Below are 144,179 nucleotides of genomic sequence, written 5' to 3' on the forward strand. Positions count from 1 at the left end.
GAAATGGAACATTTATCAAAAGTACAATTAAGCCAGAAATCAGTAAGAAAAAGAGAACTAGAAAATCCCACATTTGGGAATTAAACACCATATTTATAAAAACCCATGGGTCAAAGGAAAAAGACCACAACTGAAATGGGAAAAGAGTTTGAATCGGTTGATGATGAAACTACATGAACTTGGTATGACTAGCTGCAAATATTGGAGCGTCTAAGAAATATGCTGTGAACAAAAGTTCTGTGACTGGGAGGAAGGTGAGCTGCTTGAATACTGAATAAAAGGGAGCATTTAAACCAGAATCATTACCATAACCATTTTCCACATATCTACAGATCTCTAATTTTGTGTTCAACAGCCAGAGTAGGCAAGGTCACATGAAAATCGACAATATTTAGGGAAAGATCAATAAATATTGTTTCCCTTGAAGCTCCTTCTCTGATTTCCAAACCCATGTATCCAACAGCCTACTGAAATCCCCACCTGGATTTTTCAGAGGCATTTCAAAATTAATATGTCCAACACTGAACCCTTGACTTTCCTTCCAAAACCTGTTCCTCTTGAAGCCTGTCCCATCTCAGTAAAGGGCACCACTCTTCACACAGTTGCCTGAGGCAAAAACCCGGGCTTGCCTGTCAGGATTAAGATACCAGAAAAAGACTCACTCTCCCCCCATAAAAACTAGAAAACTGGACAAAATGCATGAAACAACTACTATCAGACATTGAAAAGGCAGCCGTGAGCAGTGACCCTCAAGAAGAGAAACAGACGAGCGCGCCCTTCACACCTGCAGGGACTACTAGATAAGCCGAGCCACCGGGCCTGCCCAGGGGGTGCGGGGCTTGGTACCGTTGTGCTGAATGGGGGCTGGGGGCCGGCTCAGGTGGAGCCCTTTGCTCTCAGCGTCGTCCCTCGGGCAGGGGTCACAGTGGCAGCTTGCAGCTACAGCTTCACCTGACGTGGTGAACTGACTAGGTAGAGGGCCTCAGGTGTGCCTGCCAACTTGAGAGTATTAATGTATTAGAGTATTTTCTAGAGATGCTTACGGGGGAAGCACGGAACTGGCCACGGTACTAACAGTAACTTCACAGCCCCAGACCTAAACCTGGAATTCAGGCTGGAGAAGCCTGCGTCTCTCAAGATGGAGGCCAGGCGGAAGGAGGAGCCCAAGGCTGCAGGGGCGGGTGGGGCCTGGCCCCAGATGCCCAGTCAGACACTAAGACTGAATTTAAAGCCGACACCCGACCTTAGCTCCAAGCACCACGCTTTAAATGTCTTTTCAGGTTTACCCTGTTTGTTTTGTTTTTGTTCTTCTAAAAATAACATAAATATAAACTTAACTCTTGTTAACATTTAGTTCAGGCATTATTTTCCAGCCCACTTATTCATAGATTGTCTTTTTTTTTTTTTTTTACTATTTTTTCTTGCCTTTTTTTCCCTAAGCTGCTTTAAAAATACACCTGTTTTAGTCTTGTTTGTTTAATCTTTGATTCATACAGCTATTTCTCTAGCTCTGACCTCATTTCTGAGCTCTAGATTCTTGTCTCCAACTGCCTGCTGGTCATCTTCATCTGAATGTCCTGCTGTAGACACCTCAAACTCAGTAAACCGTAACCTAAATTATCTTTCCATCTCCTGTGGCTCCAAATTGCTAAATAACAAGATCTGAAACCTACTCCTCATTCTTAACTCCTCCTTTTCCTCTGCAAACCCCCTCCCACCTTATACCAACCAAATTCTGCTTATTATATTTCCTTATTAATATATGAATATATTAATATTCATTTCTCCTAGTCATTCTCTTGTTAATTTCAAGGCCCACTAGGCCCCTAATCATCTCCCTGGGTACCAACTGCTTAGTACTGCTATCTATGATAAGCGTTAAGGTAGTTACTACAGTAGACTCCCAAAGAATCTCACTGCTTCCAGTTTATCTTTCACAAAATCTACCTTTCAAAGATCAGGTAGTGATCTTGTTAAAATGCAAACCTGAACATGGTTAAAATTCATTCCTCAGGTTAAAGTTTAAGCTCCTTAAATTGGATCCTGCCTTTCTCTCCAGCTTCATCTTCCGCCGACTCTCCTTCATCCCCACTCATATTGAAACTCCAGCAAAACCAAACCACTTGTACTGCTCCCCTACACCATTGTGTATCTTTCTTCATGTTGTCCCTACTGCCAGGCTAACCCACTTCCCACCCCCCCACTTTCACCTGTTAACTCCTCTTGTTGGTGGAAGACTCAGCTCAGGAAGTCTTCTTTGATCATCACCACCCATTCCTCACCACCAGACTCGGTTAAATACTTCTTCCTCTTGTCCCATAGGTCCCTCCAAATGATTGCACCCACTGAGATGAGGTAGAAATCAAGGGATTAAGCGATCTTTTGTGATATGAAGATTTTCTGAAACTTCATTCTGACTTTTTCCTCTTATCAACAGAGAATGAAACAAGCTGTAGAGGTTGGTCCCATGTTAGGGCAAATACAGACCTGATCCTATCACTCTTCGTTTTAAAGCAGAAGCATAAAACTAAAGCATGCGATACAGAATATAGAAAAGGCTACCAAAGAGCTCATCAAGTAAGTCTAATTATCACATTATTATTTCAAAGGACATAAGTGTTCAATTAATCTCTGTGGGAGGCTTTAACTTGCCTGTTAAAAATCAGTAATGAAAGTTGACTTGGGGACACGAAAGTAAGAAACCACAGATTTTCCACTGATATCTGGGAAGGTTATTTTCCCAGCTTTATTGTCCCAACAAAACGGACTCAATTTTGTAAACTCATTAATCTAATTAATTTGTAATAAATATTATTTTAAGTGTGGTGGGCCCTATCTGATCCTAGACAAAAAGTATTATGAACTCAAACAAGACTGTGTTGGAAGAACTTAGGTTTTTTTGAAGACTCTTTCAAAACTACAAACTGAAAGTTTGTTAGTCATTTCTTCAAAACTCTACTTTCCTTCTGTAGAATATAGATTCTTAGTCCAATAGCTCCCATAAGGAGCAAGATGACCTGAGATGGTTTTTTCTAGTGATCATTGTTACACTATCATCTAAGGGAAAATTCTGCTTAAAATGACATAAGAGAAATTGTAGTTTGCTATGGACCATAAAGTCTAATTCAAATACTTTGCAAATGTATATTCTCCCTCTCTCTGTCTCTCTGTCTGTCTGTCTCTCTCTCTCTCTCTCTCTCTCACACACACACACACACACACACACACACACAAAGCTGTATGCTGTTTAAACATCTAGGATGGCACATGGTCACCTAGGCCTTTGCATATAGGAGAGGTTTCTCAGCAAAATATAAGAAGCTAGTAGTTGTATAAAAACACAGCAAATTCCTATCTTTGCCTGCATCCTAAAGTCTAGTCAATATCTATCTCAACTTTTTGTTTTCTAATTACTGTAAAAGCAATTTTATTGCTCACTGCTTGGAATGAAGGATGAGTCAGGGGTTGTTTTAAGTACCAGTTACCTAAATCTGAAAAATGATAAAATTGACACAAAGAAAGAGATAAATTTGAGACCTATAGATAAACGTCATCTCATCAGCTGAGTGCCAGCCTCTGATTTCTCTTTCTGGGCAGCATGCTGGGGCTTGAGGCAGATTCTAGTCAACTGTGCAGCAGTGTATCAGCCCCAGAGTTTGGGCCTTACTGCTGCTAAATATATATGGCATTCCTGTTGTAACAAATGTCCTTATTAAAAGGAATGAATCTCCTTTTAAGTGGAAGGTCACTGAAATTAATATTTTGCTTTGAATACACCCATAATAAAGAAATATTGAACTACAAGTCTGAAAGAGATACTAAATACTAACATTAGGGCTTAATCCCTTAGCAGCTTGGCAAGAAAGAAAAAGAGGCCCATGCTTCTGAACAGAGTATCCTCAAGCAGCCTCAAGTGGATACAGGTTTTTATCAATGTTGATTGGCCTTTGATTCTGTGGACCAAAACCAGTTACTGGCTAACAGGCTCAAGCACAACTTAGACTCCTAGTTTTTGGTTCTTCTATAACACCTTCAATTTAGTGCCAATAAAAGAGTACGTGGCATAAAATCTCCTGACAGACCAGGTAATTCCAAGCATTATAAAATAGGACTGCATTTGCTATGTGACAGGGATCGTGTTAAATGCTTGCACACATTTTATTTCCTTCAGGGTCTTAAATACTATAATTGTACTCATCTCACAGATCTAGAAACTGAGGCTCAGAAAGATTAAGTAGCTTCTCCACAGTCACACATACCTCTGACAGAGCCAAACATTAACCCAGCCCATTTGACTCCAATTACACTGTGCTATTTTGTTTCCTTAGACCTATGTGGTTCAGTTAAGTGGCTACTAGCCACCTATGGCTATGTAAGTTTTAATTAATACAAGTTAAATAAAATGTAAAAGTCAGTTCCTTAGTCACTAACCAAATTTCAAGTGTTTAATAGCTGCGTGTGGCTAGTGGCTACCATACTAGACAATGCAGTTATAGAATTCATTATTGCAGAAAGTTTATTGGACAGTGCTGGTCTAGAGTCTCTGGTAACTGGGAAGCTCTCTCTCTTTTCTGATAATGAGAATTACATAAATTACCTCGTTACTTGACTTCCAGGAAGTCAAGTATCAAGTATTGTTATACTTGAGCTTCAGTTTAAGCTCAAGTATAGCAATACTGTAGCCCCTGTGGTCAACATATTTGTGTTCATCTTTTTCTTGGTCCTGATTTTCTGCCTGTATTTTTTTCTTATTGTTTCACTGAAAATGTTCTGTTTGCAGGTTTTCTTAAATTATTTGTGGAAAAGGCAGGATATAAATATAAATAAATAAAAATCAGGACACATGACCTGATTTTTGTATGACCTTTCTGGTATAAGGTGCAGAATAGGACTCATGAGCCAACTATATGCTGTCTTCAATAAGCTCACTTCAAATATAACAATAAAGGCTGGATTAAAGTAAATGCGTGGAGGGGCTTCCCTAGTGGCACAGTGGTTAAGAGTCCGCCTGCCGATGCAGGGGACACGGGTTCGTGCCCCAGTCCGGGAAGATCCCACATGCCACGGAGCAGCTGGGCCTGTGAGCCATGGCCGCTGAGCCTGCGTGTCTGGAGCCTGTGCTCCGCAACGGGAGAGGCCACGACAGTGAGAGGCCCGTGTACCAGAAAAAAAAAAACAAAAAAAAAACGCAAAAAACAGTAAATGCATGGAAAAAGTTTTATCATGTAAGTTTTTATCATGAATCAAAGGAAAGCAGAAGAGGCTACATTCATATCAGATATATTATATTTCAGAGCAAAGATAATTACTAGAAACAGAGAAGGACATTATATAATGATAAAAAGGTCAATCCACAAAGAAGATATAGCAATTCTAAATATGTATTTGCAGCAGACAACAGAATTACAAAATATGTGAATGAAAAATTGATAGAACTGAAAGAGAAATGGACAGATCCACAATAACAGTTGAAGTCTTCAACACCCAACTCACAACAATTGACAGGACAATTAGACTGAGAATCAGTGAATATGTAGAAGAATTCAACAACAACATCAACCAACAGGATCTAATTGATATTTATAGAACACTCCACCCAAGAGCATCAGCATATGCATCCTTTTCAAGTGTGTATAGAACATATAATAACATAGACCATATTCTGTGCTTGAAAACAAACCTCAACAAATTTAAAGGGGTTTAAATCATACACAGTGTATTGTCTGATCCACTGGAATCAAACTGGAAATCATAACAGAAGGATAACATAAAAATCTACAAATATTTGCAAACTAAACCACATACTTCTAAATAATCTATGGGTCAAAGAACAAATCTCAAGGTAAATTTTTAAAACACACTGAACTGAATGAAAGTGAAAATACAACACAAAAAAATTGTGGGACACACTTAAGGCTGCGCTGAGAGGGAAATTTATGGCACTAAATGCATAAATTAGAAAAGAGGAAGTCTCAAATCAATAATCTAAACTCCCATCTCAAGAACCTAGAAAAAGAAGAGCAAAATAAACCATAACATAGAGCAAACAAAGCCAGCAGAAAGAAGGAAATTATAATAAAGAGGTATGAGGCAGGAGGGAAGTAGATGTGGCTATAAAAGTAATATGTGGTAATAGAAATGTTTGCATTTTCATTATATCGATGTCAACATTTTGGTTGTGATATTGTTCTATAGTTTTGCAAGGCATTACCAGTGGAGGACACTGGAAAAAGAGTATGTGGAATACCTCTGTATTATTTCTTACATTTCATGTGACTACAGTTATCTCTAAATAAAGAGTTTAATTTTAAATACAAGCAACAAAATAAGAGTATTTTATAACACAAATATAAAAAGAATAATTATCCAGAATATACAAAAAATTTCAACAAATAAAATATTTAAAAGATGAAAAAGTAGAAAAAAAATGAGGAAAAGATTTGAAAAGGCACTTCACAAAAGAGTAAAAGCTATATGGAATACTGCAGTACACACACCGGATTGGTTATGATGAAATAGTCTGACAATATCAAATGTTAGCAAGGACTGACTCAGCAATGTGAAAAAGGTTGAGCAATGTGTATGAACTCCAACACTGGTGGGAGATTAAAGTGGTACAACTTCTTTGTAAAACTCTTAGGCATTATCTTAAAATAAGTGAAGAGGTACATGCCCTATGACCTAATAATTCCACACCTAGGGTATCTTCTAGATAAATGTGTGCTTGTGGGCACCAGGATAAATATACAACACTGTTCATAGCAGCATTACTTGTCATAGCCCCAAACAGCAGCGAACTTACATGCTCAACAGAAGAACGAATAAATACTATCTGCACATTCATACAACTGAATAACATAGGGCAAACAAAGTCAGATGACCAGACAGCACACACACCAGGCCTTTAGAATAGGATTTATAGGAGGAAACCAACAGCAAGTTTGGAAGTCCCCTGTTGCTCACTGCAATTTGGAGTCAGCACACAGGGATGAAAGGGATCCTGGTCCTGGCATGAATATGGCTGTACAGTGTCTCCTAATCAACTCCCTCCTCTCTCACTGCCAATAAGGAAGGTTGTTTCTTCACAAAGGAAGAGATTTAAAACCATAGAGTGGCTGCCTGACAAGGGTTGTGATCCAATAGACGCATGACATGGCAGAACCATGGCTTCTAGCCCCATTCACCACTTTATCATACATCAGGTAGGAGTGCACAGGCTGTTTCCTGACAAGGGGCAAAAGGACATGTCTTGATATGGTAGACAAGCATTCCAGTAGAACTGATTTCCTTAAGCATTCAAATGTAGCTAGTTCCCATGGAACTCAAAGGCCATGTCTTTTCTAGGAGGCCAGCCTGCAGAGAATCTTGGGAAAGTTAGCCTTTATTTCTCAACCACTGAAGTTCTCCAACTCCAATCTCGGCATGGCCTCTATGCATTATACCCCATTCCATCTGTAATATATACCATTTCAATCTACAGGCAACCCTGGAGAATGGTTAGTACAGTGACTACGGCAGTGGTTCTCAAAGTTGGGCTGTTGGAATCACCTTGAGGGCTCATCTGCAGAATGCAGATCCACGGAGGTCTCTGAGAATTTGCAGGAGCTCTCAGATAATGCTAATGTTGCTGGTGCAGGTACCACACTTTGAAAATCTCTGGAAAAAGGAAAGCCATGAATAGTCCTTTCCTAAATCAGGGGCTAAGGGAGCTTAGACTCAGACAAGAAATGAGGTACCAGAGTTCTGACTGGGGTACATTGGATAACTATAGTGCCTTTTCCCATATGCAGAATACAGATTATTCTACTTGCCACTAATCATGATCCATAAAAACAGGATGTGTTGATTAGGGCACAGACAGCCCTTTGGCTATAAGATTATGAAGATCAGTTCTGTGATCTAAATCCACCTGGTTAAAAGAATAATAATAACAATAATAAATAAAAATAAAATCATCCTGGCTAAGGAATCCAGGCTAATCCACTCAGTGACTAGAGTGGTCTCATAAGCTATAGCATAACTGGCAGATTTCCTACTGTCTTCAGCCACAATTACCCGCAACCAGGAGTAAGACTATGTAATGTCTCCTAGCCCTCCCCGCCACTGCCAACTGGGAAGTTTTCTCCTTTACATCTCAGCCAGGTGGTGGCTATGGGCCTGAGAATCACAGAAAACATGAAACAGCTGTGTTATCACCTCAGGTTCTAGGTCATGGTTAATGGAGGGAAACAGGTGACAGCCATTTGACCACACAGGAAAATAGCCTAGGAAGGGCATATTATGCAGTCCATCATTGTGTGTGTTTTTGTGTGTACGTGTGTACATTGTGTGTAGTTAAAGTTAACATTCATAGTTACAGGGCTTGAATAAAAACTAACCAAGACCTGTAGGATTGCTCCCAAGTCTTTCCCAATCACCAAGAATCTTGTCATCCCAGGAGGTAGGGAAAGAACTAAACATGGAACTTAAGTGTCCATTGTTCACAGTCAATTTCATAGGCAGGGAGTGGGTAGTATAATTCAATGGAGTAACATAGGAAACTGGGAGTAGATTAAGTGTTAGGAAACACTGGAGTGCTTCAAGCTCCCTTTGCTGCATCGAGTAACTGATGACTGATTCAGCATTGTGACACATTAGCAAAGAAACCACTGTCAATAAGTGATGCACGGAAGAATGGGGTGGCCTGGGTGACAATCCTCCGGAAGGGATCCAAGTATAAGAGAGTATGTACTTCCTCCAAATAAATGCCTCCCATGGTTTCAGGTATTCCCTTATTTCTGGTGAGAGGCTTCTTCTGAAAACATCTATAACTGGCCCAACATAATCACCTTAACAGGAACCCAGGAGTAGCCCCATCACCACCAATCTCCTTGCTCCATGGTCCCATAGTAGTTGGACTGCATTTACTTACACCCAGAGGTGAGGACACCTAGCACAATGCTAGGTGGCAAGGTTTACAATAATATCAAATGCAGAATAAAGATACTACTGTGACCTCAGTTGGATGGGCCACCACTACCCAGACTCATGGCGTAGCAGTGCCTTCAGGTTGGATCTGCTCACTCTTAGTACAGGGTATTGTGCAGACTTCCCAACTACCAAAGAGAATCAGGGTTTAGGAAAAAGTGCAGAGGTGTAGAAAGGAACATCTAGGTTCAGGTCCATGTACTACTCCAGTTATTTCCCCATCCCCTAACTCCTGGGTCCCTAACAGATGGCTGAGAGCATATAGACCCTTGCAGGGTTTGCTGGGCAGAATTCTAAGATGGCCCTTCTACGGTCTGAATGTGTCCCTCTCCCCCAAATTCATATGTTGGAATCCTAATGCCCAATGTGATGGTATTAGGAGGTGGGCCCTCTGGAGGTGCTTAGGTCACGAAGGTGGAGCCCTGATGAATGTGATTAGTGCTCTTATAAAAGAGACCCCATAGAGCTCCCTAACCCCTTCCACTATGTGAGGACACAGAGAGAAATTGGCAGTCTGCAACCTAGAAGAGGGCCTTCACCAGGACCTGATCATACTGACACCATGATCTTAGACTTCCTAGCCTCCAGAACTGAGAAATAAATTTCTGTTGTTTATAAGCTACCCAGTCTGTGGTATTTTGTTATAGCAGCCCAAACAGACTAAGACAGCCCCCCAATATTCCCTGCCTTTGGTATACATGTACCTTTTCCCAGTTGTTCAATACATACAGTAATATAGGTACTATAGTGAAGGGATTTTGCAGATATAATTAAGTTCCCAAATCAGTTGACTTTAAGATAGGGTAATTATCTAATTAAGGCTGACCTAATCATGTAAGCCCTTTAAAAGCAGTTTTCTCTGGCTAGTTGCCAAAGTGGATGTCAAAGAGCTATGTTCTAGCTGGTATAGAAGAAAGCAAACATTCATTTTATGAACTGCCTATGGGGGCCATGTGGCAAGAAACTTCAGGCAGCCTCTAGGAGCTGGGTCCTCCGCTGACAGCAAGAAAATGAGCACCTCAGGAACTTCTCTGGTGGCGCAGTGGTTAAGAATCCGCCTGCCAATGCAGGGGACATGGGTTCGAGCCCTGGTCTGGGAAGATCCTATATGCCACGGAGCAACTAAGCCCATGTGCCACAACTACTGAGCCTGCAAGCCACAACTACTGAAGCCCACGCGCCTAGAGCCCCTGCTCCCCAACAAGAGAAGCCACAGCAGTGAGAAGCCCATGCACTGCAACAAAGAGTAGCCCCTGCTCGCTACAACTAGAGAAAGCCTGCATGTAGCAATGAAGACCCAACACAGCCAAAATAAATAAATTTAAAAAAAAAAAAGAAAAGAAAATGAGGACCTCAGTCCTACAACTACAAAAAAATGAATTCTACCAACAACCAGTGAGCCTGGAAGATGACTCCAAGCCCCACATGAACTACAGCCCTGGCTAACACCTGGACTTTCAGCCTGATGAGACCTTGAACAGAAAAACCAGCTGGAACCGAGCAGAACCCTGCGCCCCCCTCCCAAGTACAAATCCCCTCTATGTCTCCTGCCTCTTCTTTATAGAAAAGCTGAAGTCTCCAGGCCTTCCTGAGTCACAAAAGAGTAGGCTCAAGGAGCTAATGATTAGGACAACAGAATCACAGACTCAGTGTTTGATGCACATTCCTGAGTTGTTTTACAGACACTGTAACTGCCACCAGAGGGAAAAAGCTAACTGCATGATGATCAGACTGCAGCCATGACATGAACTGCTCCATCTTGAGCAATATTGAATCTATGGCTAGCACAATTCCAAGAACTGGCCTTAAGAGAATGGGATTAACACTATTGCTCATAATAATCTATATCCTTGTGGGCATCAAAATAATTTAGCTTGTTCTGCCTTTCTATGTAAATGAGCAACTACAATGGTCAGCAAAGAGATGGTACAGACCCACGTCAACATCTTCCACTCTAAGAACATGACGCCCTATTTCAGCGTGAAGAAGTTACAGAAGACCGACCTTCACTCATAATCCCATAGAAATGGAACGATGTTCTGACAAACGGGGATTTGTAAGCAGCTTTTGGCAGGAAAGAGCTCTTTGCAGGAAAAAGCTCTCCGCAGGAGGCACCCTTTTGTCTTGTCACTAACCTTAAACCAGGCACCCCCATGCTCTACTCACCTCTGGCCCTAGCACACCTTTCAGATCTTTTGATCCCACAATACCTTGCCTAATCTCTTGGTTCTTTCTGTAGATCAAAGAGGTAGAAATGAAGTAATTAACAGATGACCAGATCTCTTCCCTAGGTTCCCCTTCAGTAATATTGTGAACAAACTCTGTGAACAAGATAGCATCTAAAGAAAAATCACAAGAAGTCAACAAGCCAGCACACAAGCCTGCACAGTGTGGGATGGCGATGACTCTGACCTCCATCTCAACGGTTAACTGAGATTATGTCCCTTTTTCCCTTTAAAAACTTTCATGGCTGAGCGGAATCTTTGGAGATGTTTTTTGGGGAACAATGAATCCACCAGCTCCCCGGATTGCTGGCATTCTGATTAAAAGCAACTTTCCTTTCTACCAACATCTGTCTCTTTCTCTCGAGTATTGATTTTTGAGCAACAACCAGATGGACCTGATTCGGTAAAACAGCCACATCATGCTCCAACTTCTGACCTATAGAAACTGTGAGACAATCTGTGTTGTTTTAAGCCACGATGTTTGTGGTAATTTGTTATGCAGTAATAGAAAACTAACACATAGGGGACAGATGTGTTCAGTACTCATATAGAATTAGACAAGCAGTGATTGTCTATGAGTAGAGAGTTTCAGAGTTCTGTTTCCACACTCTGCAGGCAAGGAAAGGCATGGAAATATGCGGTTAAGCTGCATGGACCTGAAGAATATTCCATTATCTGAGTGGATGTCTAGATATACCAGTAGTAAATGTTACCAAACAAAAGTTTGAGTGTCAGACACACAGTAAGGCCAAACAAATCGAAACATGAGAGTCTGGAGCAGAGAAAGGCTTATTGCAGAGCCAAGCAAGAATGGGTGGCTCGTGCTCAAAAACCCCGAACTCCCCATGGGTTTTTGGAGAAAAGTTTTTACAGGCAAAATTTGGGGTGAGGGCTGAAGGGTTATGTGACTTCTTCTCATTGGTTGGTGGTGAGGTAACAGGTTGATGTTCCAGGAATCTTGCGCTCAGCCTGTACCATCCTCCACCTGCATGGGGGCCTTAGTTCCTGCAGAAGAACTCAAAGATGTTGTTACGTATATCCCTTGAGGAGGAACCAGGATCCTGCTTTAATGGCTACATTACAGTTTCTTTTTTTTTGGCTGTACTGCACAGCATGTGGGATCTTAGTTTCCCAGCCAGGGATCAAACCCACACCCCCTGCATTAGAAGTGTGAAGTCTTAACCACTGGACCACCAAGGAAGTCCTGCACTACAGTTTCTTGATTCTTCCTCCTTTGTTTCTGCATTTCCTTACTTCACTGATTAGAAACTGTTTAATCTGCTCTTTGGAACTCAGTAAGGTCTAGAAGGCTGAAGCCTTGATCCTGCAAATAAGAAAGGAGGGGACATGGAACTGCTTTTGTGCCCAAGTGGGCCCCACAGGGTCCTGTTCGGTTTCATAAACAGTCATCCCTCTAATGCTTAAACTGAGTGTTGGAAAGTTCACAGGACAGCCAACACTGGGGTTTTAAAACCCAACCAATCAGATAACTCTAAGATTCCAGAGGGGTAATTAACTAACAATTCCTCAGCCCTCATCAGACTAACCAGTTTACTTCTGCAATCTCAAAGTAAGGAGGTACAATCTTTGGGTCTTCATCATTCCTGTCTTCTGATGGGCCATACCATCATCTAACATTCCTTCTACCTTATACATAAGCAATCCAATTGTACTTGTCCTTTCAGTAACTGCATGGAGGTTCTCCTGTGCCTGTGTGTTATTTTTCATAATATCGGGGGTCACCAATCATCACTTTTGACCCCTTAATCTAAAAGCCATAACCACATAGCTTTATAAGAGTTGTTGGCTCACTCAGTCCTCACTGGAGTTACCTCCTTCGCTTGGAGGTGGGGATGGGGAGTGTGACGGTTAGTTCTGCCAACTTGTCTGGGAAGCCCATTATCTGGTTAAATGTTATTTCTGGGTGTGTCTTTGAGGGTGTATCCAGAAGAGTTTAGCATTTGAATTGATGGACTGAATAAAGCAGATGGCCCTCCCCAATGTGGGCATCATCCAATTAGTTGATGGCCTGAATAGAACAAAAAGGGAGAGGAAGGCTGCTCTCTGACTATACAGCTGGGACATTGATCTCTGTCTGACTATACAACTGGGATATTGATCTTCTCCTGCCCTCAGTGCTCCTGGTTTTCAGGCATCAGACTTGGACTAGAATCTACACCATGGCTCTCTGGCTGTCTGGCCTTCAAACTACACCACTGGCTTTCACGGGTCTCCAACTTGCAGATGCAGATCATGGGACTTCTCACCCTCCACAACTACCTAAGCCAATACCTTATGATATACGAACATTTTTGGCCCATTTCTCTTAATTAAATTATATTTTCAAGTGTTAAGAATAAAGAATACACACTGAAGTATATAGTGGTAAAGGGGCAGCTTATCTGCAACTTAATCTCAAATGATTCCGGAAGTAAAAAAAATTTTTTTTTCCCTTAACTTTCAAAATATCAAAATAAAAAATTAGAAAAGAAAGGAAGGGGAGAAGGAAGGAAAGAAACAAAGAAAGGCATACTCCAAGTAGAATATTTTCATCTCCTTTTATTGAAGGAAATAAAACTTGTGCTGCAGAGGCAGTAGTACCTCAGAGCATGACAAGGTAGCCATTGGGGCTGACATGACAAGCCATAGTGCTGGCCAGGGGTCCTACCATAATGGGAGGACCAAAACCACAAAGATAGCAGGAGGTAGCAAACATCCCCAACACCCAGTGCAGGCATTTCCATTTGCAGAGAGCTTGGCCATGCATTGTAAAAAACAGGGTCCCCTCACAGCTGGCAGACTATCATCTCAGGCCAACAAATCCATCCAAAACTAACACGTAGCCTCAGATTTGGAGATCGTTCCCTTTGACCCAAAGATTCAGGCCATCAGAAGATCTGAGTTAATCTTTTAGCTCTTTATTGCTGATGGAAAAAGAGGCTGAGTTCTTGAAACATCACATAGGTATAGCTGGACAGGTGCTGACGCCCAGCCTTGTTCTAAAAGCAGCTACATTTTTTTCCCTGACTTTTCACACTGCTCTCACCCAGCATGTGCTCTAGGAAACCTCTCAACGTTCTAAACAAGGACAGAATGAGGGCAGCAGCCTAGGGGGATTTAGGGAGTCAAAAGCTGCTACACAGCCAAGACCATTTCACAGGAAATAGCGTGGGGAACACTATTGGGTCAAGATCCTCCCAAACAGCTGCTAGAAGCATACACAAAGAAAAATGTGGTAGCTCTCCCTCCCACATCAGGATCAGCTGTGCCAAAGTCATGGTCCAGAAAAAAAGAGCCATTTCATGTCCCTGGAAGAATATCAACCTCCATGGCATTTCTCAAGTTATTCCAATTTTCAAGTACAATAGTGTGTTTGGGCAGTTTTGAAATAGAAAAGCAAGCACTAAAGAAAAATCTCAACCGACTGCAAACTGATAATGTTATAAAGCCAAAAATTTATACAGTCAAGAACTGATGGGTGGAGGAAGGATTTTGCTATGTAGAAACAGGAGTCCAAGGGTTTATTCCTATAAGCCCTTGATCATAAACCACCCTCGCATCCACAGATTGGGAGCAAATTCCTTATTTTAAAATGGCCATCATCTGATTAGTCAACTGCAGTTCTCTTCGATGCTGGACACATGGTTTTCAAGGATCAAAGTCTTGAGAGCACTAGATCAGGAAAGGGGAGGAGCAAGACAAGGAAGAGCATCAGGGGCTGGAATTTCCGAAATGAGCATTTACTTCACAGAAGGCGTGGCACAATGAGGCTGGGGTGATGTGGTTTTAGTGATTGTTCTTGGTTGCCTCCTTTGCGGCAGCAATCAGTGGAGTGAGGCTGGAGAGGGGCTTGGCAATCTTCAGGAACTGATGCTAAAGAGGAGAAAAAGAACAAAAGACACATGACAATTTACCATTCTTCCTCAGCAACCATTACAAGATGATAAGGGCATCCATGTTTGCACAAGGTGCTGCCTGGAGAGCTTCAGATCATCATCCCCAAATTGAAGCATATCTTTAAAAGATAACATATCATTTTGGAGAACTGTTTGGCAGTATCTACCTACAGCTAAATACACGTTTATCCTATATCCCAGCAATTCCACTTCTAGATATATTTCCAAGAGAAATGAGCTTGTGAATCCACCAGAAGACACAAACAAAAATGCTCATAGCAGCTCTACTTATTACAGTCATAACTGAAAAGAACCCAAATGTCCAAGATAATGGAAGAATGAATAATATATTTATATAATACCACACAAAAATTACAGAACAAAAAAGAATAATTGATACACTAACAACAGGATGAATCTCACAGACATTATGTTGCATGAAAGAAGCCAGACACAAGAGAGCTCATATTGTATGATTCTATTTTATATTAGGTAAGACCAAACTATGGTGATAATCAGAATAATAATCAGCTCAGAGGGAAGGTTATTAATTGATCATGACCCAATGGTACATTGCAATACTGCATTTCAGGAGCATTGATCTAGCAATTTGTTGTTCTATCCTTGAATCTAGTAAGGCTAATTAACCCAGGAAGGACTTCAATGGCTTGGTTCTTTCCCAAACCACTTTCACTGGGCTGTACTTTGGGCCACACCCACAACTATTAAAGAAGACCATTTTGGAGAAAACACCATATGAAACCTCTTTTTACGTTTTCAGTAAAAAACATTATGGAAAACGATTCTTTATGTAACTCAGAGCCTCTTAACTGTAAATGACTTTTCTTACATTTACTAGTGAAAAAGCTTTGTGTCTTGAGGATGTAGGATGTTTCTTCCATTTGATAAGAAACATAGGAACTAACATATTTCCTTTTCTGTCCTCGCTACCAGGAAACTAAGAACCAAATCTGATGTTTAAACAAAACTATTTAACTCAAATGATTAGCATATTTGATTCTTCTGCCATCCTCATAAGTCTCTTTATTAATCATATTGTATATGTATATACACACACATATAGACATATTTACACATATTCTTTGCTGGAAGTGCTTCAACTTCTTTTTGGACAGAGATAGGATATAAAGAGGTACTGAGAGCAAGAAGTTACTATTACTACAAAAGGAATAAAAGATCTTGGCTAAATCATGAAGATATGAATTCAAACATAAAACCCTATGTATTTCTGTCCATATATGTGTTTTCACAGGAGACAAAGATGTGAAGCTTTCATGATTTAAGACTCTGAAAGTCATGGTTTTGAATATTTACAATGTACAGTAACAAATTAAAGAGTCAGTGTTCTCAGATCACATGTTTATACAACTCCCCTCCCAGCTGAGAAAGCAGCATGATCCAACACCCAACTGGGAGGCCTCAATTTCCTTCTCTGTGTAATGAACAAAGCAGATGAGATAAGCCCTAAGGTCTTTCAAGTTTTAACACTGAGCCAAGCAGTGGCCAAGAGCACACACACTTGAGAGCCAAATAGACATAGGTTGACATCCTGGATCCACTGCTTATCAGCTACATAATCATGGAAAAGTTACTAAACACTTGAAACCTCAGTTGCCTCACCTGTAGAAATGGGAAAACAAGAATCTATTAACTTACAATGTTTTTAAAAAGAATAGATGAAAAAATATATAAAGTCCTTAGTGCCTAGAATGTGGTAAAAATTCAACATAATGTATTTATTAGTAGTTATATTATATCAGGAAGGAAACTCTAGAAGGCATTCATCTTTCAAAAACTATATTTTAATACCTAATTAACAATATCATCTTGAGGCTTAGAATAGTATTTGCACATTTCCCAAAGCTTAGGGTTTCCAGAACAAACCTCATATAGAAGGCAAAGGATCCTATATTATACTGCCTGTTTTAAGGGGGTTTTATTCCCAAAGGATGCTAGAAACTAATGGGTTACACTTGGCAGAACTCAGATCTCATATCTAATAGACCAGTGCTCTGTAGTCAGTTACTCTGATTACAAAGAGGTGCTAAATATATTCCAGAGGGTAACATTTCAATGAAGGTTTAAGCAAACCCATTTAATTCAACAAGTATTTTCTGAATACCTATATTTTATTGAAGTGTAGCTGATGTACAATGTTATATAAATTACAGGTGTACAATATAGTGATTCACAATTTTTTTTTTTTTTTGCGGTACACAGGCCTCTCACTGTTGTGGCCTCTCCCGTTGCGGAGCATAGGCTCCGAACGCGCAGGCTCCGGACACGCAGGCTCAGCGGCCATGGCTCACGGGCCCAGCCACTCCGCGGCATGTGGGATCTTCCCGGACCGGGGCACGAACCCGTATCCCCTGCATCAGCAGGCGGACTCCCAACCACTGCGCCACCACGGAGGCCCCACAATTTTTTTTAACATCTTTATTAGAGTATAATTGCTTTACAATGGTGTGTTAATTTCTGCTGTATAACAAAATGAATCAGCTATACATATACATATATCCCCATATCCCCTCCCTCTTGCGTCTGCCTCCCACCCTCCCTATGCCACCCCTCTAGGTGGACACAAAGCACCGAGCTGATCTCCCTGTGCGACGCAGCTGCTTCCCACTAGCTATCTATTTTATATTTGGTAGTGTATATATGTCCATGCTACTCTCTCACTTCGTCCCAGCTTACCCTTCCCCCTCTCTGTGTCCTCAAGTCCATTCTCTGTCTGCATCTTTATTCCTGTCCTGCCCCTAGGTTCTTCAGAACCATTTTTTTCTTAGATTCCGTATATATGTGTTAGCATACGGTATTTTTCTCTGACTTACTTCACTTAGCATAGTATCCTCCAAATCCATCCATGTTGTTATAAATGGCAAGATTTCATTCTTTTTATGGTTGAGTAGTATTCCACTGTATGGAATATTCTTTATCCATGCATCTGTTGATGGACACTTAGGTTGCTTCCATATCTTGGCAATTGTAAATAGTGCTGCTATGAATATTGGGCTGCATGTATCTTGTCAAATTAGTGCTTTTGTTTCTTTCATATATATACCCAGGAGTAGAACCATTGGGTCATATGGTAGTTCTATTTTGAGTTTTTTAAGAAACTTCCATACTGTTTTCCATATTGGCTGCACCAATTTACATTCCCACCAAGAATGTAGGAGGGTTCCCTTTTCTCCATACCCTCTCCAGCATTTATTATTTGTGTTCTTTTTGATGATGGCCATTCTGACAGATACGAGGTGATATCTCATTGTGGTTTTGATTTGCATTTCCCTGATGCTTAGTGATGTTGAGCATCTTTTCATGTGCCTGTTGACCATCTGCATTTCCTCTTTGGAGAAATGTCTATTCAGGTCTTCTGCCCATTTTTTAACTGGGTTGTTTTGGGGTTTTTTTGCTGAGTTGTATGAGCTGTTTATATAGTTTGGATATTAACCCTTTATCAGTCATATCACTCGCAAATGTTTTCTCCCACTGAATACCTATTTTGAGTCAGGTCTCAGGTATAAGAGGAGACAACAGATTAATAAGATAGAAGTTATAATCTAGTAAGAAAGACAGAATTGTTCATAACTAACTTTAATGTGGTACAGTATGGTAGGTCCTGCCCTGCCCTGACCAGTTGCTCTTCGTCCTCATAATACGAAAGTAACTGACTATGAAAGCCTACAAATTAATCATTGTCATTAAGTTGCATGTGATACTTATTAAAGCACCAGTTGGCACTGTAGTAAAATAACACTAGGAATGAGAAATTGTACCCGAGACATAAATGTTAAATACAAATAATGTGGTCAGCTAAAAGCAGTTTTTACAACCATATGAAATAATTATGCTGTAATTTCAGGATTAAGCTGGTGGAGTATAATAGGCTTGGTAAACCCCCAGCTCCAGGTTCCCCACAGCCTGGCAGGATCTTACTCCAAACAAGCAGACTATATGGGACTTCCCTGGCAGTCCAGTGGTTAAGACTCTGCACTTCCACTGCAGGGGGCGTGGGTTCGATCCCTGGTCAGGGAACTAAGATCCTGCGTGCTGCGTGGTGCAGCCAAAAATTTTATAAACAAACAAACAAACAAGCAGACTATCACCCCCACCATCTGAGAGGGTTTCCAATGAAGAAACTGGGAAGACTTGAAAAGCTGCACTAACTATCCTCTAAACTAATGCCCTCTGATATACTGAAAATCTATCTTTTGAGCTTATCCCAGTAAAATATAACTTGTATAAGATTTGAACATCAAAGAGTTTCTTCTCATTAAGACTCACTCAAACTCTGCCAGACTAATTCAGGCAGAACAAAACAGGCACCAGAGGAAGATACAAGCAAAGCTCAACAGGAGCTCAGAAAGTAACTCTATAAGATACAGCCTAGGAGAATGTACAGAGTTTTAATAGGCTGAAGAAGAGCCTAAGGGAATAACATGAGCAAAGGCCCAAGGATAAAGATGAGGGAACTAGGAATACAAATTGAGCATGGGATGTGCTAGGACAGAAGCTTAGTTCTATAACAGCCAGTACCTCACAGACAAAAATGAAGCAAAAAAAGCCTTGGTTTAGTGATTTCCCGAATTAGGTGCTTCCCTGCATAGGGACAGTTACCTGCAACAGCTCTTTAGCTGAACCTCTCTTCTCCACATCCATTTCAAGACAGCGGTTCAGAAAGTCTCGGAAGATAGCTGACAGCTTCTCTGGGTTCTGAAGCTCCGGGGTCCCATTGGTGGCGATGAGGTACAAGGCCTGGCAATACAAACAGAGAATTGCCTTGGGCTCCAACTGAGGTTCTCTCTTGGTCCCCAGACAGGCCCTCTAGAAATATGGTCAGCTGCTTTCTGCCTTCAGAACACAAAGAGGCAGCTTTGGTATACTGGGAAGAATATGAGTTAAGGGTCAGGTTTAACATTTAAAGGCCATGTAACCAGGTGCAAGGCAGTGAACTTCCAACTTCTTCATCTGTAAAACAGGGATGATAAAAGTGCCTATCTCACACGTCTGAAAAATAAAACAAGATAGTATATTAAAAGCACTCTGTAAGCTTATGAAGTGTTACTGACCCAAGGGTTTATTATTATCCTTGATTATAGATCTAAATGGTTTATTATTCATTTAGCCTGATGATTTAAACACCTGCCCACTTGCTGAAGGAAATTATTCCTGGTGCCATCACTTCAGTCATCTAAAAACTCATCTCTTCTAGCAGGACAGAAATATGTATAAAGGAAGCGTTCTGTAAAGGAGCAACCTGTTTCACTGTTGCCATCCTGGTCCCCTAACATGAAGTATCTCCTGGGAAAGGTAAAGAAAAACACAGTCAAACTAAACCTTTTAAAGCACTCAGCACTTTAATTCATAAAGTGTTTACACAAATACTGTCTCACTTAATGACCACAATAACTCTGGGTAATAGGCAGGGCAAGAATTATCATCCCCATTTCACAGATAAAGCCCAGAAACATAAAGAAATATGCCTGGAATCATGCTGGTTACACAAGTTCATGTCCTCTGACTCTACTCCCAATCTTAGTTCTGTCACGCCCTACTGATATCATTTTCAAGGCCACTCTAAGGTGGCAGAAGATGAGCGGCATGTGGATCCACCAGGCAAAACTGGGGGCCGAGGGTAGAAACTACGAAGGTAGTTTTACTTTGGTACACTAAAGCACTTTTCAATAATCAGAGCTATCCAACGAAGATTAGATGACCACCTATCAGTGACAATGCACAGGGAATTCCTGCACTGAATGGGAGGTTGGAATAAACAACGAAATGAAAACAATAAAAATAACTCTCACCTTTGCCCATGATCAAAATTACCAACCTACTTGCATCTGTATTCACATACCCTGCTTTCCCTCTCCTATTACAACGGATAAATTGGGCATATTCTAATCTAATGCTCTTCACTTCAGTACTTGATCCAACCCCCTTCATCTACTTAAGGACATCACTCCTACAGATGTCACTTCTCTTTTTTTTTTTTTTTTTTGCGGTACGTGGGCCTCTCACTGTTGTGGCCTCTCCCGTTGTGGAGCACGGGCTCCGGACGCACAGGCTCAGCGGCCATGGCTTACAGGCCTAGCTGCTCCGCGGCATGTGGGATCTTCCTGGACCGGGGCACGAACCCGCGTCCCCTGCATTGGCAGGCGGACTCTCAACCACTGCACCACCAGGGAAGCCCATGTCACTTCTCTCTTGAACATGACCATTTTCCTCTCCACTAGATCAGTCCCATCTGCACAAAAACATGCTATAATAATATCTTAAAAAAAAAAAAAAAAGGGACCTCCCTGGTGGCATGGTGGTTAAGAATCCACCTGCCAACGCAGGGTAGACGGGTTTGAGCCCTGGTCCGGGAAGATCCCACATGCTGCGAAGCAACTAACCCCGTGCGCCACAACTACTGAGCCTGCACTCTAGAGCCCGTGAGCCACAACTACTGAGCCCGCATGCCACAACTACTAAAGCCTGCACACCTAGAGCCTGTGCTTCGCAACAAGTGAAGCCACCACAATGAGAAGCCCACGCACCACAACAAAGAGTAGCTCCTGCTCATTGCAACTAGAGAAAGCCCCCGTGCAGCAACGAAGACACAACACAGCCATAAACAAACAAACAAACAAACAAACAAACCCTCCCTCGACTCCACTTTAATATATTGCTCCACTGTTACCTTAACAAAACTCCTTACCTTAAAGCAAAACTCCTTTAAAAGAAAACAACAACGAAAAGTAAAAACTAACTGCTTACACATGCCATCTCAACTTTGCCCACTCTGGTGAATTTACTCTAATTAGGCTTTCATTCCTATCACTCCAGTGAAACTGATTGTCAAAGTCATCAATAACCTTCACACTGGCAAATCTAATGATCATTTCTTAGCGTTATCTTAAATGCAACCTATCAGTCAGGTTTGACACAGTGATTCATCCTCCTTCTCGAAACACTTTGTCCTCTTGGCCTCCAGGACACTTCTCTCAGTTCTCCTACCTGGAAGGCTACTCATTGGCCACTTTGCTAGCTCCTCTAACCTGTTAACATGACAGTATCCCAGGTCTCAGTACTCTTCCCTCACTCCCTAGGTGAGTGATCTCATTATCAACTAGCTCTGATTTTTAAATAAACCAACTATATAATACCTACTAATAAATTTATATTTAGAGTACTGACCTCTCACCCTTGAACTCTGAACTCTTACGCCCAATTCTACTCAGTATTTCCACTTGGATGTTTAATAAACATTTCAAATTAACACAGAACCTTGTCCACTCTGTTCACTCACTTCAGGGACACTGGCCTCCTTGGTTTTCCCTAGAATATATCAAGCACGTTCTCAAAACAAGTTCTTTATATACTTGACACCTGGAAAACTCTTATGTCAGATTAATCTCATGGCTCACTACTTTATTTTCTTCAGATTTCTCCTCAAATAAACTTATAAGAGAAGACTTCATTCTCTACCTAGAATAAAATAGCACACTTCTCCCTCCTTCCCCCCTTACTCTCTTAAGCCACTTACTCTGCTTTTTTTCACAGATCTTATCTTCTGTTACTATATATTAATTTATTATCAGTAGAACGGTTTCTTGCCCATGATAAGAACTCAAATAATCATTGAATAAATGAATGAATGACTGCTAATATACCTTTTCTTTAAGCATTTATACTTTAAATTCAACAGTGCCTAGTTTTTATCCAGAAAAGAGAAATCCAACAGCCCAAACATCTTGATATGGGCCTAGTAACACTCACTCTCAGAGGATTTTCATTAAGGTATGGGGGCTCCCCTTCAATCATTTCGATGGCCATGATGCCCAGGGACCAAATGTCAACCTTAGGCCCATAGGCCTTCCGTGTCACAACCTCTGGTGCCATCCAGTACGGTGTTCCCACCATAGTGCTCCGTTTGCTCTGCTCTGGGGTGATCTGGGCACAGAATCCAAAGTCAGCTGGAAAAAGAAAGGACAAGACAGAAAGGATTTATATGTAGGGTATGCCTTCTGTAAATACTGACTCTGTGCCTACCCCTAGGTATCAAGCTCTGCCTGCATCCTAGCCACTGCATCCCTTGTCTCTCCAAAGCCAGAATCACTTAACTGCCACCTTCAGCTCTTAGCCTGTCTCCTGTTCAACCCTGAAGGAGGAACATAACAAATATCATCTCTGGCTTCCTTACCCCTCCTCAAACCAGAAGCGCTAGGCATTAAAGTCCAAGCCACCCCCTTGCCCCAGTACTGCTTTCTTCTTGAAAATCATTCCCATACACCAGTATCTGGTAACTAGGTCCTTGCTTTATTTCCTGGGCATGAGTCCTGGACTTAAACCCTAATCACCTACAACTAGGCATGGCCCTGCTTTAATAAGTTCCTTACCCTGTGCCCCAGGACAGAGACTGCTAACAGTCCTCCCATAAGCAGCCCATCCACCTGTGACACAACCTGTTTGTCTGGACTATTAGTCCTTACACATTCGAACAAAATGTTCTGCCTGCAGTTCATTCCCATTATATTGCAATTATACATTTATTTAATTATGAGGCCTTCAATAAGAAGGACTGTCTTCTTACTCATTTTTTTCATTCCCAGAGGGCCCAGCATACAACAGACATTTAATAAAAGTTTGCTGAATGAATGACTGAACGAAAGAAGTTACACTAAACTCTTTCTTCTAATTATGTATTTTGTGTTCCCCATACTAGATTGAGAACTACTTAAATACAGGCAAAAGTATCCTCAGCGCCCATCACGGGTCCTAGCACATAGTGGGCATTCAGTAAAGTTTTTTGGCTGAATGTATAAATGAGTGGGAAAAAAAAAGAAATGTCATCCTATATAGTGCTGAGTAATATAAAGTGTCCGCATATCCAAGGAAATACAGATTCTCTGGCGAGTCTTGTAGCTACTCTTATATGATTATCATCCCAGAGGAGACAGGGTCCCACAGGGAAGAGAAGTATTACCACTCCTACTCACTTAGCTTGACGGAGCCATCCATTCCCAACAGGATGTTGTCACTCTTGATGTCTCTATGAATAACTTGGCTCGAATGCAGAAACTCCAAAGCCTGCAGGCACTATTGAAGTGGTGTGGGCAGAGGGAGAAAGAAAGGACATATAATATGAAGACTTAAGAATATCGCTAATCCAACCTGCTCATTTGATGATAACAAAAGTGAGGCCCCAGTGAGTAAAAGGACTTACTCCAAATAAGTGGAAGAGGCAGGTCTGGAACCTAGTCTCCTGTCTCCTAGCTAAGCATTCTTCTAACATTCCGTGCTGCCTTATATCTTTCTTATAATATACTTGACCATACTGTATTATAACATAGCTTGTAATAGTTTTCTTTAAGTACGGGAGTTCCTCCAAAGTATTTTAGAGTTGTTTACAGAACATCAGCACCTTGACAAAGAACCCGAGGCAACAAAAAATAAATACTGAGGAAGAATGGAAGGGATTTCGTAATGAAAAAACTGGAGGAAAGTGAGAGTCACATTTGGGAAACTAGACAAACGGAAATGATATTAGAAGCAGTGAACTTAGGAGGATAATCTTATTTTGGTGAGGAGATAAATTTGTACTGTTTGGGGTATGCTGGTTTTTATATTCCTATAAAGAGTTGCAGACTAACGTCCATAGGCCACTGCAAATGTGAATCTTAGAGTTCTGTAGAGAGGCTGGACTTGAAATAAATGTTTACAAGTCATTCGTGAAGAGGTGATTTTTTTTTTCTTTTTAAGTTATGGTAATGGTTGGAACTGGCAAATGCTATAGGAGATAGAGGAGAAAGAAAAGAACCTTGGAAAATACCCAGACTTAGCAAGCAGAATAAGTAACATAGAGACTGAATGGAACAATGAAAATGCATGGTTCTGACCAACAATATTATTCTAGACAAATCTCTTACTCCCTCTGGGCTACTGGCTATCTCCCAACTGTAAAATGTGGGGATCAGAAAAGATACTCTCAGAGTTACTACTAAATCTACTAGTTTAAGTTCATAACCGAAAGCTAAAATTTTAGGGGCTTCCACTGATTAAAAAACACTAAAAATGCAAACCAGTTAGAAGATACTATTTAAATATTCTCAAATTAATACTTCACTTTCTAAGAACATATCAATGGCTAAATTAAAAACAAACCAATATTCAGAAGCGGCTTTTCCCTGGAAAAGTATGACTTGCTTTCCTAAGGAGGCTAGAGACTTTGGCCTCTGGATGTAAAAAATTATGAACAGGGACTTCCCTGGTGGCGCAGTGGTTAAGAATCCGCCTGCAGGGTCTTCCCTGATGGTGCAGTGGTTGAGTCTGCCTGCCGATGCAGGGTACACGGGTTCGTGCCCCGGTCCGGGAAGATCCCACATACTGCGGAGTGGCTGGGCCCGTGAGCCATGGCCGCTGAGCCTGCACGTCCGGAGCCTGTGCTCCGCAATGGGAGAGGCCACAACAGTGAGAGGCCCGCGTACCGCAAAAAAAAAAAAAAAAAAAATCCGCCTGCCAATGCAAGGGACATGGGTTCAGTCCCTCCTCCAGGAAGATCCCAGATGCCACGGAGCAACCAAGCCTGTGCGCCACAACTACTGAGCCTGTGCTCTAGAGCCCGGGAGCCACAACTACTGAAGGCCACTCACCTAGAGCCCGTGCTCCACAACAAGAGAAGCCACTGCAATGAGAAACCCGTGCACCACAACAAAGAGTAGCCCCCGCTTGCCGCAACTAGAGAAAGCCCACACGCAGCAACGAAGACCCAAAGCAGCCAAAACTTAATTAAATTTAAATTAAATATATAAACAATTTAAAAATTTAATTTAAAAAATATATATTTTAAACAAAATATATTTTGTTTAAATTTAAAAAATATATAAACAAAAAGGATGATTTAAAAAATATATAATTTAAAATATATATAAATTAAAATATTAAATAATTAAATATTTAAATAATTCAATAATTAAATATTTAAATAATTAAATATTTAAATTTAAAAATATATAAACAAAAAGGATGATTTCAAGAAATTGGAACCCTCATGCATTGCCGGTGGGAATATAAAATGGTACAGCCACTGTGGAAAACATTTTGGCCAGTCCTTAATATATTAAATAGAGAGTTGCTGTATGACCAGAATTTCCACTCCTAGGCATATACCCAAGAGAAATGAAAATATACATCCAACCAACAACTTGTACGTGAATGTTCACAGCATCATCCATAACAGCCAAAAAGTGGAAATTACCCAAATGTCCATCAACTGATGGAAAGATAAGTAAATAGAATCTTATTTGCTAATAAAAGGACATATGCTATAACACAGATGAACCTTCAAAACATTATGCTAAGCAAAAGAAGCCAGTCAGATGCACATATTATATGATTCCATTTACATGAAATGCCTGGGACAAGCAAATATATAGAGACAGAAAATAGTTTAGTGGTTGCATAGGGCTGGGAGGGCTGGGAAAGAGGGTGGGGCGGGGTGACTGCTAATAGATACGGAGTTTCGTTTTAGGGTGTCGAAAATGTTCTAAAATTGATTATGGTGATGGCTACATAACTCAATATAATAAAACCCATTAAGTTATACACTTTAAATGGGTGAATAATATGGTATGTGAATTATATCTCAATAAAGGTATTTTTAGAAAGGGGAACTATCTCTATGAGAACTTAAGGATATAGTAATGCCACCTATTTAGGTAACATTTAAATGTTTCTCCAAATGCTTTTTGATCCATATGGTACCCCAAAGGCATATACAGTGTGAATGTTGCAATTTCTAAGATAAATCACTTGAGGCTTATTGATTTCCCCAAGCATACATTTGCATGTATCTCAAACAGTGAAAGTCAGTCCCTGGGGTGACTGAAAAACATCTTAGACATTACAATGGTTGTGGTTTTCCAAAGGTCCCCAGTATATAAACAGATAATACAGTTTATCTATGGTATCAAATTTCATGAAGGGAATGTGATTAGGCAAAAATTTCTTAAAAGGCTCCTGGGTGGGGGAGGGAAGATAATGAAACAAAAGTTGAGAAACACTGCCTTAGTGGTACAGCAAAGAAAAGAAATCAGATCTAAGAATCCCAGGCCTGTGTTAATTCCATTAACCTATGTGTGTATGTGTTCTAGATCCCAGGGTTTTTAATGAAAATATGATCATATTTTCTAGGACAGTATTGATTTCACATGACTTTATCTTTCCTAATATTAATATAAAAGTACATCGCTATGCCTCCAAATCTTGCATCATCAAAACCCAAGCATACTGATCCCCATAAAACTCTGAACCTAATCTTCTAATCACTTAAATCTTCTACTCTCCCTCATTCCCAAACTTTTCTATTATTAGGCTATCAGAAAGTTCCAGTCTCTTATCAGCAAAGCACCCAATATGCTCAACTTCTTCTAATACTCCCCTCATCTTCTTGCTCTAACGAAAATGTGGCTGTCCCCTGAGGACACTGCTTTCCATGGAGGCCTTGCAGAGGTATTTATTTTCCCTTCTTATACAAGCATTTTACAGACTTGAGACATATAATAGCAATGAGGAGAGAGGAGAATACCTATTTAAGCTTTGTTTCCTATTTCTTTTGCCTGGAAGTATTTTACCCTAGATTTTTGTTTGGCTTACTCTTTCATACCATTCAGATCTTTACTTAAATCTACGGCAAAACCTTCCCTGACTACTCTGTCTGAAATAGTACCTCCTCTTGTCACTATCTTTTTTTTTTTTTTTTTTTGCGGTACGCGGGCCTCTCACTGTTGTGGCCTCTCCCGTTGTGGAGCACAGGCTCCGGACCCGCAGGCTCTGCGGCCATGGCTCACGGGCCTAGCTGCTCCGCGGCATGTGGGATCTTCCTGGACCGGGGCACGAACCCACATCCCCTGCATCGGCAGGCGGACTCTCAACCACTGCGCCACCAGGGAAGCCCTGTCACTATCTTTTTATTCTACTTTATTTCCTTCATAGCACATGAATAAAGCAGGAAAGCAGAATAAAAATATGATTAAAACATATACCCATATAAAAGAGGTAAAGGAAAATAAGTGTTCATAGCAGTTATTTTTAAGAGGTTGAAATTATGCGTGATTATGCATATATATACATATGTGTGTATATATATATATTTTGGAACTTTCTAACTTTCAGAATATAGTAATCTTTAAAAACAGGTATAAAAAGAGGATGATGGGAGAGAGTACAACTAATTTCTCCCACCTCTACGTGCCCAGGCTGAGATTCCTTCAGATGCAGAACTTTGAGATATATGGACATGGAGACCATGTCCTGCTCAAGTCTGGTTGGCCACTTGCCTTACCTCACGGCACACAGCTGCAATCTGGCCTTCATCCATGCAGGTTTCTGTTACCACGTCTGTCAAAGAACCTCCAGCCAAATATTCCATGACAACCCATAGCTCATCTCCCACGAGGTAACTGTAGGAGTAAAGATAAAGGGTGAGGAGGAATAGAGTACACTGGACCATAGCAGTGGCTTTCAAAGGATAAGCATATACCAGAGTGACTCTGCATTTCCCTCAGTTCTGGAAGAGTCCAGGGTTCTTTTTTCTAAGGAAAAGCAGAATCTGTGGGACAGGTTCACTAACGTGACATCTCTTAAGGATTCGCCTGGGGAAATCAAAGCACACTGTTCTGTGAAGCCCCAAAAGACAGAACTACAATCACTAGGTTGAAGATATAAACTTATTTCATCACAACACAAAGTAGTACTTCCTAAAATCAGGATGATTCCCACACCTCTCTGCATGAAAGGAGAGAGCATCCAAACATTTGACAAAGATGGGATTTGGAGTCCATCTTACCAATATTAGGGAAAGTCACTAAATCTCCTTTAGAATTCTATTAGATTTGAGATCCATAAGACCCATACTGGGTCTTGTTCAAGATTCCATTCCCAGAAAGTGTGGCACAGTAGATGTCAATATTTACCGAATAATTCAATGAGTGAAATAAAAGATAATTGTAAATGTAAAATGAAGTATTGACTATAAGAGCCATTGAAATGCTGTAGAATTTTATACCCATAGCCATTATGCTGACAATGATCTCCATTTTGAATGTCTCTGATTCTAAGAATGGAATAAATTCAGTAAAGGCTGCAAAACCAAAGCTGCTTCTGGAAGCCAAGGGTTCCCAGTTAGTACTGTATCCCTAGAGAGATTATGGGGCTAACATGAGTTAAAACTGATAGTCTCACTCAGGGACTGGATCACTCAGCTCTATTATGTGATAAACAAAAACGTAACCTAGGAGAGACCTTCAAGATGGTGGAGGAGTAAGACGTGGAGATCACCTTCCTCCCCAAAAATACATTAGAAATACATCTACATGTGGAACAACTCCTACAGAACACCTACGGAATGCTGGCAGAAGACCTGAGACTTCCCAAAAGGCAAGAAACTCCCCACGTACCTGGGTAGGGCAAAAGAAAAAAGAAAAAACAGAGACAAAAGAATAGGGATGGGACCTGCACCTCTGGGAGAGACCTGTGAAGTAGGAAAAGTTTCCATACACTAGGAAGCCCCTTCCCTGGTGGAGACGGGGGTCGGGGGGGGAAGCTTCGGAGCCACAGAGGAGAGCACAGCAACAGGGGTGCAGAGGGCAAAGCGGAGAGATTCCTGCACAGAGGATCAGTGTCGACCAGCACTCACCAGCCCGAGAGACTTGTCTGCTCACCCACCGGGATGGGTGGGGGCTGGGAGCTGAGGCTTGGGCTTCGGGGGTCAGATCCCAGGGAGAGGACTGGGTTTGGCTGTGTGAACACAGCCTGAGGGGGCTAGTACGCCACAGCTAGCTGGGAGGGAGTCCAGGAAAAAGTCTGGACCTGCCTAAGAGGCAAGAGACCATTGTTTCGGGTGTGCGAGAAGGGATTCAGAGCACAGCATAAATGAGCTCCAGAGACGGGTGCAAGCCACAGTTATCAGTGCAGACACCAGACACAGGCATGAAACGCTAAGGTTGGTGCTGCAGCCACCAAGAAGCCTGTGTGCGAGCACAGGTCACTATCTACACCTCCCCTCCCGGGAGACTATGCAGCCCACCACCGCCAGGCTGGCATGATCCAGGGACAACTTCCCTGGGAGAACATACGGCGTGCCTCAGGCTGTGGCAACGTCATGCTGGCCTCTGCCACCGCAGGCTAGCCCCGCATCCCATACCCCTCCCTCCCCCCCAACACCCCGCCCCGGCCTGAGTGAGCCAGAGCCCCCTAATCAGCTGCTACTTTATGCCTGTCCTGTCTGGGTGGGAAAAGATGCCCTCAGGTGACCTACATGCAGAGGTGGGGCCAAATCCAAAACTGAACCCGGGAGTTGTGTGAACAAAGAAGAGGAAGCAAAATCTCTCCCAGCAGCCTCAGGAGCAGCAGATTAAATCTCCACAATCAGCTTGATGTACCCTGCGTCTCTGGAATACCTGAATAGACAACGAATCATCCCAAAATTGAGGTGGTGGACTTTGGGAGCAACTGTAGACTTGGGGTTTGCTTTCTGCATCTAATTTGTGTCTGGTCTCATGTTTATCTTAGTTTGTATTTAGAGTTTATTATCATTGGTAGATTTGTTTATTGATTTGGTCGCTCCCTTCCTCCTTTTTTTTTTATATATATACGTATTTTTTTTCCTTTTTCTCTTTTTGTGAGTGTGTATGCGTATGCTTCCTTGTGTGATTTTGTCTGTATAGCTTTGCTTTTACCATTTGTCCTAGGGTTCTGTCTGTCCGTTTTTTTTGTTTTGTTTTGTTTTAGTATAGTTTTTAGCGCTTGTAGTCATCGGTGGATTTGCTTTTTGGTTTGGTTGCTCTCTTCTTTCTTTCATTACTTTTAATTTTTTTTATTTTTAATAATTTAAATACATTTTTTATTTTAATAACTTTATTTTATTTTATTTTTTTCTTTCTTTCTTTCTTTTTTCCCTCCCTTTTCTTCTGAGCTGTGTGGCTGACAGGATCTTGGTGCTCCGGCCAGGTGCCAGGCCTCTGAGGTGGAAGAGCCAAGTTCAGGACACTGGTCCACCAGAGACTTCCCAGCGCCACGTAATAACAAACGGTGAAGGCTCTCCCAGAGATCTCCATCTCAAAGCTAACAGCTCCACTCAACGACCAGCAAGCTACATTGCTGGACACCCTATCCCAAACAACTAGCAAGACGGGTACACAACCCTACCCATTAGCAGAGAGGCTGCCTAAAATCATAATAAGGTCACAGACACACCAAAACACACCAACGGATGAGGTCCTGCCCACCACAAAGACAAGATCCAGCCTCATGCACCAGAACACAGGCACCAGTCTCTTTCACCAGGAAGCCTACACAACCCACTGAACCAAACATACCCACTGGGGGCAGACACCAAAAACAATAGGAACTGTGAACCTGAAGCCTGTGAAAAGAAGACCCTCAAACACAGTAAGTTAAGCAGAATGAGAAGACAGAGAAACACACAGCAGATGAAGGAGCAAGGTAAAAGCCCACGAAACCAAACAAATGAAGAGGAAACAGGCAGTCTACCTGAAAAAGAATTCAGAGTAATGATAGTAAAGATGATCCAAAATCTTGGAAACAGAATGGAGAAAATACAAGAAACGTTTAACAAGGACCTAGAAGAACTAAAGGGCAAACAAACAATGATGAACAACACAATAAATGAAATTAAAAATTCTCTAGAAGGAATCAATAGCACAATAACTGAGGCAGAAGAACGGATAAGTGACCTGGAAGATAAAATAGTGGAAATAACTACCACAGAGAAGAATAAAGAAAAAATAACGAAAAGAATTGAGGACAGTCTCAGAGACCTCTTGGACAACATTAAATGCACCAACATTCGAATTATAGGGGTCCCAGAAGAAGAAGAGAAAAAGAAAGGGACTGAGAAAATATTTGAAGAGATTATAATTGAAAACTTCCCTAATATGGGAAAGGAAATAGTCAATCAAGTCCAGGAAGCACAGAGAGTCCCATACAGGATAAATCCAAGGAGAAATATGCCAAGACACATATTAATCAAACTATCAAAATTAAATGCAAAAAAAAAAAGTAGTAAAAGCAGCAAGGGAAAAACAACAAATAACAGACAAGGGAATCCCCATAAGGTTAACAGCTGATCTTTCAGCACAAACTCTGCAAGCCAGAAGGGAGTGGCAGGACATATTTAAAGTGATGAAAGGGAAAAAACCTACATCCAAGATTACTCTATCCAGCAAGGATCTCATTCAGATTCGATGGAGAAATTAAAACCTTTGCAGACAAGTAAAATCTAAGAGAATTCAGCACCACCAAACCAGCTTTACAACAAATGCTAAAGGAACTTCTCTAGGCAGGAAACACAAGAGAAGGAAAAGACCTACAATAACAAACCCAAAACAATTAAAATGGTAATAGGAACATACATATCGATAATTACCTTAAATGTAAATGGATTAATGCTCCAACTAAAAGACATAGGCTGGCTGAACGGATACAAAAACAAGACCCATACATATGCTGTCTACAAGAGACCCACTTCAGACCTAGAGACACATACAGACTGAAAGTGAGGAGATGGGAAAAGATATTCCATGCAAATGGAAATCAAAAGAAAGCTGGAGTAGCCATTCTCATATCATACAAAATAGACTTTAAAATGAAGACTATTACAAGAGACAAAAAAGGACACTATATAATGAGCAAGGGATCAATCCAAGAAGAAGACACAGCAATTGTAAATATTTATGCACCCAACATAGGGGCACCTCAATATATAAGGCAAATGCTAACAGCCATAAAAGGGGAAATTGACAGTAACACAATCATAGTAGGGGACTTTAACACCGCACTTTCACCAATGAACAGATCATCCAAAATAAAAATAAATAAGGAAACACATGCTTTAAATGATACATTAAACAAGATGTACTTAATTGATATTTATAGGACATTCCCTCCAAAAGAACAGAATACATGCTCTTCTCAAGTGCTCATGGAACATTCTCCAGGATAGATCATATCTTGGGTCACAAATCAAGCTTTTGGAAATTTAAGAAAATTGAAATCATATCAAGTATCTTTTCCGACCACAATGCTATGAGACTAGATTATCAATTACAGAAAAAAATCTATAAAAAATACAAGCACTTTGAGGCTAAACAATACACTACTAAATAACCAAGAGATCACTGAAGAAATCAAAGAGGAAATCAAAAAAACCTAGAAACAAATGACAATGAAAACACGATGACCCAAAACCTAGGGAAGACAGCAAAAGCAGTTCTACGAGAGAAGTTTATAGCAATACAATCCTACCTTAAGAAACAAGAAACATCTCAAATAAACAACCTAATCTTACACCTAAAGCAATTAGAGAAAGAAGAACAAAAAACCCTCAAACTTAGCAGAAGGAAAGAAATCATAAAGATCAGATCAGAAATAAATGAAAAAGAAATGAAGGAAGCAATAGCAAAGATCAATAAAACTAAAAGTTGGTTCTTTGAGAAGATAAACAAAATTGATAAACTATTAGCCAGACTCAGCAAGAAAAAAAGGGAGAAGACTCAAATCAATAGAATTAGAAATGAAAAAGGAGAAGTAACAACTGACACTGCAGAAATACAAAGGATCATGAGAGATTACTACAAGCAACTATATGCCAATAAAATGGACAACCTGGAAGAAATGGACAAATTGTTAGAAAAGCACAACCTTCCAAAACTGAACCAGGAAGAAATAGAAAATATAAACAGACCAATCACAAGCACTGAACATGAGACTGTGATTAAAAATCTTCCAACAAACAAGGATCAGAGATTTGAATTGACTACAAACTTACCAGGGGTCAACAATGAAACAGAACTCTTAAAAAAAAAAAAAATCAAATCAAGTTCTGTAGTATTTAGAACAAAGGAGGGGTCCCAATGTCTCCGTAATGGTGAAATCTCAAACGAAACTACTGAATGTCACATTTTAAGAGAATGCAGACAAACTAGAAGTTATTCAGCAGGGTAAGCAGGATAAGGAAAGACCTGAGATGCAGAATGATTTAAAGACCTACATGTTTGACTCAGGCAGATGGGCTGAAGGCATTCCCTGGGGTAGAACAAACAGTATCAGGACCAGCTGTGAGAAGCTACAGGGTGGTAGGGTTCAGCCTAACCCAGAATACTGTACAGCAATCAGGGGTGTCCAGCAACATGCAGGGTCATTGGCAGAGAGCCAAACATCACAGATGAATCTTAAATGGAGGCAGTTCTGAGTGCTGGTGTTGCCTTCTCCCCTAAGAGCTCCACCATCCATCCATCCCTAAGGCCCTATCTCTCTGACAGGACTACCACTCCATACCTGTCCAAGTAGTTCACAATATTTGGGTTCTTGTTTTCCCTCATGACCAGGATCTCATTAATAATCAGCTCTTTCTTCGGCTGCTGCTGAAGGTTCATCTGCTTAATGGCCACCTGAAATTAGAGTACATTCAATGTACAACCAGAGTCAGTCAGCATTTACTGAACACCTACTAAGTACCAGACATAAACACTAAGGAGATAGAAATGAGTAAGATATGGTCTTAGCCCTTGAGGAAATCACAGTTCATCTCCGGAGACCAGTGGTACTCAGTGTGAGGTCCCCAGACCAGCAACATCAACATTATCTAGGAATGTGCTACAAACAAAAATTTTCAGCCCCCACATAAACCTACTGAATCAGAAATTCTGTGGGTTGTTTTTTTGGTTTTGCTTTTTTTTTTTTTGCACAAACTTTCTATTTAATGGAAAAGTTCACTTGCTGAGTATAAGGATCATTTATTACTTGGTATTGGTACTGGTGTCACTGGAGATGAGGATAAGACATAGTTATGAAGAATTTAAATGAGGAAGTGAAAGAATTTAAAAATTGATCTTTCCATTCATCTCTCTACCTTCTTAGATCTCTACTTAATCCAAGCCCAAGTAAATAGGGACTTCCTTTTCCTCAAAAACTCTGTACTTTAATAAGCCCTCCAGGCAATTCTCATGTGCACCAAAGTGTGAAGATCAAACTTGCTACTAAATAAAATACTTATATTAGACAAATACTTTTAAAAATCACAATATAAAAGAGGTATGCTATAACAAAAGTCCCTACAAAGTGTTACAGGAACATAAAACTCGGCCAAGAACTCTTTCACACTATCAATGCAGAGGTTTCATAAAGGGGAGATGAGTTTTTGAACTTGTTGTGGAAAAATAAATCAGAGTTGACCAGGTTAAGAAAGAATAGAAAAAGGGGATCCTTAATGTTTATGTATGAAAAAGATATTGATAGGCTTTGTGTCTACGGAAATAAACAAATTTTCACATAATACAATTTAAGGAACACGTTAGTTTCCAAGGCACTTTTGTGTCCTTTTTATGTGTCGGGTACTATGTAGGGTATTCTCAAATGTATTTCATTTAATCCTCTGAGACACGTTATGAGTTAAATATTACTATTGACCCCCTTTGACAGATAAGGAAATTGTGATTCAGAGAGGATATGTGACTTGCCTACACAGCTATTCAGTAGCAAAGTCAGGATTAGAATCTCAAAAGTGACGCCCATTTATCCTGCACACACAACCAGATTAATCCTCCCCACAGTACACATTTGGTGACTCTCTCCCCTGTTCAAAGCAGAAATGGCTCCTGTTTGCCTAGAGATGCTCCTTGGCCCAACATTCGAAGTCCTTATGATCTGACCCCTATCTTACTTCTTTCTCACTGTATTCCTTCATATACTACAATCTGAGCTTCTCTCCATTTAGAACATCTTGCTCCACTGTTTTTACATGTTCCAAACCTTCTTATACTTTGTATCAGACCAAAAGAAACCTCATTCTCCAAACCAGATAGGCTTTTTGCCTTCTTTAAAGCCCCATAAGATTATACTTATACCTCTCTTGTGGAACTCAGCACATACTGAATTGTATGATGATTAGTTAGGGTATGTCTCTCGAGAAGCTTGAGAGCTCATTTGAAAGCTCAGAATCCCTGGTGCCAAGCACAGGGCCTGACACACAGTGGGTGCTCAGCAAATCTTTTCAGAAATGAAGAGGAAAATACAGAATTGAGTGGGTTGATAAATACTTTGTTTTTAAACCACAAAGAGCATTAGCAATAGGCTGCCCTATCCTATAGGAGTAGACTTTAAATTATTTCCTAAATGTTTATTCCCTAGAAATAACAGCCAAGAACACGAACACCTAACAGAACAACTAAAATTAGTCTTTCCAGAATCAGCAAGAAGTGTAGAGGATGAATAATTCAACTTCTATGGAAAAAACCCAAATTCTATTATTTCTTCAATCAAGTACGAACAATCTTCTGCCAAGAGCCAGTTCATCAGTAAGAATAGAAATGATTTTTTAAAACATTTTGATCACCTCCATTCCCTGCCCCAAGTGAGAAAAAATTGCTTTGGAGTGGAGTCTCCTACCAGGTTAGGCTTCTGGTCTGGCTGCAGCTTGCTATAACAGCTTTTTCTAATGTCTGAAGAGGAACACAGTGATCTAAAGACACATTACATTAAGACTGTAAGCCCTTACAACACATACTAAGATCTGGGTTCTCTGCAGTTCCTCAGGCCATCCTGGAGGATGCGACAGTGCTAGTGAACCTCACAGAGGTCACTGCTGCAGCAGCAAGGGAGAAAAGAGGCAGCCTATGGATAACAGACGGGGTGGCAAGACACCAGGAATCCTTTTCAATAGCTACTAACTGTGGGCTAGGCTAAATGCCCTTCAGCTAATCAGATCCCTCCTATTCAGGCCAGCAGATAGCACTCCTATAACAGAAAAAAAACTGGACTTGAACTCTGGGGGCCTAAGCTCTGGGGCTGGGGCTGTCACTTACTAACCTTGACTAGTCACAAGCTCTCTGAGCCTCGGTCCCTTTATCAATACTGAGGATAATAATCCCAACCCTGAATCCCCTCCTCACAGGATTGTTCTGAGAACTAAATGAGACAGTGGTCAATGTGTTACTCATACATAAGAAATGTAAATAATACAGTAAGACAACAATGAAAATGCTAATCACTGTCATAACTGCATTTGATGAGTAACTGGCACAGAGCAGCAAGAGTGACAACGTTATCAGCAGGAATGACAGCAAAAACAAACCACCCTCCCACCACTACTGTTTATTGAATGCCTACTCTGTGCCAGCGCTGTATTAGGTGCTCTACTGACATTATCTCTGTAAAACCTAACAACAAGTCTGTCGAGCAAAAATCATTATCTGCATTTTCAGGGAAGAAAATGAAGGCTAAGACTTGCAGAAAGTTGCCCAAGGTCATAATCAATGCTTTCAGGTTCATATGACTTCAAAGTCACTTCCAGTTTACTCTATTACACACATTCCCTCTAAAAAATGGGCTTGAAAGTTAATTGCTGGATCTGTAACTGGAGGATTTCCAGCACTAATATGCTAATCTTCTTACATATGACAGACAATAGCTCTCCTCTTCTCAGCTGGATAACTCCCAATAGGCACTTGCTCACAAACACAGAGCATCTCGCTAGCTCCACTAAAGATTTACACTCCCTGGGGGAAGAAATGAGGCCTTCCTGGCTACACTGCATTAGCCACCCTAATGCACTCCCTTCCATTCATAGTTCTGTAACCACAAGGCAGGCACATAGTGAAGTCAAGTTTGTTTCCTGTGGCCAGCTGCTCACACATGGAGCCTCCAGGCCTTCCAGGAACCGGCCAGCAGCAGCCTGCCTCCCATCAAGGGCTGTGAGGTCCTAGAGGCCAGAAACACAACAAGGGGCCGTGGTGCCTAACCTTAGCTCTGCTGCGGCCTTGCAGCCCAGAAAGCACAAGTTAAAATTTTAGAATCAAAAGATTCTAACCCAGCCCTTGCTAACTGCTATTAGCACAACCCGGCCAAAGTTACTAAACTCCTGATCTCAAATTCCTGATCAGTAAAAAGGAAATAATATTCCCTACCTCATAGGGTTCTTTTTAATATTAATATTTAATATAACCTCCTTTTTTCTATCTCTACCTCCAATACAGCATATTTAAAATCAGCAGAATGATACCATCCTTCCTTCTTTACCATTATGTTATCACAGGTTCCTGTCAGCATTATAGGAGTTTTATATGTACCCAATAGAAAGTATGGTTTCTTACATTTACATATATGATTTTAATGCCTGAATCTTTCACATAGGTCTTAGCGCAAAGTGTAGCATAAAGCAAATGTTCAGTAAACATTCTGTAGAATAAATACATACAAATAAATATTAATATATATGTAATTCTTAGTTTATGGTATATTTTCGCACGCATTACTTCACTCAACTCATTCACATTTTGTAAGGTATATGTTATCATGCACATTTTATAAATAAATAAAATTCAGGCTTAGGAGGTCAAATGACTTGCCCAAGGTTTTATAAGTAAGTAAAGGTAAACATCTAGGTTATTGGATTCTCACATCAAAGAACAATTAATAAATCTTTAAACATAATAATGTTTTTTTTTTTAAAGTTGACTTACCCTCAATGGAGCCTCAATATTTGGCTCAGACACTTGTAAAAGCCTGACCAGAGCACAGTGAGGTACGTGCTGTCCCTATTAACCATGACTTCTCCAGTACACCATGGGGTCTCAACCACCAAACATATACAAGCAGGTCCTAGTAGCCTCCCTCAGAAGAGCCCAACTCTGTTTTCACTGGAACAGGAGGTGCCTCTCTTAAGCTCTGAGCCCCATTAGTCTTTTGAGCTAAGATCCTCCCCAGGCAACTCCCATATACAACCCACCTTCCAACATTCCTGCTCTGCAACCAAAGAGTACAACGCAAAGAAACTTCAAGCCTTCTAGATTCCCTTCATGGCTTCTTCTGCTGAAGATAAGATCTTGGGTCATCAGGCCTTAGCAATAAGATCAGAGCCTTCCCAGCTTATGAAATGTGAGAGACAAAGAGGGGCCTCCAAATGAGGACTTCAACGTCTACTGGAATCCTCGGCACAGAGTAATGGAAGGACCACTAGATTGGGAGGCAAGAGACACCTGTTTAAATCTCTTCTATATCAGATTTCTCTCCCAAGCACCAGACTTGTAAAAATAATTGTCCACCAGGCAGTCTCACAAGAAAGTCTCTCAGGCAACATCTAACTTCCTCAAATCTGTACCTCCTCCTTTGTTCTTTCTCCTTGACTAGTACCACTCACTTGTGAGCCATCCTCACATTCACCAAATTCTGTCACATCTACTTAAGTACCTCTCAAATTCATCCACTTCTCCCCATTCATACTATGCTACCACCTTAGTCCAGACCATCATCTCTCACATGGAATTACACAGTAAACTCCTGACTCATTGCTCCACTCTTATCTCCCCCAATCTCTTCTCTGCACTGTAGGCACAGTGACTTTTTCCAAAATCTGTAAATCTCATCATGTTAAGGAGTTCTAGTCTGCAATACTGAGAAACTAGAAGTGTCCCTATTGAGCTAAGAAGGGCAAAAACTTAACAAAAAGAAAAAAGAAACAGTGGAACTGAAGGAGTAGTAGTTGGTGGTAGATACTTACCTCCTGTCCTGTGGCCACATCCATTGCAGTGTACACAGTGCCTGAAGCACTGAACAACAGGTGGGGGAAAGAAAAAAACAGGTGTTAGATGAAGTGACATTTGTCAAATGAAGCTCTACACACAATCTGGCAATGCAAGTGTTAATAAAAATAGCAGCAAAAATAATCCTCCCCATTGCCTCTCCCACTCCACTCTCATGAGAGGCAGTATGTAGTAGTAAAGAGAATATATGTTCTAGTGGCCATCAGGAAGTGAGGGAAGAAAGGAGGGACGGACGAAGAATGGCAGAGAAATACTAGGAATAATGCTAGGAAAGTAATCATGTCCATTCTAAATGACTAAAAACCACACTTTATGCCTATAACCATGAACCCTGTGTGTTTGTAGATGAGTGATATGCAACAATATTTGTAACCTTACATGTCAGTATGTCAGATTTATATGATGCGATTGAAAGAAACTTAAAATTCTATGTACTGCAAAAATGTATTCTAGGCAAGCTCTGTGATTATGCTTCCCAGGGAAGTCAGGTCAATTCGGGGGAAAAGTCACTGGTAAGTTTGCCTGGAAGACAGAAATTATGGTCACCAGCTTCCCAACTACAACTCTTTAGTTAGGATCCGAGCTACATGTCAGGAAGTTGGCATCATAAGATATGGACAATCAAATAAGGATGGGATTCTTTGCATTGGCAGTTTTTTCCCCATTGCCTGATCATCCTACCTTTAGACATCTTCTGTCATAAAGCTGATGTCTATATTCCTGTCCCCATTCTCCCCTATCCCACCAGATATACCATTCTTTAAGGGCAAATATGCCCAGTCCTCAGGGAACTGGACATTTTGAGACTGTGTCTCCATGATTACAGAGGCTCAGACGCTATTGAGGCCCACTGGTTAGTTCCTGATTGCTTCTGCCTCAAATAGACATATGATTAGACATATGAATTCCAGGTCAAAAAAACCTTCAGGTCTTAAAGGGAAAAAAAAAAACAAGCAAAATTATAATAGTACTAATTTATCTTATTTGTGTGCCATGTACAGTTTTAAAATCATGGAATGTGGAAACATCAGCATAGGTGCTTAATACATATTGCATTCCTCCCTTAGCACTAACACACCTGTCAAGTAAGCAAGGAAAAAAACTTTTGCAGATAGTGCCTCTTTATGGGCCTCATACATCTGAACACACACATCAGCAGTTTGGGAGGTGAAAGACCCTGAATCCACAGCCCCTTTCGCTTAAATGAAGAAACTGAAGTCCAGAGATAGGACCTGACTTGCCCACACTTGTCTGTGTACCTTTCTGCTACATTCTTAATATCTCAATGTAATTATCTAAAGGAAATACCATCCCAGATTACTCTGAGGCAAGCAAAACAATTTCTTCTCAAAGTGTTAACTACCTTATACCGGTTCAGACTCACAAAAGCACCAGACCAGGAAAAAATGAGATGCACTCAAGTCCAGGGTTGTTTTGAGGATTGAATTAAACAACAGATGCAAATAACAGATGTAAGCTGTAGAATACTGTACAAATACAACATCAGTATATTATGCATTACTTTATCTTATTTCAGAAGTTCTTGGATGCATAAAAAAGAAAACTAAAACAGAAAGCTTCAATTACTTCATTAACAACAATGCTTTCACTCAAGTAACACTGAGAGCTTTCTACAAGCCAGACACTTTTCTTCAGTTTCTTTTTAATTTTAGCTAATTGGGTATATCTGTAGAAATCTTATTATTTTTCTTTTTTATACAGAGGTATAACTTACTTAATCTGCACAAATCTCAAGTACACAACTTGATGATTTTTCAATACGTACACACCTACATGTTCACCATCACGATCACCCCTGAAGGTTCTCTCTTGCCACATCCCAATCAACACTCCCCTCCCAGACGCAATGATTATTCTGACTTATATTAGCATTAGTTTTGCCTGTTCTTTAACTCCATATAAATAAAATCATACAGCATCTGCTCTTTTGTATCTGGCTTCTCTTACTCAAAATAATGGCCACTTTTAAGACTTATCACAGTATATTATAATTTTTTGTTTGACTGTCTATCTCCTTCTGTAGCCATGGGGTCTCTGAAGGGAGAGACTGATTCATAGCTGTATTCACAGTGCCTAGCACCTAACAGGAATTCAGTTAAGATTTGCTGAGTTCAGTACATTGAGGGCAGGATACAAGATGCAGAGAAGGAATCAGAGAGCAGGAGACATGAATTCTGGCGTCCACTAGAAAAACAGATCCCATTATACTAGCAGAAGAGTCTGCAGTTCTGAGTCTTCCATTTCATATTAGTGCCGGTAGGTCTCAGCATCAGGTAAACAGGGTTAATCTGGAAAAGCAGAGCTATAATCTGGGAAGAAGGTTTTGTGCCAAGAAAATAAATGGGTTTTTCACTCTCACCACAGGTGTATTTTTAGCAACCATGTCAGCTAATGGCACATCTCACATATTAAACATAATTCTGTAAACCTGAGGTCAGCCTAACAAAACACCTTCAGATGGGTGAGGTGGAGAAAGAAGAACAAGATTTATGAGAGGCAGAACAAGATTTATGAGAGGCAAAACAAAAGCAAAATCATATATACCAGCACACACAATTTTAAGTCATTTTTCTAGGGAAGAAAATGCCCCTACTAACCCTTGTCCAATCTTCTCAAACCGTGTGTATTTCTTCTTAGGATCACCCACACTCACTATGCTCCCTTTGAAAGAAACAGAGAACATGAATCAGTTTTTCCCAGATCAACATACAAAACAGGCCCCATATTTTCCCAAATGCTGAGCTGGCGAGGATTAAAGAACTATCTCCAATACCTAAAAACCACACTAAGCAGGTCCTTAGTTTTCCCTCTTTAAGTTTCAACCAAAAGTTCCATCTCCTTACCGCTTTTATTCATAGTACTCTAATCCAATTCTAAACTCCTAAAAGTTATTCATTCATTTTAAAATCCATTCATTCAACAGACATTAACTCATTTTAACATGCTCACTTACTATGTACTAAGCTCTATGTTGAATGCAACAAATAAAGAGATAGATGAGACACAGTTAAGACAGTCTCTGCTCTCAAGAAGCTCTAATCTCAGGGGAGACAGACAATAAGTATAAAGTTCCATGAAAATATAATAACTGTGGTGATACAGAAAGAGGCAAAAATATAGACTGGAAAGGCTTCAGAAGGGAAGTGATATCTGGACTAATTTTTACAGGGTTAGTAGGAATTAGCCAGGGAGAGAAAGTCAAGAAAGGGTTACAACAGAAAGTACTTCAAGTGCAAAGACACAGAGGTATGAGAGAGCTGACAGTTTCAAAAAAAGTATTCTGGATATGGTAAAATTGAGGCCCACAGAAAGGAAGATACTTCCCCTCAAGGTCACACAGCAAATTGGTGTCAGAGCTAAGATTAGGAGCTTGGTTTTGGTCTCCCAGTCCAAAGTCCTTTCCACTAATACCAATTACTAGTATTTGGTACTTTTCACATACATTATTTCATCTGACTTACAAATGAGACAGGTATTAACATCCCCATTTAAAAGATGAGAAAAAGGAGGGCCAGAGAACAGTAGGAAATCGCCCAACATGCAGGTTAGTGGCTGTGCTTCAACCCAAGGGTCCATAACTCCCAGGCCAGTCTGCTTTCCATAATTCTATGTTCTAAGTATCACTGTTTAAAAAAAAATCTGGTTCAGAGAAAAAGAATACATACAAGAGTAAACAGACGGCTAGGTAAGTGGCTTTTCTTATTTCATCATTTCGTAAGGGCTCTGGGCAAGGGCAACTTTTAAAAGAGTGAAATTTTTTTTAAAAGTCAAGTAAGAATGATCAGGACAAAATCGAGAGCTGCTAAGCTGAGGAACCAGAAACTTCAGCATTAAAAAGCAATGCCAGCGTGCAGACTTGACCAAATCAGTCACATCCAATCCTCTTTAGAAGTAGATACGTTCAAAGAATAAATCAAAGGCCTTGTCAGATGATTCTTCCAAGCCTACAGACCAACCCAGTCCTTTCTTCTCATATGAATTCTCCTGCAGATTACTGAAAAAGAGAAACAAGCTACCCTAATATTTATGGTCACCAAAAAAAAGTAAAATGGAAGTTTCCACCTGACTGCAAGAAACAGCATGTTCTGATCACAGGAGCACAAGTTGCGCTAACCCCAGCTCTGTCACTTTTTGGCTGTGTGAATTTTCGCAGAGTATTTAGCATCGCTAGCCTCAAATACCTTAACTGCAAAAAAATGAGGATTATAATGTCTGTCTTCAAGGGTTAAAATGAGGAGTAAATGAACAAAAATCAAGAAAATGCCTTGCTTGTCATTTGGTACATAACACAGGCTCACAAAATGTTAGTTTCCCTTACTTCTTTTCCTTCAGCCAAGATGGCAGATCCATCTTCTGTCAACAGAAACATCAATAATCAACATAGCACTCTTTCCCACCAGGTTTAGACAAGGCCTCAGTCTTTCTCAACACAACATTCCAGACTATTCACTAGGTAAAAGCTATCTGTCATCTCCATAACCCATGCCCAGTGGTAAGTGATTTCTAGCCCTTAAAGTGGGCTATCCACGCTATCATCACATTCCCATCCTAATGTTGCATCTAATCAGGGCTGGTGAGACAGAGGAGGTGGGTGCAAGGACAGGTGAAGAGAAGCACAGTCTGGCCAAGATGTAAAGCACAGCCAGCCAGCCACATACACCTAGCGCAGAACCAAGATCTTTATAGCAATAGAATTCCACCTTTGTGCTTGACCAGTCACATACCAGAGGGAAATTAAAAAACCTGGGAAGTGCTTACGTAATTTCTCCAAGATCTCCTCATCAGACATTTTAGGCTTCTTCTTCTGCTTCTCAGTATTCCGGGTCAGAGCATCTGGCGGAGTGGTATTATTCTCAGTAGGTGAAATGGGAGAGGTAGCCACATCCCGAGTTGGAGTAATAGGAAGTGGTTCAATCACGGACCGTGTGTATACCTGCATTGTTGGTGCAAAAATTTGGCAAGGCCAGTCTCTCTTAGATGTGTGTGTTAGAACATCCACAGAACAAATCCCAGTAAACTCATCCCTTCTCCTAGGTCAAAATCTATGTTACTCTTCCTCTATACTCAGGCTGTGAGGATGGAATGGCCTTCCTTGCTCTCACTGTACACACAAGGGTTAGTGACAGTCTGAGCACTTAAGATATTCAGTACAAGTTAGACAACTCTCATTATAAATAGTTTAAAGGACATTCTGTCATTTGATGGGAATCCCCTTCATCTGTAAAAGTCTATTCTTTCCCAAGCTGAAATGAATATCCTGTATTCCCATAGTACTTTCCACGGCTAATACAACACAACATTATCTTCATTTGAGTTACTTCCTCTTTAAATCCTGAACCCTCACAGAGAAGGAACTGCAATTGTTCTTCTTTAAGAGGTAGTAACGGTGTAGTCATTTAGATCACAGACTCTGGAAACTGACTGACTGGACTTAAATCCCAACTCTTATTCTTTTTTTTTTTTTTTTTGCAGTACATGGGCCTCTCACTGCTGTGGCCTCTCCCGTTGCGGAGCACAGGCTCTGGATGCGCAGGCTCAGCGGCCATGGCCCACGGGCCCAGCCGCTCCGTGGCATGTGGGATCTTCCTGGACCAGGGCATGAACCCGTGTCCCCTGCATCGGCAGGTGGACCCTCAACCACTGCGCCACCAGGGAAGCCCCCAACTCTTATTCTTACCTTGTATGACTTTGGGCAGATTATTTAACTTCTCTATGCTTTAGTTTCCTCATTTGTAAAATGGTGATGTTAGTGATACCTATCTTATAGAGCTGCTGTGGTGATAAATTAATTAATGTGTGAAATGAGTAATATCACACCCAAAAGACACTAAGCTTTCAAATTTTGGCAAATATTATTATATTTCCTATTCATTCATTTACTTAATAAACATTTACTGAGAATCTGTTCTTTGCCTTGCTGTACAAAATGCTGCCCCATCCACTATTCCTGTGAAGGAAGTCTTGGAGAAAGTCCTAACTGCAAGGCAAAAGGGATAAATGTCAGAAGATACGAGCAAACTGTATACTATTAATGTACAGAAGAAGTGATCATACGTTATACTGCCTTTCCCCAGGAGATGCATCAAGGCATTTATCACCTTTTTTCATAAAAATATCACAATTTTTTGGTTAGTCTATAAGCTCTGTGAAGATAGGGAATCTGTGTCATTCATCCCTGAGTTCCTATATCTAACCAGTTGCCTAACAGAAAGCAAGCATTCAGGAAAATGTCTGATGAATCGATAAATAAATAAATAGGATTCTTCAGCTGGATCCTGAAGGATGGACATGATTTTAATAGGTAGAAAAGGGAGAGAACTTTCCACATAGTGGAAATAGCAATAAGTCAAGACACAGACCAGAGACTACAGCTTCTTTCCTGACTATTCCAGCATAATGATTTCTTAATTTTCTGTTCTTGTACATGTAGACAAACTATATACCTGGCACCTAAACCTGTACTTTCATGCCTTCTCCTCCTCCTTTAGTTTTCTTGACATGCCTCCTTAAGGGCACGAACCCTGCTTTTTCCTTCTCTAAAATTCTCTTTTTCTGGCTCCCAGCACAGGTCTGCTCACATAAAAAGGCCACTGTGCTACGCTGGAATACAACCTGGACCTGGGGTCAATTACCTGCTTTCAGTTCTAGCTCTTTTGCTTACTTAGAGACTTTGGGTAGATCAATTTACCTCTCCAAATCTCAGCTTCTTCTATAAATTAGGAATTAACAATGTCTTTTTAGAAAGGAATGCTATCAAGATCAAATTTATCAATTCATTCAATAAGAACTGCCTTTCTAAAACCTTCCAAGAGCTATGTTAAGGACTGCAAATACATACATATATATATATGTATTTGCATATATATGTGTGTGTAAATGTATATGTGTGTGTGTGTGTACACACACAGGAGTTCGTGGTTTAGTGGGAAAAATTTTTAAATGAACACACTTGCAAAACAAAAAAACATATCAATATGAGATATCCTGAGAACGCTCCAATTTGAAGCTTATTTTCCTTAAAGTGACTTTGTAGCCTACAGAAAGGGTGATTCCACAGATTCTGCTTATAAATTCTAATCCTAAAAGGTCATCTAATCCCCCTGAATGTCCTCCACAGCATCTCCATAGTCAGTCAACCAACATCTGCTTGAACACTTCCACGAATTCTCTAATCCAGAGACAATCTTTTTTTGTATTATCACAGAGTTTAAGCCCTAGATCATTCTTTCATTATGAAGCTCTTGTCATAATAAAAAGTCCAAACAAAGAAACACTAGTAGAGTATCATCTGATGAGAGATCAGTGCTCAATGATGCTAAACCATGTAAAAGGCAGATTGTGCCAAGTGAGGGCAGAGGGACCTGGCTATTCAGAGATGCAAGAACGTCAAAAGAAGTTAAATAAAAATCACTGCCGGGCTTCCCTGGTGGCGCAGTGGTTGAGGGTCCGCCTGCCGATGCAGGGGACACGGGTTCGTACCCCGGTCTGGGAGGATCCCGCATGCCGCGGAGCGGCTGGGCCCGTGAGCCATGGCCACTGAGCCTGCGCGTCCGGAGCCTGTGCTCCGCAATGGGAGAGGCCGCGGTGGTGAAAGGCCCGCGTAACGCAAAAAAAAAAAAAAAAGGCACTCCTGATGTCCAGCATATTAATAGCACTAATGTTTTTATAAATTCTCTTGAGTCTTACAGTATCATCAATGATGTACTAAGAGGCTGAACACTGCACATTTAACAGAGAAGAAAAGATCTATAGCAGACTAATATGTTGCTTCCCAGGAGACTGGAATAATTTATGTTAGTCTTGCACTAAGTAACATTAATTCTGTATATCTTTCTGTATGTGAACAGGCTAAGTAAACTAGGCCTAAGTTGGTACAAAGACCAATTATCTAGGACACTTTGGGACTATGTGCAAACTAATGATAAATAAATACACCACTTCTTGTCTTTAATCATACAGAAAATACCTTTCAATCAAGGTAATTTGGTGATGTCACTACCTGCAAAATCTAAGGACCGCTACCAGATTATTAAACCTCTAGGCCTCAGCACCCACCCCTCACTCCCCCTCCAAACTCTAATATATCACAAAGCTGCCCACGTCCCCAAAGACTCACAGATTTTGTGTGCTCTGGGCGTGGAGCAATCACTGGAGGTGGGGTAGCATCATCATCATCATCTTCATCTTCTGAAACTGGTAGCACTGCAGGGGTCTCAGACACCGTCTTCACGTTCTGCACAGTGGAGAAAAGCCAGATTCATCATGTCCAGCTGACATGCAACTTAAGCTACCAGAGTCACCAATCTCCCAGAAGAAACCTTCTCCTGACACTCCTTCTGAAACACACATCAGCCTCAAGACCTCCACCTTTCTGTAGCCAGTCTCAGGAACTCAGCCACCTTCCCTCTCTTCTTTTAGATACCACTCCCCACTCAGGCCCTTGGGGGCTTCCTTCTCCCACCCAAAGCCTAACTGTGGATGGGGAAACCAGCTTACAGCTTCTCTACGTGCCTAGCCCAATCCAAACCCTGAACACAAGATCATAGTTCCTTCTCCTTCTATGAATTTTACCCTCTATGCTAAAGAGAGGATAAAGTACAAAATGCAGGGGAGGGATCAAAAGTTTGGGATTTCACAAAGATTATCACTGTAATTCCTTAGTCCTTTCTGATACGATAAGTGGAAGTCCTGAGAGGCCTTTCCCTCTCCTTTTCCTTTCTTTACGAAAACCTACTGCAACCATTATGCCATCAGGTGCCCTTGCCTCAACCTGAAGATACAGAACATCAGAAGACCCTTGTCTCAAGAAGACAATGAGTTTTTCCCCAGATTGGATGCTATCTATTTCACTAAGCTTTTGCCCTGTCCTGGAATGAACCTTACCAGCACCACTAATTGAATATGCTATAATCTCAGCAACTTGATTTTCCCATGTGAACTGTACCAAAGCTGGGCTAAGACTGGCAGGTTTTAGGGCAGGTCCAGGCAAAAAGATCATACCATTACTGTTTATAACACATATTCAAGAGACAAAATAGCTCCAAAACATGAGATTTTTGATAGAGATTAAATGATTACAGTGTAGGGCCAGAGAAGCAAGGGATTTTTTGTATATATTGCTATAATTCAACAGTTTCAGATATTTTCAGAGCATCTGCTTTGTGCTCAGTAAGATACTGTGATGAATGCTTTTGATATAAATGCACAAAAATGAAAAAGATGGCCCATGTCCTAAAGAAGCTCACCATATGATGCAGGAGACAGAGGGACAATTCCCTTCTGCTGCCATTTGGGGCCTCTGGAGAGAGGAATGTCAGGAGTCAGAATGACAGGGGATAAGTGAAGGAACTGTCTAGTCAAATGCTAGTCTAGAGCTACTGTGTGGGAGCCTGGTCTTTACTACATTTGACATACTAAGATAAAGAAAACTGGCAAGCTCATAGATTCTAACAGGGCCTCCAGTGCAGGGCATAACTAGAAAACTGCCAGTGACAGGCGTATGTAAGCAACTGGCTTTGGTGATCACAGGCAATGAATCCATCCTCTGGGTCTCAAGTTTCATCACTCGAGGAACGTGGAAGAATAGGACAGGTATAATTTGAGGGGTGACCCTAAGTCACTTTTAGTTCTAAAATCCAATAGAGGTTCTTCCCTTGTCAAAGCACATGTTTTGATATTTTTCTGCTCTAATTTCTTTTCTCCCTAATAGTTCACTCAGCAAAATTTAACTAGGAACCCAAAATGAGAATGAGGTTAACTCAGCAGCCTCTTCATCATCAGGTGAAGAAGGGCCCTCGGTCTGACTAATGTAGACTCTAAACACTTGTTTGTTGCCTCCTAAAACTCTATAAAGAAGGGGATTTCATCACCTTAGCAACACACTCTGTTTTCCACAGGTGATGGCTTTGTGTGGTAGTATTAACAACTACCAGAATCAAGAGATTTAGGTTTTTGTCCCAGATTTTTATTTCTTATCCCTGTGTTCTTTGGCAAGGCTGTCCCACTCTAAGCTACAGTTTCTCATCCATAAAATGGAGGTGATGACAGAAGCTCTCTGCCTACCTCAGAGGGCCACTGGGAGGAAGAAATGAAGTGATGTGAGTATACAAGCACTTTGTAAATGGCAAGCGGCTAGAAAGATGTAAGGAATCAATTAAAGTATCATTACGTTTAATAACCACAAACCTCTTTTTTAAGAAGTGACATCAACTCATCCATTCATTCACTGTGTACCAGGCTCTATTTAAAGCTCTGGGGCTATACTGAAGAACAAATTAGATAAAGCGCCTGGTTTTATGGATTACATTTGAGAAGAAGATACAGTCAAAATTAATCACCAAACTACCAGGCAGTAATAAGATAAACATAGGAGAACAGAGAATGGTTGAGGGTAGGGAATTATTACTTTACATACAGTAGTCATGGAAAGGCCTCTCTAATGGCCTGAATGAAATGAGAAAATGAGCCATCAGACCCTCTGGGAAAAGAATATTCCTGGCAGATGGAAGAAACACAAAGACTCTGAGAGAAGGGGACATGCTTGGTGTGTTCCCAAAACCTCCAGGTGCCTACCTATACTACTGAGAAGTGCTTATGATTTTAAAACGGCTGAACTTTGGGTAGAAACATAGGAATCTCTGACGTGCTGGCCCAGGATTGCTCCCATCCATCCCACCCTAGCTCCATCAGAGGAGGGGTTCTTCCAGGATGAGGTAGGCTGTAACTATGGGACCCAAGAGGGCTTACATTCATTTGAAGCAGTGGGCAATGCCCAGGCCCAGTGGTGCCACCAGTGGAAGTGACCTCCCAGAGGTAGTAGCAGGAGAGTGTCAACCACTACTAGCCTGAGGTTGCAATCCTGAATAAGGCAAACAAATTCTGGCCAAAGGTACAGCAGACACTAGAGAGAGGCCCCATACTAGTCATACATGCCTGGCTCTGTGCATGTACATAAAAACTTCGGAAGAGCCAAGCAGAAAGTAAAAGTTTCTGGACAGCCCTGAAAGAGGTCTCAATAATTAGCAAGGATATAGATTTTAACAACACTATCAATCAACTCAACCTAACTGACATGTACAAAACTTTCCACCCAAGTTCTACAGAACACACGTTACTTTTAACCACTTATGGGTAATTCTTCAGATAGAACATATGCTGGGCCATAAAACACATCTCAATAAATTTTGAATGACTGAAAACACACAAAATGTATTCTTTAACCACAGTAGAATTAAATTAGAGATAAACAACAAAAAGGAAATTTCTCCAAAGAAGATAAACAAATGCCAAAAAGCACATGAAAAGATGCTCAACATCATTATTAGGAAACGCAAATCAAAACCACAATGAGATACCACTTCATATCCACTGAGATGGCTATAATCAAAAGACAGACAATAGGGACTTCTCTGGTGGTCCAGTGGCTAAGACTCCACGCTCCCAATGCAAGGGGCCCAGGTTCAATCCCTGGTCAGGGAACTAGATCCCACATGCCACAACTAAAGATTCCACATGTCGCAACTAAAAGATCCCGCATGCTGCAACTAAAAAGATTCCGCACATGGCACTGAAGATCCCCATGCTGCAACTAAGACCCGATGCAGTCAAATAAATAAATAAATATTTTTAAAAAATGACAGACAATAACAAATGTGGGGTAAGATATGGAGAAATCAGAAGCCTCCTAACGTTGGTGGGACTTTAAAAAGGTGCAGGCACTGTGGAACACAGCCTAGCAGTTCCTCAAAAGGTTAAACATAGAGTCACCATATGACTCAGAAATTCTACTCCTAGGTATATACCAAATAGAAATGAAAACATAGATCCACACCAAAACTTGTACATGAATGTTAGTATGAGCATTATTTAGAATAGCCAAAAAGAAGAAACAAGCCAAATGCCCATCAACTGATGAATGTAAAAAATGTAGTATATCAATACAATAGAATATTACTCAGACATAAAAAGGAATCATGCTGATACATGCTACTACACGGATGAACCTCGCAAGCTTTTAAGTGAAAGAAGCTAGACACAAAAGACTACATGTTATACAAGTCCATTTATATAAAATGTCTAGAAAAGGTAAATTTATACAGACAGAAAGAAGATCAGTGGTTTCCTAGGGTTAGGCATGGGAGTTTGAATGAAGTGTAAACGAGTACAAGGGAACTTTTGTGGTGGTGGCAATATTCTAAAACTAGACTAGTGATAGTTGCACAAGTCTATAAATTTAATAAAATCATTGAACGGTACAATCAGTATGGGTGAATTTTATGGTATGTAAATAATACCTCAATAATGCTGCCTTTTAAAAGTTAAATTTTTAAATTATATGTAAAACCAGTAGGTTCTCATTATACATTTCATATAATACAGATATATAAGGAGTTAAAAGTGAAAACTCCTCAGGAATGCCTGACAAAGATGGCAGATTGAACACAGGCATCTATTTCTTAAAACCTCACTAGAACTATAATAAACGAATGGCCTTTTAAAGGCATTAAACCCAAAGGTTGGAGAGAACAGGATAGGAGGCAAGATTAGCAAAGGAGGCAATGACTGATGGATGAGCAGTAACTGTCAAGGAGAATGATTCCAAAGCTGACGGTAGGCAAACCTGAAAACCAATCTACATATCTATGCTGCAAAATCAAGGCAAGGTAAAACAGAGTAAATATTTTTAAAAACAGAGAATCAGTCCAGGAAGTCTAAAAAAACAGGAGTTCCAGTAAGAGAAAACAAAGAAAAGTGGGGAAGACATCATCAACGAAATAATTCAGGAAAATTTCCTAAAACTGAAGCCTTGAGTCCAGGTTGAAAGAGTCCACAAAGCTCCTCACAAATTAAGTAGCTGAATATAGGGATGTAATTATGAAATTTCAAAGCAGTGGTGACAATAAAGATGCTACAAACTTCCCAAGTGAAAAATAAAAAATAGGTCAGATGCAAAGATGCAGGAATAAATAGCTTTGAATTTGAATAGCCAATGCTGAAAGCTAGATGACAAAAGGGCAATGTTTTCCAAATACTGGTAGAAAATTATTTTCAACCCAGAATTCCATATTCAGCCAAATATCAATCAAATGGTAGAATAGAATGGAGGCGCTCCATTTTGAGACCTGAAAGATATTAAATATTTACTTTCTCAAAGCTACTGGAAGATGGACTCCACCAAACTGGGAAGCCAACTAAAAATGAAGAAGCATTGCACAGAGAAACTCCAATACAGAAATTTCAAAGACAATAATCTTAAAAAACAATAATCTTAATCTTCTAATCCTCTAATTCTTCCTGAATCTCCTTGAATAATCTTCTGTGTCCCTTATTCTCATATTTTCCATGTGTTTTTATATTTTATATCAATAATCCACTCTTACATGCATTTTTTAATCCTTGGGAATTTGTTTCTTCAACTATATTTTTAATTTCTAAGAATTCTTTTTTTATCTTCTGATTGATCTACCTGCAGTGTTTTTGTGGATGCAACATCTATAGAACCTCTCAATATATTAGATTTTTTAAAACTTTCTTTCCTGAATTATCAATTTCCTCTGGGGTCAGTTTTATTTCTTTTTCTTGGTCCTTCTCTTTAACGCTTTGTTTCTCTCAAATGTCTAGAGATCTTTGGTTCTCCCCTCATATTTATCAGTGAAAAACCATATTAACTAGTGTATTCGACTAGCATGAGTTTCCTCTGTAGTTGTGTAAGTCTATTTCTCTGCTGTACCTTCCTCTGAATGGGAGGTCTGATGCAGTCTGTACGTGAGTTATACAGATGTGGTAACTGGCAAGCATCACTTCAGGGTGAGCTGCCATGGAAGAGTATGTATACCTCTCTTCCCAGTTATCAAAAGCATCAGGAATTTATCCTTGGGATGCAGCAATTTAATGTATTTTCTTCCACTGCAGAGCTACTTCTCCTTTTTCCTCTACTTTATGCCTGTTGTAGAGATCTGTAGTTAACTCCAGTTCTGCTCTGCTTCTCTCTCTTCTCTCCCTGTACCACACTAGGCATTTTCCTCAAGTAGGCAGTTTACCTTTTTCAGACAAGTATCTGGTTTAAGCTTAGGATCAACCTTCTGGTACCTTTTGCTCACTGTAACATGGACACTGCCCCTGCTGTTTCACTTACAGAATTTAATTTACTCTTGAAGATGACCCAAGACTCCTTCCTGTTTTGTTTTGGTTTTTTTTGCAGTACGCGGGCCTCTCACTGTTGTGGCCTCTCCCGTTGCGGAGCACAGGCTCCGGACGCGCAGGCCCAGCTGCTCTGCGGCACGTGGGATCCTCCCGGACCGGGGCATGAACCCGTGCCCCCTGCACCGGCAGGCAGACTCTCAACCACTGCGCCACCAGGGAAGCCCTCCTTCCTGCTTTTTATATATATTCTCTCAGACCATTTTCTCTTGAGCTACTCTTATCTTCCTAGGAAATTTGTCTTCCACATACATACAGCAGCTGTGCTTTCCTCTGCTCCAATCAATCTGATCTTATCTGCTTTCTACCTTCCATGAATTCCTGACAATGGTTTATTAACATCCTGTTTTTGTTTTGGAGCACTGTTTTGAATTCATTTTTTATGTATCTTTTCTGAAATTAAGAAATTTAGTATAGCAGGAGACGTAAACATATGAATTCACCCCACTACACTGACCCAATTTCCAGAGGAATCTTTCTAAGATGGTAGTTTAGACTAAAATGCACATCTAACTATCTCACTTAAAATACTTCCGATTTAAACTATTTCCTTAGGAGACCTTCAAGATGGCGGAGGAGTAAGAAGTGGAGATCACCTTCCTCCCCACAAATACATTAGAAATACATCTGCATGTGGAACAACTCCTACAGAACACCTACTGAATGCTAGCAGAAGACCTCAGACTTCCCAAAAGGCAGGAAATGCCCCAAGTACCTGGGTAGGGCAATAGAAAAAGGAAAAAAGAGAGACAAAAGAATAGGGATGGGACCTGCACCTCTGGGAGGGAGCTGTGAAGGAGGAAAAGTTTCCACACATTAGGAAGCCCCTTCACTGGCGGAGACGGGGGTGGGGGTGGGAAGCTTCAGAGCCACGGAGGAGGGCGCAGCAACAGGGGTGCAAAGGGCGAAGTGGAGAGATTCCCGCACAGAGGATCGGTGCTGACCAGTCCGCTCACCTGCTGGGATGGGTGGGGGCTGGGAGCTGAGGCTCGGACTTCGGAGGTCAGATCCCAGGGAGAGGACTGGGGTGGGCTGTGTGAACACAGCCTGAAGGGGGCTAGTGCACCACAGCTAGCCAGGAGGGACTCCAGGAAAAAGTCTGGAGCTGCCAAAGAGGCAAGAGACCATTGCTTCGGGGTGCTCGAGGAGAGGGGATTCAGAGCACCAGCCTAAACCAGCTCCAGAGACAGGTGCAAGCCACGGCTATCAAACGGACACCAGAGATGGGCATGAAACACTAAGGCTGCTGCTGCAGCCACCAACAAGCCTGTGTGCAAGCATAGGTCACTACCCACACCTCCCCCTCCAGGGAGCCTCTGCAGCCCATCACTGCCAGGGTCCCGTGATCCAGGGACAATTTCCCCAGGAGAAAACACGGCATGCCTCAGGCTGTGGCAACGTCATGCTGGCCTGTGACGCCGCAGGCTCGCCCCACATTCCGTACCACTTGCTCCCCCCGGCCTGAGTGAGCCAGAGACCCCTAATCAGCTGTTCCTTTAACCCCGTCCTGTCTGAGCAAAGAACAAAATTCCTCAGGTGACCTACATGCAGAGGCAGGGCCGAATCCAAAGCTGAACCCCAGGAACTGTGAGAACAAAGAAAAGAAAGGGAAATTTCTCTCAGCAGCCTCAGGAGCAGCGGATTAAATCTCCACAATCAGTTTGATGTACCCTGCATCTGTGGAATACCTCAATAGACAAAAAATCATCCCAAAATTGAGGCAGTGAACTTCGGGAGCAACGATATATACATTTTTTTCATTTTTCTCTTTTTCCCGTGTGCCTGACAGGGTCTTGATGCTCACACCAGGTGTCAGGCCTATGGCTCTGAGGTGGGAGAGCTGAGTTCAGGACATTGGTCTACCAGAGACCTCCTAGCTCCATATAATATCAAACAGCAAAAGCTCTGCCAGAGATCTCCATCTCAATGCTGAGACCCAGCTCCACTCAATGACCAGCAAGCTACAGTGCTGGACACCCTATGCCAAGCAACTAGCAAGACAGGAACACAACCTTACCCATTAGCAGAGAGGCTGCCTAAAATCATAATAAGGTCACAGACACACCAAAACACACCACTGGATGGGGTCCTGCCCATCAGAAAGAGAAGATCCAGCCTCAGCCACCAGAACACAGGCACCAGTTCCCTCCAGCAGGAAGCCTACACAACCCACTGACCAACCTTACCCACTGGGGGTAGACACCAAAAACAACGGGAACTACGAACCTGCAGCCTGTGAAAAGGAGACCCCAAACACAGTAAGTTAAGCAAAATGAGAAGGCAGAGAAACACACAGCAGATGAAGGAGCAAGGTAAAAACCCACCAGAACAAACAAATGAAGAGGAAATAGGCAGTCTACCTGAAAAAATATTCAGAGTAATGATAGTAAAGATGATCCAAAATCTTGGAAATAGAATGGAGAAAATACAAGAAAGGACTAGAAGAACTAAAGAGCAAACAAACAATGATGAACAACAAAATAAATGAAATTAAAAATTTTCTAGAAGGAATCAATAGCACAATAACTGAGGCAGAAGAACGGATAAGTGACCTGCAAGATAAAATAGTGAAAATAACAACCACAGAGCAGAATACAGAAAAAAGAATGAAAAGAATTGAAGATAGTCTCAGAGACCTCTAGGACAACATTTATCGCACCAACATTCAAATTATAGAGGTCCCAGATGAATAAGAAAAAGAGAAAGGGTCTGAGAAAATCTTTCAAGAGATTATAGTTGAAAACTTCCCTAATATGGGAAAGGAAATAGTCAAGCCCAGGAAGCACAGAGAGTCCCATACAAGATAAATGCAAGGAGAAACAGGCCAAGACACATATTAATCAAACTACCAAAAATTAAATACAAAGAGAAAATAGTAAAAGCAGCAAGGGAAAAACAATGAATAACATACAAGGGAATGTCCATAAGGTTAACAGCTGATCTTTCAGCAGAAACTCTGCAAGCCAGAAGGGAGTAGCAGGACATATTTAAAGTAATGAAAGGGAAAAACCTACAACCAAGATTATTCTACCCAGCAAGGATCTCATTCAGATTCGATGGAGAAATTAAAACCTTTACAGAAAACCAAAAGCTAAGAGAATTCAGTACCACCAAACCAGCTTTACAACAAATGCTAAATGAACTTCTCTAGGCAGGAAACACAAGAGAAGGAAAAGACCTACAATAACAAACCCCAAACAATTAAGAAAATGGTAAAAGAACATACATAGGGGTAAACAGATTAAACGCTCCAACCAAAAGACAAAGACCGGCTGAATGGATACAAAAACAAGACCCATATATATGCTGTCTACAAGAGACCCACTTCAGACCTAGGGACACATACAGACTGCAAGTGAGGGGATAGAAAAAGATATTCCATGCAAATGGAAATCAAGAGAAAGCTGGAGTAGCAATTCTCATATAAGACAAAATAGACTTTGAAATAAAGACTATTACAAAAGACAAGGAAGGACACTACATAATGGTGAAGGGATCAACACAAGAAGAAGATATAATAATTGTAAATATTTATGTAACCAATATAGGAGCACCTCAATATATAAGGCAAATGCTAACAGCCATAAAAGGGGAAATTGACAGTAACACAATAATAGTAGGGGACTTTAACACCCCACTTTCACCAATGACAGATCATCCAAAACGAAAATAAACAAGGAAACACAAGCTTTAAATGACACATTAGGGCTTCCCTGGTGGCACAGTGATTGAGAGTCCACCTGCCGATGCAGGGGTCACGGGTTCGTGCCCCGGTCGGGGAAGATCCCACATGCCGCGGAGCGGCAGGCCCGTGAGCCATGGCTGCTGGGCCTGCGCGTCCAGAGCCTGTGCTCAGCAATGGGAGAGGCCACGGCAGTGAGAGGCCCATGTATCACACACACACACAAAAAAGACACATTACACAAGATGGACTTAATTGATATTTATAGGACATTCCATCCAAAAACAACAGAATACACTTTCTTCACAAGTGCTCATGGAACATATCCAGGATAGATCATATCTTGGGTCACATATCAAGCCTTGGTAAATTTAAGAAGACTGAAATCATATCAAGTATCTTTTCCGACCACAATGCTATGAGACTAGATATCAATTACAGGAAAAAATCTGTAAAAAATACAAACACATGGAGGCTAGACAATACACTACTAAATAACCAAGAGGTCACTGAAGAAACCATAGAGGAATTCAAAAAATAACTAGAAATAAATGACAATGAAAACACAATGACCCAAAACCTATGGAATGCAGCAAAAGCAGTTCTAAGAGGGAACTTGATAGCAATACAAGCCTACCTCAAGAAAGAAGAAACATCTCAAATAAACAACCTAACCTTACACCTAAAGCAGTTTGAGAAAGAAGAACAAAAAAACCCCAGTGTTAGTAGAAAGAAAAAAATCATAAAGATCAGATCAGAAATAAATGAAATAGAATGAAGGAACAATAGCAAAGATCAATAACACTAAAAGCTGGTTCTTTGAGAAGATAAACGAAATTGATAATCCATTAGCCAGACTCAGCAAGAAAAAAGGGAGAATACTTAAATCAATAGAATTAGAAATGAAAAAGGAAAAGTAACAACTGACACTGCAGAAATACAAAGGATCATGAGAGATTACTACAAGCAAATATATGCCAAAAAAATGGACAATCTGGAAGAAATGGACAAATTGTTAGAAAAGCACAACTTTCTGAGACTGAACCAGAAAGAAAGAGAAAATATAAACAGACCAATCACAACCACTTCAACAAAAGAATAAAATGCCTAGGAATAAACCTACCTAAGGTGACAAAAGACCTGTATGCAGAAAACTATAAGACACTGAAGAAAAAAATTAAAGATGATACAAACAGATGGAGAGATATACCATGTTTTTAGATTGGAAGATTCAACATCGTGAAAATGACTATACTACCCAAAGCAATCTACAGATTCAATGCAATACCTATCAAAGTACCAATGGCATTTTTCACAGAACTAGAACAAAAAATTGCATAATTTGTATGGAAACACAAAAGACCCCGAATAGCCAAAGCTATCTTGAGAACGAAAAACGAAGCTGGAGGAATCAGGCTCCCTGACTTCAGACTATATTAAAAGCTACAGTAAACGAGACAGTATGGTACTGGCATAAAATCAGAAATATAGATCAATGGAACAGGATAGAAAGCCCAGAGATAAACCCATGCACCAAGTAAATATTTATGGTATGAATGTATAAATGAATGCTGAGGAGAACTGAATTTTGTATTGGTTTCTACTACTAATTCATTCAAGGATAGGGAGCAAGTCACATAATCTCTCTGAGTCCCAATTTCTTAACTTGTGTCATGGATGTTATAATCTCATCCAATTATTTCCCAAATCAATTGGAAAGATCTGTGTGAAACCAATATGGAAAACAATGCAATACTACCACAGTACCAACCATATCCCCCATGTGAAACTAGTAAGAAAATAAAGAGGACTGAGCCACAGGGAAAATTCTGAGTTGCGGAGAAAAATGTCCTTTACAACCTGGTAAACCAGTACAGGATTTTACCAAGCAGGTGTCATCCTCTCTGCCATATGGCATGAGCCCCAGGGCCCCTCCTCCTCACTAAGGAACAACAGAGCTGAGGCTTTACTGCAGTCTCCTTTATAAGACCTCTCTGACATGGTCTTTCTCAGTTCCCTGCCACAGTGAAAAAAATCCATGACAGGGACTCAGACGACCCTAGTTCTAATCTGGTTGTGCCACAATAGCAATTATGAGCCTTCAGGAAAGTCTGTTTTCCTACCTGTGAAGTGGGGATGCTAATCTCTTCACTAAGTAATTGTGAGGACTAATTATGCTAACATACATAAAGTTACTAGCACACTGCCTGGCACATATTAGCTACACGATAAATAATAGCTGTTACTCCTCCTATAAAGGCATAAAGACATTTGTGCCACAAGGCACAGCTCAGCTTTGGTTAAGGTCCCTTCTTCAATAATTTGCAGTTCAATAATGGGGAGAAACTCCCAAGGATCTTAACATTAGCAAATTCTTCCCCACCTTTTAATTGTATCTATTCCATTTGATGAAAGAATGAATCAGGGGAAAGTGATGCAGACTGGGAATCAGATACCTTCTGCCATTAACCATTCTCAATTTCAGTTTTATCATCGATTATACAAGGATAATAACCCACCTCATTAAACTCCTATGAAGATTAAAAGAGGTAGTGAATAAGAAAGGACTCAGTATGCGACAAGGTAATGGACATATGAACATTCTTTATCATCGATTACAGTATAAATGACTGTATACTGTATACAGTATAAATGACTCAGAATAAACCAATCCCCATTGCTGGAAGCATGGTTCAAAGTATTTGGATGGTGACTCAGTATTGTGTTAGAATGTATGACATCCCCACTTAAAATTCTTCAATAGCTTCTCATTACCTTTAAGATAAAGTTAAAATTCCTACATGATCTGACCTGCCTCCCCACCCCTCCCCACCAGCCACGTCTAGTCTCTTCACACTTCACATTCCAATCATGACAAACCACTTGCAGTTCTCTGTACAAGCCTACCTCACGAACCTCCTTGTCTTGGCACATGCTAATTATTCTCTGTCGGGAATACGCTTGTCTCTTCATAATTCTTCCCCAAGATAACTAATTCAGCTCAGTCTGCACCATCAAGAAGCTTTCTTTATACACCCAATCTTTTATTCAGTAAATTGTTACTTGCCAGATGCCAGGGATCCAGTAACTGACAAGTCAAACATAGCTCCTGGCCTCATGAAGTTTTAGCATGCTGCACTGTAACTGTTTGTGCCTTCATGTCACTTACAGGATTGGGAGATTCTTAGGAGTTGGGATAATGTCTGATTCATCCCTATATTGCCACTTCTCCACACAGGACCTGGCATAGAATAGGGGCTTTGCAAATGTTTAGTAAATCAACATGAAATAACCAACTTTGCACAAGAGACAACACTGGTTATAAAGAATAGCAGTATTCTAGTATATAAGTCACAGCTTAATAGCCATTAAGACCCTTTCGGATACATCAGCATCTCATCTTATAATCTGCCTTGGAAAACAGAATTTGTAAGTTATGAAGGGCAGAGGGACCTTTGAGGTCACCAATGACTCCTATCACATTCCTTCAAGTGATAGGGCATTCACTACAACTTCAGAGGACAGAATGACTGACCTTAAATTAATAGGATCTGCTCCCTTCAACAATTTGCCCTAATCCTGGTTTTGTAGACCCAACCAACCCAAAAGAAAGAATTCTCCTCTAAATGCAGCTATTTGAAGACATCTCTAAGTAAAGTGTATCATTCTCATTTATTGATGAAAAAACTGAAGCTCAGAAAGGCAAACTGGCTTTCCTAAGGGTCAAAGTGAAAACTGAAAATTGAGCCTAGCAGCCAGTTCTTCTGGTTCCAGGGTTAGGATTTCTAGAGCATTCATAAATTAAAGCTGGAAGGGATGCTTATTGTTTATTAAGTCCAAGTCCTTTATTCTGAGGCCCAGGGTGGGAAAGTGACCAAGATGAGTACCCCCCAGCCCAGGCTCTGCATCTACCACACTTGACTTGATCCCTAAAAAATCATACCTGCCCACATCAGAATAGAGGAAATAAAGGCTTACCAAAGTGTTAGAAGAATTATAATCCTCAGCTGATTTATCTGCAAAAGGAAAAAGACAAGGGACTCAGTCAGTAAACAATTACAGTTAATCCTTTCTTGAGACCTAAGGAAGCCTATTCACTAAAGCACTTGCCAAGCTCAGAATAATAACAGTGTTACTGGTACTACAGGCCCAACACCATTTTAAACACGTTATACACATTACCTCCTCTAATCCTCACTACAGCTCTCAGTACTATTAGTATGTCCACCTTCACAGATTTGGAAACTGATGTTCAGAGAAGAGAAGTAATTTGTCCACAAATTACTTAACACAAAGGTTATTAGGAGTCAAGATTTGAATCCTGGTCTAATTCTAAATACTAGGTTAGAACTATATCCACATCATCAGGCCTCAATGCTCAAGGAAATTTCCTGCATTCTAAGAGAAAGGGAAAGAACTCCTGGCTGGCATCACCCTGAGCCATCTATAACAAATCATGACCAGCATGTGGCTTTAGCTTTTAGAAAGGATCCTTCTACATCCATGTCTATTCCCCACAAGGAGAGAAAGACTAAGCCTTAGGAAAAGAGATGCATTAGTCATGTCAAGTATAATTAAAGGCAGGGTCTTATTTCTAAGAATAGGTCCAAGCTCCTTCAATCAGATAATCACCATATTTTATTAATTCCAAGACATGTATTTTTTCACATTAACATCTCAGAAAGAGATGTGTCCTACAATCAAAAGTATTTCATGATTTAATTGGCAGCTTCTTTTTCTTTAGGGGCATGTAAAATAACAATGCACCTTACAATCAATGATATCTTAGACTTGATAAACTATGAAACAGACCCAATGGAAATCTTAGCAAGAAAATAAGTTTAAAGACCAAGTATTGTGTTTGGATTTATTCTTTAATTCCTAAAAGTCCAAGAAGAAATTGATTTCACCAGTTCACCACCAATGGGAATTAAGGAGAAGAAATATTATATCAAATCCTACATCTTCCTCACCAAGAAACAAGCCCAGAGAATGTCCAAGATCTCAATTCCATCATACATGAAAGTATCAGGTATAGCTTCTTTGGTCCTATGACAAATTATGAACCCATAAACTGTGACAATATGTTCTTAAAACAAACCCTGAATAGCCAGCTGTACTCTGGATAAATCAATTCAGGATATAGCTTAAACATAATGCACTTGTTTTTCTTGTCCAAAAGCACATTCTATACCAAGTGCAATACTGTTCCTTCCTTGCACCACCCCTAACCTTATGTACTGCTAGTATTTTTGAGGACTGGGTATTCTGGTAATAAATATATCTCCGCCATATAAAAAATAAGTATGTTTGCTCCTTTAAAATGGGATGTACAATTTCTGTATATAAAAATCAAATTCCATAGCACAGAATGACAGAGCAGAAAGTACTTGCAATCCCTTCATTTTACAAATAAATAAACTAGGGTTCAGAGGAAAAGAAACTGGTTCAAGGTTACATAAATCAGTCGCAAAGTAGGGCTAAAACCCAGAACCTGGCATTGTCAATCTAGTCTAGGCTTTGCTTATCACATTAGCTACTAGTTGGTACAGACAATAAAGTGATGAAAAGACAGGAAACTTAACAAAAAATTGGCACGGAGGATTGTGCTTGGGCTTTTAGACAGCAAAGGATTTAAAGGCCCAAGTTGAAAACACACTTCCAACACTGGTATATCACTCAACTGATATGTTGAGGTTCTGTGAATAAGTCACTTAATTTCCCTGAGCCTAATTAATTTCCCTGAGTCTGCAAAATGGGGATAATGCCCTTGCGTTTCCAATCTCCCAAGGCCGTCATGAGAATCAAATGAGATGGTTTATGTGCAAGCATATACAAATTGAAGTAGTGTTATCATAATTAATAGTATGAGAAGAAAGGAAATAGGAAAATGAGAGATAGGACATTAAAAATAACTGTGCCAGGGCTTCCCTGGTGGCGCAGTGGTTGAGAGTCCGCCTGCCGATGCAGGGGACGCGGGTCTGTGCCCCGGTCCGGGAAGATCCCACATGACTTGGAGCGGCTGGGCCCGTGTGTCATGGCCACTGACTGAGCCTGCGTGTCCGGAGCCTGTGCTCCGCAACGGGAGAGGCCACAACAGTGAGAGGCCCGCGTACCGCAAAAAAAAAAAAAAGTAAAAAAATAACTGTGCCATAAACAACAAGGTCCTGCGTATAATACAGATAACTATAATCAGTATCCTATGAAAAACCATAATGGAAAAGAATATTTTAAAAAAGAATGTATTTATAACCGAATCACTTTGCTGTACAGCAGTAATTAACACAACATTGTAAATCAACTATACTGCAATTTAAAAAAATTTTTTTTAAAAAGTGCCAAATATACAGTTTTGCTTGGAATTGCCTTGGTCTTCAACTTACAGAAAACAAAAAATCCTTCACGTGTGTGTGCATGTGCACACACACACACACACATATTTGCACAAATTTATACACACAGAAGTAGCTGTATGGACACATATCTATACATTCTATACATATACACTCAATGTTATTCATTTATGCATGCATGGAGGAACATATATACAATTACCTGAATGTGTATATCTATACCCATATTTACTCATAAATACTTAAGTGGACTTTAATTCCAAACATATGCAAACCCACAGAGCTATGCTTCCATATACATAAATAGTATTTGTACACATCTACACACACATACATAAAAACAGATTCTTCGAAAGACTTTGCTGCTGAAGCTTTCAAAGCCAGCTTCTAATCTGAAGTCTCCAGGACAAACTCTTGAAAACACAAGCCGTAATCTAGAATACTTTCCTACCCATCACCCCTCAACCCCAATACTGCCTTGGAATGACCCAGTCCCTCAATGGAAGAAGTGATACAGACCCAGCGGGGCCAGATATCAGGAAGGAAACATGCTAGGAACATGTATGACACTCTACTGGGCACCACTATGCAGCATGAGCAAAGCTGCAGTCTGTCATCCTCACCATCTGTGCCTACTGCTGCAAGCCAGATACTTGCTGGGGAAAGCATCCTTCAAAATTAGCTAGTTTCATCCCGACTCTCACCTTCCCCAACAATACTGCCCTTTGAAAGAGACAGCATGAACACCAGAAAAAGCACTGGACTCAGAGTTAAGACCAGTGGTTAAGAGATCACTAATTTAGCCACATTAGAAAGGCATTTTGGGCTCTAATGTTTGCAAAACAAGGGGAAACTGGAAGTGGTATATACTAAAGATACTTCTTGCCCTAACATTCTAAGCTGCTATATACAAGGCAAGTTTCCAGAAATGTAGGCCTTCCTATAACTTGCCTAAGAAAAGAAAAATCTCTCTGCTATGGAAGGAGGTGCTCCAAATAGAGTTACTAGAAGCAAGTGGTAACCTGAAAAGGTACTGGTCTAGGAGTTAGGAGACCTGGATTCTAATCCCAATTCTGCAATCAAAAACATTCTGAAAAACACAGTCCCTTATACATATAGAGAGAGTACATCTAAAGAACATTTATTATTACTGGCCAGTTTTTCATTGGACTGATTGGACTGATAAAAATCAGTTCCTTGAGGAAGAAATTGGGCTTGCCTACTTAACTGGGTTATCACATAACCTACTGATATTGAAAACGATGATAATGATGGCTACATTTTCATGGTGCCATTTTGCAACCTATAAAGAACTTTCGTATCAATGAGCTCATTTATCCTCATTACAACCTCTTGAGATAGGAATTATTATTCTCATTTTGAAGCTCAAACAAATGAACTGACTACTAGAACATAGTATCAGAATCTAGATCTTCTAGCACAAAGTCTATGTTCTTAACACGTAATATCACAGTACTTTTTCAAAACATGCAGTTTCAGAGTAAAGACTCAAGTTTGATGCAAAAACCCATCATCTTGGCTCTCAAATTCCAAAATTCCATCTTAGTGAACGTGCCATCTCCACTCTTTCCGATACATTCTTCCTCCACCCCACACCAATAGGCATCTACTAAGATGAAAACCTCTTTTTTCCTAGACTGCCCTGGACACAATCCCCATACCTGTAAAGCTCATGTACTTCTGGCTGTTGGAGGTCTTCTTCGAGTTATAAAATTCTAATACATCCAGGACAGCCTGCGGGTTTTTCTTCTGCTCCGACTTGGTGATATTTGATGTCTGAAGCAAGCGGGCCCACTGCTCTGGCATCCCCTATAAGAGAGACAGGCAAGGCTGTCAGCAAGGCATAATCACAGGGGACCCTGAATGAAATTCAGAACTAACTCTGATAACTGATGGCAGCTAAAGATGGCTTTAGTCATTCCTTTCTCTCTCTGCCCTCAGAGTTCCACACTGGTCTCTCTTATAACACATCTCTTACTATAGCTGTCATTTCTTGTGGTATTTGCCCCTTCACCAGGCTATTCCTCCTTTACAGCAGGAATCATGTCTGATTTGTCTCTGGATCATCAGTGCCCAGCACAGAGCCTGATGCCAAGGGGCCACTTAACCGAGGTCTATTTAAGGAACAGAGATTCAAAGGCTTCTCTAGTACAATTCTGGAGGGGAGGAACGTGTCCCTCTCATTACTATAAGAAGATAGGAATGAGGGTCTCGGGCAAAGATAGAGGCATCAGGAAGTCTGGAAAGGATTAAATCTAACAGTGCATAGCCAGAACTCTGAAAGACCAAATGTCTTTCTGTGACCCAGGACTTACTGTAAACTCGCCTGTGACAGCATCAAAACCAACGTGAATCGTGTGCTCAAAATCTGAAGGAAGAGAAATCTCTGGCCGTTCCTTCTCCTTCTTTTTATTTGCTGTAAGAGAAACAGGAAAAAGGATATAAAAACAAGGACATTACAACATTTTTAGGCTTATTTAGCTCTTTGTTGAGCTCTAAGCTCCTTGAGAGGCCAAGGACTGTGATACAAATGAGTCAGTTGACCCAGAGCAAGTCACTTCCTTTTTTCTGAACCCTGGTTTCCCCATCTGCAAAATGAGAAGACTCAAGTAGATGGTCTCTAAAGAGCCTTCCAACCCAGACATCCTACATTCTATGAGCTTATATAACCTGCTTCTGCTTGCTTGATCCTTGATTATGGACCACTTTAAGGTTCTCTACATTACAGAATTTTAGATTTGGAAATTGTTTTAATTAAATGAATAGCTAATATTTTATCATGTGCAATGATTCAAGTTCCTTCTTTTTTCTATTATAGTTGATTTACAATATTATATTAGTTTCAGGTGAACAACACTGTAATTCAATATTTGTATAGATTATACTCCATTTAAAGTTGTTATAAAGTATTGGCTATATGCCCTGTGCTGTAAAGTATATCCTCGTATCTTATGAATTAATTCAAGTTCTTTATTAATATTCACTGTAGCCTCACAACAACCCTGTAGTTAGGTACTGTTATCCTTATTCTGCAGATAAAGAAACTGAAGCACAGAGACTAAGTTATTTGCCCAAGATCAACTGGATAGTAACTGGCAGCAGTCAGACCCAAATCCAGGCCGTCTGGCCCAGGCCCTGAGCACTAAACCACTCTACTATGCTGCTTCCCTAGGCTACAAACTTAAAGAATCACTAAGTCTGAATATTTGTAATCATCAAGGGTGTTGCATACAGTAGGTGTTCACTAAGGCTCTGCTGATCTGGCATAAAAAGCTTCAATATTTAAAGAGTTGTCGTGCCCTTGTCGTACCCTTGTATTCCACCAAGATTCATATGTTCTTAACTCCCAGTACCTCAGAATGTGACTTTATTTGGAAACAGAGTCATTGCAGATATAATTATTTAAAATATGATTAGGTCAAATTGGAGTAGGTTCAGCCCCCTAATCCAGTCAATGTCCTTATAAAAAGGGGATATTTGAAGACAAACGTACACAAGGAGAACACCTTATGAAGATAAAGACAGAGATCAGAGCAATGCTTCTTCAAGCCCAACAAATCACCAGAAGCTAGGGGAGAGGAATGGAACAGATTTTTCCTCACAGGTATCAGAAGGAACCAACCCTACAAACACCTTGATCTTGGACTTCTAGCCTCCAAAACTGAAACAATAAATTTCTGTTATTTAAGACCCCTAGTTTGTGGTAATTTGGTGCAGCAGCTCTAGCAAACTAATATAATCCTTTTCCAACTCAAAAGACTTTCTGGCCTTGGTATTAGCTAGACCTAGTCCACTGGAGCCTCAAAACAACTGTGTGACAAGCAGGGTAGTGATTTTGGTGCCCATATGACAGAAGAAGCCAGAGGTTCCAAGAAGTTAATAGCCTGCCCAATGTTACAGAGCAAGTTAGAAGCAGATCTGGGGCCAGGACTGAGGTCTTCGGCCTCCCAACCCCAAGGCCTTTGTATTCTCTTACACTACTATATATAAAATAGATAACTAATAAGGACCTACTGTACAGCACAGGGAACTCTACTCAATATTCTGTAATGGCATATATTACATTATATAATAGTAATATATATTATTACTATGCTTTTAGAAAAGAATCTAAAAAAGAATGGATATATGTGTATGTATACCAGATTCACTTTGCTGTACACCTGAAACTAACAAAACATTGTAAGTCAACTATACCCCAATAAAAATTTTAAAAATAAAAGCTATAATTTCATACACAAGAAAACCCTCAACAATAAGAAAACGCAATTAATGAAATACGCAAAAGACCTGAAGAGACACGTCACCAAAGAAGATATAGATAGAAAAGATACTCAATATTGTATTTCATTAGGGAACTGCAATTAAAACAACAATGAAAAACCACTACACACCTATTAGAATGGCCAAAATCCAAAACTGACAACACCAAATACTAACAAGAATATGGGGCAACAAGAATTTTCATTCATTAGTAGTGGGAATGCAAAATGGTACAGTCACTAAGACACGTTGGCAGTTTCTCACAAAATTAAACATACTCTTACCATACAATCCAGCATTCGTGCTCCGTTATTTACCCAAAGGAGCTGATAACTTGTTCACACAAACACTTTCACGTGGATGTTTGCAGCAGCTCTATTCATAATTACCAAAACTTGGAAGCAACCAAGGTGTCCTTCCATAGGTGAATGGATAAGTAAACTGTGATACATTCAGAAAATGGAATATTATTCAGCACTAAGAAGAAATGAGCTATCAAGCCATGAAAAGATAATGAGGAACCTTAAATACATATTACTAGGTGAAAGAAACCAGTCTGAAAAGACTATATACCATATGCTTCCAACTATCTGACATTTTGGAAAAGGTAAAACTATGGAGACAGTATTAAGGGTCAGTGGTTGCCACAGATTTGAGGGGAAGGAGGGGTGAATTACCAGAGCACCGAGGAATTTTAGAGTGGTGAAACTATTCTATATGATACTATAATGGTGGATATTTGTCTTTATATACATACACTTGTTCAACTCATAGATGTACAACACCAAGAGTGAACTCTAACGTAAAATACAGACTTAAGGTGAAAATGATGTGTTGATGTAGGTTCATCTATTGTAATGTACCACCCCAGTATAGGATATTGGTAGTGAGGTAAGTTGTACATATGTGTGGGCAGGAGGTTTATAGGAAATCTTTGTACCTTCCACTCAATATTGCTGTGAACCTAAAACTGCTCTAAAAATAAACTCTTTTTTTTAAAGACTTTGAGAACTCTGCTCTACAGACTTACATCTTCTTTATCTCCCACTACAGGCATACCTCGTTTTACTGTGCACTTCACAGATATTATACTTTTTACAAATTGACGATTTGTGGCAACCTTGCATTGTCAGATGATGGTTAGCATATTTTAGCAATAAAGTTTTTTTTTTTTTTTTTGCGGTACGTGGGCCTCTCACTGTTGTGGCCTCTCCCGTTGCGGAGCACAGGCTCCGGACGTGCAGGCTCAGTGGCCATGGCTCACGGGCCCAGCCGCTCCACGGCATGTAGGATCTTCCCCGACCGGGTCACGAACCCGTGTCCCCTGCGTCGGCAGGCAGACTCTCAACCACTGCGCCACCAGGGAAGCCCGCAATAAAATATTTTTTAATTAAGGTATGTACATTGTTTATTTAAACATAAATGTACACTTAATAGACTACAGTATAGTGTAAACATAAGTTCTATATGCATTTGGAAACCAAAAAAATTCATGTGACTCTTTTTATTGTGATGCTCACTTTATTGTGGTAGTGAGCATCACAATAAAACTGGAACTAAACCCACAGTATCTCCAAGGCATGCCTGTACTTATGTTTCACACATTCTACACCACTGAACCAGTGATGGTTCACCAAACGTAATGGGCTCTTTCACACCTCTTCCTATTGTCTCAAGTTACTCCCTTTGCCTGTGAATCCTGCCTTTCCCTTTCCCTTCCCTTGCCACCTCACCACACAAACCCTTTTATTTATCCTTGTCAGGTCTCAGCTTAAAGGTCATCTCTTCTGTGAAGTCTTCCCTGATCTCTAGGTTGGGGAGTTCTTCACCCTCCCCTCTGTTCCCACAGCACCATTATAGTAATTGCCTATTTTAAGGGTCTATTTTTCCAACCAGACTGAATTCTAAGTTCAGGGGCCATGTCTAATTTATCACGAATCCCCAACAGCTAGCAAAAGCCAGGCATAAAATAGGTGCTCAGGCACGGAGTGAAGAAAGGAACAAACAATCAGACACCTAACTCAACTTGACAAGGAGTCTAAGGAATCTGCCTAAGACATGCAAATTCTCTCCAGGGCAGGAATAAATGTTCCATTTTTATCAGCTCTGACATGATTTTCACAATCCCGTTTTAAAATCCTGCTCTGTGGTAGCTCAGCACACTGGCCAAAAGATATTCTGAGGTCCTAATGCCTCCACAGACCCAATATAACCCTGATGAAAGGCAGCAAAATGCAGGGGGCGGTGGTGGCAGGGGGGGACACACAAGAAGGTCTAGAATCCAGGCCAGTTTTGCCTCTACCACACCATACAGTCCAGGTGCTCAGTTTTCTCATCTGAACAATGGGGAGAATGAACTAGATGATCTTAAGTGCCCTTTCAGCTCCTACACTCCAAATGTCTGAAAACAGAAAGATCAGCACTCTCAAAGCCCTGTATCTACATTTCTTCCTGACACAGCATCCCACAGTTTTAATAGGTACTTCATATACATCATCTCATATAATCACCACAATCCTGAGAGTCAACTTTACCTGGAGATTAGGAAATTGAAGCATGGACCTGCCTACAGTTCTTGAAGTAATTCAAATTCAAAAAGTGTGGCGTCAAGAGCCAAGGCCCTTTACATTCTACTACTTTACCTCCCCTAAAGAATTTCAAGTTGAATCAAGAAAACATACTTTGTTATAATGAGAAGAAATGACATTAAATAAGAACTTACCATGTATAAGATACTACAACCATAAAATATTTTCCTTAATTCTTATAATCCTATGGGATACATTATTACTACTGTCATTTTACAGATGAGGAAACTAAAAAGCAGTTAAATAATTTGCTCAAGCTCATACAGCTAGTAAGAGCTGGGATTTGAACCCAGGTCTGATTCCAAAGGTTCTTTCCTTAGTATCTTAGTGAGAACCATTTGCCTACATGCCAATTGCTAGGGTTTAAGCTATTTTTACACTTGGCAATTTCCCTTCCAGAAGCAGCTGCTTTGAGAAAGGGAACGGTTTATTACGGTTCATAAATGGTTCATTTATGACATAAGTCCATCTGTCTTACTCATAGCTAGAATGCATGGGACATGTCGCAGGGCTTTGGAATTGCTTTCTGTTCCTAAATTTCCTCTGATCTAGTCAATTAAAAGATTGTAGAGAAGAACACTTATGTTATTTTTATGCTTTACTTAGATTATTTTCATGTTTTACTTAGATTTTTGTTTTACAGTTATATATCTTATATTTTATATATTATTTCTATGATATCCTATTAATATGCCATATAATATACCATCACAGGCACGGAATGTCAAATCCAAAACAAATTTCGGTAATGGAAACACAGAAAGACAGTGGCTCAGAGGATGAATAGCCTATAGAAAAGAGCCCCAGGGAAGTGAAATCACTTAACACATGAACACATAAAGAGTATCTGAGATTTGTAGTTTTAAGAGGCTTACCTTTTTGGCCTCAGTTTCAAATAGAGTATTTGTTCCAGAGGTCCAGGCCCACGTCCAGAGCTTAGAATCCTGCTTCTGACATTACAGAGAACTCTTGAGAACTCCTTAGGAAACCTGTCCTTGGGTCTGTTTAGCCTCAGTGCACAAATTCTTTAATCTGGCCTAATAGCCCTATCTAAACCAACAGGAAATACAGGCTATATGTAGGAAGAGAAAGGTATTTTACCCCAGGACAATTCTTTAATTCTGTCTTGGAGGAATCCCATTAAGAGTTGTTCTTTTGTAAATCTCATAACAATTCTTAAGTGTTAATCACAGATTCCAAAAGAAAACCATGACTGCAAGCAATAATAGCCACAAAATTACTTCCAACTCTTAATAAAGCTGCAGTTTGCATAACCTTTTTCACATCTTTAGTCTTATAAATCCATTCAGCACCTCTCTGAGATAAATATTATTATGTACCCATACTATGAGTAAGATAAGTGAGGTGAAGGAAGGTAGAGCAACTTACCAAATGTCCCAAAATTAGGGATGGTCAATGGTGATAACCTCCAGTGCCTGAACTCCAATATAGCTGCTTCTACATGCACTATGCCTTCTGCAGACTAAGTGAATATGAATGGAGGTCATTAAATGCAAATTTGTTTTAAAATAAGTTAAAAGAACTAACCAAATCAGTTCTACTAAAGGCATTAGTCTGAACATCTCTAGGATGGGAGCCTTCAAACAGTACATGGTGTCTGAGGACTTAGAAGAATTAAAGAGCACAGTCCAGAAGTCAAGAGACAATTGTTCAAATGCAGACTCCATGCACCGCAACCATGTAGCATATGACCTTGGGCAAGTCCTTGACTCTCTGAGCACAAGAGTATCAGGGTTGTATAGTGGAAAGGTCCCTGGAATCATAGAAAAAAGCTATAATCGCAGATCAGCCACTCCTAACCAGATGACCTTGGGCAAGTTACTCAAACTGAACTACCTCAGTTTACTGTCTACAAAGTGAAATATTTATCTCCCTGAAAAATTGGCACATTTCACAAACATCAAAGTTCCTAATATAATATGTGGTAACTAACAGGCATTCAATAAATAGTAGCTCGGTTACTGCTGTTACTTTTTATGGTTATTACTACTGTGTTAGTACTATTTGTTATTACTATTGTTCTTATTATTTTAAGGATTAACGAAGATAAAGAAAATGTACGTGCTGTGTACAAGCTAGAGAGCTTTACAAACATGAGTTATCATTAATAAAAGAAAGTGTCAGAGTAAGATTTACCAACCCACTCATTAAGACAGTTTAGAAACTGTGGCTAAGGAAAAAGAAGAACGAATCATCTGATTTCATGAAACTAGAGATCACAGACTTGAGGAAATAAAGTGAAAAAAGAAGCCTGCAAAACCATCCATCCTAATATTAACCCTATCTTTGGCCAAGTCCATTTGGCTTTCTGGTAGCATGGGAAATGAGGCTGACATTACAAAATCCCAGGTTGCAGTACAGCCATCCAAGTTTCAGCACAAATCATTGACCTTATTTATTATTTTTTTAAAGATATATTTTTAAGAAGCCCTTCTCATTGGTTCAGATGACCTAATCTAAGCTCAAGGCAGTAAAACACTCCAAACTTGGAGAGATAAACACTGACGTAGTCCAGTTTTAAAATTAACTTTGCTAAACTCTTCCCAAGCTTGGAGAATTCCACTTCGGTTGTGAAAATGCAGCCAGGAAAAGATTCCAAACTAAATGCTACAGAACTTCTTAGAATAAACCAAAGGCTCCAGATCCTAACCACAGGAACCAGGCTTTCCCACATGGAATTCTGCAACTCAGCGCCACCTATCACAGGCCCTCAATTACAGCTTCTTGCAATCATTTATGCATCCCCCCAGGCACATACTGAAGCCACGCTGGAGGTCAGCATTAGGTAATGCCCATAGACATTCTACCCATTGCCAGCTCAAATCTCAACCACTAACGCAGCCCACAGAGAGCTCTTCTTTCTCATCCCCCAAATCCCTTTACACCCCAAAACTACCCCTCTGGAAATTCTGGCTCCAAAAGTCTGGGTAGGATCTGGGCAACTGTATTTCAGAAAAGCACCATGAGTGAGTCGGATGTGTAATCTGGGTTGGGAACAACTAACAGAGATAGTATGTTGTGATGTAATAGATACTTTTGGAAGACTTAGTTCCATACTCATCCCTTTCCAACTGTAAGACGTTGATCAATTTACTTTTCTCTAAGCCTCAGCCTCCCCAACTGAAAATGAGTTGTTACAGATATCAGATCAAACAAGAAATGAGGTTTCCCTTAAAAAAAAAAAAAAAAAACTTCGTATTTGTATAGTGTTTTAGAGTTTAGAAAATGCTTTTACGTCCACTACGTCAAATGACAAAAGCCTACTCATGATATGGGATGGATGGGAATTATAATCATTCCCCACTTTACAGTTAAGGATACAGGGATTAAAATAAATAGGTAAAAGGGCAAAAAATCACAGAGTTAATAAATGTTAGAGGTAGGACTCAATCCAGACTAAGTCCAGTTCTAGCCCATTTCTCTGTATAGCTGGTATAAATTCTCAAATACTTCATGAAGGGCATACCACTTCAAAGGCTGCCAACACTGCGGTGCATCCTTCTAGGACTAAGTTAAGCACGAAGCGGCAGGTCAACAAATCCTTATTGGTTGAATGATAAAATCAAAAAGTACAAAATCAAGCTGAATAAAGTTTCCAAACAAAAGGAAAAAATGCATTTATTTCATTTTGATGTATGCATTAATTATAGCCATCTAAGGTCTTAAAGCAAAGGAGTGAAACCTATGTGCTCAGGGAATGTATAGGAAATACAAAACTAGGTGGTGAAAGAGAGGCCACTACATCGTTTCACAAGAACTTCTTAGAACTCTATGCTTTCTACATCTATGCTTTGAACTTATAGAGCTACAGCTTTGATCTTGAGCTATAAGACTTATTTTCAGACCAGATTTGGCCTAGGGTTACTCAGCGAGGATTTCCAGAAGAACCTCTGCATCTACAGCTTTATTGCTGAACAAAGTACTTCACAATGGCCTAGTTTTGTTTCACATACTTATACAACCTGATCCAACCTCATCTTTATATCTCATTTATGTAATTATAGCATTTCAAAACTATAAGAGACTGTATATGTCTACTGGTTTGACTAATTTTTTAAAATTGTTTTTTATTGAATGAAAGATTCTTCAAATTCTAGAGTGCTTTACAATTTTCAAAGGTTTCACACACGATTTCTTTTTTTTTTAACTTTTTATTTTATATTGGAGTATAGCCAATTAACAGGGTTGTGATAGTTTCAGGTGCACAGCAAAGCAACTCAGCCATACATATACATGCATCCATTCTCACATGATTTCATATAACCCCATAATAACCCTCTTTTTCCCATACCCCTATATTATCTTTTCCCCCTTCCCTCTCCCCACTGGTAACCACTAGTTTGTTCCCTATATCTGTGTGACTCTAATATTTTAGATGAAGGCACTGAAGTCCACAGACAAGTAACTGACCCAAACCAGGCAGCCAAATTATGAGAGAACCAAGACTACAACACCCATATCCCAATCCCCATCTCCCCATTCAATACATAAGGTCATCCCTTCGGTTCCCAATGATGTCTAAACACTTCCATCAGCTGTTTTTTTTTTTTTTAACAAAGTATTATTGAGATATAATTCACATACTATACAATTCACCCATAGAGTCTAAAATTCAGTGACTCAATACATTCATGGAGCTGGGGAATCATCTCCACAATCAACTTTAGAACATTTTCATTACCCCAAAAAGAAACCCCATACCTCTTAGCCACTGTCCCCTAAATCCCATTCACATCCCCCTACAACCCTAGGCAACCACTCTCCACTTTTTGTCTATGAATTTGCCTGGATAATTCATATAAGCAGAATCATACAGTATGTGACTTTGTGACTGGCTTCTTTCACTAATAATAATGTTTTCAAGGTTCCCCCTTTTGTAGTATGGATCAGGACTTCATTTCTTTTTGTTACCAGCTAATATTTCTTTGTATGGATATATCACATTTTATTTATCCATTCATCAATTGATGAACATTTGAGTTGTTCCCACTTTTTAGCTATTATCAATAATGCTGCTATAAACATTCATGTACAAGTTTTTGTGTGGACATATGTTTTCATTTTTGGTAATATAGTAATTCTTTATATTTTTGATATAACATCCTTATCAGACATATGATTTGGGAAAATTTTCTCCCATTCTGTGGGTTATCTTTTCTCTTTCTTTCTGAAGCACAAAAGTTTTAATTTTGATGATGTCTATTGGTCAGGAATCTCATGATCTTCCTGGTTTGTCAGTAAGAACAATTCCAGCTTTTTATTTTTAAAAGTCCTCCTTACTGCATGTAGAAACTTGGGCTGAAAGCCTACTTATTTATAGAGATCAAGAATTATGGCTGATAAAGTACAATATTAAAAATAAGCACACATCTAAACTGAGGGTTAAACAAAGTGGCTATATATGTGGGAAAAGATTCTATGGTAGAGTAACATCACCTAGATCATAGCCCCTCGCCTAGGAAGTTGGCAGCTACTACATAAATGAATTAGCCAGAAAACAAAGTTAAGCAACTTATGTGTGCCTCTTCTATCTAGACCCCAAAAGAGCTCACAATGAAGGTGGGGTAGAGGAAAGGGTAAACACAAAGATGCATGCCCAATGTACTCAATAAGAGTCCTCAATAGTTCTCATTTCAGTTTTTCAACAATCATTTCCTATATGTAAGATCACTGCCTATTAGACACCTCTATGTCAAGACGTCTCAAATACAAAGTGTCTAATATTATCTTTTCACTTCAAATGCAATGTGTTTAAGTCATCATCTTTCCTGCTCTCCAACCATCAACCTTCCTCACTTGTTCCTCTTCCTGTGTTCCCTATTTGGTTAATGATACTATTATCTACCATCTCCCCTGCTCTGTAGTTATGCAGGTATATTTTTCTGCAACATATTTTCTGCAATTCATCACTGTACTTGACATATTTGGCCTACTGTTTCAGAATCCCAATTCTGACTTTACCATGTAGCCTACTAGCTATGCCTCCTAGCTTCAATGAAAGAGTAAGAGAAAGGGTACTGGGACTTCCCTGGTGGCAGAGTGGTTAAGAATCCACCTGCCAATGCAGGGGACACAGGTTTGAGCCCTGGTATGGGAAGATCCCACATGCTGCAGAGCAACTAAACCTGTGTGCCACAACTACCAAGCCTACGCTCTAGAGATCGCAAGCAACAACTACTGAAGCCTGCGTGCCACAACTACTAAAGCCCGTGCACCTAGAGCCCGTGCTCCACAACAAGAGAAGCCACTGCAATGAGAAGGCTGTGCACCGCAACAAAGAGTAGGCCCTGCTCAATGCAACTAAAGAAAGCCTGGGTTCAGCAGCGAAGACCCAATGTAGCCAAAAATTAATTAATTAATTAAAAAAAAAAAAAAGAATCTGGATACAAGGGACTTCCCTGCACTGCTGGTGCAGTGGTTAAGAATCCGCCTGCCAATGCTGGGGACACAGGTTTGATGCCTGGTCCGGGAAGATTCCACATGCCGCGGAGCAACTAACTCCGCGAGCGACAACTACTGAGCCCGCATGCCACCACTACTGAAGCCTGAGCACCTAGAGCCAGGGCTCCGCCACAAGAGAAGCCACTGCAATGAGAGGCCTGCGAAGCGCAACAAAGAGTAGCCCCCGCTCAACACAACTAGAGAAAGCCCGTGCGCAGCAATGAAGACCTAATGCAGCCAAAAATAAATAAATAAAATTTTTCAAAAAAAAAAGAATCTGGAAAGATGACATTCCAAATGAAACTAGTTTGGGGGAAAAACCATATCCAAATGAAGACATTTCAATATTTCTTATATTTTGTGAGGTCATAAACAGTTTAAGAACTTAAAAAGTAAGTAAATATATGGGTTAAAAAAGGACTTCCGGGAAGATGGCGGAAGAGTAAGACGCAGAGATCACCTTCCTCCCCACAGATACACCAGAAATACATTTACGCGTGGAACAACTCCTACGGAGCACCTACTGAACGCTGGCAGAAGACCTCAGACCTCCCAAAAGGCAAGGAACCCCCCACGTACCTGGTTAGGGCAAAAGAAAAAAATAGAGACAAAAGGATAGGGACGGGTCCTGCACCAGCGGGAGAGAGCTGTGAAGGAGGAAAAGTGTCCACACACTAGGAAGCCGCTTCGCAGGCGGAGACTTCGGGTGGCGGAGTGGGGGAGCTTGGGAGCCGCGGAGGAGAGCACAGCAACAGGGGTGCGAAGGGCAAAGCGGGGAGATTCCAGCGCAGAGGATCGGGCCGACCGGCACTCACCAGCCGAGAGGCTTGTCTGCTCGCCCGCCGGGGCGGGCGGGGCTGGGAGCTGAGGCTCCGGCTTCTGTTGGAGCGCCGGGAGAGGACTGAGGTTGGCCGCGTGAACACAGCCTGCAGGGCGTTAGTGCACGAGGAGAGGGGATTAAGAACGCTGCTTAAGAGAGCTCCAGAGACGGGCGCGAGCCGCGGCTAAAAGTGCAGAGCCCAGAGACAGACATGAGACGCTAAGGCCGCTGCTGCCGGCACCAAGAAGCCTGTGTGCGAACACAGGTCACTATCCACACCCCCTTCCGGGGAGCCTGTGCAGCCCGCCACTGCCAGGGCCCCGGGATCCAGGGACAACTCCCCCGGGAGAACGCACGGCGCGCCTCAGGCCGACCTACACGCACAGGCGGGGCCAAATCCAAAGCTGAGCCCCTGGGAGCTGTGAGAACAAAGAAGAGAAAGGGAAATCTCTCCCAGCAGCCTCAGAAGCAGCAGATTAAAGCTCCACAATCAACTTGATGTACCCTGCATCTGTGGAATACATGAATAGACAACGAATCATCCCAAATTAAGGAGCCCTGTGGATGAAAGGCTCTTGGTGCTGCAGCCAGGAGTCAGTGCTGTGCCTCTGAGGTGGGAGAACCAACTTCAGGACACTGGTCCACAAGAGGCCTCCCAGCTGCACATAATATCAAACAGCGAAAATCTCCCAGAGATCTCCATCTCAATGCCAGCACCCAGCTTCACTCAATGACCAGCAAGCTACAGTGCTGGCCATCCTATGCCAAACAACTAGCAAGACAGGAACACAACCCCACCCATTAGCAGAGAGGCTGCCCAAAATCATAATAAGTCTACAGACACCCTAAAACACACCACCAGACGTGGACCTGCCCACCAGAAAGACAAGATCCAGCCTCATCCACCAGAACACAGGCACTAGTACCCTCCACCAGGAAGCCTACACAACCCACTGAACCAACCTTAGCCACTGGGGACAGACACCAAAAACAACGGGAACTACGAACCTGCAGCCTGCAAAAAGGAGACCCCAAACACAGTAAGATGAGCAAAATGAGAAGACACAGAAACACACAGCAGATGAAGGAGCAAGATAAAAACCCACCAGACCTAACAAATGAAGAGGAAATAGGCAGTCTACCTGAAAAAGAATTCAGAATAATGATAGTAAAGATGACCCAAAATCTTGGAAATAGAATAGACAAAATGCAAGAATCAGTTAACAAGGACCTAGAAGAACTAAAGATGAAACAAACAATGATGAACAACACAATAAATGAAATGAAAAATACTCTAGATGGGATCAATAGCAGAATAACTGAGGCAGAAGAACGGATAAGTGACCTGGAAGATAAAATAGTGGAAATAACTACTGCAGAGCAGAATAAAGAAAAAAGAATGAAGAGAACTGAGAAGAATCTCAGAGACCTCTGGGACAACATTAAACGCACCAACATTTGAATTATAGGGGTTCCAGAAGAAGAAGAGAAAAAGAAAGGGACTGAGAAAATATTTGAAGAGATTATAGTTGAAAACTTCCCTAATATGGGAAAGGAAATAGTTAATCAAGTCCAGGAAGCACAGAGAGTCCCATACAGGATAAATCCAAGGAGAAATACGCCAAGACACATATTAATCAAACTGTCAAAAATTAAATACAAAGAAAACATATTAAAAGCAGCAAGGGAAAAACAACAAATAACACACAAGGGAATCCCCATAAGGTTAACAGCTGATCTTTCAGCAGAAACTCTGCAAGCCAGAAGGGAGTGGCAGGACATATTGAAAGTGTTGAAGGAGAAAAACCTGCAACCAAGATTACTCTACCCAGCAAGGATCTCATTCAGATTTGATGGAGAAATTAAAACCTTTACAGACAAGCAAAAGCTGAGAGAGTTCAGCACCACCAAACCAGCTCTACAACAACTGCTAAAGGAACTTCTCTAGGCAAGAAACACAAGAGAAGGAAAAGACCTACAATAACGAACCCAAAACAATTAAGAAAATGGGAATGGGAACATACATATCGATAATTACCTTAAATGTAAATGGACTAAATGCTCCCACCAAAAGACACAGATTGGCTGAATGGATACAAAAACAAGACGCATATATTTGCTGTCTACAAGAGACCCACTTCAGACCTAGAGACACATACAGACTGAAAGTAAGGGGATGGAAAAAGGTATTTCATGCAAATGGAAACCAAAAGAAAGCTGGAGTAGCAATTCTCATATCAGACAAAATAGACTTTAAAACAAAGACTATTAGAAGAGACAAAGAAGGACACTACATAATGATCAAGGGATCGATCCAAGAAGAAGATATAACAATTGTAAATATTTATGCACCCAACATAGGAGCACCTCAATACATAAGGCAAATACTGACAGCCATAAAAGGGGAAATTGACAGTAACACATTCATAGTAGGGGACTTTAACACCCCACTTTCACCAATGGACAGATCATCCAAAATGAAAATAAATAAGGAAACACAAGCTTTAAATGATACATTAAACAAGATGGACTTAATTGATATTTATAGGACATTCCATCCAAAAACAACAGAATACACATATTTCTCAAGTGCTCATGGAACATTCTCCAGGATAGATCATATCTTGGGTCACAAATCAAGCCTTGGTAAATTTAAGAAAATTGAAATTGTATCAAGTATCTTTTCCGACCACAACGCTATGAGACTAGATATCAATTACAGGAAAAGATCTGTAAAAAATACAAACACATGGAGGCTAAACAATACACTACTTAATAATGAAGTGATCACTGAAGAAATCAAAGAGGAAATCAAAAAATACCTAGAAACAAATGACAATGGAGACACAACGACTCAAAATCTATGGGATGCAGCAAAAGCAGTTCTAAGAGGGAAGTTTATACAATACAATCCTACCTTAAGAAACAGGAAACATCTTGAATAAACAACCTAACCTTGCACCTAAAGCAATTAGAGAAAGAAGAACAAAAAAACCCCAAAGTTAGCAGAAGGAAAGAAATCATAAAAATCAGATCAGAAATAAATGAAAAAGAAATGAAGGAAACGATAGCAAAGATCAATAAAACTAAAAGCTGGTTCTTTGAAAGGATAAACGAAATTGATAAACCATTAGCCAGACTCATCAAGAAAAAAAGGGAGAAGACTCAAATCAATAGAATTAGAAATGAAAAAGGAGAAGTAACAACTGACACTGCAGAAATACAAAAGATCATGAGAGATTACTACAAGCAACTCTATGCCAATAAAATGGACAACCTGGAAGAAATGGACAAATTCGTAGAAATGAACAACGTGCCAAGACTGAATCAGGAAGAAATAGAAAATATGAACAGACCAATCACAAGCACTGAAATTGAAACTGTGATTAAAAATCTTCCAACAAACAAAAGCCCAGGACCAGATGGCTTCACAGGCGAATTCTATCAAACATTTAGAGAAGAGCTATCACCTATCCTTCTCAAACTCTTCCAAAATATAGCAGAGGGAGGAACACTCCCCAACTCATTCTACAAGGCCACCATCACCCTGATACCAAAACCAGACAAGGATGTCACAAAGAAAGAAAACTACAGGCCAATATCACTGATGAACATAGATGCAAAAATCCTCAACAAAATACTAGCAAACAGAATCCAACAGCACATTAAACGGATCATACACCATGATCAAGTGGGGTTTATTCCAGGAATGCAAGGATTCTTCAATATACGCAAATCAATCAACGTGATACACCATATTAACAGATTGAAGGAGAAAAACCATATGATCATCTCAATAGATGCAGAGAAAGCTTTTGACAAAATTCAACACCCATTTATGATAAAAACCCTGCAGAAAGTAGGCATAGAGGGAACTTTCCTCAACATAATAAAGGCCATATATGACAAACCCACAGCCAACATCATCCTCAATGGTGAAAAACTGAAAGCATTTCCACTAAGATCAGAAACAAGACAAGGTTGCCCACTCTCACCACTCTTATTCAACATAGTTTTGGAAGTTTTAGCCACAGCAATCAGAGAAGAAAAGGAAATAAAAGGAATCCAAATCGGAAAAGAAGAAGTAAAGCTGTCACTCTTTGCAGATGACATGTTACTATACATAGAGAATCCTAAAGATGCTACCAGAAAACTACTAGAGCTAATCAATGAATTTGGTAAAGTGGCAGGATACAAAATTAATGCACAGAAATCTCTGGCATTCCTATACACTAAGGATGAAAAATCTGAAAGTGAAATCAAGAAAACACTCCCATTTACCATTGCAACAAAAAGAATAAAATATCTAGGAATAAACCTACCTAAGGAGACAAAAGACCTGTATGCAGAAAATTATAAGACACTGATGAAAGAAATTAAAGATGATACAAATAGATGGAGAGATATACCATGTTCTTGGATTGGAAGAGTCAACATTGTGAAAATGACTCTACTACCCAAAGCAATCTACAGATTCAATGCAATCCCTATCAAACTACCAATGGCATTTTTCACAGAACTAGAACAAAAAATTTCACAATTTATATGGAAACACAAAAGACCCCGAATAGCCAAAGCAATCTTGAGAACGAAAAACGGAGCTGGAGGAATCAGGCTTCCTGACTTCAGACTACACTACAAAGCTACAGTAATCAAGACAGTATGGTACTGGCACAAAAACAGAAATATAGATAAATGGAACAGGATAGAAAGCCCAGAGATAAACCCATGCAGATATGGTCACCTTATCTTTGAAAAAGGAGGCAGGAATGTACAGTGGAGAAAGGACAGCCTATTCAATAAGTGGTGCTGGGAAAACTGGACAGCTACATGTAAAAGTATGAGATTAGATCACTCCCTAACACCATACACAAAAATAAGCTCAAAATGGATTAAAGACCTAAATGTAAGGCCAGAAACTATCAAACTCTTAGAGGAAAACATAGGCAGGACACTCTATGACATAAATCACAGCAAGGTCCTTTTTGACCCACCTCCTAGAGAAATGGAAATAAAAACAAAAATAAACAAATGGGACCTAATGAAACTTCAAAGCTTTTGCACAGCAAAGGAAACCATAAACAAGACCAAAAGACAACCCTCAGAATGGGAGAAAATATTTGCAAATGAAGCAACTGACAAAGGATTAATCTCCAAAATTTACCAGCAGCTCATGCAGCTCAATATCAAAAAAACAAACAACCCAATCCAAAAATGGGCAGAAGACCTAAATAGACATTTCTCCAAAGAAGATATACAGAGTGCCAACAAACACATGAAAGAATGCTCAACATCACTAATCATTAGAGAAATGCAAATCAAAACTACAATGACATATCATCTCACACCAGTCAGAATGGCCATCCTCAAAAAATCTAGAAACAATAAATGCTGGAGAGGGTGTGGAGAAAAGGGAACCCTCTTACACTGTTGGTGGGAATGTAAATTGATACAGCCACTGTGGAAAACAGTATGGAGGTTCCTTAAAAAACTACAAATAGAACTACCATATGACCCAGCAATCCCACTACTGGGCATATACCCTGAGAAAACCATAATTCAAAAAGAGTCATGTACCAAAATGTTCATTGCAGCTCTATTTACAATAGCCCAGAGATGGAAACAACCTAAGTGTCCATCATCGGATGAATGGATAAAGAAGATGTGGCACATATATACAATGGAATATTACTCAGCCATAAAAAGAAACGAAATCGAGCTATTTGTAATGAGGTGGATAGACCTAGAGTCTGTCATACAGAGTTAAGTAAGTCAGAAAGAGAGAGACAAATACCGTATGCTAACACATATATATGGAATTTAAGAAAAAAAAATGTCATGAAAAACCTAGGGGTGAAACAGGAATAAAGACACAGACTTACTAGAGAATGGACTTGAGGATATGGGGAGGGGGAAGGGTAAACGGTGACAAAGCGAGAGAGAGGCATGGACATATATACACTACCAAACGTAAGGTAGATAGCTAGTGGGAAGCAGCCGCATAGCACAGGGAGATCAGCTCGGTGCTTTGTGACCGCCTGGAGGGGTGGGATAGGGAGGGTGGGAGGGAGGGAGACGCAAGCGGGAAGAGATATGGGAACATATGTATAGATATAACTGATTCATTTTGTTGTGAAGCTGAAACTAACATACCATTGTAAAGCAATTATATTGCAATAAAGATGTTAAAATGAAAAAAAAAAAAAAAAAGTAAATATATGGCTTCAGATTGCCCAAAATCTGGCAAGAGCATAATTATTTTCCTAGAATTTTGGTCAGATATAGTTAATAGAGTATAATAATGGGTCTATTTTCCATTTGACTTCACAGTCATTTCAGGAAAAGAAGATAAGGAATAAGGAAAATATTTAATGAGAAAAAGAGGAATTAAAGGAAAATTAAATCAAGGAAGGGACAAATATTATATTCAGGTTACCAAAAAAAATTTTTTTTAAGTATACAAATGATGAGAAAGAAATGAAATACTGTACTTTTATCACCAGGTAAGATGGCTCGGTAAAATCGGTCCTTCTTTTTCTTCTCCTCTGGGTTTGGAGGCAGAGGTTTGGAACCGTGGTTTAGGGTTCCAGCATCTTTGCTGCCAGCTCCAATCATAGTGCTGGTATTTCTCATCGGAGGGGCTGGGGGTTTGTCTTGAATGTCTAGGCCGTTATTCGACATTGTCAGCACCAGCAGCAGCTACTGGAATCAGAAAGAAGAACATAACTCTTTTATTATTTTTTGAGCAAAAGGAAATAGGTATTGAAAATTTTAAAGGAATCCAAATTTTACAACCCTTCCTCCAGGACCCACCTCAAGCCCTTCCACTGCATACCATGACTACTGCTATCTTATTCAGTCCACCATACTCAAAGATGTAATACCTACTCTGTGCCAAGCACTGCTGAAAATTCACAAGGTTCTTGCTTTTCTCTTCATTCTCCTATCTAAGGCATCGGAGAGCACAAAAAGCCACCATGATGTGATTTAAAAGGCAGAAATTTGGCCCAGTTAAACTGAGAATGAATCCCTGTGCTACTTAACAAGCTTTAGAGAAATTCCTTAACCACTTGGGTTCCATTCAGTCATTCACATGAAGATTAAATAAAACTGCCAACAGTATTCCACATAGTGAGTTCTCTGCCAAGCTCTAATTTTGTTACCTTAGGAAAATCATTCCTTCTCTGGTAGGAATTGTATCATTATACCAATGGTCAGTAAAGCTGCTGGTTTTGTAAACAGTTTTACTGGAACACAGCCACATCCATTCACTTACATATTGTCTATGGCTTCTTTCACATTCTAATGGCAATACTACGTAGTTGCAACAGGCCTAAAATATTTAGGTTGTTCACAAACCTACAATATTTACTATCTGGTCATTTACAAGAAAAGTTTGCTGATCCCTGGCCTTTATCATCTCTCCAGTATCTCCTTCCTCTAAAATTTGACCTTGTTCTAAATATATGATGATCAATGCATTAACCATCTTGTCCTATATGGTGCTGAATTTACAGGCAATTTCCAGTGCTTCTCGGAAACAGAAGGAATAAAATCTAAAAGAAAAGGGAAAAAATCCCTATCAGATGGAACCAGTAGTTTTAGTGAAGATAGATGTTATTACCTTAAATAAGTGTGCTTGACAATAGATAAATATGAATATATCCAGAGTTAATAAAGTTTCTCATTATTCTTCATGCTACACTGGAAATTATATCTTTCTTTTTTTTTTTTTTTCTCAGTACGCGGGCCTCTCACTGTTGTGGGCTCTCCTGTTGCGGAGCACAGGCTCCGGACGCGCAGGCTCAGTGGCCATGGCTCACGGGCCTAGCTGCTCCGCAGCATGTGGGATATTCCCGGACTGGGGCACGAACCCGTGTCCCCTGCATCGGCAGGTGGACTCTCAACCACTGCACCACCAGGGAAGCCCCTGGAAATTATATCTTTAACCATGACTATTTAGAATGTAAGCTCCTTAGAGTCAAATACAACAGTGCTTTTTAGACTGAAGTTTCTAATCATCAAAAAAACAAAACAAAACAAAACAAAACAGTGTAATAATCACCAAAACTTTTCAGAAATATAGATGTCCTTGTATGACCCTCATAAATTCTGATTTAGTACGGCTGGGTTAAGCCCAAAATTTATAATTTTAAAACTTAGTGATCCCAGTGCCTGCCAGAATTGAATACCACTGCTTTAGAAGTTAACTACTTAAATGCTATGGACAAAATCTATAGGAGTCTTAACATTTTCTAATAAATGCAGAGCTAAATGATCCCTTGCATCCATTTTTTCCCTCAATCCTTTCTCCACACGCCATCAGTGATCTTAAAACACTCATACCTCTACTTAAAACCCTTCAGTGACATCCCAGAATAAAAGCTAAAGTTCCTTAGCTTGCTGTTAAAGGCCCTCCCATTGTTTAACCCATTCCACCATCAGCTTCATTTCCCACCACTACCACTCCCTCTAATTCCCCTTATACTCTAGCCACACCCAACTTCTTCAAGTATACTGTAGCTTTCACACTTTCATTCCTGTACACATGCTGTTCCCTCTGCTTAGAATGCCAATTTCCCTATCCTCAAATTCACTCATCCTTCAACTGCTATTTTTTTTTTTTTTTTGCCGTACGCGGGCCTCTCACTGTTGTGTCCTCTCCCGTTGCGGAGCACAGGCTCCAGACGCGCAGGCCCAGCAGCCATGGCTCACGGGCCCAGCCGCTCCGCGGCATGTGGGATCCTCCTGGACCGGGGCACGAACCAGCGTCCCCTGCATCGGCAGGCGGACTCTCAACCACTGTGCCACCAGGGAAGCCCCTCAACTGCTATTTCTCCTATGAAGCCCTTTTGAAATGTTCTCACCTTCAAGTTAAGGTCCCCTCCTCCACACTCCAAAGGCAATGGGTGTATTTCCAGGTTATCACATTTATTTTTACTATGTTTTAATTATCTTCGCCAGAAGAATGTAACCCAAAGATCAGGCACGATTTTGTCACCTTTGTAATCCAAAAGAGCCTAGTATAGTATCTAACTCAACAGTGGATTCATTAAATATTTCTATTAATCAAAAGTTTGACATAGTTATATACCTTGCCTTTAAGGAATTCAGTACAGACGAAATTTTAAGGTCCTTTGCAATCTTTGATATTGAACTGCCTCACAAACTAAGCCATTGTACCTGGACACAGCTTGCATTCAAACCACACTTCAGAAATCTCTGTTCTCCTGAATTTGCCAAGTAGTCTCTTACCCTCCTCTTGCCCTACACCCCCCAACCCCAATGCTTCTTGTCAGTGATTTCTCCCTCCTCTGACTGATGAAAATCTTACTCATCTTTTAAGATCAAATTTAAACTTCATCTGTTTATATAATTCATCCTGACCTACCTCTGACAAACCCACTGCTCCTCACTTCTCTTTCTGAACAAAAGAAATCAAGTAAGCAAGGACAATCTTGTTAATCTAGAGTAACTCTCTGGGTGGTGTGCTTTTTATCCATTTCTTCCAGTTTCATTTTGCAGATTTGTCTTTGCTTTCCCTCCCAGCCCCAACTCAAGTCCCTCAGCTCCCCCAAAGAGAATTTCTACTGGCCCAGCTCTCAAGAGTACCTTCCCACTCCAGACTGCCAGTTCCAAAATTACACTCCCTGCAGCCACCTGATACCCTAAGCAGGCCCTTCCTTGCCTCTTAGGTCCTTCAGCCAAAAGCTTCATTGAATATTACTCCTTTCCAGGATGACAGCCCAGAATTTCACCAAGAAAGGCTTCATCAGGGCTTCCCTGGTGGCGCAGTGGTTGAGAGTCCGCCTGCCAATGCAGGGGACACGGGTTTGTGCCCCAGTCTGGGAGGATCCCACATGCCGCGGAACGGCTGGGCCCATGAGCCATGGCCGCTGGGCCTGCGCGTCCGGAGCCTGTGCTCCACAATGGGAGAGGCCACAGCAGTGAGAGGCCCGCACACTGCGGAAAAAAAAAAAGAAAGGCTTCATCAACCTTTCTGATAAGGCTTTTCTTCATTTCTCAGTTCTTCCACTGTGTTTGGAGAACTCTAGGTGGTAGATCGCCAATTTCAAAAAAAATTCTAAATTATTAAAACCTAAAATCTGTTGTTGGAATACAATGTTTGAATACTCTGTACCACATTCCAGCCCAGGTCATCTAGCCTGTGCTTGAAAACCTCCAGTGATAGGAAATCTACAGTCTCACAAGTCAGCCTATTCTATCTTTGGTGACTTCATTTAGAGAGCTCTCACTTATATTGCTTTTTTCTTTTTGCAGTACGTGGGCCTCTCACTGTTGTGGCCTCTCCTGTTGCGAAGCACAGGCTCCGGATGCACAGGCTCAGCGGCCATGGCTCACGGGCCCAGCCGCTCCGCGGCATGTGGGATCTTCCTGGACCGGGGCACGGACCCGTGTCCCCTGCATCGGCAGGCGGACTCTCAACCACTGCGCCACCAGGGAAGCCCTCACTTATATTGTTTTATCTACTCACACTGAATTGCAATTATTTGTTTACACATTTGTCTCTCCCTGCACTTCCCTTCCCTGCCAGACTTAAGACTATGAACTCCTCAAGAACAAAGTTCAGTCATCGCAATCCCCAACACCAGGCCTGGCACAGAACAGGTAATCAGTAAAGATTTGTTGAACAAATGAACAAGCAAATGAATAAATAAAAGAACAACAAATGAACAAACACTACTTCCATCTATTATTCCTAAATCCTATATGAGGGCTACTCAGTGAAAGTCTATTGCCTCTTCAGAACTTTACGTACCTGAAATCATCTCTCAAGACTCCCTCCACCGCCCAAAATCTATTTTCTCAGTGCTAAACAGTGCCAGTACTTTCAACTATACTCACAGAACACAAGTTTGTGCCTTCTTGAACCTTTCCTTTGAACTTACTTGGACTTAATATTTTTACACTACTTTCCAGTTTCTCTGCAGCCCTCCATCCAGTCCTTTCCTATGGCTTCTGCACAAGTCTTTACTCTCTTTACACTTCATAGATCCACTCAGAGGTCATTTTGTCCATCTATACCTAGCACAATAATTAGCACATTTTAAAACATACACTATTCTAAACTTTGTTTATAGGAAAACAAGTCCAAAATTTCAATCCTGATAGGAAAAAGAATTCTTTTTTTAAAATTTTTATTGGAGTATAGTTGATTTACAATGTTGTGTTAGTTTCAGGTATATAGCAAAGTGAATCAGTTATACAAATACATATATCCACTGTTTTTTTAAGATTATTTTCCCATATAGGCCATTACAGAGTATTGAGTAGAGTTCCCCGTGCTATACAGCAGGTTCTTATTAGTTATCTACTTTACATACAGTAGTGTGTATGTGTTAGTCCCAATCTCCCAGTTTATCTGTCCCCACCCTTATCCCCTGGTAACCATAAGTTTGTTGTCTGTATCTGTGACTCTACTTCTGTTTTGTAAATAAGATTCATTTGTACCCTTTTATTTTTTAGATTCCACATATAAGCGATATTTGTCTTTCTGTGTCTGACTTACTTCACTCAGTATGACAATCTCTAGGTCCATCCATGTTGCTGCAGATGGCATTATTTTGTTCTTTTTTACGGCTGAGTAATATTCCATTGTATGTATGTACCACATCTTCTTTATCCATTCCTCTGTTGATGGACATTTAGGTTGCATCCATGTCCAGGTTATTGTAAATAGTGCTGCAACGAACATTGGGGTGCATGTATCTTTTTTTGAATTACAGTATTCTCCGGATGCCCAGGAGTAGGATTGCTGGGTCGTATGGTAGTTCTATTTTTAGTTTTTTAAGGAACCTCCATACTGTTTTCCATAGTGGCTGTACCAATTTACATTCCCACCAACAGTGTAGGAAGGTTCCCTTTTCTCCACACCCTCTCTGGCATTTATTGTCTGTAGGTTTTTTGATGATGGCCATTCTGACCCGTGTGATGTTACCTCATTGTAGTTTTGATTTGCAAGAAATACACTCAGCTCTTGAATAACATGACCAAATATATATTAAATCTTCTAGCAATCTCTGCTGGTCAAAGATTTGGAAGGATGACAAGCCAACGCCTTCTGACAAGCTGCAGAATAAAGCTAAGCCCGAGGCCAACATTTAGAATGAAAGTTCCTCAATCTTAAGTCCAGCCCAAACATGTTTATATATTTCTATATTTGCCATTGGCTAGATTTGACGGATCTAAATGTAAATCAGAAGTAACATAGTTTAGGTCAGAATAGGTACAGCGGGGTGAGAATTACCTCAAGTATAGTTGGAAAATCCTTTGGCAGAGAGTCAGAAGACTTGAGTTCCAGTCCCCACCTTTAAATTTCTGTGTGATCTTTGGCAATTTCTTTCTGCTTTTTGGACCTCCGTATTCCTGTTACGTGACGGGGTCAGATTAGATGACCTCTAAGGTTGCTTCTGGCTTTGATGTTATGTGTATCTTAAAATCTTTACTAACCTTTATCTATCCTAGATGACAAACTGATATAACAGAAAGACAGATTGACCATGTGTTACCAATGCCCCAGAGTCTCATTTATAAGCAACTAATTATACTGAAGTACTAATTTATAAGCAACTAATTATACTGAAGTACTAATTATTAATCAACTGAATGACTCTATAATAAATGTAGGATCACTGTGAGGTTTCAAAAGGGCCACTGGCAGGGCGATATAGTAAAAAGATGACTGGAGTTAGAATCAGACAAGTTTAAGTCCTGGTTCTGTTATTTACTAGCTATAGTCCTAATAGAACTCTCTTCACCTATGAGCTGCAAACTGTTGTTTCCTCCTGAGCAGTCAGTCTCTAGACAGACACTAGTCAAGAGGCAACCAAGGAGGGGAAGTGATTTATGTTTCTTTTTCTATAAAAAGCATAAAGATACAGCGCTAGAGTAGAAAAAAGGGAAAGAAAACACTTTTCAAGTAGCCAGTATGTACAAGGTACTTTACATACTGAACAAAACCAGTCAGGGATTCAGAGGAGTATGTTCACCAACAAATACTTCTTTCTACTTTACCACATCTGGATTCCACAGCCACAAGTATAAATCACAGCCAAGATAATCAAAGATTTTAAGATACACATAACATCAAAGCCAGAAGCAACCTTAGAGGTCATCTAATCTGACCCCCTCACGTAACAGGAGTACGGAGGTCCAAAAAGCAGAAAGAAATTGCCAAAGATCACACAGAAATTTAAAGGTGGGGACTGGAACTCAAGTCTTCTGACTCTCTGCCAAAGGATTTTCCAACTATACTTGAGGTAATTCTCACTCCGCTGTACCTATTCTGACCTAAACTATGTTACTTCTGATTTACATTTAGATCCGTCAAATCTAGCCAATGGCAAATATAGAAATATATAAACATGTTTGGGCTGGACTTAAGATTGATATTTACTAAATGTCTGCCATGAGCAAGCAACAGAGAAGATAAATAATTTCTTGGTCCTCAAATCAGCCATGTGAAAGTTATGTACACCTTTTACTGCAGTTGCAGGCTCTTCATTCAAGTACAATTCAAATAATTTTTAATGAGTACTTACTTGTAAGGTGCTATGCCAGAAACCAGGGATATAGAGATAAATAAATGAATATGTTCCCGACTCTAGAGGTTCTCACGGTCTAGTAAGCAAAACAGACAGGACCTAGAACACCACAATGTCAGGCCAATTGTGAACAGTGCTGTAGAATAGTACAAGCAGTAAAATGTCAGAAGAAACAGAAAGGAAAGACTGTATTAAACTGAGGTCATCAGTGAGGCTTCTCAGAAGAAGTGGTGTTAAGAGTAGGGGCTTAGGAGAATGCCCTGGTGATCCAGTGGTTAGGACTCCACACTTCCACTGCAGGGGGCATGGGTTCCATCCCTGGTCGGGAAACTAAGATCCCACATGCTGCGCAGTGCAGCCAAAAAAAAAAAAGAGTAGGGGCTTAAAGAATAAATAGGTCAGACTAGTGGTCTTTGACTCTGGACTATTAGAATTCCCGAGGAGCTTTTTAAAACACCAGATGAAGTACTTAAGAGAGGAAGTATACTAATATCTGCAATTTACTTTGAAATGCATTTTTAAAAAGTAAGATACATTAGTGGATGAACATAGGGATGTGATATAATACACATGTCAATATATAATGGATGTGATAAAGCAAGTTAACATGAAAATGTTAATGGTAGAAGAATCTACATGGCGATTACACAGGTATTCACTATACAATTCTTTCAACTTTGCTGTATGTTTCAGATTTTCCTAATTAAAAAGCGGGGGCGGCAGGGGTGCGGGGGGGAATACCACTGCTTTAACTCTGATTTTAATTGGTCTGGGATAGGCCCAGGCATTGGTATATTACCTTGACCAAGGAAAACAGACAATAAAATGAATGATTTTGACAGAGAACGACGAAGGCAAATATATCCCAGATCATAGGAATAACATGTGTGAGAGTACAGTGTGGTAGAACGCAACATGAAGGTGAAAAAGTAGGACACAGCAATCACAGAGGACCTTTCATTTTCTGCAATACATACAGCGCTAGTCAGAAAAATGGTCCTTTCTAAGCAGTTCTAGATCTGTACAATGAATGTCCCATGTTAAAAATAAAAGATGACGCTGTTGATTAAAAAAGGCTGAGGGATGACAATGAGAAAAGAAGTGTTCCCTGGAGGAGGGGACCAGCTGCTATCCATCTGCACTGACGACTCTGTGGTGCCTTGAGCTCACACAATGGGACTTGGAATTTAGGAGAGTTCTCTAAATTGACTAACAAAGTTGCTAAAATTCTTTTAAGAGTATCCCCATTGAACCTTCTGGACTAACTGTCTTTACAAATAGGGTTTCAGCCATCACCTGGGGCTGATATTTCAATAACCACTAACATTAATGGAGTGTACAAGAAAACCTGGAAATCTATTTGGTTGGTATTATTTTTCTCATTCATTCATGTAAATATTTATTCATCACCTACTGTTTGCCAGACTGTGTTAGGCGCTGGGGATAAAAGAGTGAACAAATCAGAAGAAGCAAAATCTCAGAGATGCTGCCAGCCACCCAGGGTCACACAGCTAGTGGAGAGCAGAGGCAGGAACCTGAAATGAAGTCTGTGTGACTGCAGAATCGCCTCTCTTTCCACCATACCATACCTCACTGTTCACTCTAGAGGCAAAGGAATGGACTAGATAACCTTTAATATTACCTCAGGCCATTATTTAAATGAAGATGCGGAAGGAAAAAAGAAATAAAACCTATCTCATGTATTAATCACATTTCTCAGTTCCAACAACTCAGAGCTGCTAAGACTGGCATGCTCAACACTCCACCCAAGACTGGGGAGTACTGCATGCCCTTGACACCTGGTTATGAGAATCTGATCTTTAATTAAATTGTGCCAGGAGGTTTTCTTTGGCAGAAGCCTGGAATGCTACAGTCTTGAATTTGCTGAGGGATGTCCTTCTGACAAGTCAAAGACATTCCCGCTGTGCAGCCTCCAGCCACTCGCAGTGGTTTAGCAACAAGAAAGCAACTGCTAAGGTAGCAGGGAGGAAAACTGGAAGCTCTTTCTGAGCTGTTAGGAAAGCTACTTTAATTTTTGACCCTCAGTTTCCTCTTTTTTAAAATACAAATAGGATTGTCTATTTTACAGAGCTATCATGAGAATTGAAAAGCATATATAAAAGCTCCTAGCATGCTGCCTGACACAAAATAGATGTTCAGAAAATACCTGTTCTCATCCCCCACTCATCTATCCAGTTTCATCTCTTCTATCTCTAAACTTGTCATTCCAACCCAATCTGCTTTCAGGCTACTGCCTTTGCCCACACTGTTCTCTCTGCCTAAAATGTCCCAACTTGTCTGCCAAGAAAACTCCTACTCATTCTTCAAGACCCCGCTTGATTCACTTCCTCTACAAAACCTTCACACAGCCCTCCTATTTCTACCTTGCCCCAAATTTAATAGCATTTTATACATAATTCTATGCAGCAGGTTCCATATTTCATGATATCAACCTCACCAGACCATGAACAAGTCAAGGGACAAAACTAAGTCTGATTAATGTCTATGTCCCCGAGTCCCACCCAGCACAGACCTGGCACAACTAGGTAATTAGTAACGGTTCACTGACTAAAAGGCAGCCTGGTTTAGAGAAGAAAAACACAGGAGTTGGAAGGATCTTGAAAAATCAGCTAGTTCCAAATCTTTATTTCATAGTTCTAACATGAAACCCATAAGGGTATGCAACTTAGCTAAGATCACTCAATGAAACAGAATACCTGGAAAACTTCCTACAATTGGGGAGGCATGAGAGGCAGCAAAGTGAAATGGAAAAGGCAGAGAGATTTGGAGTCAGAGACTTAAATTAACTTATGTTGACCCTATACCTTCACCCTCTCCTCCCCCTACCAATACTACTACACATCTTCCTCACCCCTATCACCCCTGCAGATAGTCACTAGAGTCACTCACAGAAACCAGCACCAAATGTCTTATAATCCTCCTCCTACCATCTTGGGAAATTCCTGACCTGTATCCCCCGTTGAGCTATTCCCAATAGTTAAGGGAAAAATTCAAATTTAAGCTTCAAACCTCCAGCCCTCCCCACGGATGGCCTGAAATGAGAAAATAATCACTAAAACCTGAGGCTCATACAATCTGAGAGCTGAAGGAACCAATAAGGTGATCTAGTTTAACCTCCCAAGAAACACTGGAATCTATTCTGCTGTCTCCTAGATAGATGATCTTCCAGTCAATCTGCCTGAACATATCCTATGATTTCCCACACTGCCACACGCTGCCTCAAAGGAACATATTCTCTTGGAAGTATTAGGAACAAAAGAATGAAACTAGACTGCCCTCTCTCCTTTAAAAGAGAATCACAACTAATTTAATCAAGCTTCCAGTGTCCATTTACTTCAGACAGCCTTGACCACCCAAACTCTCAAACCCAACCTTTCCTGTACGTCCTCTAATCTGACCAAATTCCTCAACCCTTTCCTGACTCTGGATCCCTCCCACTATTTCCTCTGGAACTTCCCATTTGTCATGGGCTCATTCCCCTTGCCTCTTTGCCTTAAAAGAAATTTGGTTATCTCCTGAGAAAGAGACTTCTCTAGCAGCTCTCTCAACTGAAGGCTGTTTTCTCTCTTACATCCAACCTATCAGTGTGGTCCTTAATTTTCAGTGCCATTTCCAAACCACTCCTTTTTCTTCCTCTTGTAAAACTTCTGTTCCTTCGAGTAGCCTCCACTGGCTGCTATCACACTCCCTTGCTGCCTAATACCTACTTCCTGGACACTCCACTCAAAGGTCCCTAGATCAGTGTTCTTCTGTACCCTTCCAGTTAACATTCTAGGTGACTGAACAGCAACAATGATGACCCCTCCAATACTCTGGCTATTTCATTTGCTGACCTAGAGTCCACGTTAGCCAATACTCCCATGATCACACCCTGGACCTTATCCTCAAAATGTTCATTGACTCCAATATCTAGAGAGAATCACATATACTCCAAACACAACTTCCTATCCATGTAGCTCACTTGTTCAAGAACTTCCACTACAATTCCCAGACTTTCTTTTGAGCTCCAATCCACTATCGGTTAGTCCCCACTACAATCACTTTCTTTTTTCCCTAAACATAGTCCAACAAAATCACTTAAACATCAAAAACCATCAACCTGGGCTTCCCTGGTGGTGCAGTGGTTGAGAGTCTGCCTGCCAATGCAGGGGACACGAGTTCGTGCCCCGGTCCAGGAAGATCCCACATGCCGCGCAGAGGCTGGGCCCGTGAGCTTTGGCCGCTGAGCCTGCACGTCTGGAGCCTGTGCTCCGCAACAGGAGAGGCCACAACAGTGAGAGGCCCGTGTACCGCAAAAAAAAAAAAAAAATGAACCCTCTAAAATTCAACAACAAAAAAAACAAACAACCCAATTCAAATATGGGCTAAGGATTTGCATAGACATTTCTCCAAAGAAGATACATGAATGGCCAACAAGCACAAAAAAAGGTTCTCAACATCACTAATACTTAGGGAAATGCAAGCCAAAACTACGAGACACCACCTTATACCCTTAGGATGGTTACTATCAAAAAACCCCAGAAAACAACGAGTGTTGGTGAGGATGTGGAGAAACTGGAACCCTTATGAATTACTGGTAGAAATATAAGATGGTACAGCCACTATGGAAAACAGTAGAGCAAACAGTTCCTCAAAAAATTAAAAATATTACAGAATTGCCATATGATCCAGCAGTTCTACTTCTGGGGTATATACCCCAAAATATTGAAAGCAGGGTCTGTAAGAGCTATCTGTACACCCATGCTCATAACAGTACGAACAATAAACTATTGGCTCATTGGCTAAGGGAGGGGGTGAATGAGAGGCCCAGTTGATGCTCATTTGAGGCAAGGTAAATCTGATAAAAAACAAAAACAAGAACAATCAACCCCCTTGCCTTCTCTCCCTTTCCAAAATTCAATTGACAAAATCCCAGCTTTGGGATGGTTGAGCTCAACTCTCTCCAAACTGTCTCTAGACTGAAACAGCTGAGTATCCTAGAGAACATTACCTGGTTGACTGTTTTAGCTTGAAAATTATGAGGCTCTCCCTACTTATGATTACCTTGCCTCAAATGAGCATCAACTGGGCTTCTCATTCACCCCTTCCCTTAGCCAATGAGCCAAATTTCAATGAGAAAACAGAAATCTTTGCAGAAGAACTCTATCTTCCCACTCCTAAATCTGTATGCTTCCCTGCACTGTACCACCCAGTTACAGTGAAGGAGGTGACCCTTCTCCCATCAAAAGCCATCCTCTCATTCTCTCTTCTCCCTCTACTCCTTGGCTTGTACTCCCTCCTCTCACCTGGAATGATCTCCTCCTTCAGCAGCTACATTAATCAATCTCTCTCTCTCTCTCTCTCTCTCTCTCTCACACACACACACACACACACACACACATATTCAGTTATTCCACAAACACTTATTTAGCATCTACAGTGTACCAGTACTAATCTAGCTGAACAGGACAAAGTCCCTGTGTTCATGAACTTTATGGATTAGTAAGAGAAGCAAAGAAATAAGCAAATAAATATACAATGTCAAGTCCATAATAAAAATTAAAGAGTAGTTCGTGTGAATATGAAGGGACAGGGATGGGGATGGTACATAAGATAGTGATCAGGAAAAATCTGCTATGGAGGGGGAAGGATTAGAAAGGCGAAGCATGAAAGGAAAGGGATTAGAAAGGGGAGCAGTAAGAATGGAGAAAGTGGGGATGGGAGAAAAGGTGGGTAGAGCGCAGGACAGGAAAAATGTTCAGGAGTAGGAAGCAGAAAGAAAAGTGGGGAGAAGATGATAAGGAGGTAGAGTCACAGAACAACTGGGGGGAGGAAGGCAGTCCAAAATAATCAAGGTAGGTTAGTATCAGGCCTGACATGTGTTTCTTAGTTTCAGATGATCAAAAAGGAAAGAATTATAGCGATTAAGACATTACACAGCCTCAAGGTCTGTCATTAGCTTGACGGAGTACGGAGGAAGCTCCAGAGAAGACAGCCAAGTTTAAAGCAGCTTTATGCCCAAGTATCGAACAATTGGCCAGTTTGGAGAAAAACCATTAATATACCTTGATCTGCTTCTTCCCAACCCCATCTCCCTACACCCAATATACCTACACTCAACACTAAAATAATCAGCATTCTCAACCTCTGCCTCGTCTGTGAAGCCACTGGGTCCTGAGCAGCCCAGTAAGATGCCATTCAAAAGACTGGCTGGAAGACAGGGTACCAAGGTCTTCTTCCCAAGTTTGCCTCCAAGGTCTGTGTCCCAAGTTTGCCTATCTCCTACAGTGTTGAGGGGGACATTTCTGCAGTCCATTCTGGGGCTTTTACCAACTCACCTGTCCAAAAGGCAGTTTGACAGCCTGAAAATGCCAGAGTCACAAACAAAATGTCAAGCCCTTCATTGCACAGATAAGGAAACTGAGGCCCCACAGAGGCTGCCTGAACAGGACCAGCCCCCCCACCCCACCCCAGGTCTCACAGCTCTCAGTTTACTCCACCTCTTAACAAGTCACTTATAATGCAATGCCCCCCCCAGCACCCAAGAGAAAAGCCCCCATGGTCCCAGCAGGCCAGCCGCTAATCCAAGGCTGAGGGAAGCATCACCCTAGCCGCCAAGCAGAAGGGTGCTTGCAAAGGGGCAAGGCTCCTGAGGCAGAGCAAGTTCCCCCAAAACCAGCTTCCCCTTCACACTCTTCCCTAGCCAGAGCTCTGATTCCAGGGATGGCCTAGGCCTGGGTGGGCTCATCTGGGGGTTCCACCCTAAACCCCTTCTCTCACTTTGGGTCTCTTAAAGGAAGAGACCCTAAATCTACCGGACTCGCGTCACCACTCCCCGGAAGCTAGCAGAGACGTCCCCACCCCCCCACCCCCCGCCCCAGCACCGCGCAGCTGAGCGCGCCCCAGGGTGGGCCAGCATTACCTGGCGGCGGGATATGGCCCCGGCATCTCTGCTTACGGTTTTTGTAGCAGAGCCGCACCTCTCTCACGCCTGGCCGGCCGCGCAACACCCTGGGCTCCACCCAGGTGGCTCTACTTAGCTGGGGCCGGGCTCCCAGCAGCTCGGCCGCCCCAGCTCTGGCTCCAGGGCGCAACACGCTCCCGCCCTCGCAGGGCGCAGCGAAAGCTCTGCTCCAGGGTTGGCGAAGCAGAAGGGGCGGGGAAATAAGGGAGGGAAGGAGGCGGGAGAAAACCGCGCTTCTCCTTTCTGCAAAGAGGCTCTGAGGGAAGGCGGGGAGACTACTACCTTGCCACCCTCTCAGCTATTCTCCCCAACCTAGTCTTCAGCAGGGGGTAATTTCTCAGTGAATCCAGTCTTTCCAGGGACTGTCAGAGCTTCCTGGGTGGGCCCCAGAGTCAAGGAAGAGAACCAGAACTCCCCTGTGCCTTAGTTTCTCCAGCTGGGTCTGGACTCCAGGACAACTCAAATCAAACCTAGCATTCTATCAGATTAGGCTTCAAGGAAAGAAATGCGCCTACCCACCGCCTCGAACAAAGGTGTCAGGTGCTAAATTCTAATGCCCTAGGGAAAACACTGGGCGGATGCTTATAGCTGCTTCTAAGCAAAGAAAGCTCAGCAGCAGCTACCATTTATTAGTGCTGTTGTGTACCAGGTACTTTACAAAATCTTATGTCTGTCTCCCCACAACCTTATGAATTAGACACACTACCAATTCACATGTGTCAAAACTGAGTCCCAGGAAGAATATGGTTTTGTACAATAAGGATTTCTTAAACACATATTGTGAATCAGGCATTGTAAAGGGCCCTGAGCAGAACAATACAGAATATTTACCAACACTGGCCCAGACCCCCTAAATGCTAGTAGTGCCCCTCAATAATTGAAACAATAATAAACATCTTCACACATTTCCAAATGCTCCGTAGGACGTCAAATTCCCTCGTCAACTACCCCTCTATGTCTTGCTCTTGAGAGACATGTCAGGAGTCAGATTAGGCAGGGTCTCTTTTGGGTCATAACTAGGAGTCTGGGATTTGTTCTAGGCTTTAGCAATGGGAAAGCTTTGGAAGGTTTGAAGCAGAATGACAAGGTCTAATCTATATTTTTTAAAAATCACTGACTGCTGAATGGAGAACAGAGAGGAGAGTTATGGAAATAAGAAGACAAATCAGTAGCTTCTTTCAGAACTCCAGGCAGAAGAAGACGGTAATGATTTAGAATAACATATTGGAAGAAGAGATGAGAAGAAACAAGAATATTCTAGCATACAGCTTGGAAGAAGCAGCAGCTGAACTCGGTAAAAGACAGGATGTGATGAGTGAGAGAGGTCAGTGACTTCCCCAGGACCACACAGCTGGTAAATGGCTGCATCATTCCAACTTTGGTCTGACTCTTAAGCCTATGCTTTATTTCTCTCTGCCATGTCAGTCATCTTTGTATTGACTACCATATCCCTCTCCCTACAGCCTGGCAAAGAGCAGGTAACCAGCATTATGTCTGATCAATAATTTAAGTGTGCTAGAGAGAAATTTTCCCTGACAGATGTCTACACCTCCATTTGATATGCCCAAAGTAATCTAATTGCAGAAGGATGTAGAGGAAGAACTCCAGGAGGACAGAAAGAGCTCTTCTGTTAAGTATTTTTCACCTTTCCCAGACCCTGAGTACTTGTGTTATTCCAACTATCAAAGTCTCAAATTTGGTAGAGGAGACAGGAAATTTCTTGAAGATCCCCTTGCCCACACAGAGAATCGGTCAGTAATACAGACTGGAGGGATCTGCTGCACTACGAGAACTCAGCTTCAAAGTAGTTTTAGGATGTTCTTCTGGGCCCACACCCTTGTCCTTCAACTTATGAATGAGAGGAGAACCAAAAAGAGTCCGCAGTCTTGGACATAGTTTTTCAAAGTAATCATCAATAATCATAACATGACCTTACCCAACTTCCCATCCCATGCAGCATTTGCTCTTACAGATAGGCTCTGCTGGAATATGCAGGAACAGAAAGCTCATCTGCAACGAGCACTATGAGACAGTGCTTCCTAATATTCAGCCAGGTGCCTCTCTGTAAACTTCCAATTCTGGCTACTAGAGCACTCAGAAAACATCCTTCAATGCCAAATCATATTAAAGGCTTTCAGATATGTGTATATGGTGATCTATCAAGGCCATGCACATTTTCTCTTCTCCAGAATAAACACACTCAGTTCTTTTAATCATTTGTTCATTCAATAACTATTTAAGCATCTTGTACAAGCCACCAGAGACATACACACCATCGAACAGGACTACACCTTCAAGAAGTTTATGGTTTGAGTATGGCAGTTTTTAACTCGCCCTGTGTATCAGTATTACCAGGGAAGCTTTAAAAATATATACTGAAGTCCTAGCAGAGATTCTGACTCAACTGGTCTGGGATGTAGCCTAGGCAACGTATCTGATAAATATAACTATAGTTACATATAGATATCTATCAGAGGACTAATACTACCTGATTTCAAGACTTACGATAAAGCTACAGTGATAAAGGTGGTATGTTATTGGTGAAAGAACAGACAAATATATCAGTGAAACAGAATAGAGACCCTAAATAGACATACACAAATATAGTCAACTGATACTTGACAAATGAGCAAAGGAAATTCAATGGAGAAAGAACAGTCTTTTCAATGAATGGTGCGAGAACAACTTGACATCCACCTGCAAAACAATTTAGACACGGACTTCACACTTTTCACAAAAATTAGCTCAAAATGTATCCACAGACCTTAATGTAAAATGCAAAACTATAAAATGACTAGAAGATAACAAAAGAGAAAACCTAGATGACCTTAGATTGGGTGATGGCTTTTTAGATACAACAACAAAACCACAATCCATAAAAGAAAAGGTTGATTAACTTGGACTTATTTAAAAATTATAACTTCTGTTCTGCCAAAGACAGTATTAAGAGAATGAAAAGACAAGTCATAGACTTGGGAAAATATTACCAAAACACACATTTGATAAAGGACTTATATTCCAAATATACAAAGAACTCTTAAAACTCAACAATAAGAAAACAACCCAATCAAAAAATGGACCAAAAAAATCTGGACAGACACCACACCAAAGAAGATATAGAGATGGCAAATAAGCACATGAAAAGATAATCAACATCATATGTCATTAGGGACTTGCAAATTAAAACACAACAAAATACCACTACTTACCTATCAGAACGGCTAAAACCCAAAAGAGTGATAACAGCAAATGTTGGTGAGGATGTGCAGCAACAAGAATTCTCACTCACTACTGGGGGAATGCAAAATAGTACAGCCACTCTGAGACAGTTCGGCAGTTTCTTATAAAGCTAAATATAGGCCTACCATACAATCTAGCAATTGCACTCCTAGGTATTTATCCAAATGGGTTGAAAAACCTGTCCACAAATATTTATTGCAGCCATACTCATAATTGCCAAAATTCAGAAGTAACCAAGATATTCTTCAATAGATGAATGGATAGACAAGCATCCATACAATGCGTATTATTCAGCAATAAAAGAAATGAACTATTGGGCTTCCCTGGTGGCGCAGTGGTTGAGAGTCCGCCTGCCGATGCAGGGGACACAGGTTCGTGCCCCGGTCCGGGAAGATCCCACATGCCGCAGAGCGGCTGGGCACGTGAGCCATGGCCGCTGAGCCTGCACGTCCGGAGCCTGTGCTCTGCAACGGGAGAGGCCACAACAATGAGAGGCCCGCGTACGGCAAAAAAAAAAAAAAAGAAAAGAAATGAACTATCAAGCCATGAAGACCTAGAAAAACCCCAAATGTATACTGCTAAGTGAAAAAACTAGTCTGAAAAGGCTGACTCCAATTATATAATATTCAGGAAAAGGAAAAACTATAGAAGCAGCAAAAAGATCAGTGGTTGCCAGGGGCTAAGAAAGTGGGGGCAGGGATGAACAGGTGAAACATAGGGCTTTTTTTTTTTTTTGACTGCGCAGCGCAGCGTGCGGGATCTTAGTTCCCCAACCAGGGATGTAACCCATGCCCCCTGCAGTGGAAGCTCGGAGTTGTAACCACTGGGCTGCCAGGGAAGTCCCCACAGGGCATTTTTAAGGTGGTAAAACTATTCTGTATGATACTATAATGGTGGATACCTGATACGATGCATTTGTCAAAACCCACAGAAATATACAACACAAAGAGCTTTAGTTAATAATAATGTATCAATACTGATTCATCAATTGTACCCACTGATAACAAGATGTTAATAGAGGAAGTGCTGGGAGGAGTGGGAGAGATGGAGTACACAGGAGGTCTGTGTACTTCCTGGTCAATTTTTCTATAAGCCTAAAACTGCTTGAAAAATAAAGTCTATTAAAATAAAATAAAAAATAAAGGGCAAATATCAAACAAAAAAAAGACATATAAGATAAACCTCATTTTCTTTTTCATTAGATTCATTAGACCTAAAATTACTCTGTCAAATTATTGTAAAAGTTTCTAAACTCTCTCAATTTCTATGCTTACCTCATTGCAGACTGGGAACAGTTCAAACTCTACTTTGAGTGATCTGGGCACCTTTTACTAAACACGGTCCTGTTTGCAATGACCCTGGTGCAACTAGGGCACCTTCCACTAAACACAGTCCTGTTTGCAATGACCCTCTTACTGCCTGGTACCCTATGGGAAAGGTGATAGTCTAAGGGCAGTCTATCCCCTATAGAACGTAGTTGGACTATCACCTCCATTAACTATACTTTGTACTTCTAATAATTCAGTCTGAAGCTGCACTAGCTTTTTAGCCACTGCAGTGCCTTTGGCTGACACTGGCCTTAGGCAGCCAAAACCACAATTTTCATAAGAATAGCATCAGGCTAGGTCTCCTCTAGGCTCCCCATATTTTGCCATTTCTTTCAGACTTAAAATATAGAACTTCACTGCCATCCACCTTAAATTTCATCTTTTTTGGCTTCAACCCACCTTTTCAAGCTCACTCGCTCTCACTCGCTCATTCTCTCTCTCTCTGTCTCTCTCTCTCTCTGTGCCATCTAGCATAGTAGTTTTTCCTTCCAGTCTTTATCACCTGCAAATCTAGTAAGTATTCTATCTCTTCAAACATTTATCAAACATCTGCCATGTGCCCTTGCCTGTACTTGGTTACAGGGATTAAAGATGACCTAGAAATGGCCTATGACTCCAGGAATCACCACTAATAAGGGAGAGTGGCATACACAAAACTGTAAAAAGTACTGCACTAGAAAACTGAATAAACAAAATAAACAGGATAAGATGGAAGAAACTACAAAACATGTATCATATAGTATAAGGCAGGACCACTAATGTCTTTAGCAAGGAAGATCAAATTCAGGCATCTTCTATTCTAGATTTCAGTTCTCAAAAACCAGATGCTGGTTTGGTTATAGAATGCAGACCAGCCAGCTCACATGCTGTCTCTTTCAATGGTGGGTACTGCTATAGGAAGCTTGGCTAACCATGGCTTCCTCTGATGAAATACAAGACTCATGAAATTGAGGTATATTAATAAGAAGCCAGCATTTTATTTATTACTGAGGGCTAGTAAATTATAGTCAAGGAAGAAACTATTAGCTAAAGAAATGAAAAAGCAGAATCAAATGAAGTAGAAGGGACTTTAAAAGACTAAACTACATAGTGAGTGAAAGAAATAAAATCCTACATATATCAAATAACTGGCCCAAGTTTACACAAGTTAGCAGTTAACTTGTTTTAAGTGCAATTACTCCTTGCATTTATATAGTCCTTTGGTTTTCCAAAGTAAATAATTCACAAACTATTCATTCGACCCATGGATCTTGACCAGTGATGTTTTGTCTATGTAGTCATCTTAGCCTAATCAGGCCCTTTAGGTTATTCAGCTGACTTCTACAAGCATATGAGTTTGCAACCACTGTTAACACTATATAAAGGCTAATGATCAGTAATAATCAACAAAATTTGTTTAGACATTACAGGTTTCAACTGATAGTGGCTGTAGGATTTGAAAATGATTGTTTTTATTTGATTCTTGTGCAACCACAAATAATTTAAGACCAATACATTTACTGATTGAGAATTACAACTTCTGATATTACCAGTTAAATGTAGGAGGAAGTGGGGACTTCCCTGGTGGCGCAGCAGTTAAGAATCTGTCTACCAATGCAGGGGCCACGGGTTCGAGCCCTGGTCCGGGCAGATCCCACATGCCACAGAGTAACTAAGCCCGTGTGCCACAGCTGCTGAGTGTGAGCTCTAGAGCCTGCAAGCCACAACTACTGAGTCCATGCACCACAACTACTGAAGCCCGTGCGCCTAGAGCCTGTGCTCCGCAACAAAAGAAGCCACTGCAACGAGAAGCCCACGTGCCCCAACGAAGAGTAGCCCCTGCTCACCGCAACTAGAGAAAGCCTGCACGCAGCAAAAAAGACCCAACACAGCCAAAATAAAAAATAATAATTTTAAAAAATAAAGTCTTTAAAAAATATGTAGGAGGAAGTCAGTCAACAATGATGATTTGGGTTCTATTAAAATAGTCACCTAATATACCATTCTTTCTTGTAATTACATGGCAGAGCCTGTTGTCTATTAAGGACTATGGAATGAGGTGGAGAATAAAATAAATAGATAACAATAATGGCTTACCAAAATACTTCAAGAAAAGAAATAAGCAATGGAAGGATGGAAAAGGGGGGAAAAAGGCAAAAATCTATTCAGTGCCAGTCAGATATAAAGCAACTAACTAAATCAAAATGTACACGAAGTTCAAACAAGGCAAAAAGTACAGAGAAGGGAGACACCAACTATATCTGTAGAGCTGGGGGAAGTTTTGTGAAGCAGACAGTATTTGGGTTGGGTATTAAAAAGGAGTAGAATTTTCATAAATAGAGGTACTGAGAATGGGGGTGAGGGTTGAGAATCCCCTTGAGGGAACCACAAAAGCAAAGGCCCAAAGGAGGAAAAAGCATGAGCTCTGTTTAGGAAATAATAAACAATCTAGACATTCAAGGAAATAGTAAATAATCTCATCATTCATTCACCATTTACTGAATTTGTTCTACATGCCAGATACAGTGCAGTCACAAAGGATGAAAATATGAGGAGACCTACTTCTTACTTTCAAGAAACAGAGCATTTTTAAAGACAACAGAAGACAAACCTGTGTCACTGGCACTCAGACTTAACAGATCCAAAAATCTGTTCCTTCTTCACCTGTCCCCATCTCAATGCAATTCTACTCTTCCAATTACCCAAGCCAAAAATCTGATTCATCTTTTTTTAATATATATAAATTTATTTATTTATTTTTGGCCGTGTTGGGTCTTTGTTGCTATGCACGGGCTTTCTCTAGTTGCAGCGAGCAGGGGCTACTCTTTGTTGCAGTGCGTGGGCTTCTCATTGCAGTGGTTTCTCTTGTTGTGGAGCACAGGCTCTAGGTGCATGGGCTTCAGTAGTTGTGGCACGTGGGCTCAGTAGTTGTGCCTCAAGGACTCAGTTGCTCCGCAGCATGTGGGATCTTCCTAGACCAGGGCTCAAACCTGTGTCCCCTGCATTGATAGGCGGATTCTTAACCACTGTGCCACCAGGGAAATCCCAATCTGATTCATCTTTGACTCCAGTTTTTCTATCACCTTTACCTCAAAGTCACCAGCAAATCCTAACAACTGTACCTTCAATATATATCTACAATCCAATCACTTCTCATTACCTTTACTGCTACTGCCTTGGTCCAAACCATCAGCAACTTTTACCTAGAATAGTGGTTCTCAATATTTGGAGGCTAGGGGGGAGAGATTTTTCTCCAAAGGAGAAATTTGGCAATGTCTAGAGAAATTTTTGTTGAAACAACTGAGGAGGTACTACTGGCATCTAATGCACAGAGGTCAGGAATGCTACTAATAATACTATGATGCACAGGACAGCCCCTCGCAACAAAGAATTATCTGGCCCAAAATGTTAATAGTGGAGAAACTGTGACTTAGAGTATTGCAGTAGACTCTTAACAGATCCACTCCTGCCTCCCAGAATGATCCTTTTATAATGTAAGTCTCAGATCACATCACTCTCTTCTGCTCAAAATCTTCCAGTGGCTTCCCAAGTCCCTCAATGTAAAAGCTAAAGTTCTTATGAAGACCTACAAGGCCATACATGATCTTACCTCTATCCTCCTCCTCCACCCCCCATCTTACCCTGCTACATCTCTGACCTGGTCTCCTACTTCTCTCTCCTTCATTCACACTGCTCCAGGCACAATGGCTTCCACCAACAGGCTATGTACACTCCCACCTCTGGGCTTTGGTACCTATGGTCACTCCGCCTAAAAACACATTTTCCCCCAGATATCTGTATGACTACTTTCCTCACTTCCTTCAGGTCTCTACTCAAATATCACTTCATCAGAGGTCTTCCCTGACCACTCTTCATAAAACGACAGGAACCTCTCTTCACCCCATCTCAGCACTCTTTATTCCCTCCTACTCTGCTTTATTTGTATCCATAGCACTTACCATCAACTGACATATTTGTTTGCTTTTTGGTTGACTCCCACCAATAGAACATATGCCCCACAAGCAAAAACTTTTCCTTTATCCCCCGACCTAAGAACTATTCCTTGCACACAGTAGGAGATTGGTAAGTAATGGCTGAATGGATGAATAAGTGAATGAACAAGTGGAGCTGGAAAGACCAGTTAGGAAGAAACTAGAAAGACCAATGAAGGCCAGAAATGTGGATATAATCTTAGAATTGGCCTAAAGAAGAGACTGCCCAAGAGTGATTATCTTGTCATATGCCATACAAATCACCTTGTCTTCTCCATCAAATAGAGACAGAGAGAGTAACGGGGAATTCTATTTTATATCAATATAAGAACATTATAATAATCAGAAGTATACAATAATGAAATGGATAATCTTTAAAGTATTAACACCCTCAATCAACCTCTCAGCACGTAGGATGCAGTAACAAACTACTCTCCCATAATTTTCCCCTCTGCTTATCCTTTTGGATTCAGTTCAAATGTCACCACCTCTACCAAGGTTTTTCCAAACTCCCTCAAACAGAGTTAGCCACTGCTACTTATGGTCCTCAGAGCAATCTGTCCACTTATCCCAATTTACTAAAAGTGTTTGTTAATATATTATTATGACTGAATTGTGCCCTCCTTACCTCCAAAATTCATATGTTGAAGCCCTAACCCCACCTGTGACTGTATTGGAGACAGGGCCTGTAAGGAGGTGATTAAAGTTAAATGAGGTCAAGAAAGTAACTTCAGAGGAGGATCTGATGGATATGGAAGTGGTCGTGGATTGGGGGATGGCTATAATGGGTATGGAGGAGGACCTGGAGGTGGTAATTTTGGAGGTAGCCCTGGTTATGGAGGAGGAAGAGAAGGATACGGTGGTGGAGGACCTGGATATGGCAACCAGGGTGGGGGCTACGGAGATGGCTATGAAAACTATGGAGGAGGAAATTATGGAAGTGGAAATTTTAATAATTTTGGAAATTATAATCAGCAGCCTACTAACTATGGCTCAATGAAGAGTGGAAACTTTGGTGGTAGCAGGAACAAGGGGGGACCATATGGTGGAGGAAACTATGGTCCAGGAGGCAGTGGAGGAAGTGGAGGTTATGGAGGGAGAAGCCAATACTGAGCTTCTTTCTACTTACCATGGGCTTCTCTGTATAAATAGGAGAGGATGAGAGCCCAGAGGTAACAGAACATCTTCAGGTTATCGAAATAACAATGTTAAGGAAACTCTCATCTCAGTCATGCATAAATATGCAGACTACACCAGAGTAAGATGCAGAGAGCCATTTTGTGAATGGATTGGATTATTTAATAACATTACCTACTGGGGAGGAAGGATTGTAAAAAAAAAAAAAAAAGCCTTTGAGACAGTTTCTTAGCTTTTTAATTGTTGTTTCTTTCTAGTGGTCTTTGTAAGAATATAGAAGCAGTCCTTTGATAATGTTAAATTTGTAAGTTTCAGGTGACATGTGAAACCTTTTTTAAGATTTTTCTTGAAGTTTTGAAAAGCTATTAGCCAGGATCATGGTGTAATAAGACATAACGTTTTTCCTTTAAAAAAAATTTAAGTGCATGGGTAGAGTTAAAAAGCTGTTATACGTTTATAATTTAATAAAATAATTCTAAAGGAAAAAAAGTTAAATGCGGTCATAAGGGAGGAACCTTGATCAAATAGAACTGCTGTCCTTATAAAAGAGGAAGAGACACTAGAATCTCTCTCTCTCTCTCTCTGCCTCGAGGACAGAGTGAGAAGGCAGCAGTCTGTAAGCCAAGAAGAGAGCTCTTACAAGAAGCCAAATCCTGCCAGAACCTTGATCTTGGACTTCTCAGTCTCCAGAACTGCGAGAAAATAAATTTCTTTTGTTTAAGCCACCCAGCCTAGCAGATTAAAACATATACCTTTTCACCTCTAGACTGAAAAATTACTTTATGTCCCCATTTACTGTTATATCCCCAGACCACAATATGGCAACTTTAATAAAATGTAGGCACCACGACATATTTTTATGGAATGATACAGAGTACAAATACGTTTTTAAAAACCATATTAAAAAGTCATCAAAGTCAAATGACTTTCAAATGCTTAACCAATGACTATTCTTCCCTTCATTCTCGCTAAATAAACCATAATTTTGTTCAGGAAGGCAATGAGACAACTAAATATTCGTTTTCCCAGCCTTCCTCAAAGTTTAGTGTGCCCATGTGACACAGTTTTAGCCAGTAAAGTCATGAAAAGCTTCTAAGAATTCTGGGGAAATGGTTGCTTTAAATACAAAATAGGACATAGAAGAAGTGCTAGTTCTGCCTTTCCCCCTTTCTTCTTCCTCAAACATTCCTGCTGGAGCTACAGGAGCCATCTTGTAACTATGAGATCATAAGCACAAAGGCTGAAAGCAAACACTCTAAGGATGCAGACTGGAAAAACAGAAATAGCCTGGAATCCAAATGGTATTGTGAGTATCTGAACCCATGCCAGAACCATCCTTTCTCCTCCAGACTTCTTGTCAAGAAAGCTAATCCCTACATTTTAAGTCATTGTTAGGTTTTTCTACTACTTACAGCTGGAGACATTCCTAATTAACACAAACAAGAAGCATACTAGAGAATCAAGAGGAAGAGAATTCTTACTAGTCTGAATCCTCTATTCCTTATCAGCCACTGGCCCCTAACCATAAATGAATTTCTCTTATTAGCATGAGATTGGAGATCATCTAGCAAATTTAAAAAATACAGAGTAGATATAAAAGGAGGACTGCACAGTAACAGACACCAGACAATCACTCTTCCTAATAAGTCCTTATTTTTATAAGAATAACATTATAACTCTGTCTTCTTCAAAAATGGCTTTCAAGTTGCTTGCACATATAAAAGATAGATAAGATAGACAGACAGACAGACATCCTAGGACAATAGTAATCATCAATGGGGTATAGGTCATAAAGTTGAAGAAAATCACAGCAAGTACCAAAAAACCCACACTGAAGGTAGCTATTGCAATTCATGACTGAATTTTGCTCTGTGTATCCTGGAAGCCAAATCAAAATCAAAAGGAGGGCTTCCCTGGTGGCGCAGTGGTTGAGAGTCCGCCTGCCGATGCAGGGGACACGGGTTCGTGCCCCGGTCCGGGAGGATCCCACGCGCCGCGGAGCGGCTGGGCCCATGAGCCATGGCCGCTGGGCCTGCGCGTCCAGAGCCTGTGCTCCACAATGGGAGAGGCCACAACAGTAAGAGGCCCGTGTACCGCAAAAGAAAAAAAAAAAAAAAAAAAAATCAAAAGGAAGGGAGTGAAATTCAAACTATTAACTCTCATTGTCTAATGGAAGAAGTATATCAGTTTTGTTACGAGACAACCATTATCAGTTGAAGCAAGGATTGGAAAACTTTTTTCTGCAAAAGGCCAGACTAAATATTTTAGGCTTTGCAGGTCGTATCATTGCTGTGTCAACTACTCAACTCTGCCTGTGTAGCACAAAAAGAGCCGTAAACAAATGAGTATGGCTGTATTCCAATAAAACTTTATTTACAAAGACAGTCAACTGGCCAAATATGTCCTACAGGCTATAGTTTGCTGACCCCTAAGTCAGAAGATTCTTGGATGTAAGCACCAGACCTCTTCTGGCAGTGCAGGAATTTGGCTTGAGTGCAACAGCCACTAGCATCAATGCTACTTCAGTGACAGAAACTCAACCTTGCAGGTGATGCTACCTGCCTCTACAGCCAAAGAGAGAAAGTTAGCTCCCCATTACCTTTTCTCTCATGTCATTAAGTCCTAAACCAAGTGTGGTGTGGGCATACGGTATTGGTGAAAGCTAGGTCACTGCCAGTGCCCTAGAAGCAAGGAAGTTTGAGAAGCAACTATCTAAATTTTTATCTCCTTTAGGGGACAGCATCTTTGCCACCAAGAAGACTCATAAAACGGGGGACACGCGGCTTCCCTGGTGGCACAGCAGTTAAGAATCTGCCTGCCAATGCAGGGGACACAGGTTCGAGCCCTGGTCTGGGAAGATCCCACATGAGCACGTGTGCCACCACTACTGAAGCCCGCATGCCTAGAGCCCGTGTTCCGCAACAAGAGAAGCCACCACAATGAGAAGCCCGCGCACCGCAACAAAGAGTAGCCCCCACTTGCCGCAACTAGAGAAAGCCTGCATGCAGCAATGGAGACCCAACTCAGCCATAAAAAAACAAATAAATAATTTTTTTTTTTAAAACGGGGGACACAAAGTGCTATGCAGTAAAAAACAAATGACAACTATCCATTTCAGTTAACTCTTACTTATACCTTCCTTCCATATATAAATTGTTTTTTTTTTAAATACTCCAGCCTATCATCATCACTAATCAACAGGGAAATGCACATCAAAACCACAATGAGGGCTTCCCTGGTGGCACAGTGGTTAAGAATCTGCCTGCCAATGCAGGGGACACGGGTTCGAGCCCTGGTCTGGGAAGATCCCACATGCCGTGGAGCAACTAAGCCCGTGCGCCACAACTACTGAGCCTGCACGTCTGGAGCCCGTGCTCCACAATGGGAGAGGCCACGACAGTGAGAGGCCCGTGCACCGCGATGAAGAGTGGCCTCCGCTTGCCGCAACTGGAGAAAGCCCACGCACAGAAATGAAGACCCAACACAGCCAAAAATTAATTAATTAATTAATTAATTTTAAAAAACACCACAATGAGATATCACTTCACATCTGTCAGAATGGCCATCACCAAAAAGACCAGAAATAACAAGTGGTAGAGAGGATGTGGAGAAAACCATTCTCATGCACGCACTATTGGTAGGAATGTAAATTGGTGCAGCCTGTGAAAAACAGTATGGAGGTTTCTCCAAAACCTAAAAATAGAACTACCATATGATCCAACAATTCCACTCCTAGGCATATATCTGAAGAACATGAAAATGCACCCCAATGTTCAAAGCAGCATTATTTACAATAGCCAAGATATGGAAGCAACCTAAGTGTCCATCAACAGATGAATGGATAAAAATGTGATACACACACACACACACACACACACACACACACACACACAATGGAATACTACTCATCCATAAAAAAGAATGAAATTTTTGCCATTTGCAGCAACAGAGATGGAGGGTATTATGCTAAGTGAAATAAATCAGACAGAGAAAAACAAATACTCATATGTAGAATCTAAAAATACAACAAACTAGTGAATATAACAACAACAAAAAAAGCAGATTCACAGATATTGAGAACAAACTAGTGGTTACCAGTGGGGAGAGGGGAATGGGGAGGGGAAAGATGGGGCAGGAGATTAAGAGGTACAAATTGCTATGTATAAAATTCATAAGCTATAAGGATATATTGTACAACACAGGGAATATAGCCAATATTTTATAATAACTATAAATGAAATATAACCTTTAAAATTTGTGAATCACTATGTTGTACACTTGAAACATAGACTATTTACCTCAACTATACCTCAATAAAAAAAAACAGTAGAGAAAAAAATACACTCCAGCCTAACATATTGTCACTAACCCTAACAAACTAAAAATGCTCTCACCTTCTCCCCAAAAAAGGGACAACACACAGTCTCATTAGTTGCAACATCCCAGCATTAAATTCTAAGGAATTTATCTCTATTTGTTGAGTGCTTTAAGTACCAGGTACTATTCTAAGCCTTAATGCCTTTCTTTGTTCATGCTGCTATTTCTGACTGGAATAGCCTTATCTCTCCTTATCTCCCTTTGTTTCCAGGAAAACTCTTAATCTTCAGGTGTCCTCTAACTGGCCATCTCTGATGCAGTCCTGCCCAAAAGTTTGAATAGGTCTTCCTCCCTTAGGATATTAGAGCACCTCATGAAAACTCTTCTCACCTTATTTACCACAGGTGTCTTACATTTCCAGCCAGACTATAAGTCCCTTTGGTAAGGGAATGTTTCATTCATTCATTTCCACTCCCTCAGTACCTAATCAAAGCCTCATACATAGAAGGTTCTCAACAGTTATACCTACTGAATCCAAACAAATCTAAACAATAAGAACATCACATACCTTTTGGCCCAGCCGCCTAATTTCCTTTTGTCTTGCTCTGATTCCTCTTATATCCCAGGATATATTCAAGGCAGTTTTCAAGGCTGCCTTAAATATCTCTCCTAAATATTTAAAATCCTGCAGCAACACAAGTGCTTCTTTAAAAAGATGATTATAAATAAGTTCTTTATAAACCCAAAAGCAGTTTGAAGGTCCACTGTGTCGTCAAAGCATAAGACCATTTTAAAAGGTATATCCCATTTTAAGGACTCCTAGACTCAAAACACTTTTAGACACAGATTTCTCTTTAATGAGCTCCCATCTTTCTTGCCACTGAAATCTTTCTTCTCAATTAAGCTTAGACTCCAACTATAGTGTTCCACTGTGTCAGCCAAGGCTTCAGAAAAGAAGTACCTTCTATAATATATGACAATCCCTAACATTTATGCAGTTCTTTTTTTTTTTTTTTTTTTTTTTGCGGTACGTGGGCCTCTCCCTGTTATGGCCTCTCCCGTTGCGGAGCAAAGGCTCCAGACGCGCAGGCTCAGCGGCCACGGCTCACGGGCCCAGCCGCTCCACGGCATGTGGGATCCTCCCGGACCGGGGCACGAACCTGTGTCCCCTGCATCGGCAGGCAGACTCTCAACCAATGCGCCACCAGGGAAGCCCTATGCAGTTCTTTACAATCAACAAAGCACAGTAGTATCCAATTTAATTTTTGCATACAATCCTGTGAGATTTCTCCTCACAAGCAAAGCCCAGTCCCAAAGCCGTCTCTCGTGGACTACTACCACCACCAGGGCCACCCCCAACCCCACCAAACAGACACAGACACACACAGACACACACACACAAACAGACACACACACACACACACACACACACACACACACACACACACACACATTTGCTATAGCTCTTCTCACTCATACAGATAATCTATTATCCATAGTGAAGTGTGAGTAGCCTAAGGGAAGGAACCAGGCCTACCAGTGTATAGCACAGTAAATGTTTGATAATTGTCTGCTGAATAAACAAACCAAAGTGAGTTAGGCAAAACAGTCAGCATTTTTATTTCAATAAAGTAGAAACTGAGATGACTTTCCCAAATTTTCCTAGCTAAGACTATAATCAGGGTATTCTTGATTTTCAATTCAGGACTCTTTTTACCATGCTGCCCTCTCCACGGATTGGTCAGTGTACAAAAGAAGGAGTCCTGAACTGGGACTCATAAGTCCCGGTCCTCAGACAAGCCACTTAACTTCTCTGAGCATCAGCTTCCTCATTTTTTACAAGCGGGAACAATCACACAGTCTTTTCCTCTCAGAACACACTGTGAAGACTAATATAAGATAATGTGAGTAGAAGTGACTTGAAGAGTGAAATGATACACTAGGCTATAGACAATGCTTAGGTTGATGACTCCCACTGTCACTGACAAAGTCAAAATCAGTCTGCCCTAGAAGTAACATATTTATCCTAATAGCTAAAACATCAGCTTTATTATCCTCATTTTACAGATGAGAAAACTGAGGCACAGAGAGCATAACACTTGCCAAAGACTGCAAACCTAGTAAGTATTAGACCTGGAATTAGATAGAATTCTAGTCCATCACATCCTAAAGATCTTCCCATACTGCTTCGCCAACATTACAGAATAAAAGCTTTCAATTGCTTCTAGACTGATGGAACAGTGCTAATCTTGAGTTGAGAACATTTCATTGTCTCTCAGACCAAATCAAACTAAGTTAGCCTTGTAGGTAAGTGCAGCTTGACTGCCATCCCTGTTGTGCCACACCTCAGTAGGATGAGCTAAAAATTGAATATGTATATTAGACAATGTTCTGACATGAATTTTGAAATTATTTTAACTAGACTGAAAATCTGACAGGAAAAGCAAAAGTGAACAATCTATTTTTTTTTTTTTACCATTCATTACAGTGATTATGAAACATGGAAAGAGCCTAGGCTTTGAAATCAGACAGTTCAAACTTAAGAGTAGAAAAGAAAAACCTAGACAAAGGCCAGGAGAAGGGAATTAGCAGAGAGGATCAAGATATGACAATGGCTGGAGCAAGTAGGACTGGTAGTGAGACCTAAGAAAACACAGTCCCCTATCCTCTTCTTCCTCCCCAAACACCCCCACAACCTGCAAGAAACCTAACCTGTGATGCTTCTTTTCTCCCTACAGCACCTGAACAATGCAGATTAGTAAGTCACTGAGAAAGTCTAAAACCCTCCTTTGCTAACACTTCCTCCTAAATGCCTCTCCGGAGACAGACAGGCTGTCAGAAGACACATGTTGTCATCATACTGTCCTTCATACAGTTTGGGATAGCGTTTTTTTTTGGTAGTGATGTAGCTGCTATTACTTGCAGCTTTAAATACCCACATACGTGTAGCCAGCAATTATTTTATTTGGGAAGAGAGTGTAAACAAATTTGTTTTAAAGAACATATTTGGAATTTACAAAAGAGGAAAGCCATGTAAATACATAATTTTCTCAGCAAGAGCTCTGGCATAGGGCAGGTATCTGACCCAGCAGTGCCACAGTCGAAACCCCTTCCTGTAGTAAGAGCCTCTTAGACCTCACCAAGGCCTATAAACATATTTTAAATAAAAACAACAGACTCACAGTTGCTGTATGATCCAGCAATCCCACTCCTGGGCATATACCCAGACAAAACAATAATTTGAAAAGATACATGCACCCCTATGTTCAGAGCAGCACTATTTACAATAGCCAAGACATGGAAACAACCTAAATGTCCATCGACAGATGAATGGATAAAGAAGATGTGGTATATATATTCATTGGAATATTACATAGCCATTAAAAAGAATGAAATAATGTCATTTGTAGCAACGTGGATGGACCTAGAGATTATCATACTAAGCAAAGTAAGTCAGAAAGATAAATACCACAGGATATCACTTATATGTGGAAACTAAAGTACAACACAAATGAGCATATCTACAATACAAAAATGGACTCACAAATATAGAGAACAGACTCGTGGTTGCAGCGGGTGGGGGGGAAGGATTGGGAGATTGGAATTAGCAGATGCAAACTATTCAATATTATATATGGGATGGATAAACAACAAGGTCCTACTGTATAGCACAGGGAACTATATTCAATAACCTGTGATAAACCATAATGGAAAAGAATATATATATATATATATGTGTGTGTGTGTGTGTGTGTATAACTGAGTCACTTTGCTGTACAGCAGAAAATAAACACAACATTGTAAATCAACTATACTTCAATAAAAGTAAAAAAAAAAAAAAAAGACTCACAACCCAGAATTCATTTTCTCGATAACTTCCATCAGGCACTTTCGAGGACCAGCCAATGAATCAGAGACAACAGATAAAAATTAATCATGAAAACAGGAAGAATGAGCTAAGTACTCCATCAGAAGAAAAAAAGGGATTAATTTTTACTGTGAAGGTCAGAGAGGCTTCACCAGGTAACCCCCTCCCCTTAAAAGTCCCCTCCACACTGTTCTCAGATTCTGACATCTCACACCAGACATCTGAAATAGGACTCCAAGGGATTCTGTCAAATTGTGAAGAAAGGAGTTGGCTAAGCCAGGTAGAGGAGAAGGAAAAGGCAAAATGGAAGAGTATACGTACTGGGCTACGTCTAAGGAATGGCCAGTGACCATGACTGGAGTGCAGGGTACACAGAAGAATAAATAAGAAATGAGGCAGGAAAGGCACATTTGGGTCAGATCTTAGAAGGCCTTGAATGCCAGCCTAAGGAACTTGAAATTTATTCTACAAACAAGGGGAACTATTATTAAGCAGAGCTATGGTGTTTGACATATTTTAGAAAGATCACTCTAGAAGTATGTAAGGTAAGGGAAGATTAGAAGTGGTAAGACTTAGGAATCTACTGTGTTATAATAGTCTAGTTAAGAGATGGTAAGAGCAGCCCAACATTGTCTACACTGTCTATACCCCAGGTCTACACTGGGGAGGGGAGAAGGGAGAGGAAGCCTGGTAAGAAGAATCAGAGCCCAAGGTGGTGAGAAGGGCATCCACACATGGGGCAGGGCAGAGGACTGATTACAGTGAGGAGGGCATCCATATTGGGTGTGGGGAGGGTTGCCTGATACAGTATGTCAGAGCCCAAGGTGAAGAAGTGAAGGAGTCCCAATGGTAGAGCAGCCTGGGTTAGGGTGTTGGAACCCACGCAGAATGAGGAGGGCATCCACACAGTGGGAAGAGCCTATAATAGGGAGCTGGAACTTCGTTTCCTCACTCTGTCTACTGAGAGGGCCTGGGAGCAGCACCAACCCAATAGCAATAAGCATACCCAGCAGCCAGACCTTGGTTTCTAAATACTACTAAACAATAAAAGGAACTATGGCTCCTTGGTGAAATGGATTATTCCAGGCCTGGGGCACAGAACGCACAAATGAATCTAGAATATCTTGTTTGGTCAGAAAGAAAGGGAGTGGTCAAAGAGTAATAGGGACATAAAAGTAGACAGAAGCCAACCTGAATGGGGCTCCTAGTAGCCAAATCAGGGAGAATTTGAACATCAATAAAAAATGATATAGCAATAGATTGCTACCCATTGAATAAAGTAGGAAGCCAAGAGTCCAAACAGATACAAATAACTAACTATATTGAAAGTCTGGCAAAGAGAAAGATATTTACATAGTTTCATAGTACCTTCCTATAAAATACTTATTAATTATAGCTTCACAGTGGAGAAGCCTGGCAGACACCGTCCTGAGCAAGTTAGCAAACTGAACATCAACAGTAATGAGACAATGGCAGCAAAATATAATAGAATATGGACTCTAGAGTTAGGTCTAGTTTTGATTCCATACTCTGCCACCTTGGGCTGGTTATTTAACCTTTCTGAACTGGAATTTCCTCACCTACCAAATGAGATAAAGTTGTTCTTGTGAAGTGTTGGAGAAATAATGCTTAAAGCACCTATCAAAAGTGCCGAGAACAGTAGCGGCTTAAAATGTATCGATTACTTAGCTCTTTTTTGCTACATTTTATAACATTTTGCTATTATTTACAACATTGACAATCATTTGCATTATGTTTACATTATTTGCAACTCTAATTTCTGAAAATAACTCATGTTTATACCCAGTTCTATATGCATCTAGGATATCATTTACAACTAATATCAAGCCTATGAGATTATGCAATAGAAGTGGTCTTCTCTTTTCAATTTGACAGGTGAGGCAACTGAAACATGAAGAGAATGCATTGATGTGCCCAATGTTTAACAGTTAGCTAAATGTACATCTCAGCCCTGAAAGATACCCCCATCTCCCTCTCCAGTGACCTTTCCTCCTCATAAAATTTATGTGTTACTTAGGGACATGGCCTTTTTCAAGGGAATTTGGAATAATATGAAAGAAAATAATCTCTCCGAGATGGGAGTGTGATTAAGGTGAACTAAGAAGGAGTAAAGGATCTTTTTACCACTCAGAACACAAATAGGCACCTAACTACCTAGCCACTTGAAACTTACCAAAAAAAAAACCCCAAACTCTTCAGAAGGACCTAAGTGAAAGAAGCCCCACAAAAGGCAAGTAATTTCACAATATGTTAAAACTAGAAGGGATCTTAAATACCACGAAGTCCAACCTTCCCTTCCCATGTACAGATGGTGAAGCTGAGACTTGGAGAAGGGAAAGGACATACCTCACAAAGAGTTACAATATGCCAACCCTAGGGAATTCCCTGGCAGTCCAGTGGTTAGAACTCCACGCTTCCACCTCTGGGGCCCCAAGTTCGATCCCTGGTAGGGGAACTAAGATCCTGCAAGCCTTGTGGAGCAGCCAAAAAAAAAATGCCAACCCTATAATCACTGAATGGCCTGAAAATAAGGTCACTGTAGAGTTCATTTGGTAACTATTTATCACACATCAACACAAGATACTGTCTTTATCACACTCTTGTGTTCTCAACTTTAAGCCTGTGTTTTTTTCTGTCTCCTCAATTACAGTGAATGGCGCCAACATCTTAGTAATTCATGTACTCCTACAGGCTTGGTAAGTAGCTGGTGCCCAATAAGTACCTGTCATAAAATACAGTATGATCCCAGGTAGCTAGGTTGTTTTAACATCCAATAACATCAGTCAATACACCATATTAATAGAACAAATGAAAAAAAGCCATAAGATCGGGCTTCCCTGGTGGCGCAGTGGTTGAGAATCTGCCTGCCGATGCAGGGGACATGGGTTCAAGCCCTGGTCTGGGAAGATTCCACATGCCACGGAGCAACTAGGCCCGTGAGCCACAACTACTGAGCCTGCGCGTCTGGAGCCTGTGCTCCGCAACAAGAGAGGCCGCGATAGTGAGAGGCCCGTGCACCTCGATGAAGAGCGGCCCCCACTTGCCACAACTGGAGAAAGCCCTCGCACAGAAACGAGGACCCAACACAGCCAGAAATAAATAAATAAATAATAATTTAAAAAATTAATATCTGCTTATAAAAAAAGCCATAAGATTACTTTATTGATAAAGAAAAGGCATTTGACAAAATCCAACACCTTTTCACGTTAAAAGCACTCAAGAAAACAAGAATAGATGGAAACTTCCTTATACCTGATAAAAGGCATGTATGAAAAACTCACAGCTAATATCATACTTAATTGGTAAATAATTGAACGCTTTCTCCCGAAAATCAGGAACAAAACAAGGATACCTGCTCTTGCCACTTTTATTTAGCATTGTATTAAAGGTTCTAGCCAGAGTAATTAGTCAAGAAAAAGAAATAAAAGCATCCAGATTGGAAAGGAAGAAGTAAAACTTTTTCTGTTTGAGATGACATGATCTTATATACAGAAAATCCTGAGGAACCCACACAGGCGCACACATATACACACACACACAAACACACACACACACAAAAACTATTAGAATTATAAAGTTCAACCAGATTGCGGGATACAAGATCAATACAAAAATCAATTTTATATCTATACACAAGCAATGAACGATCCAAAAATTGAAATTTTAAAAAATTCCATTTATAATAGCATCAAAATATGCTACTATATGTGCCTATTGACCATATATAAATGGTCAATAGGCACATAAAAAGTTGCTCCACCTCATTAGTAATTAAGGAAATTCAAATCAAAATCACAATGAGGTAGATGCCATTTCATATCCACCAGAATGGCTGTAACAAAAAAAGAGAATAATAAGTGTTTATGAACACGTGGAGAAATTAGAACCCTCATACACTGCTGTGGGAATGTAAAATGCTGCAGTTCCTTTGGGAAAAAGTCTGGCTGTTCCTCAAAGGGTTAAACATAGGGCTACCATCTGAGCCAGCAATTCCATTGCTAAGTATATACCTAAGATCAATAAAAATATACATCCACACACACAAAATGTTCATAGTCCCATTATTCATAGTACTAAAAAAGTGGAAACAATCCAAATGTCCATCAACTGATAAACTGATAAATAAAATGTGGTATATCCATACAATGAAATATTATTCAGCAAAAAATATCATCAAATATTACTCAGCAATAAAAAGAAATTATACAAGTTACAACATGGATGAACCTTGAAAACACACTAAATGAAAGAAACAGGATACAAAAGGCCACATACTGTATGATTCCATTTATATGAAATGTCCAAAATAGACAAATCAAATCTAAAGAGACAAAAAGTAGATTAGTAGGTGTCTAGGGCCAGGGTGATGAGAATGGGGGAGAATGGTGAGTGCCTACTAATGGGCACAGGGTTTCTTTTAGGAGGCCTAATGTTCTAAAACTATTCAACAGAACATGTGATGATGGTTGTACAACCCTGTGAATATACTAAAAAACATTGGATTGTACACTTTAAGTAAGTGAATTTTATGGTATGTGAACTATGTCTCAATAAAGCTGTTAAATACACACACACTATGGTAGAGTGACAAGAGCATCCCCTGGTCTTAAGAGTAAGACCTAGGTTCAAATCCTGGTTCTTACTGCTCACTACCTGCATCACGATGACTTCTCCCTGAACCTTATTTGCTTTATTTGTAAAATTAGGATAATAATAGTAATCACTACCTTTGCATAGTGGCTGGAAAATAAGGTAAGAAAACAGACATGAAAAGTGCCTTGCATACAGCTAATTTCCTAAGACAGTTACTTTCTCTTGATAGACATTTCTTGTCACTAGTTTAACTGACAAAAATATCTGAAACAAAGAGAGGACATTTTTCTCACCTGATTTAAGTAGCTTTGTGGTATTTTCCTACAAGCTATTGATAAAAAGAAAATGAGCAGACCCCCAAATTTACAATGAAGAGTAAGAAAGCTCTAAAGTTATGAACATAGGCACTCAGCATGCAGTACTGAAGAAAGAAGGGGTATAAGTAGATACCCGATTGCCTTCTTTCCCTAGAACCTAAAACTACTTTGTTTCAATTCCTATACCCTGACCACCACATTAGCACTGAAATATGAAGTCATTGTTCAGGAGAGATAACAGGATTCCTAGTTCTGGGTTGGCAAGGAGAATGAGGCTTTCCTGGTTCACAGTAGACACTTATCCTGTGGTTGGAGGTCACACCAGGACACCACTGGTGGGCAACCAAAGATGGAAAGGAGAAACAAGCAGCTGTTTAATACTTTTGTTTATAGAAGGGGACACCGAGGGATTTGCCTAAGGCCACACAGCAAAATCATATAATCTCAACTGTATGATAGGTATATGGCAAGCAAAACAATGTTTTACAAAGAATTCTGCGCCTGAAGATAGGGAAAATCAGACCTAGTCCCAAAATTGCTACCAAATTGCTGCCTAATCTTGAATAAATCATTCTCTCTGACTCTGTTCCCTTCCCATGTGCCTACTAATGCAGAAATTTCACAAATAAAAGAAACTACTGCACACACGGCACTGTGCTGAGATAGTGTGCTGAACAGAGTCTGTTTACATGTAAGTCTGTATTTATGGAGTTTACAGAACAGAACGCTACAGAAGTCAGATATTAAAAAATAAATAAGCAAGCCCATTGTAACAGAATTACAACTTGTGATACACAGCCAGTGTCAATCAGGAAGTAAGAAGTGGGTAGGAGAGCACATATGCAGAAGAAAACGTCATCAACAAACTTTAGATTACAAATCAGAAGGAGTTCCTCTCACCTCTCCCTCCATCACAAATAGGGGCTCAGTATTTCTTTGCCATACACGTTGTCACCTGACTGCCTGCTGCTTTGTGTGGCTAGAGCATCACGGTCAACCACAAAAAAAACATAAAACATATACACAATAAATGCCACCTCCACCAGTTTCTTCTCCTCTCTCTGAGTCGCAGTGTCTTCAACTATAAAATGGCAATAATTCTATCTACTTCACAACACTATTCTGAAGATAAAATAGGAAAAAGTGCTTTGGAAACTAATCCACTCCAGAGTGCCCCCAGTGCTCAGTACAGGGTTAGACACAGTACAGCTTCCCCATCTGTAAAACTGCAGTAACATCTGTACCCACCTCACAGAGTGACTGTGAGGATTAAATGAGATAACATATACATAAGGTACTTAGCAGAGTCCCTGACACATAGCAATTCATAAAAACATTAGCTGCTATCAATTCACTGAACCTTATTCCCTCAGTTTAACCGTTTGTAAAACAGGGACAAGAAGAGTACCTAACTCATAGGATTATTATGGAGATTAAATGGGCTAATATATTTAAAGCCTTAGAACAGTGTCTGGCACACAGTAGGTGCTATTTGAGATTTTATTATTATTATTATCATCATCATCATCATTAAATTTATCTTTTAACTGTCCCTACAATTTGCATGTATGTAGACCACCAGTTCTCAATCAGGGCTGATTTTATTCCCTAGGGGACATTTGGCAATGTCTAGAGACATTTTTGATTGTCACAACTGGAGTGGGGGTAGATGCTACTGGGTAGAGGACAGGATGCTGCTAAACATCCTAGAATATACAGGACAGCCCCTAGCCCCTAACATAAAATGATATGATCCAAAATATCAACAGTCTCAAGATTGAGAAACTCCAATACAGACTAAACAAATCAAACAGAAGTTCTCTCCTCCTCCTCCTCTAAACTCCTGGAGTATTTTATTTGGATCTTTCTTCTGGACTTTATTAAACAGGTATAAAAGTTTTAGACCTAAAACAGATTTTAGAGAGCTCCTTACTTTACCAAGAGCTAAAATGGGCAAGTGGTTTATGAAAGAACAGAGATTCAGTGGGAAAGCCAGAACTGGAACCCAGACTGGTGCTCCTTCCACGAGCTAATTCACATACCTAGCAAGCACTTCCTCTTTCTCTTCCCCACTCCCTCCAACCCTCTCCCTCTTCATCTCTCCCTCCCTCATCCCCAGGTTTGGAAACAAAATCTGTTTCTTTTCTAGCATCATCAGAAGTCAGAGAAGGGCTGACCTTTCTCCCCACCCTTCCGTTGCCTGCCTTCTCAAGGACCTGCCCTTTAGAGCTCCAGCCTAGGCTTTGGATAAGAAGCCAAGATTTCTTCCAATTTACCTGCCCTGGGTCCTTTCTTGCAGGAGCCAAGCTGCAACTGCTTTGGTCACTGCTCTCTCCCGAGGTTAGGCCGGCATTCTGACTGAAAGTATAACTTGGGTCAGACAACTTGGATTAATCTCCTTTTCCTTGTCTATGGGAATGAACTGGTCTCCGGAAGGGGCCAAAGGCAAGCTGTAAAAACTTACATTGGACTTTCTCCCCAAGAAGGGGTTTTGAAGAGAAAAACGACTGTGGTATCTTGGTGAGGAAAACATGGAGAAAGGATACATACGAGAAAAACAGTGAGAGCTTTAACAGAGTACTCCGCCACACACAGGACTTCTCGAACATTTCCCACATCTAATTCTTACCAGTACTTCAAGGACAAATGCCTGACTCCTCAAAAAAGCCTCCGATGACCACTTCAGTCCATGAAAATATTAAGCAAGAGTTCATTATGAGCCAGCCACTATAGTAACTTTATCTCATGTAATCTTCACAACTTGAGGTAATTATTTATCCCCATTTTATTTTTTTTAATAAATTTTTTAATTTTATTTTTATTTATTTTTGGCTGCATTTGGGTCTCCGTTGCTGCACGCGGGTTTTCTCTAGTTGCAGCGTGCGGGGGCTACTCTTTGTTGCGGTTCGCGGGCTTCTCACTGTGGTGTCTTGTTGCGGAGCACGGGCTCTAAGTGCGCGGGCTTCAGTAGTTGTGGCACGCGGGCTCAGCAGCTGTGGCTCACGAGCTCTAGAGCGCAAGCTCAGTAGTTGTGGCGCATGGGCTTAGTTGCTCCGCAGCGGCACGTGGTATCGTCCCGGATCAGGGTTCGAACCCGTGTCGCCTGCATTGGCAGGCGGATTCTTAACAACTGCGCCAACAGGGAAGTGCTATCCCCATTTCAGAGATGAAGAAAATGAAGATAGCAGAGGTTACTAACTTACTTGCCTATTGCCTTAGCCGATAAGTAGCACAGCTGCAATTTACCCCTACATCTTTCAGACACCAAAAACCTAAGCTCTCAACTACTTTACTAAATTGTTTCTCAAGACAGTTTCCCCTTTCTTTGAACCGGTATCACATTTCCTGTCTGTATCATATATTAAGCAACTAATTTCAGGGTGCCTTTTCTTAGTTACATGTGAATCAGATTTGTTCCAGACCCTGTGCTAGATCCTGTGAATAAAAGATATAAATAGCAGTCTCTTCCCTAAAGCAGGGTTTATCAAACTGTTCTGACTACAGTCTACAATAAGAATACAATTCAGATGGAATCCCAGTACATACACACACATGCACATGTGTGCACACACACCGTAAATATAAAACTGAGACAAAAGTTTCAAAAGACAATCCTTGTTCTTCGTATATACAGTATATTCTGATATTTTCACTGGTATATTTGACTTTTTTTTTTTTTACTTTTTTAAAATGCTGGTCCAGCGTACTATGTTAAATCCGTGAACCATGGGTTATGAGGTACAGCTTAAAAAAAAAAACCAAACACTTCCCTTGAGAGCTCCCAGGTTAAAGGGAGAAATAAGACATGAGTAACAATAAAAATAATTACAATAACAGTCGGCAAAATTTCAGGAACTCTTATTACATGTCTAGCACTTTGATAAGCACTCTACATGAATTACTGGAGCCAAGATCCAACCCAGGTCTGCCTGTTTGAATCCAACATTCTTTTCACCATACTATACTGCCCACACAGCATGAAAAGTTCTATAATAAGAAACATTTCCATGAGGCATAGAGGTCAGGGGGAGGGAATGGTTTGGAAACTTCAGAAAATAAAGATTTCTGAATTGTGACCTGAAGTGGACACTTTCAAGAATGTGGCAAATGAGCTCCTATAGGTGGTCTATAAATATTTGTTGATGGAGTCCTTCTACATTGTCTTGTGATGGGGAAAAACAGCATGATATTTTTAGATGGAAATCTATGTAATTTTTAACTGATTCTGTCTCTCCTAATAGAAATCTCAAGGTACCCAGCCACATGGCACTAAAAAAAAAAAGTTTTAGAGTTTGGTATAGCTTCTCTGTAAGAGCTGTCTATGAAAAGGCATCCAGGACTGGCTGCCAGGAGACCAGGGTCCTAATCCCAGTTCTGTCACAGAATTTCTGTGTATAACTTTGGGCAGATGTCTCTACCCTCTGGAATGCAGTTACTAATTCATAAAATGATAATGAAAACAGGACATATGATTAGCAAGTTTCTTTCTAGTATTCATATATTCTAATAGTAATAAATTCTAATGATTCTAGTACTAATAAACTCAGCAAGTCCACAAAAAAGAATAAATAGTTTTAATAAAAATCACTAAGACACAAGGTTGAATCTGAGGCTCCAGAACTGAGCTCATGGGTCTCTGTCTTGCTTGATCCCCTTAGCTGGAGGCAGAATGGAAGATGCACACACAATGGCCTGATATACACCATTTCATCTGCCTGAGTCTAAACGCCCTTATGTGAGAGGCCAGTGATTAGAAGGCACACAGCAGCAGATTTTAGTTTTAAGAGCCAAAATGTCAAGCCATGAAAATGACTGCCTCTAGCAATAGAGAGCTCTCCATCATGAAATTATGCAAACAGACACTGGAGAAATACTTGACAGGAACTTTGCAGAAGAAAGTTAAACATGGGGTAAAGGCTGTGTTAGATGCCCCTAAAGGGAACTTTCAGTCCTAAAATTCTACAATTCTCTCCTCACACAACAGAAAGATTAGCAGTTTCTGGAGGGAAAAAAAACACCCAAGGAGTTTTCTTTTCCATTCCCCTTCCCTCCTTCCTTCTGTGTTTCCATCACAGCACACTAGGTCATTCACTTCCAGAGACATCATGGCTATACTACCCTCCTCTTTTCAGGATTTGTCTTCAACTCATGAAGAGGAAATGAGGGGTTAAGTTGTCAAGGAAAAACCCACCATGTATATCTGCAGGGGCCCAGGTCCACACCAGAGAATACTTCTCTCCTAGGACAGTACGAAATTACGACATTGGCTCCACCCAGCCGTATGCAAACTCAAGGGGAGCCACCAGTTTCTCATGGCACACAGACTGCTGGCCCTCAAAGCATAAAGTTAGGAACCTAGCGTGAATATCTAATCTAGCCCCAGGCACCCAGATTGGCCTAAGATACGCCTGTCATTGGAGAATCAGTTGTTGTAAACTGAGGCCCTGATGCCATCACTGGGTAACCTTGGGCCATTTACTACTTCACTGAGTCCGAACAATTCCAATTATAAAATGTACTAACTGTAAAACAAATATGTAAGATGATCTATACAACTTTTCTACTACTAGTTTTGTTATTCTAACAAATTATAAGAAACTGGTATTCTTATAATTAGCATCTATTCTAAATTCTCAAAGAGGTAGTACAAAAATAACAATAATTAAAAACTTACATACTAAGTTCACAGACACCCCAAAACACACCAATGGATGTGGTGCTGCCCACCAGAAAGACAACATCCTGCCTCATCCACCAGAACACAGGCACCACTCCCCTCCACCAAGAGTCCTACACAACCCACTCACCCAACCTTACCCACTGGAGGCAGACACCAAAAACAACGGGAACTATGAACCTGCAGCCTACAAAAAGGAGACCCCAAACACAATAAGTTAAGGAAAATGAGAAGACTGAGAAACACACAGCAGATGAAGGAGCAAGGTAAAAACCCACCAAACCAAACTAATGAAGAAGAAATAGGCAGTCTACCTGAAAAAGAATTCAGAGTCATGATAGTAAAGATGATCCAAAATCTTGGAAATAGAATGAAGAAAATATAAGAAACGTTTAACAAGGACCTAGAAGAACTAAAGAGCAAACAAACAATGATGAATAACACAATAAATGAAATTAAAAATTCTCTAGAAGGAATCAACAGCACAATAACTGAGGCAGAAGAATGGATAAGTGACCTGGAAGATAAAATAGTGGAAATAACTACCACAGAGCAGAATAAAAAAAAAAGAACGAAAAGAATTGAGGACAGTCTCAGAGACCTCTGGGACAACATTAAATAAACCAACATTTGAATTACAGGGGTCCCAGAAGAAGAAGAGAAAAAGAAAGGGACTGAGAAAATATTTGAAGAGATTAGAGTTGAAAACTTCCCTAATATGGGGAAGAAAATATTCAATCAAGTCCAGGAAGTGCAGAGAGTCCCATACAGGATAAATCCAAGGAGAAACACACCAAGACACATATTAATCAAACTATCAAAAATTAAATACAAAGAAAAAATAGTAAAAGCAGCAAGGGAAAAACAACAAATAACATACAAGGGCTTCCCCATAAGGCTAACAGTTGATCTTTCAGCAGGAACTCTGCAAGCCAGAAGGGAGTGGCAGGACATATTTAAAGTGATGAAAGGGAAAAACCTACAACCAAGATTACTCTACCCAGCAAGGATCTCATTCATATTCAACAGAGAAATTAAAACCTTTACAGACAAGCAAAAGCTAAGAGAATTCAGCACCACCAAACCAGCTTTACAACAAATGCTAAAGAAACTCCTCTAGGCAGAAAACACAAGAGAAGGAAAAGACCTACAATAACAAACCCAAAACAATTAAGAAAATGGTAATAGAACATAAATATTGATAACTACCTTAAACGTAAATGGATTAAATGCTCCAACCAAAAGACATAGACCGGTTGAATGGCTACAGAAACAAGACCCATATATATGCTGACCTAGGGACACATACAGACTGAAAGTGAGGGTATGGAAAAAGATATTCCATGCAAATGGAAATCAAAAGAAAGCTGGAGTAGCAGTTCTCATATCAGACAAAATAGACTTTAAAATAGAGATTATTACAAGACACAATGAAGGACACTACCTAATGATCAAGGGATCAAGCCAAGTAGAAGATATAACAACTGTAAATATTTATGCACCCAACATAGGAGCACCTCAGCACATAAGGCAAATGGTAACAGCCATAAAAGGGGAAATCAACAGTAACACAATAATAGTAGGGGATTTTAACACCTCACTTTCACCAATGGACAGATCATCAAAATGAAAATAAATAAGGAAACACAGCTTTAAATGATACATTAAACAAGATGGACTTAATTGATATTTATAGGACATTCCATCCAAAAAGAACAGAATACACTTTCTTCTCAAGTGCTCATGGAACATTCTCCAGGATACATCATATCTTGGGTCACAGATCAAGCCTTGGTAAATTTAAGAAAACTGAAATCATATCAAGTATCTTTTCCGACCACAATGCTATGAAACTGCATATCAATTACAGGAAAAGATCTGTAAAAAATACAAACAAATGGAGGCTAAACAATACACTGCTAAATAACCAAGAGATCACTGAAGAAATCAAAGAGGAAATCAAAAACTACCTAGAAACAAATGACAATGAAAACAAGATTACCCAAAAGCTATGGGATGCAGCAAAAGCATTTCTAAGGGGGAACTTTATAGCATACAATCCTACCTCAAGAAACAAGAAACATCTCAAATAAACAACCTAAACTTATACTTAAAGCAATTAGAGAAAAAAGAACAAAAAAAACCCAAAGTTAGCAGAAGGAAAGAAATGATAAAGATGAGATGAGAAATAAATGAAAAAGAAATGAAGGAAACAATAGCAAAGATCAATAAAACTAAAAGCTGGTTCTTCCAGAAGATAAAGAAAATTGATGAACCATTAGCCAGGTTCAACAAGAAAAAAAGGGAAAAGACTCAAATCAACAGAATTTCAAATGAAAAAGAAGTAACAACTGACACTGCAGAAATACAAAAGATCATCAGAAATTACTACAAGCAACTATATGCCAATAAAATGGACAACCTGGAAGAAATGGACAAATTCTTAGAAAAGCACAACCTTCCAAGACTGAATCAGGAAGAAACAGAAAATATAAACAGACTAATCACAAGCACTGAAATTGAAACTGTGATTAAAAATCTTCCAACAAACAAAAGCCCAGGACCAGACGGCTTCACAGGTGAATTCTATCAAATATTTAGAGAAGAGCTAACACCTATCCTTCTCAAACTCTTACAAAATATAGCAGAGGGAACACTCCCAAACTCATTCTACGAGGCCACCATCGTCCTGATACCAAAACCAGACAAAGAGGTCACAAAGAAAGAAAACTACAGGCCATTATCACTGATGAACATAGATGCAAAAATCCTCAACAAAATACGAGCAAACAGAATCCAAGAGCACATCAAAAGGATCATAAACCATGATCAAGCAGGGTTTATCCCAGGAATGCAAGGATTCTTCAATATATGCAAATCAATCAATGTGATACACCACATTAACAAACTGAAGGATAAAAACCATATGATCATCTCAATAGATGCAAAGAAAGCTTTTGACAAAATTCAACACCCATTAATGAAAAAAACCCTCCAGAAAGTAGGCATAGAGGGAACTTTACCTCAACATAATAAAGCCCACATATGACAAACCCACAGCCAACATCGTTCTCAATGGTAAAAAAATGAAACCATTTCCTCTAAGATCAGGAACAAGACAAGTTTCTCCACTCTCGCCACTATTATTCAACATAGTTTTGGAAGTTTTAGCCACAGCAATCAGAGAAGAAAAAGAAATAAAAGGAATCCAAATCGGAAAAGAAGAAGTAAATCTGTCACTGTTTGCAGATGACATGATACTATACATTGAGAAGCCTAAAGATGCTACCGGAAAACTACTACAGCTAAACAATGAATTTAGCAAAATTGCAGGATACAAAATTAATGCACAGAAATCTCTGGCATTCCTATACACTAATGATGAAGAATCTGAAAGAGAAATTAAGGAAACACTCCCATTTACCACTGCAACAAAAAGAATAAAATACCTAGGAATAAACCTACCTAAGGAGACAAACGACCTGTATCCAGAAAACTAGACACTGATGAAAGAAATTAAAGATGATACAAACAGATGGAGAGATATACCATGTTCTTGGATTGGAAGAATCAACATTACGAAAATGACTCTACTACCCAAAGCAGTCTACAGATTCAATGCAATCCCTATCAAACTACCACCGGCATTTTTCACAGAACTAGAACAAAAAATTGCACAATTTGTATGGAAACACAAAAGACCTCGAATAGACAAAGCTATCTTGAGAAAAAAAGATGGATCGAGAGGAATCAGGCTCCCGGACTTCAGACTATACTACAAGACTCCAGTAATCAAGACAGTATGGTACTGGCACAAAAATAGAAATATAGATCAATGGAACAGGATAGAAAGCCCAGAGATAAACCCACACACATATGGTTACCTTATTTTTGATAAAGGAGGCAAGAATATACAATGGAGAAAAGACAGTCTCTTCAATAAGTGGTGCTGGGTAAACTGGACAGCTACATGTAAAAGAATGAAATTAGAACACTCCCTAACACCATACACAAAAATAAACTCCAAATGGATTAAAGACTTAAATGTAAGGTCAGACACTATAAAACTCTGAGAGGAAAACATAGGCAGAACACTCTATGACATAAATCACAGCAAGATCCTTTTTGACCCACCTCCTAGAGAAAGGGAAAGAAAAACAAATACAAACAAATGGGACCTAATGAAACTTCAAAGCTTTTGCACAGCAAAGGAAACCATAAACAAGTTGAAAAGACAACCTCAGAATGGGAGAAAATATTTGCAAATGAAGCAACTGACAAAGGATTAACCTCTAAAATATAAAAGCAGCTCATGCAGCTTAATAACAAAAAAACCATCAACCCAATCCAAAAATGGGCAGAAGACCTAAATAGACATTTCTCCAAAGAAGATATACACATTGCCAACAAACACATGAAAGGATGCTCAACATCACTAATCATTAGAGAAATGCAAGTCAAAACTACAATGAGGTATCACCTCACACTGGTCAGAATAGCCATCATCAAAAAGTCTACAAACAATAAATTATGGAGAGGGTGTGGTTAAAAGGGAACCCTCTTGCACTGCTGGTGGGAATGTAAATTGATACAGCCACTATGGAGAACAGTATGGAGGTTCGTTACAAAACTAAAAATAGAACTACCATAGGACCCAGCAATCCCACTACTGGGCATATACCCTGAGAAAACCATAATTCAAAAAGAGTCATGTACCCCATGTTCACTGCAGCACTATTTACAATAGCCAGGACATGGAAGCAACCTAAGTGCCCATTGACAGATGAATGGATAAAGAAGATGTGGCACATATATACAATGGAATATTACTCACCCATAAAAAGAAACAAAATTGAGTTATTTGTAGTGAGGTGGATGGACCTAGAGCCTGTCATACAGAGTGAAGTAAGTGAGAAAGAGAAAAACAAATACTGTATGCTAACACATATATATGGAATCTAAAAAAAAAAAAAATGGTTTTGGAGAACCTAGGGCAGGACAGGAATAAAATACAGACATAGAGAATGGACTTGAGGACACGAGGAGGGGGAAGGGTAAGCTGGGACGAAGTGAGAGAGTGGCATGGACATATATACACTACCAAATGTAAAATAGATGGCTAGTGGTCAGCAGCCCCATAGCACAGGGAGATCAGCTGGGTGCTTTGTGACCACCTAGAGGGGTGGGATAGGGAGGATGGGAGAGAGACGCAAGAAGGAGGAGATATGGGGATATATGTATATGTATAGCTGATTCACTTTGTTATAAAGCAGAAAGTAACACACCATTGTAAAGCAATTATACTCCAATAAAGATGTTAAAAAAAAAAAACTTAGCAACTAGTAAGCACATATTATGGGGCAGGTACAGTACTTTACCTGCTTATCTCCTTTGATCTTCACAGCAATGCTAGTTTACATATGAGGAGACAAACTGAGAAAGGTTAAGAAACTTGCCCAAGGTCACACGGGTAAGTGGGAGAGCTGGAGTTTCACCCAAAGCTACTGATTCTTAAATCTAGGCCTTGTTCCACTAAACCATTCATTTCCAGGCTTCTATTCCAAAAAGAATATTTATCTGGAAAGTAAGAGACCAAAGAATAGGGAAAAGATTGCTAGAGATTAGCTTCAATCAGCTGGAAAGATCTGCTTTCTACAGCAAACAGGAAAATAACAAAACGTACTGGAGTCTCCAAAAGACAAGAGGCCTTCTCAATGATGGAAGCAAAATTCATATCAATACCTCCCACCCCTACCCACTCCATTAGTTTAGTCTACAAAAGATAGACGGGCTTGGGGACAAATTATAGGCCAGGGAAAGTATGTTTACATCTAAATAATTCAAAGGAGGCAGAGGTCAACTTAGAAAACCAGCCCTCTCACTTGCTGCTGACTCATCTAGCCCCCTCCTCTTCCAGGAAGTCTGTTCCTTGACCTCTACCTCTCCAAAGAAGGCCTTCACTCTCCTAGATCTGGATACTGATTCCTGAAGAAGCTACATCACCTTAGAAATGGAAGATGCAGGCATCAGCAATGAATGTCCACCTCTCACAACACTGGCTTAAAACAAAAAACTAAAGAGGAAAGGGTGAGAAAAAAGTCTAAGTTTCTTAGGAACTGCACTGCTAAGGACCAGTGTCTTAGGGAACAAATGTCTTCGGAGACATCCAGGCCCACTGTTCTGTTGTAGAAATGCAGAAAGGAGGGTACTCCAGCACCCCTGAGGCAACTGCTTACCCAATGGCAGCAGAAAAGCCAACCCCTTTCTTTACACAGAGAAGTCTTTTGAGATCACTCAATCCAGGGATTTCCAAGCTTTTTTAAAAGCCTCTCAACCTCTTCTTCCAATCAAATCTTATGGAAACACCAATACTTAAACAGATAAAAAGTAGAACTGCTCTGGCTGAAAAGGAGATGGGGAAGTTCTACATCCTCAGCCTCTTTCCTCTTCCTAATCTCACCCCCATATTCTGTGAGGTTGCATTTCAAAACCCTGAGACTCCAGTTTAACACTACCATGTTAAACTTAAGGAAACTAGGGTCCAGAGAAAACATGATCACACAGTCAGTTAGTGCCAAAGCTGGAACTCAAATTCAGATGTGCTGACTTATAGGGCAGTCGATTTCCCATATCATCACACTACTCCTTTGGGATAATCACATGAAAATGAATATGAAAGCATTTTTAAAAGCACTAAGTGCACAGGCCTGTACAGTTCCCTCAGTGAAATTTCTCTAAGGATAAAATAATTGTAATGCTCAGACTTCTAAGGACAATTTCACCACATACAACAGCACCTAACAGCAAAGAAATCCTCTCGTGTTCCCAATCCCTCAGTAAAGTGTCTGACTATCTATAAAAACAGGCATGATTATGTCGCCAACTTAGACTGATAGTAGATAACTGAGACTCAGGAGGCTTCTGAAGGATTCCCTGCTCCCTGCGTCCTGAGAAACCATCCCCTAAAGACATATGGGAATTCTCCTGGCATCCACCATGCATGAAACATGGAACAGAATCTGCACCTGTACATTACGGTTAACTCCTTAATAAATGATGTGTATAGGCTAGGCCTCATAGATTTTCTACAACTGTGGTAGCTAGCCTCCAAGAAAAATACCCTGCCTCCTGGTATTTGCACCCTGTGTAACCTTTCCTACTTGGTAGAAGGGTCAGTGTGTGTGATCAAAAGAATACAGTAGAAGTGACAGCATGTCACTTCTGAAATCAGATTATAAAAGACATTGCACCTTCTGTTTTGGTTGCTCTCTCCTCTCTCTGATCACTTGCTGCGGGGAAGCCAGGTGACATGCTGTAAGCTGCCCCATGGAGAGGCCACATGGCAAGGAACTGAAGATGTCAGCCTGTTAACAGCCAGCAAGAAACTGAGGCTGGCCAACAACCAGATGAGTGAGTGTGGAAGGGGATCCACTAGGCCCAGTTGAGCCTCCAGATACCTGCAACCTTGGGTAAAAGCTTGACTGTAACCTCATTAGAGACACTGAGCCAGAACCACTCGGCCTAGCCACTCTCAGATTCCTCACGCTTAGAGACTGTGTGAGATGATAAATGTTTATTTTTTAAGCTGCTAAGTTTCAGAGGCAATTTATGTACACAGCAATAGATAACTAATAGAACCACAAAACTAAGGTTTCCTGGGTTTACATCAGAAAGCCCGTTATGAAACCAAAAGTCCCTCTGAAACAAAACCCAAGGCCTCAAGGGTTGGGGCTTCATCTTAAATAATAACTGTCTCCATCGCTTATTCATAAGGTGACCAGTTGCAAGTCACTTCATCTCTCTTACCTGTGATTTCCTCGTTGAATATATAGGGACATTTTCCTTGCAGAGTATTGTGAGGATTAAATGGGAATAGTTTGTAAAAGTATCTTGAAAATAGTTGGAACTATACAAATTAAAGTTGTTACAAAGACCCTGGAAGGTAACCCACCAAGCCCACGCCCAACAGCAACTCAAAGGACATGACTCTGCTCAATGAAGTCAAATGGAAAGGCATCTTCTAGGCCACTTATCCAACTGTATTAAAAGTATCCCCTCTATCACTGCCTCTCATAATAACAATAGGAAAAAATTACCAGTGCTTGATATTACGTATCAAGCATAGTGCTAAATGTTATCGCACTATTTTCTCATTTAATGCTACATTTAACCCATAGAGAAACTGAAAGAGGTTAAAATCATTTGGTTAGTAATGGAGCCAGGATTGAACCTCATATCCATGCAACTCCAAAGACCATGTTCTTTCCATTAAACCCATATGCTGTTCACTACACCAAGGAGCCTGAAAGTATCCAATACAGAAGGCATACAGGCACAACTTAACAAAAGAGCTGAAAAAATGAAAGAGACAGGAAGAAAAATCACCTTTCAAGTTAATGGGGAAATTAAAAGATTCAGGAGATGTAGAGTCTGGTCCTGTCTAGGGCACCAAGCAATTGTTAACACCTTGGACAAGTTATCTGTCATTGAAAATTTTTAAAACCCTCAGATTTACATAGTACTTTGGAATCTACAAAGCATTCTGAAGTACCCACAAATATTTGATTGTCACAGCAACCCTGGAAGGTAGTTTTAATAATCTCCATTCTATAAATGAAAAAACTGAGACTAAGAAAGAATCCCAGTAATTTGCCCGTGGTTATTAGACAGCTGGTACATGCCAGAGATAATATACCTAGATTTCTTTATTCTCAGAAGTACCTGAGACTCAAAAGGTTTAGGGAATGCTCAAAGGTCACAACAAAGACAAGAATCCAATTTACTTCTTATTCCCCTAATCCAGTGAGCTACAAACTGGATATGCAAACCAGATATGCAAACCTGGAGAACTTTTAAAAAACACTAATGCCTGGGCCCCATAACTACCCCTGCCCCCTCCTCCCCCTGCAAAAAAATTTTTTTGGTCCTGGGGGGAGGGGGGGGGCAGGGATCTGAGTATCAACGTATTTTTAAGCCTTCGAGGACTAGCCACACTTGAAAACTACTGCCCTAACCCCAAGAGCCACAGGTTAAGAAATGTCATGATCCACCCTCATTTCCTAACGTTAAATTCTCTCAGTGAAGTCATCTACTTTTCTGTAAATTCATTACATTTACAAAGCAAAAAACTTCTATTATTATAAACAACTATCTAAGTTAAAATAATTTAATTTCTGTTACCAAGAATAAATTTTTATGCACCATGCAATCAATATCTTAATGGTCAAGACTGGTTATGTGATATGCAGCAATAAAATTGCTTATAGAAAGAGAAAAGCTGCCCAGAAGAGTATACTGTGAACAAAACAACTAAGAAAAAAATTGAAGTAATCTTTTATCTCTAAATGTCCCTTCTTGGGGATCTTAGAACTCCTTGGTTCCACTAACATGAATTTCCTGGAGCATCCTCTAATGAGGGTTTGGATACTGCAAAGACTTGTCTCATAATATCTCTACTTCTCTCTGCTAATTCAAGTCTTACCTGACCAAGTTCTTTCCTTAACCATCAAGCCCATTGTTATGGGTTTAAATTGTGTCTCCCAAAAAGATTTGTCGAAGTCCTAACCGCTACTACATCAGAATGTGACTTTATTTGGAAATAGGGTCTTTACAGAGGTAATCAAATTAAAATGAGGTCATGAGGGCCAGCCCTAACCCAATACAGCTGCTATCCTTATAAGAAGGGGAAATTTTGACACAAGAGACAGATATACACAGAGAGAAGACTGTGAAGGGACACAGGGAGAAGATGTTCATCTACAAGCCAAGGAATGCCTGAGACTTCCAGAAGCTACGGAGAGGACTGGAACAGATCCTTCCCTTGTACCTTCATGGGGAGCATGGCCCTGCCAACACCTTGATTTCAGACTTTCGGTTTCCAAAATTGTAAGGTTATAACTTTCTGTTGTTCTAAGCCAATCGGTTTGTGGTACTTTGTTACAGCAGCCCTAGGAAACTAATCATCTACCTTTCACTAAATTCTCAAAGTTTGTACCCAGTTTATTTGGTGGAACTGTTTAATTTTTTTTTATCATATGCATCCTACCTTCCTAATGAAAGCAAAGCCTCTCAAGGAGAGGAACACCATTTTATACATCTTTTGTATCATCTACCACTATTAGGGAAAGACTGACCTCGGAAAAAGTATTCAGGAAACATTTGTTCACTTGATTACTTTCTGGAAAATGTTCAACAACCACTGCTGGTTGTTTCAGAATCTGATAACCAGAAAATCACTTTTCCTACTTCTATAATTCTGTCACATTGGAATTAGCTATTCTAAAATCAACATTCTTTTTCATGAGCTTTTTATATATCTATTATATAGATAATACCGCATACTCCCTAGTACCCATAAATAAAAATTTCACAAAATCGTAGAATCATGTACCGTGTGGGACTGGAAGAGAGCTTACAGACCATCTAGTGCAGTCCTGAACTAATATCTTCTTAAATGTATACAATATCATTTCTCTCTCTTTTATGGTAATGCCACATTCTCCCTTGGCCATGGTATTAGTTATTGGTCTACAGGGCTCCTTCTCACTACCCACCCACCCACCACTAGGCTATAAGTACATTGAAGGTTGAGAAAAAAAAAGTAGCAACATCAAAACAGTACCAATTTTTAGTCCAAAAAGAAAAATATACTGGTGAGATACTTTAACAGAATTAAACATTGAGGTACCTTAAATAGGTTAGGTCCTGAAGACCCCACAGCTGCCTGGGATGATAGGAAGTAGAGATTCCAAACAGTTCTCAGAAATTCACTCCAGTAGCTCTCAAAAGGGCAGACACTGCTTTCTGCTTAACTGACATAAATGTATTAATAGTACCCAAACCTCAGACTAAGAACAACAGTCTGGCCAAGTATCTTGTTGTTCCACATCGCCACTAGTATAAACAGAAGTCCAAGCCAGCATCAGAAAAACACTAACTCAGACTTCCAAAGAACTTCTCAGTTCCCAATAGGCTCCAATGACTTCCTAAAGGAGTCCTCTAGGTTTGTGCTGAAGTCCAGAGAAAGGGCTGAGCAACACTGAAAGACATCAACACATTTTCAAACTGGTGAACTCCTGTTCATTTCACACTCAAGTGTCACCTCCTCTATGGAGTCTTTACTGCCTCTCCTCCTCCTTTCCCCCTTCTTGCTTAGATAATACTTTGTACATCTCTCTATTATATATTCATCACTGAATGTTACAGTAATTCTAGTGTCTCTCTCTGTCTTGCTAGAGCAGACACACAGTAATCAGGGCTGCAAAAAGCAAAAAGCTGCTTCTTCTCATGCTAAGACCTCGGTTACCCTGGCTTATCTTAATACCAGGAGGAAAAGGAAAAAAAGGTGAAATATTTTCAAATAGCTGCCTGTTTACTGTGTATTGTCTAAGAGCCATGGATTTCCACACTGTGATTCCTCTTTTTGTTCAAGTATCGTGCTCTGGTCGATATGGCAGGCCGGTTCAGACAGACTTTAAAATACCCAGTCCTGTTTGTCTGAGTCCTAAGGCCTTAATCATCCTGAACAAGGGGCTGGAAGTTAGCATTAAAGGATCAGTGCTCTTCAGGAATCAGGAAAATCTCAGGCTCCTTAGGACAGTAAGGGTAGAAAGAACTCAGAGGGCACCCAGCCAACTTCCTCATTTTACAGAGAGGGAAACTGAGGTCCAAAAAGGGGAAAGGATTTGGTCAAGGTCCCATAATCTGCTATAAGCAAACTCATGTTTTGATTCCCAGTTCAGTGCAACTTCTGATATATCTTTTCTCTTTTTAAAAAAATTTTCAATCTCAAAAATGAGTCACAGGAAGGTAACTTGTCCAAGGCCATATACCTAGTAGATGATGAAGCCAAGATTTGAACCCAGGACATCTCCTGGGAAGATCTATTCTCTCATTTACTCTCATGGTGAAGTTTTTGCAACTCCATATATAAATGCAACTTTACGTTCTGTTCCTTTAACTTCCTTTGAAGTTTGCTTCTAGTTAAATTTGGCAAATTAAAAACACATTTACCTATGTTCTCCCCAAAAATCACACTAAAATGCTACTAAAGATATATATTTTTTTTAAAAGGTATAAACCTAAACAAGGAAGAGAATGGGTGAGGGGACATCAGAAGACGAGACATTTCAACAAAATTTCAGACTATCCATAATGAATGGGGTATTTGTAACAAAAAAAGAATGGCAAAAAAAAACCTTTAACCCAGAGCCTTGCATGGTCCCTAGGCAGCAGAGATGTGTGGTACCTGGACAGCAGGATCACATCCCCCAGAAAGAATTACTGGATTAGAACATATAAAGGAACAGGCCTAGGAAGTATAAATCACTTGCTCAAACTCACATAGGGCTAACAAGAGCTTGAACCTTGGTCTTCATATTTTTGTTACCCTTCTGTAACTCATGTGCTATTAGTCAGACTTCAGAGAATAAAAGGATGACTCAATAGCCCATGTCACAAAACAAGGAGACAGAGGTGTTTCCCAAGGTCTACCTTTTGTCCTCCTTTACCAACTCCAAAAAGTATTTTGTGTTTAGGCTCTCCCTGATGAGCGCTTAGGCTGTTCAAACAGTTGGGGTAAGAACCCCATATTCCAATTCATGTTCCAACTGTCTGATTCTACAGCTCTGAAGATGTAGGTTACCAGCACCTAACAAAAATATGACAAAGTTTGGAAACGAAAGATTTCAAAAGCACTAACAATGTTTCAGGTCAAATCTGAGCTCATCCCCCTTGCCTATGATAGTGTGAAAGAGGCAGCTTTTCATCCCTTTTTAGAACAGAACATGCCCAAAGGTAGGTGTGTTATATCTGCCAACCAGCTAAAACAGTTTAATTTTAAATGCCAAATTACAGGATTGCCTACAGAACCAATTAAGGCATTAATGACTCTAAGGCCATTTCTTAATACAGCAATAATGTGAGTGCCACAGCTATTTGAACCCTACTCCCATTTGAACTCATGTCCATCACTGCATTAAACACATCTACATACTCAATTTGTGTTTTTCTGATGTGCACAGAAAGAATACTGAATTAGGAGTCAGAAGAATAGCTCTAAACACAGCTCAAGCTTTGGAGTCAGCAAACAAGTTTGAATCCCAGTCCTCTGAGTCCTAATCTCTCTGGGCCTCAGTTACTTCATATGTAATACCTACATGAGAGAACTAGTGTAAGGATTGAGAGTATCTATACAAGGCAACTTGCACAGCAATAAGGCACTCAGTAAACGTTAGTTTCTTCTGTTATTGATCAACTGGTAAATACCAGGTACTTCCAACCTTCGAAGGGCTGATTGTTTTGAGTAAATGTTTAGGGTGAGACAGGATAGATGAACAAATAATTCCAATATAATATAGTACAAATAAGTATAATACAACAAAATAAATGCTGTTATAGCCATTGGAACAAAGTATCACATTAACACTGGGAAAAAAAAAGGATACTAATTCTGTCCGAAACAGGAGGAGAGTATCAGGTAAGGTATGAGAGACAGAGACATCTGAACTGGGCCTTGAAGGTTGTTGAGGAGAAGCACAGCAAGCAAAGGAAAACATCTTAAACAAAAGAAACCATGATGGGCTTCCCTGGTGGCGCAGTGGTTGAAAGTCCGCCTGCCAATGCAGGGGACGCGGGTTCATGCCCCGGTCCCACATGCCGCGGAGCGGCTGGGCCCGTGAGCCATGGCCACTGAGCCTGCGCGTCCGGAGCCTGTGCTCTGCAACGGGAGAGGCCACAACAGTGAGAGGCCCGTGTACCACAAAAAAAAAAAAGAAACCATGAAAAACAAGTTAGGGAGATATGAAAGAGAACATATGGCTTATTTAAGCAACAGTGACAAAACTTAGGAGAGTAGAAGTGGATGGGTTACACAGGAGCAGAAGATTAGCATAAGGAAGGGCCTACCCACAGGAGTATTTTACTGAGAGAAAAGTGGTATGAGGGGCAAGGAGAGGTAGTCATCTGAGAAGCACTTAAAGAAAACATTTACCAGAGAAGAACAGAAATAAAATCACCATTATGATTATAAAGGATTGTAATATGGAGGAAGCTTGAATTTATTTTGTATGACCCAAAGGTCAGACCTAGGAAGGTGGATGAAAATTAAAGAGTGACACAAAATTGGCCTAGGAATATTAATCACGTACAAAGTGAGCCATTTGGAAGTGAAAAGGAAATGTCCATTCTTTAAGTGGTGAAATTAGCTCAGGGAGCTCAAGGAAGAAACTCTTATCTACTGGCTAAGGAACCCAGGCTTTCTCTTCCTCTTTGGGGACACGACTAGACTTGATGGGCATTTGGTGCAACCAGGTTTGAGGAAGGTGCTTCTGCCACTTCCTGAAGCCTTACACAATTCAGTTCAACCTCAAAAGGGAATGCTAACCCTCACAGAAACAGCCTAAAAAGAAAACTAAAGCAGGCAATAGACTTTAAGGGAAACTAGCTTAAAGAAAGAGGGGCAATGAGAATGCAGAACATCAGAGGCATCAATTCTCTGTTACCACGTTAATGGAGGAAGTAAGCAATGCAACAGCTGCAGACCATTATTTACATGTCTGAGTTGTGGGAGCCATAGAGGTCATCCAGTCCAACACCTCATTGTACAGAGTTAACTGAAGCTCAGAGAAGGGCAGGGAGAGCTACGCCTAAAAACAATTTAACATACACTTTACACGTCACACAGACTTGTATTATCTCAATTTTCCTCAAGGCAAAACAGTGAAGGAGGTGTTATTTTCCCAAGGAGACACTAAGCTCTTTAAAGCATTATAAAGTTTGCGTTAATTACTCTTATGGATTTCTGCAGTATATAATGCTTTCCTTTTTGATCCTATGGGTTATAAAAGAAATTCACCTTGAGGACTGGGGTTCTCCCCAGGCAAATAATGCAGACTAGGAAACAGTTTCTTAATACCTCATCCCTATTGCCCTACTCTCTGAGTCTACAACTTTCCAGTGTATAAACTGTTCAATAAAAATTATTCTTTCTCAGTTCCTGTACTGAGAATAGGAAACAGATTTGAATCAGATAACACCCCTGCCTTCAAGAAGCTCCCATCTGGTAAGGAAGAAAGACACGGCAATCAGTGATTATCTTTGAGTCATAAAGACATGGGTTCACCCAAAGTTAGCAGAAGGAAAGAAATCATAAAAATCAGATCAGAAATAAATGAAAAAGAAAAGAAGGAGGGGCTTCCCTGGTGGCGCAGTGGTTGAGAGTCCACCTGCCGATGCAGGGGATACGGGTTCGTGCCCCGGTCCGGGAAGATCCCACATGCCGTGGAGCAGCTGGGCCCGTGAGCCATGGCCGCTGAGCCTGCGCGTCAGGAGCCTGTGCTCCGCAGCGGGACAGGCCACAACAGTGAGAGGCCCACGTACTGAAAAAAAAAGAAAAGAAATGAAGGAAACAATAGCAAAGATCAATAAAACTAAAAGCTGGTTCTTTGAGAAGATAAACAAAATTGATAAACCATTAGCCAGACTCATCAAGAAAAAAAGAGACAAGACTCAAATCAATAGAATTGGAAATGAAAAAGGAGAAGTAACAACTGACACTGCAGAAATACAAAAGATCATGAGAGATTACTACAAGCAACTCTATGCCAGTAAAATGGACAACCTGGAAGAAATGGACAAATTCTTAGAAATGCACAACCTGCCAAGACTGAATCAGGAAGAAATAGAAAATATGAACAGACCAATCACAAGCACTGAAATTGAAACTGTGATTAAAAATCTTCCAACAAACAAAAGCCCAGGACCAGATGGCTTCACAGGTGAATTCTATCAAACATTTAGAGAAGAGCTAACACCTATCCTTCTCAAACTCTTACAAAATATAGCAGAGGGAGGAACACTCCCAAATTCATTCTACGAGGCCACCATCACCTTGATACCAAAACCAGACAAGGATGTCACAAAGAAAGAAAACCACAGGTTTTCTGAAAGAAAACTACAGCCACTATTTCACAAAGAAAGAAAAACTACAGGTTTTCTGAAAGAAAACTACAGCCACTATGGAGAACAGTATGGAGATTCAATATCACTGATGAACATAGATGCAAAAATCCTCAACAAAATACTAGCAAACAGAATCCAACACCACATTAAAAGGATCATACACCATGATCAAGTGGGGTTTATTCCAGGAATGCAAGGATTCTTCAATATATGCAAATCAATCAATGTGAAAAACCATATTAATAAATTGAAGGATAAAAACCATGTGATCATCTCAATAGATGCAGAGAATGCATTCGACAAAATTCAACACCCATTTATGATAAAAACCCTGCAGAAAGTAGGCATAGAGGGAACTTTCCTCAACATAATAAAGGCCATATATGACAAACCCAAAGCCAATATCATCCTCAATGGTGAAAAACTGAAAGCATTTCCACTAAGATCAGGAACAAGACAAGGTTGCCAACTCTCACCACTCTTATTCAACATAGTTTTGGAAGTTTTAGCCACAGCAATCAGAGAAGAAAAGGAAATAGAAGGAATCCAAATCGGAAAAGAAGAAGTAAAGCTGTCACTGTTTGCAGATGACATGATACTATACATAAAGAATCCTAAAGACGCTACCAGAAAACTACTACAGCTAATCAATGAATTTAGTAAAATTGCAGGATACAAAATTAATGCACAGAAATCTCTTGCATTCCTATACACTAATGATGAAGAATCTGAAAGAGAAATTAAGGAAACACTCCCATTTACCACTGCAACAAAAAGAATAAAATACCTAGGAATAAACCTACCTAAGGAGACAAACGACCTGTATCCAGAAAACTATAAGACACCTATGAAAGAAATTAAAGATGATACAAACAGATGGAGAGATATACCATGTTCTTGGATTGGAAGAATCAACATTGTGAAAATGACTATACTATCGAAAGCAATCTACAGATTCAATGCAATCCCTATCAAACTACCACTAGCATTTTTCACAGAACTAGAACAAAAAAGTTCACAATTTGTATGGAAACACAAAAGACCCCGAAGAGCCAAAGCAATCTTGAGAACAAAAAACGGAGCTGGAGGAATCAGGCTTCC

At 40.4% G+C, this 144,179-nt stretch overlaps 1 protein-coding gene and 1 long non-coding RNA gene across 3 annotated transcripts; one reads left to right on the top strand and one right to left on the bottom strand.

The window, feature by feature from the left end:
• Positions 1-13,733: 13,733 nt before the first annotated feature.
• PAK1 (p21 (RAC1) activated kinase 1) lies at positions 13,734-98,735 on the bottom strand. Of its 2 annotated transcripts, none has more exons than XM_027083485.1 (15): positions 98,608-98,735; positions 84,612-84,822; positions 66,303-66,403; positions 65,649-65,796; positions 61,592-61,629; positions 47,849-47,965; positions 44,491-44,665; positions 42,330-42,393; positions 39,669-39,717; positions 34,451-34,563; positions 28,437-28,554; positions 24,094-24,193; positions 22,874-23,070; positions 19,727-19,864; positions 13,734-15,065 (listed from the first exon to the last, which is right to left on the bottom strand). In XM_027083485.1, exons 2-15 carry the CDS (start codon positions 84,799-84,801, stop codon positions 14,979-14,981), a joined length of 1,635 nt encoding a protein of 544 aa, XP_026939286.1. In that variant the 5' UTR covers positions 84,802-84,822; positions 98,608-98,735; the 3' UTR covers positions 13,734-14,978. The 2 variants fall into 2 exon arrangements, with proteins under 2 accessions (XP_026939286.1, XP_026939287.1); XM_027083486.1 differs by lacking the exon at positions 98,608-98,735 and adding an exon at positions 16,687-16,729 and having other exon boundaries at positions 13,734-15,071.
• Positions 98,736-107,582: 8,847 nt separating this feature from the next.
• On the top strand, positions 107,583-108,800 carry LOC113607803 (uncharacterized). Its single transcript, XR_003428083.1, has 2 exons — positions 107,583-107,996; positions 108,117-108,800. It is a non-coding gene; the product is annotated as an uncharacterized LOC113607803 (long non-coding RNA).
• Positions 108,801-144,179: the final 35,379 nt, after the last annotated feature.

Source organism: Aethalodelphis obliquidens, unplaced genomic scaffold (assembly GCF_003676395.1).
Source record: "Aethalodelphis obliquidens isolate GAN/ISIS:26980383/991018 unplaced genomic scaffold, ASM367639v1 scaffold50, whole genome shotgun sequence".
In the NCBI taxonomy this organism is placed as follows: Eukaryota; Metazoa; Chordata; class Mammalia; order Artiodactyla; family Delphinidae; genus Aethalodelphis; species Aethalodelphis obliquidens.

Bases quoted from the DNA above. Each gene is read 5' to 3' on its own strand.
- PAK1 (XM_027083486.1), bottom strand. From the start codon at position 84,801: ATGTCGAATAACGGCCTAGACATTCAAGACAAACCCCCAGCCCCTCCG. The intron at 42,394-44,490 runs GTAAGCACTTCC...TTTCTTTCAAAG, and splicing joins GGAGATCTTGGAGAAATTAC to GGAGCATAGTGAGTGTGGGT. The intron at 16,730-19,726 runs GTAACTGTCCCT...CCATTTCTACAG, and splicing joins CAGCTAAAGAGCTGTTGCAG to GTGAGGCAACTGAGGTTTCA.